A 144,179-nucleotide genomic window follows, 5' to 3' on the forward strand; every position below is an offset into this window, starting at 1 on the left:
CTGCTAGCAGTAGCCACACACACCCACAAGCTGAATGTCACACACATCTACCTGCTCGCACAAAAGCACCTGCAGACAAAAACGATAATCACCGATTGTGTTACAAGTTGATTGATCAATTTAAAAAAAACACTCTTGTTTTAACTCGGGGAGACTGGTAATTGACAAGGTTCATCAATATGTCACAATGACCTTTTCTTAGCTCACTCCCCCCCTCCACCCTTTCAGTATTGACTTGATTTTTTTCCCCCACTTATTTGCCTGACAGTTTTATTTTGCTCTTTGACCTTTAGGAGAACTGAACATGAAAGGACACTTTCTGCATGCCGATTCTACCAGATCAAAACTAGTGACGGGTTTTTGAGGTCCAACTCTGATCTGCCTCTTCCAGTTTTGACAGGTTTAGATTTTTTGTTCTCTCCAGGAGTAAAACACATTAAAGAGTGAAAATGGGACATGGGTCCTCTGGTCCAGGTATTAGTTTTAAATCCAACAGAATTACAAGACTGTCCCCATCTACGCACAAAATCATTTGCTCTTAACCTTTAGCTAATTTTTAATACAACAAAAACCCAACTGGTCATCTCTAAAACTAATATTTCGGTGTTCTACAAATCAACAACACTGAGCATCCAATATCTGCAAGCTGCACCATTAATTTTTCTATTGCGTATTTGCATGTGCAGTCAATTAAATGGGTGCCTCCCTGTGCTGTGCAAAGTATTATGGGTATAAGAAAATAAGGCCATACACCAAAGCTGACAAGGTATTCAAAAGCGTCCCATTCATGTCTTTGCCTTGCACAAACTTGTTTAATTTCCTTTTATAACAGAATCCAGAATGCAATATATAATCTCTGTTCAAAATCAAAAACACTCTAAACACTGTGATCTAACCTAAACTGAGTTATTTAAAACGTAACATAACGCAACGCTCAGCATTTTCTGAGTGAGGAAGTTTCAATGCTTGTTATTTTCAGTATCAATATGCTGGCTAAAACTGAAACTTCCCTACAACATGTTGGCACATGTCTGCATTTCATTTAGTCAAGAAAGCAAGAGAGAGCAAGACTTTCAGCAGGTAACAGGAAGGCTGAAAAGAGAACATTTCATTTCTGAGCTTTCAACCGCTGACTGTTATGAAACATGCTGGATTGGGAATGTTGGATTGGTTTTGTGATTTGTTTTGTGAACGTAGATCCACATGGAGGCCACTGTTTTTGTAATGCTAGTCATGCAAATCATACAAATTGATAATGTAGGATTATATGGACAGTTAAAAATGCAAACTAACCATTTTGCATTTCTTGTCCCCTGTGTAAATAATTGTTGGTGAGACAGCAATAAGGTCAAACTACAGAGAAGTTATCTGAGACAGAGTGCTTCTGAAACCACGGCTCTGTTTGTGAAAATGACCAAAACTAGAATCTAAGACTTGAGGGTTTCATTTAGGATAGTTCAGCTTCTCAACAAAAAGTTGCCCAACTTCTAAACACCATTTTTTGGGGATAAAAATTTTTTTAAAAACTCCCAGAGGAAACTAGACTTCCATTAAAAAACTGGACCCTGAAATGCACTGTGACTTTGTGGAAATGCTGGGACTCAATCCCAGTGGCTGCACTCCTTGACTGCCGTCCAAAAATAATGCCAGACTTATAACTTCCAGTCGTGCAGAACGTTTTTTGGAGAGAGCTGGTCGTTTGATGTTTACCGTTTCATAATGCATAACTTTCATTCAATAAAATCCCCCAAAATAACACAAGGCTACTTGTAGCACTCTTTAGGTCTGCATATCCACTTCATAAACTTTTTTTTTCACTCAGTAATATCTCAAGTCAGATTTTGGTGCATATTATAAAATCTATTTCTGTATCTTTTTTTCTACCACAAAACCATAATCATTGGTATACAAGACTGATTAAGAAAAACACGCCTTTCCATTGTGGGCTAGCTCCAGCTGAATGATACTTCCCCTGACAAAGTAGCTACTTAAATAACACATCTCATTAGGCCTGCTGACTAATGAGGTTATTAGCCCTGGCTACCGTTAACTAGTAGTACTCTAGCGTTGTGCTAGTGGCCGTCTCTGAGGGTTTAAGTAGATTCAGATGGAATGGCTAATATAGCCACTGGTTCTCGCTTGTAATTGCCCAAAAGCTATTAGAAGTAATGTGAAGATATGTGAAAAGACAAATTACTTTAATTAGCTTGTGTTAATGTGTTTGCACACAGAAATATTAGCCCATAACAACAACAGGAGGGGCGGCAGTGTAGCAAAAGAGAGGCTGGTTGACCCGCAATGGATTAGTAAAGCCAGTCTGTGTGTGTGCAGCTCTTTAAGAGGGGCAGGAGGGGCCGCGGCTGCGCTGAAGTGTGCCACAGCTATTTATAGGCCCAGTTGATTGCAGATTTATTCTCCTGGGAGGGAGTAACTCAGAATAGTGTGTATATAGGGGTGTGTGGGTGTGTGTGTGTGTGTCTGAGTCGGGCTGGGGGTGCTGTTGCAGGTTATGAAGAAGACCCGCTGTGGGAGGAACAGCTGTCTGTCAGGAGGAATCTGTCAGTTAATTTCCTTTGGGGAAAAAACAGAATTGAGAAAGAAAGATTCGAGATAAAACTCAGGATGGCAAAAGCTAATATTTTCCACAAATAAAATGTAATAAAGCAGGACATTTTAAAGTGACAAAGCAGAACATTTTAAAATGTGTGCTTTGTGGAACGTACAGTACACCATAAAAACTATTAAATACACATTAGACTTTAAAGAAATGTGAAAAAAAAAACATTTAAATATGACGAAAACCCGTGGAAACATAACAATAAATCACCTAGGATTTTTGTTTTTAAGTACATGTTGTTCCCGAAGATTTGTGTCTCTGCAGCGGTCAGAGCTGGATTTGTACGCAAATGAAAAAAAGAAATACAGAAGGGGGTTAAGCAGACAAGAGAGACAGGTTAACAGCGGGATGGAAAACACTGCGGCTGTCGATCGAGTTATACATGCCAGCATTTAGACAGATCTCTGAATGCTGGCATTTGTAGCACAGAAGTAAAGGGAAATGTAAAGCTACCTACAAATAATCAGGATCAGAAACACATGAGCATTGAGTATGTTTTTTTTTTTTTTTTTTGTCTAGAGAGTTTGTCCTATTTTCTTTTTCTACCTTATACTTCTGAGAGTCGACCTGAAGGATACAAAAGGGTTTGAAACTGTGAGACTTGAATCATTATGTGTCTTGGTCTCTACCGACACTTTTCATGGACTGTGCAAACCGAGAGGCAAAGACACGGCGGCGAAATAGGTGAACAATGCCAGGAAGATCAGTGGTTTCTTAATGAAGACACTGAGAGCCTGAAAGTGGGAGAATCAATGATCCATCACAACACACTCCGATGCACAAACAATTTGTTTCTTGTTCCAATACGCTTATGAATGTTTGAACATTAAACAAGACAATTTAAAATAATGAGATGATACATAAAACCTACAACAGAAACTCCAAATCAATCTAAGAAAGCATTTAAGACAAATTAAGGAACAAATAAATGAAAAGTAAATAAATGGAAATGATAACATGGACAATACATGAACTAATTATCATGAACTAATTTTCACCTTGTTAATTAAAAACCATTCAGTCCATTTTACATAACTCGTGTGTCTATGGTGTTTAAAGTGAATTGTTTGGGACACAAAGTCGTACCCTGCATTTGACTTTTTGAAATTTTTACAGTATGCAAACTGGAGATGCTGTTGGCTACTGCAAGTATTTACTAAAATATATATTCACAAAATTTAAAATTGATATTCTTGCATTATTTTTAAGTAGCCAGTTATGATCTGGTAAGTTAAATATATTTTTTTATTAGCAATATTATAACTTTATAGTTTTTTGGCTATTTCGACTTGATTCAGAATTTCTATGATAATGATGTCGACCTTTTCGTCAAAATGCTACACAAATACTCAATAATAAATTCCTTTCAAAACAGAATCAACACAGGAATCGATTTAAAACTTGTGAGGCTTTCCTAGAGTCAATATGTTCTGAAACACCACTTTTCAAAAAATACAGCACAAAGGCTTAATATTTTTACTCTGTCAATAAAAGCACAGAAAAACGTGACTGCATCTGAGCTGCAGCTGTAATGAGCAGGAAAAACACACATCGCGGTCTCTTGTGGGAGGACAAAAAGAGAGCTGTTTACAGTGACAATGAGAGGACTAACAAACATGGTTACAGAGTCACACACTCGCACACAAGACCCTGATGCCATCCCAGAGGGCCGAGCCTCTGCCGGGGCGCTGGGGCCTGCCTGGCATGGATGATAGTGATGGATAGCACCAGGCTGACAGAGACTCCTCGGAGCAGCAAAATGCCAGCCAGCCAACTGCCAACAAAGCCAGCGTTACGAATACCTCACATTAGAGGAATTAAGTCTTTATCTAAACAGGCACTGGGACGAAATAATAGTGTGAGGGAGATCTGTCACAATTAGCTAATCGCTGTTTTTCTACCCATCTTCTCTCTTCTTTCATCCTTTGTTCATTGCAGGCCTTGAGGCACAATAACAAGAACGGTGTAGAAAAAAAGAAAACAAGAACAAAGTACAAGCTGAAAACAAAAAGAGGCTCTGAAAAACAGCATTAATTTGTGTTACAGAATGACTTCAGGGGAGGAAAATGAGCAGATACCGTACGCAACATCCCGTGGCACTAGTAATGTCTGAAGATATTATCTTTTCAATGTCTGGAACTTGATTTTTAATAACATAACAAGCACATACATACTCCCACACACAGGATATTCCCAAACAAACAAGCGGACCGTAGGTCAAGGTTTACCACTCTTCACTTCTGTGCAAGAAAGACCTACTGCCCTTCTAAAAGGCAATTTCCTGAAACGAGACACATGGAGCAAATTGGTCCCTGTTTTTTTTCTCCCTGCTCTGCCTCCCTTTTACTGCTGGTAGAGCACGGTGAAAGCCTTTCTGCAGGCACTTTGGCGAGCACAAGCATCCAGTCTATTTTGCACGGATAAGAGGGGCGGGGTGCCGACGAGGGGGTGGCATTTTATTTCTACCCGAGCGAGAGTGAAGGAGTTGAGGACTGTAATGAAAGCAGAGATAGAGTAAAAAGAAAAGACGTATGACAGAAAAGTCAAGGTGGACTTAATAAGAGTTTATAACACTGGTTCCCAGTTCTTACCTTTAAAGGCCAGTGCCCTGCATGCTTTAAATACTTTCCTTTCCCAACACAACTGATTAAAATAAGTCAACTGCATCTTTAGTGAAGCTCACAGCTCTGCAGATACTGAAAACCTCTAAAGCATGAAGGACTCCTGCCCTTACCAGCTGACATAGAGACCTCACTAAAAGACAACTTGAGCCTTCTAGATCAGTTGCCTCAGTCTACAGTGTGTTTGGGGTTCGTGTCCTTTTAGATGTTTAACTGCTTAAGCTCAACTCAAATAATGAGGTAATTAGCAAAAGTCTGAACTTAATTTCAGGAGGAATTTCAGTCATTTCATTCAAGTACGCTGGATAAGGGTTATGTCTAAAATCTGTCCAGTGAAAGGAGATTGAGAATCCGGTTCTAAATGGTTTACATCGCCTGGAACTACAGGGCTGGATCTGCAGACGATGAGCTGCGCAGTTTCCAAAAGTCTCAGACATTTTGCACAGACAGTAGTTGCAGACCTCCACACTTCATTTGGTCTTTAGCTTAGCTTAACAGTGCCTAAAAAACTTCAACAGTTCAACATCCAACATCAGTGTTTGACCTCTCAAATATACCTCAGGAACTATGGTAAAAAGATTCCCATAATTACATTCCTAAACATTGTGGAAAAAAAATTCCTGAACATTATACATTATAAATGACGTATGTGAGTGAAACAAATAGATTTTTCCATTCACTTTACCACAAACAATCTTTAAAAAAAAAAAAGAAGAAAGAAATCCATATATTTCTCCAATGTTTTGGTGATCTGAAAGGTTTCCAGTCTACACCAGAACCAAAGACCTTTAACACGGCTGCTCTCAGAGAAACACTTCTACTTAAAGCCCGGGGGACTCTCATAGCCTGAAGAGCTTTCTATTTTTGCAAGCTAAATTAGGAAACCAAAAAATGTCACAAGAGGGCTGTATTACTGTCCTATATTTTCACTGATAAGATTTCCTGTCCTTTTCACATTTAAAAAGTAGCTTACAGGTCACATTATTCCTCTTAAATTTCATCATGCAGTCCAGTAGCTTCTGTGCAACGAGAGCCACGGCGGCTGACGTTTTTACAAGACTTTGCTTGATGGGCGAAGCAGTTGGAGGCAGAAAAAAAGGCTGACTGGAAAAAAAACTGTTTAGAGGATTGAGGATAGAGTAACTGAAACCTTCCATGGAGACACGTTCTGACGCTTTAGCAGGAAAATCACAACATTTTTATGAGGCTCTTAATTTTTGCAGTTTTTAGAGAGAGCGGAGGAATACGTGTAGCAAACGGGGACTTGAACCCAAGATAGCTGCGTTAAGAGCTTGTCTCTGTACGTGGGGAGCCTGTTCTACCCACTGCACCACATTTTCACTTATTACAATATTTTCTGAATGATGAAGAATCGTTAAAAAGAGAAAATGAAGCCAAATAGAGGGCATACCTGGGGGGAGACCCGTTAAAAGCTGCAAATGTTTGACATGCAGCCAGATGTGGGGTGGAATGGTTTAGATTATAGCATATTCAGATAAAGTATAAATAATAACTGAGAATCTAACACAAAAATTAATCCTCACAACTAATCTTATTACGGTCCGACTGATTTGGTCACTCTCTCTCTTATCCACGAGAGAGTGACTTTGTGTCGGTCTATAACATAAAACCCCATTAAAAATCATAAATGTTTTGTGGTCGTAATGTGATAAGATAATTTAATGGGTACACATGAATATTTTTTTCCGAGGCACTGCATGTATTATAGACCTACTTGAAATCTGCAGCCGGGGAAAGGACTCAATGAATAATGTGCTTCTTTCCATCAACTCAACCATGAATCTCAGTGACTTCTTTGAAAGATGGGGTCCTATTTTTCCATCATCATTAAAGAAGAGCTTGCATATGTGTGCAGCCTTTTAGGTTACTGAGAGGAGCCCTGCTCTTTGTTTCGCAGGGGACTTGAATGGCCAAAGTGTCCGATTCCATCAAGGTCGTCGATTATTCCTCTCCCAAGGCGGGAGCTGCGACTTGTTTTCACTTGTGTTTTTTCAGTCAGCAAGTTTATGCAGACCATAAAACATGGAGGAGTGGTTGAGGACAGATCGCTGGCCTTGGAGGAAGACGGGCCTCTGTCTGGTCACCATAATTTGAACATAAAGGGAACAAAGATTCATTTTAATTAATTCTACAAAAAAATAAGCTAACAATGTGTTTTTATTCTGATCAGAGAATCTCTTAACCATTAGAGAGCTACAAGGACCTGAGAGTATTATGCAGGCCATAATTAACATATTTGAAATCTCAAGGACGTAGAAACAAACATGAATGGATCGGACTTTTCTTCTTTCAGGTCAAGCTTGAAAAGCAGAGTTCATGGTTCACCCACCTCCTTATCTGCCTCTGCACCGCTCCACCCGAGCAGATTTACAACAGGTGGAGCGGCTCGTCCCGCCTTGGCGGGATGCCTGCTCGGGTCTGATGGCGCATGTGACAAAGTGAAGCGTGGCTGCTTCCCAGTCACGTTTCCTGAAACACGTTTCGCTTTGCGCGGTTAGAGAAAACAAACAATCAGCAGAGCCTCTTCTGGTCCGCTTCTCAGATGGCGTCATTAAATTTACTTCCCCGTGTAAATGTGCCATCATGTCACCCCGCAGCTTTTATAGCCTTTATCTAATTCAGAAATTTATTTGCAAAGGGCAGTTTTGTTTTCCATGTTTCCCCCTCCAGGAGGCAATTTAATGTGAATCATCTTCTTAAAGGAGGGGGGAAACAGGATGCAGTTGTCTGTTGCTGTTTAAGCAGGATCTCATCTGTCAGGCAGGGAAAGGACAAAGGGACGCTCATCACCATCTATCCCGCCGTGCTTTTTTCTCTGCTGCTGCAGCGGCATTTACATGTCAGCCACATAAAACGAGCTATTTACATGTGAGCTCTGCTGACACGATGCCATGCAGCATCTCTTTATAGGCGCTGCAGGCAGGTGAAGTGATTAAGTGGCTACATAAACAGTGTCCCAATAAAATCTTTATTTTTTTCATGATCGCTCAGTTTTTATAAAAGGGGGAAATAAAAAAAATCTGCAGCAACAAAGTTTTACCCAACAAAAATTAAATAAAGAAAATATACTGTATATTTGGAAGATTTCAAGATTCTTCTGATCTTTCAGTTCACCATCAATCTGATTCAATATAAAATCAGTTTTGATCATCAGGATTGTGGCGGCTAATATATTACCACTTTAAAATAAAATAGCTTTTGTAAGCTGTGTTCTGTTACCGTGCTAACTAAGAGGTTTTTTTAATGTCCACCTGAGACACAACGTCTCACTGCAGACAAAATCTGAGGGCAGCGAAAGTGAAAAAAGGGAAATTTATAAGCAACAAACAGCAATAAGTCTTATTTATAGCTGTAATTATTTGCATAACTGTGCAAGAATGCTTTTGGAAAATAACTTTGCTTTCACTGAAGTACTAAAGTAGACGGAAACAATTCAAGCAGCTCCAGGAGCTACAGGCTCCACCGAGGTTAGTGCAAAGTTCACTTTCAGTCAGACATGGTGAGTGCAGGAGGAACTTGTTTTCTTCATGTATTTCTTCAGTTTCTGTTTTTTAGCCACACTTAAATGTTTCAGATCATCCATCAAATTTTAATGTCAGACTAAAAAGACTTAATTATTCCAAAAATACAACTCTGAATATCATCTACAAATGTGCATTTTCTTCCACATAGCCTCCGCCATCCATTGCATTAAAAATATGTACATAAAAGGACACAACATGGCTGCAGAGGTTTCTGATGTTATTGGCCTGCAGCTTCAAAGATGACCCCCTCAGTAAACACAGTCGCAGTTTGTCTGCAAGATCGGAGTCTGTCGTGGGAGTGTTTGAATATGTCTGAGTTATGTCTACACGGGGGAGTGGTGCTAAATGTAGACATCTGAGGAGCGGGACGCGAAGCAAGCAGGAGAATATGGGAAATATTTCAGAAGAACAAGATGAGGGAGGGATGGTGGCTTTTCTTTTGTCTTGAGCTGCAGCCTGTTTCATTAGCACACCAACCAATGCTTGGCACCCCTCCTCCTCTTCATCCTCCTCCTCACTAGCTTCCAAGCCCCAGACGGAGAGCATGGTTACTGTCCTAATGGCAGCTCTGTATTCATTATCACCTCCGCATACGCCTCCACCCCCCCAACTCTTCCCAGGACGGAGGGCTGCCGTAATTGATAATTAAAGAGCAATAACACAGCGGTCAATGCAATCTCACCACAGGAGAGCTTGAAACCTCCACCTCCCTCCCTCTTCCTCTTTTACACACACACGCACACCCGCCTACACACGCATATAGTGCGTATATATTGCCATTTTACCTTTAGGTGCCATATAAGGAACAAGCATTCAGAAACATGACATTTCTGTTTCTGCAAATGCAAAGAAGCACAGAAGCACACAACACACAGACACACACGCACACACCCAGAAGTAGATATATGGTCTCTGAACCAAATGACAATCATGAAAAACCACAGAGAGCAAAACACAACAAATACAAACAAGAGGGAAAGAAGCAAAGGGAAAAGCAATCAAATTAAAAAGAGATTAGCGCCATTGATACAATCAGTTCAGATGTGTAGAAGCGACACTGATGATGCTTTAGAAAAAAAAAACTGAAAAAAAAAAAACTCCATTATTTACTCAGAACAAAAGTTTACTGTAAAAGGTTGTTAGTTTGGTGGTGAAATAATTACTCAATGATCGTAAACTGTTAGTACCTAATACATCTGGCATCAGGGGATTGTTCCGGTGAGTTTGTGTGTTTGAACAAACCACCACACAGGAGCCTCATTCTGTCACAGTCGGTGACGGAGCGACAGCAGCGTTCAGACACAGACGTAATCTGTAACAGACATTTACTGTAGATCCGTCTCAGACATTTTCCCCCCATCTCTCTCTCCCTCAATCTGAAATGCGACAATCGCCGTTCGATCAGACGCTCTGAGCTGCATGTGAGATTTAATTACATACAGCAACAAAGAGCTGCCACTTTGCAGAATACACACAGAACTACAGTAATGACTTCAGCTGCATCTTAATAAATTACAGTACTATCGAAATTAAGTGATTTATTTCACTAATTTAATTAAAAAAGTGAAACTGGCATGCTAATTTGTCTCAACACAATGATATATTCAAAGTGTTCATTTCTATTCATTCTGTTAATAAGGGAAAGACTATGACATGCTGGATGTTATTTCCATCCAGCAGGAAGTTTTCCAGGAGTCATTTGAATATTCAATTAAGAAACATTTCATTGGTAAAAAGGCTGCAGAAAGTCAAGTAGAAGGAAAAAATGTGATCGAGAAAGTGAAAACTCAACAGGGATAAACACAGGTTCGCGATTATTCAGATGCGCCTGTAAACGTATCAGATCTGCTGAATTTAAACATTTATGTTTTAGTTCAAATTTAAGTAGGCAACTGGAATTAAACCATATTTGTTAATAAATGCAACTGATTACATTTTTAGAATGTTAAGAATGAAACAATAAAAAAAAAAAGAATGGCACAATATAAAAAATAGATTTAATTAGAAAACTAGTGTTAAATCACAGTATTGATGACTATATTTTAGCGACACTTTCTTCATGTCTTCTGTCACGGGTACAACTCCATTCGAATCTTGAACAATGTTTCCTAAATTTACTAAATTGTCTAACCTAAGTCATATAAAAACAAAATCTGAAAATGTGTACTCTATTAAATACTCTGTTGCTTAATCATCCAAGCTTGATTATTTTTGGAATCCACAAAAAAAAAATATTTGATATGTTTTTGCAGAACTGCAGTCTGTGGAAGTGAAAGTGAACTCCACCATAAATTAGACTGAGTGTGAACAGCAGCTGCATGACAGACAGACAGACAGACTGTAACACCCTTTGAGGAAAAGCTATGGTTTGTAACTTTATCTTATACAAATAATGGGTTTTCCCCTTATAGTAAGCTCTGCAAAACCTGTTAAAACAAATAAAAAAATCCTTTATCTGCCAGCCTGAGGTCATCATATGAGCTTTTTATTTAACTCTTCTGTTATGCTGTTCTTTACGTTTAGGTCATTATAAGGAGACGCTACAGAAAATGCAGAAAGGTCACACAGGGGCAGTACACCGGCTGTAGCGCTGTACTGCCCCTCCAACAGTTGTGGCTTTGTGCTGCTTTTCAGCTGGATTAAAGCCGAGACACACCACTCACGTCCGACTCTTCACACTCCGATCCATTTCTTTCCTGACATCCAGGTTCCAACTTGACAGTCACTCTACGGACCATTGGATTTGCAGGAATGAGTATTCCCGCAATAGCATGTACTGAAAATCCAGCCAGCATAAACACACAAGCTGGTCCGGAAAAAAACTCATAGCTGCTCGAACAAGGTTGCCGTTTCACACTTTTTAATTTTTTTTCAGTATTTTTGACATCCTTTCAAGGTTAAATACACTACTTTTGTTTTACTACCAAAAGATTTCATTTTGTATTTTCCACCAAGGCGGATGTGTTTTACTTTGCCACTGTGTCTTACTTACTGTCTGTCTCATGGCATTCCTGTCAAATTGCTGCGAGTCCCGACCAAAATAGACCCCAGGTCGGAGATGCAGTCGCAGGGAATCGCTAGATTCCCTGTGAGACCCCTTTGATTTTAACATATTCTAATTGTTGAGTACGTCATCCAACCTGATTTTCAATCGGATCGGATACCTACATAAATCCTGTATGCCTCGGCCTTAGAAAAGACTATAAAACATTTCCCTTACTTAAAAGAAAGAAATATTCTGGAGTTTAGAAATATTTTCTGGAACAGAAACCGCAGTAAGAAACGGTCTGGTTGATAATTATTGTTTGTTTGAACTATTTAAATGTTTTTAAGGTGTTTCCGTATTAACATAAGTGTGAATGTCAGAATTTTATTCCTCATTCTATCTGAAGATGAATCTGCCTAGGTTTTTCACTTTTAGTTATTTTTAGTGAAATCGGCGACGACTGAGGACTAAAACTTGTGACTTGAGGTAAAGCACAATATTGTTTGTGTGAAAAGGCAACAAACACATCCACAAATATGTCAGTACCCTCTATATAAAACATGTTAACACACAACTCAACCCAAGAATATAACAACTAGTTTCTAGTAAGACCACCGATTAAAGCCATCCGAATAGCTTCACGCCAAATGTAAAACTTCCCTGAAACAAAAGTGGGCAAAGTGTCAGGTGTGGAGGCATTTCACTGAGACTGACAGCTGAGGACACATGATGGACATCTGGTCCGCCCAATGATGAGTGGAAACTGCAAATGACAGGAAGGACATTTTTCCAGCATTGCCTTCCTCATTGGCAGCTTAATAATTTATGAGTCGAGGGCATTTCTTAATTTTTTTGTTTCAGTTCTTGGATTTTTTTTTTTTTTACACATATCTTATTCATAAATGCACAAGGATGGAAGAGATGCCAATTAAGAGAAAAAAAGGAAAAGAGAGTGAGTGAGTGTGTGTGGGTGTGGGTGTGTGTGTGTGTGTGTGTGTAAAGCCCATATTTTAGTGCATGTACTTGTGTGGGAGAGCAATATGCTGCAGAATGGCAGCCCAGAGGGGGTGAGAACTAGAAACAGGGACAGAGAGAGGAGAAAGAGAGAGTTTCTGAGAAAAATAATACAAAAAGAAGAAGAGAGTTCTTGGAAGAGGAAAATGGGAGATTGCTGTGAGACTGGACAGAGAATAGCGGAGCTGTCAGAAACCTGAATCAGCCAGGACAGATGAAGCCTGACATAGTTGAGCTATTGCCCACTCCTCCCTCCACTGGTCCTGCTCTGAGGAAGCCAACGTCCCTTTCAGCTCTTTTCAGGAAAGCGATATTGACTGCTTTGGTTCAATGTTGGCTATTTCCAATTTCTGCTGCGGGGAACGTGGAGACAAAGCAATAGGGAGTGGATTCTACTTTCGCTGCAGCCAAGGCTCAGACCTGCAGCACATCAGTCCCAATCGCATCCCCTGTCTTCCAATTTGCGTCTGGGAGATATTACCTTTTTCTATACACACACACACACACACACGCCCACATGCAAAAATATACGAGTCGAAAGAGGCCCAAAGCTGTGCAGAGTCTGCAGCTCAGTCCCAGGAGGAGCCGGGATTAAAAGGGGGCACAAACAAAGCCAGGTACGACAAGCCATCTATACCCCAAAAAGATGCTCACACAAGAAAAAAATACCAGACATCAATGCAGAGGAGAATGTGGATGCATGCGCACATTTACATCTATATATTTATATGCAAACAACACAGTGGGGTCTGCGCAGAGAAAACACGCTCACACAGACAGCCACCTCTGAGCTCAGCTGTGTGGAATGAGGCCACTTTGAAGTGCTTAAAAATGTCCTGCCTCCATTTCCACTGCAGTCTTCACCCTGTGGGACAAATACTATGGCAACAAGCACTACCACACATATACACACGTGCACACACACTAATGATGTAAGGACATGTATTTAATGATAAATATCATTATCAGACCAGCCAAAGAAATGCACAATAAGTCTGGACTCTGGGCAAACACACAACTTTGTTTTAACCACAGCGATCGTAAAATGAGATGAAGGGAATGAAACGGAAGTTCAGGATGTTCGTCTCACACACCTGCCTTTTATCCGTTAGTGTGGGTCCGAACTCACACTTAAGAGTATATAATATATACACATAGACTTTTTCTTACAGGATTTGAAAATATATAAATAAACTGTCAAAAGCGATTTGATGGTTGCTAAAGGCTGATGATGTACACTTCGAGCCAAATGCCGTGAAATGTTTTCTGCGTTTTTGATAAAGAAGAAGGATTTTGCAGCGGCAGGATATTACAAGGAATCATAAAGAGATTAGACAATTATAGACACAAAGCAATGATGAGAAAGTTAAGATTGTTGTCAGTTGTTAAAGGGAAACATCTCACAGGTAAGATACACAAATACGGGAAGAAAACTCACCTGCTGAGCTGCCAGTAGCAGCAGCCTTCAGGAATGAGGGAACCCGACTGCTACTTGTCATCTGTTGTAATTTTTGTGGTTTCTTGCAAGATGGGACAGACAAGATGCTTAATTTAAGTTTTTAGAGTTACAATAAAATCAAAACACAGCAAAACATTTTAAAAATGATTTTTTTGTTTTTTAAAAAAGCGAAAAAGGTAAAGAACATCAACAATACTTAATGTTCCCTGCTTATTAATTGTGGTTAATCATGCATCAAACAGCATGTAACAAATATTTGGACACAATTATGGGGTCAGAGTTTTGACTGAAATTACAGATCAGCTCCGTTTTATAAAAAATTATAATTTGCAAGCTGGGCAGTAGAGGTTTTTGTTTTGTAGAGGTTTTCTGTTTCAATATATTTTGTTCTGAATTGGCTCATCAACAGCTTTTACTCCGGTAAAGTCATAAAAAAGTGCTTCAGTAAAGCTTTTTTTGTAAGTGCCATTATTATTATTTTAGTGCTGCAATAGATTTTGGATTATGTGGTTGCTGAAGGGCAAAGCTTTTTAATGGCTACTTTTGCTCATGGGTAAGTTTTGGTTTTCTGGCCTGGTGCAGTGCTGGTTTGTGAGTTTGTTACTTGTTTAAAGTATAGAAACACATTAACGAACGTGAACCTCAGACATCGGCCACAAGTAACTTTTTAACTTTGACTTGTTGTCAAGATGGAAACAATGAACTGTATTGTTTTTCCCAGTAATCGGATAAACCATTTAGTAACTGGAGTATACGTTTACCAAAAAATCCAAAACAGAGTCATAACATTATCACAAACACATGCAACATTGTTGCAATAGCATGTCTTGTTAGTATTATGCAGCCCAATATATGTTTAACAATATATGTTCATGCGACCAACATCCAACTTTTCATGGCAGTGTGAGCGACCCAATTCCAATCTTATCACACCCCCCAAAAGATTGAGCTATGTCACTTCCATTTCTATTAAGTCGGATACATATTCAATAGTTTTCAAAGCGTCTGCCGTCTGAATGGTCATGTCACATTTAACGTTCAACTTTTACATAATTGATGTGAGACATGCATCATAATTCTGCAGCAGAAGATGATAGACGCAGTAAAACTGGACGTAAACTATGTAGTTTTACTTTTATTTAACCAGAAAAGTCCCATTGAGATTAAAAATCTCTTTCAATGTAGTACTGGCCAAGAGGCAGCTAAGCTTACACAATAATTACAATTAGTTAATTAAAATGCCATATGGATAATTATGAAAAAGTCACAATTTAAGGAAGTCATCTCTAGAGCTCTCAGTCTGGATTCTAAATTGCTCAATGAAATAAATACAACTCTTTTCCAGGTTTTGTGCAACATGTTCCATGCAGAGTAAATAAAGGTCATTCTTCCCAATTCTGTTCAGGGAAATGGGACAGAGTCAAAGTTTGTATCAGTGAACCATACCTGGCTCTGACTGCACATCTAATCAGACTTCTCTACAAAAGTCACAGTAAATGCTCCACAAAACCGTCGGCTCCATTGCTCACTAACCCTTAGTATCGACCGATAGACGGCGGCGTCCATTATTACTTCAGTAAACGTCGCGCTGCTGTGTGACATCTACGTTTTCCTGCACATGTGGGTCGTAACCGTTCACATTGAAGTCTAATTGCGGTTACATCATTGAGTAGTACGAACGACCACACACATACACACACCCACACACCCCTACAAACAACTGATTTTAGTAAAAAAAAAAATCTGAATTGTGCATCAAGACCTGCTGTGTGAACATAGCATATGATGAAAATTAACAGATTTCTGAATGTACCGTTTTCAACCCGTTTGCTACAGTTGAATAAACTGTGGCTGGACTCCAACATGTGACCTGGTTCAAATTATTTGAAAGTATCTTAACAACTCAATGACTCTTTGTTGTTTTCCGTGTGATCAAACCTTTCTATGTAACGAGCAAATGGTGGTCGATCCAGCAGTCTCTAATTCTTGCCTACAGGCACAGGCAACGTCCGACCCTAAATCTAATTTTGCCCCTGGCTTTTTTGTTGGGGGGGTGCACGTGTCAGACGAAGCAGCTAGTTGCTTCTGTTTCACAGGTAATCTCTCCTGCATTGACTTAATGGGTTCAGGCACTGTAATAGAGGTCCTCTAGCACAATGGTTTGGTGCTGTGGAACATTATGGCTGAAAGTGGGGCTTACCAATCCTAATGCTACATTTTAGCTTCAATTTGGGGATATTTACGCTCTACCTTCAATCCCTGAGCTCACATAGAACCCCCCCGCTCCCCCTAAAAAAAACCCCTGGAGCAGCACTCAAATAGCCCCTCGAGACCGCAGATTTACAGGATCATCTTCCCCTGGGTGTGTATGTGTGAGCGTGGAGCGGTTTGTAAATGGCTGAGGGGTATAGATTGATTTGGTTTTGTTAGGCAGAGAGGATTTGTACCACAGCAAAGCTTCGGCTCTTTAAAAATCTCACCCCTCTCTAGATTTCCCTCCACTTTTTCCTCTTTTCAGCTGGGAGAGGGAAGTAATTAACAGCTACTTAAATTCCCTTGATGGATTTGGTGGACTGCAGAGAAAGGGGAAGGGGGCAGAGTGGTGAAAGATGTGCTCTATCTTCTGAAGCTTAATGCCACCATTTGCAGAAAAGCAGAGGCTACAGAGAATTTCTTTTGCATTGGTTGGAATGAAAAAAAAGCATCTTCCCTGTGCAGCATTATTCTGTAAAGTGGAATAACATAAGAGACTGCTAATGCAACATGAAAACCTCTTTGCATATGCTGCTCCACTGATTGCATCAGACTCAATCCGTCCTTTTTTGTCCATCAATGGTTCAGATGAGTGCTGCTTATCCATAGCATGAGCTATAAAACAACTCAAACCAAACAACCCGCTTCCAAGCCATACGGTGGATCTTGATAAATATGTACACCCTTGTTAAACTTCCAGATCTTAGGACTTTATATTCATAAAATCAATTCAGTTCAGTTCAGCTCATTTATAAGATGCAGAGTCACTACGAATGTGGTTTGTAGGAAATTCAAGCAAATAATCTGAATAATACACAGATACTATTTTGTATAAATTTAAATCAAATCAACCAACAGTGCAGCCCCTAGAACATTCAGAAGTTTAGAAATGTAGCTGCAACTATTGCTGCCAAGTTCTGCAACAGAAAACATTTTTGTAAAGGTCTGAATAGAAAAGAAAAACAAGAGGAATAGCCTTTAATGTTGGAACAGCTATAAAGATTCACACCTTTATATCTAAAAGGGTAGATAAAATCTAAAAGGGTTAAAAAATATATATATTATTAACAAGAATAATATATTGTGCAAGACCATAACAGAAAAGACTATGAGGGTATTCGAAATAGGCAAATAGGACTCATGATCCCAAGGGTGTGCAACTGAATCAGATCACTTTTTCAAAAATGTACATAATGTGCATTGAACATTGAAAAAACTATTTACAATACAACATATCAGTACAGAAAAACAGATGCACAATGAGAATAGAATATACTTTATTGATCCCGAAGGGGAAATTGCTTATTTGTTGATAAGCTACTCCATCTGAGGTATTAAATATCAATAATACAAATATAACCATATGAGAAAAAGTTTATAAAATATATGTATATATACCTAGGAGTATACTGTATATACAGTATATAATAACAGTGAAAATGTGATTTAAAACATTTGCAAAACCAGAGAAAGTGACTTTACTTTACTTTTACCAATTTTATCAATCTATGCAATATTTTGATAATGACAGATGCCGTTTGTTAATCAATATTTTTTTATTCCTTTGTAACGTCTCCACAACTTGACCAGAGGAAATATATACATGAGATGAACTTCAATTCACTGCATTAAATCTTATAAAATTGATGACAATTATGAGCCTAAAAAGGCCAAATGCCAAAATTTTATCTAATCACTGAGTTGTGCACATCCCGGTTTAAATTCTGTCTGCTTACATCAAACAAACAGGATTTTAACAGGGGTGTGTACACCAAGTTTTTACTGCATGTCTCACAGGCTGAAATGCTGACCATTCACCTCTTGTCACAAATCAAAATCAATTCGCAACACGTTCTAACGACTCACATCACGCGCATGTCCCCGCTTGTCAACAGAAAGTCAATAAAATCTTCATTACTTTCCAACACTTTTCCTACAGAAAGTCAAACCCAAGCACATCAACCAGCAGCTCCCAGATGGAAACAGGAGCCCTTCCTGTCAACATTGTTCACTTTCCTCTCCGGTCCCGCAGTGTAAACGACTACATCAACTGCGTCAAGGTTGCCAGATCAGATGTCCTGTGTGGATATCAGACCAGACAATGGACCTCCTGCTGCAGGCTGAAGGAACGCTGTCTAACCAGAAAGCGTTCATTTCCCCTCTTGAGCTAATCCTCCATCCCAGGAGAGACGAGCGGGTGGCTAATGAATACAGCAGAGGTAATCTGAGTTTTTCATGCTCAAACATCAAACCTATATAGACATATCAGTTATATAATAATACCTGTACTGCATACTGTCCTGATACGTAACAGTACACAGATACTTTTTTGTTTTGCTAAACAGCTGGAAGGTTTACATAAAAGTAAAACAAAAAAAACCCATAAATATGCTCACACAAGTTTACTTTCAGTGTACGATTGACCTTAGACTGGATAAGTGCTTGGGTAAATATCATTATGAAATCATTATGAAAGTCAAATGGCCCTTGATGGATAATCATGTGCATCAGTTGCATAACTGTCTGAGAAACAATCCCTCATCCTCCTCAGTCCAAAAAATGTCGCCACGCAGGTCTTAGTTAAACTCACACAGAATTTTATTCTGTCACTTAGAGCTTTTTATTCCTCCACCCCAACACCACTTGTCCTTACTCTGCACTGTAACAAATAAACTGCAGAAATTCAATCATCTGTGTGACATAACCAGCTGTGTTCATCATGGAAAATGAGTGTCATGGAAAACAGGCAATGCGACACTTCCAGAGTTCTGCTCTTAAAGGGATAGTTACGATTTCTTTCAAGTGAGATCCTGTGAAAGTACATATGCAGAGGCGTCCAGTGGTACCAAGGCTAAAAAAAATAAATAGTAATTTCCCATTCACAATTTCTTTTTCTCCCTGCAGCCGGTAGTGTGTTTACATCTAATGGCATCAAAGTGATTCACAACAGGAAACGGTGAAATCTAAACATGGTACAGAAACATTTCTCACTTGAGACTTCAGAAACATGATCTCACCAAGAGGCCTTTAAACAAAAAAGTATAGAAACACATAAATACTTACAGAAACATAAAGATCTCTATGTAACAAACATGTAAGTCATAGAGCTGATATCAAAGAAGAAGCGTAGGTGTTTGAGTCATTTCTGCTGGTAAAGTTATAAAAGAAAATTCATGCTTCTTCCCACTGGTGTTGATGAGGCTGATGGTGAGATTCTACTGCAGCTGGATGCATGGTGAATAGTAAGTCTGTTACCTAGGTGATCGTTGAGCTGCATCACTTAATGTGCGAACTTTGCAGGTCGTGGAAAAATTTTAATCTGGCCGTTTCAGTCCTCGTTGCTCCTCTTGATTTACCACTTATAAGCATTTTAATCTAGAGTCCTATGCAGTTTTCTCAACATACGACTGAGGAGTATTACTGTGGCCATGCACAATACAAGTAAAAACCACTGAAGACGAAATCTGAATATAAACTATTGCTGTGTTTAGAAATTCTCTGTCCTGTTAATGTCTGCTTCTGTGACATCAGAGTGATGTACTGTGGTGTGGAAAGGTGTTTGTCTCCTTCTTGATTCCTATTCTTTGCATGTTTGTCACAGATAAGTGTTTCAAAATGTCAAACCAATTTTAATATTAGCCAAAGACAACACAAGTACAACAACCTTCCCAGAAATGGCCGGCAGAAAGAAATTCAGTCACATCAGGTAATCAGGTTGCAACATCCACACAGCTTATACATTTTTTCCACTAATGTGAGATATTTAAATACACCCAAATAACAAAAAGATAAATTATGACCATACCCCTGAAACCAGATTGAATATCTGCTGCGTAAGCTGCTCTTGAATGTTGCAAATACCAGAGATTAGTATTTGTAATCTCTGGTTACAAATTCCATTTCCAAGAAATAGGTTCAGTATTTTACAGTCATGCTAAAATGTTTGATAAATATTATTTATGGAGAGGGAGGATTACTCACTTTTCAGGACATATGTAATAGGTTTGACATACCAGTTCTGCAGGGCCCTCTCACAACTCACCCTCTTCAAAAACTGTTCAATGCTGTTAAATTTATAGCTGGATTTGTTACAAGACTATCGGATTTTGTTACAGCGCATCTATAGACGTCTGGCATTAGATTTGATTTGGAAAAAAGACATCCCAGGTATGGAGCCTTCATTTGATTGGGATGAAGTGTGGAAGATTAAACTATAACATCCAAAGTTTCAACTATGATATCCAAAGAACTGAAAGCCTCACTTGCCTCAGTTAAGGTCAGAGGTCATGCATCCACCATAAGAAGGAGACCGGGGAAAAATGGCCTGCATGGCAGAGGTCCCAGACGAAAATCACTGCTGAGCAAAAACAACATTAAGGCTCCAAAGAACTTTAAGATATTCACAAGACAAAAGTTGAACTCTTCGGAAGGAACATGAAAAAAAGTAAATCAGGAAGAGAGCAATCTCTTTTTCACACCACTACATGTGGATTATGCTAATTAAAATTTTACCCAGTTATGTAATAATTTACAACTAAACAGCACCGGAACGGGGCATTACTTTTAATAGGGGGCAAATTGTGTGAAACATAAGTTTGAATTATTTTAAAGCAGTCTTGGCAGACTGTGGGTTTAACCTTCAGCAAATTTACAAAACTGATGTGAAAGGTTTCAGCCTCAACATGCTTAAATTTAACGTATATCAATTTCTGTCTGGCTCTAATGATTTCCCAAGGTTAGCCGTGTGCAAAAAAGAGCTCACAAGTTCCTGCTTTATTTTGTGTTTTTAAAAATGTCTCAACATTACATCACTTACTTGTGTGACTTTGTGTTTTTCCATGAATGCAGCACACCACATTTGTTTCTGCCTGTTCTTGAAAATGACTTCACTCTCAGGGGTGTGATGATATCATACACTAGAATTAGCCGTAATGCAAGGTGCCAGAGAAAGGACAGAACCTTGATTCTCTAAAAGTGAAGGCTGTCACCTCTATAGCTACCTGCTCTTTCCACAAGCCTGTAATCTGCCTCCATCAGGTGTCTGAACACTCTGGATATAAATACCCAGCATTACCCAGAGGTTGCTGGGGGACAAATTAAGCAGAAGCTGGAGGGGTGAGCCCCATCGCCACACACAACACAAGACAGCACAAAAACATCTCCTCTTCAACTGGCAATCATGAGCGAGCGTCCTCAATTTAGAAGAGATAAGTTCTGCTCAAAGCCAATATATAGATCTAGTAGAGTGTAAAAAGCCTTGGTAATGCTTTCAGGAACTAGCCAAAGGGGTGTGCATTGTTGCATGTGTATGTGTGTGTGAGAACACGTGACAGCACCAGGGCCATCTCACACTGAGAGACCGGGGTCTCCCAGCTGCCCTTCCCCTGGATCGATAGCCCTCGCTCCAGGTTTTAATTAGCTAATCAGTAGAACATGGGCTTTTAAGCATGGTGGTAGAACGTAGCTAAAACCTGCTGTCAATACCTATTAAAAAAGGTTGCCTTGAAATGCGACTGCAATTGACTCGGAGCCACTGATTTTTACGGAGCCTTTCCCAGCTTAGCTCTGACATGAAATTGGCTGAGGTCAAATAAAAGTAGAGGCTGGACTTGTAGCTGAGGATGTTGTTAACTGCTTATTACATTACACAAAACCGTCTTCATGAAAGCTGAATTATTCTGCAAAATTGTCTTTAGTAGTAATTTTCATCCTGCACATCATGTCACCTACCGTCAGCCTTTGTTTAAAGTCCATAATAAACATTCCCTAAGTCATCAGGTTGCAACATCCACACAGCTCATACTTTTTTTTTTCACTAATATGAGATATTTAAATACAACCAAATAACAAAAAGATAAATTATGACCATACCCCTGAAACCAGATTGAATCTCTGCTGCTTAAGCTGCTCTTGAATGTTGCAAATACCAGAGATTAGAATTTGTAACACATGGCCAAGAAATAGGTTCAGTATTTTACAGTCATGCTAAAATGTTTGATAAATATTATTTATGGAGAGGGAGGATTACTCACTTTTCAGGACATATGTAATAGGTTTGACATACCAGTTACCCCCACAAGGCCCTCTTACAACTCACCTTCTTCAAAAACTGTTCAATGCCGTTAAATTTACAGCTGGATTTGTTACAAGACTATCGGATTTTGTTACAGTGTATCTATAGTCGTCTGGCATTAGATATGATTTGGAAAAAAAACATCCCAGGTATGAAACCGTCATTTGATTGGGATGAAGTGTGGACTTATGTGAGTTTGGCATCTACAACTCCTGACCATCAGCAAATTCATTTCAACTTTACACACAGGATATATTTAACTCCCAGAAAACTTCATTTGATGAAGGTTATTAATGATCCTAGATGTACACTCTGTTCTTCCAGAGACACAGGTAGTTTTTTCATATGTTCTGGGAGTGAGCACCAATTTATCTAAGATGTTTAGGATCAGATTGCTTTGCTTACCTGCTATACTCATTCTGAACGATTTACCAAAACCGGAGCTGACACTGGACGCAAGAAGAGCACTGTTGGCAGGACTCACAGCTGCAAAAAACTAGTGGCAACACTAGTTTTTTGCAGCTGTGAGTGGCAACACTAGTTTTTTGCTGATTCGGGAGCTGATGGTGCACATTACCAGACTTACTGTGTGTACATGTATGTGGCGACTTTTGTGTTTACCTCCAGCTCCAGCAGTCTGTGTCTTGATGAACACATACTGGTGGTTGAATGGAGTCACAAGCCCAGTTCAAGAATATTCAAGGGCTACACCGGGGTAAACACTCAGACTGGCAAAAAAAATAAAAACGAGAAGAAAAGAAATAAATACACCAAACAGTGAACAAGCAGACTCTGACACTCACTTACTTTTGTCTCCTCTCTCAGCACTAACCATTCACTGTCCCTTAGACAACTCCCTCGCAGTGGCCTCTAATTGCAACTTTAGCTTGATTTACACCTACCATGATGATATGGCTCAGTGTAAGTAAAATACAACTGGTGCAACCCGAGAAACTGTTTAGTCTCTCACTGTTCAAACAGCATCAGGAAAACAAGCAAGGAATGCAGCTTGAACGTTTAATTCAATGTACTGATGGCAATGAAAGTAGGATAGTGTAACATAGTACCTTATAGAATGGTGTGGCATGGCGTCTAATAGTGTAGTACAATATTGTCACAGAACACAGTATAGCATACTGTGTTAGGTACTGCACCATTGCGTAGTATTATATTTTATAGTACATCACGGCGCAGTAAAGTATTGTTTGGCATAGAGTAACATAGTATAGTCTACTACAGCATAGCATAGTACAATGTAATGTTGCTGTGCATGGAGTAGCATATTTATACTACGGTATAGCAAAATGAGCATTTTTCGTCTCATTTTTTTTTGACTGTGGACGGATTTATTAACCCTTGTGTGCCAAGACGCATTCCAGGCCTGCTTTGTAAATCACTGAGTTGCTCTCCATATGACATTTTCCAAACTTTTTACCCAATATTTAAAAGATATTGGGGTTGAACAGGACCCTGCATCTGAATAATTAAATATGAATTAAAATAAGTCAAGAATGACAAGATAATGTATGTGACTGAAAGTGTTACTTTAATACAGTTATATTTATAATTTTATATAATTATGAAGCCAGAATTACACTTGGGAAGAGAAAGTGAAATATTTAAAAGCACTAATAAAGGCAATTAAGGTTTCATGAAGACTTTTGGGATAAGTTTGTATTCATTCAAGTCGTGTTTATAGTTCTGTAATGGCAAAAGGGATACAATACAAAATTAGAACTATAGTCACACCAGCGCATACTTTATTTATTTTTTTATTTACAAAATGTGAGCATGTTAAATATTGAAAATGCTTCAGTTGCATATACAATTGTGCAACACATTTTTGTGGTCTTTTTTTAAACAATCCAAACGTTTTTTTTATTCACACTCTCTGGACTGAAGCAAACAACCAGCTGATGACCTCGAATTCAAACCATCATCCTTTATTGAGTTCCTCATTTCTTTATCACTACCAAATAACGGTACAAGACACATTGGTGTCTAGCACTAACCACACAAACGTGTGGATTTTTACCAGTTGAGTGAAGAAGGAAGAATATGAGAGGGTTGGTGTTGGGAGTGTAGAGGAGAGCGTTCATAAGTGGTGGGGAGGGGTGTTCAGCGCTTTAATATGATGACACCAGGCCAGCCGAGGCCATTATCAGCTGGCTAGATTTCTCCATACACAAACAGGGAGACGGAAAGGAAATGCACCCCCACTTTAATAAAAGGAGACATTTGCCGCAGTCTGATTAGAAATATCATTTCCTGATGCTCTCCTATTAAATTGGTCGGAGTAGTACGGGGATTGCCTGTATATTATTAGCTGCTGGCAAGGAGGCCTGTAAAATAACCGCGGTGATAGACCTGCTAACAAACTGAGGCACATGAACAGATACATGCGCATAAATCTGCCCTCTGTTGCAATTTCATTTAGAGGTGCACTGATTTATAATCTGTTTGCTAGTGTCACCATCTCAACACACCTAGAGCTATCATATATGCCTCTCTCCAAGTCCATGTGAGATTGCTATTGTGAGAGAGGATTGTTATTTTGTAATGAGACTAACTCCTTCCAAGCACAGTAAGGGAGATGGCCCGATAAGTGGGAAGATAATAAATTGCTCAATGCAGCCGTGAACAGCATGCAAACACTCATCCACACACGCACACGCACGCCCCCACACACATCCACACACTTTCCCCTCTGCATCGCTCTGTTTGGCCCCTGTGGCCAAAAAGGCATCTGCTACTCATGCTGAAGTCATCTGGAGATAATAACCAGGCCCAGCGTGGCACCAGGCCACAGGCAGCGCCTCAGACCCCCACCACTCCACGCTGCATGGGCTCACTACGCTCTGGCAACCGGCAGTACATCTGGGGCGGAGGACCTGGCAATCCTCAACTGCTGGTTTCTGGGAGGGTGGTAGGACAGTAGGGAAGGGGGCTTATAAGGTTGGACACATGCAAAGAACATCGACTGGGATGGAGTAAACTGCAGTGAATGGGTGATGACTCACTCGGGGTGTATTTAAGGTCTGAAACGGATGTGCAGTTTCCTGTCCTGGTGCAGAGCTGCAGGCTCAGTTATTGAACAACTGTAGAGGCTGGTCTACTAAAGCTGAAGAGAGGATTTTACAAACAACTCCAAGGCACTGAAATGAGCACAGCCATGCTGGAGTGGAATCTGTGCATTTAATACTTTGCAATTTGTGTGATTTTCTTCTAATTTTGTTTGTTCGTGTTCCTATTGATAAGTCTGTCTGAACTAACATGGTGTCACTATCAATTTAATAAACAACTGGCCAAATTGAGAAAAATTAAAACAATTTTATTTTTGAAAAACCTGTCTTCGTTTTCACACTACAAGGTCATGTTTCAAATTACGGTAACAATCTTTTACCCGTTGTCTGTAAATACTATTTAAAGGTCTATTTGCTAAAATTGACTCTTCCAAAATTTTAATCAATTTAATTCTTACTCTGTAAATATATATTACTGTAAGCTTCACCCTGTCAGTTCCTAGCATATGTTTGTTTCTAGTAATTTGAGTTAATCATTATTATATCTTGATTTAGTTTTAAAGCAGTCACTGTTTTTTTTCTTTTCTTTTACACGATGCTCCATCGTGTCTGGAGCATCGTGTCTGCTCCAGACACGATGGTGTCTGGAGCAGCAGACACCATCGTGTGTTTGTTGAACACTGGTCACAGGTGTGAGCCTCCAGCAGTCTGTACCTGCACTGCTGCTCAATGTGTTATACTGTATTTTATTCATTGTATGATGAGTGAAATAGATGGAACATTAGAACAACACTTAAAATGCAGATTTAGAGTCTGTTCATTTCCTCATTTCTGTCTGTTGCTGTAAACTGTCTAACTGAAGAAACAACGCTGAGATGAAGCAACTTACACCTCTAAATCAGATTGGGGTGTACAGGGTGAATTCGATCAAATCAAACCCAAGGTTCCCTAGTCTCAGATAACCATGGTGAAATTTATCATTATTATTTTGAATAGTTAAAAATATTACAGAAAGAAAAAATCATAGACTGTAGGGACTGATCAAAAATGACAAACTAGAAACAAAAGTCTTATTGCCTCATTTTAAAAATGGTGGATCTGTTGCTTCACTTCCTTCTTCTTAAGGCACTGATGGCTATAACAATGATTCCTTCCAGGAAACGCAGCAAAGGCCTGAGTCACTGAGCCAAAAATATCTTCTATGGAAAGAACGTCAGGGAAGATAAAATTATTGGCAATAATAAGTGCATCTAATGGAGAGCAGTGGGAGAAAATAGCCTAACAGTTGCGTGCAAAGTACTCCAGCAGGACACGTCTACAGCAGCAAAACAACAGAGATAACCAGTGGTTACCTAAATCCCTTTAATATGACTTAAAGAACCCCAAGATTAGAAACCATTAGTACAACAGGTTTTCTTTTTCATAAATACACTTGCATGAATCTGGTAGTGAATTACACTAAATTTGAATTCATTAAACTTGCATATAACGAACAACGTAGCTGGAATCCCAGTTTCCCCTATATCTTTTGTATCTCAGTGTAGTTTTTATCTGTTGGAAAATTCACCTTAAAGACGTAAAATGTTGTATATGAACCTACATTTGCAGCTTAACACACAACTGGCACCATTGGCTGCTAATCAGACATTAATCCAACACACGCTAGATGTGTGAAATGTCATATTAGTAGATATGTGAAATGCAGTCCTCGGATTTCCTAAAATAGGCCTGACATGTTTAAGTAATAACAGATTTGTATAAATATATTTTTATGTGTTCATACATCTTATTTAAATTCTGGTACAACAAAAATAAGCGTATCTACAGTAATGACACACAACACAGTGAGCTTTAGATATCAAAAAACAAAACAAGAACTAGGGTGTTGTGCGTTTTACGTCCTTGATGTACATATTGATATATTTTGCTGTGCTGACCTTATGTTACCACAACATCAGCCACTCTCACCATAATTCATCCTTTATCCCCAGCTCTGTGTGGCTGGGTAAATCTGGAAGCATTATCCCATGTACTTTCCACCCTGATGTAGTGAATGCTGCTGAAACAAGAGACCAGAACTGAGGAATTGAGTTATTTGGATAGGATGACTATCCTCTTCACAGCCCACCTATATTGAGGTCCATTATTGGAGCTATTAAAGGAGCTAAGAGGCGTCAATCTACCCATTTGGATAGCAGTGAGTGGGTGGACTATTAAGTGGCTGCCTGGATGGCCTGCTATTGTCTTCCTGTGTTTCTGACTCACACAACCTTTTGACTGCTCAGTTTTTACCTTGCTTTAAAAAAAAAAAAATTCATTGTGATTTTGCTCCTATAGTTTTTACACCTTTTGTGTCAATTCTACTTGGCTGCTTTGCATTTCTTTAACACTTCAAATTGCTCTTTCGTTGTACTTGTCTTGCACCTACTTTCTGCTGGTACCTTTCTTTTTTCTGTCTCTTCCTCTGAGCAGAGTGTTTCTAGTTTATATTGCCCCTCTCTTTTTCTCTGCCTTTTCCTCTGAGCTGAGTGTTTTTTGCAAATGTCAAACCAAGCCCTTTTGCTTTCTTCTGAAGAAAAGAAAGCCTTAAAGACGGAGAAATCACATTGTCTGCTGGTGTCTAATTCACCCCGACATCCACTTCAGGCTGTCTGTCTTAACTCTCATCCTGGAGGTAGAAGAGGGGAGAAGAGGAGTGGAGGGAAAGGATGAAGAATGTTGTGGAGGAAGTAGAAACATCAAGGAGAAAGGGGTGAATGTGCGTGTTTAGAAAAAAGTGCACCAGGGTGGGGGGTAGTTGGCCACAGGCAGATTCTGGCTCTCGGTGCTTCTTGTCAGATCAACCGTGGATCAACCTGAGGCTCAAGCTTCACCTTGGTATGAATTTACAACATGTACACGAGAACAGTTCATTATAACAAGATCAGAACAGGCTTAAACACAAAAACCTCAACAATGGGAACGTTATCGTCGAAGACAATCCCAGAAGATTCAAAACATTTTGCCACGCAGCTGTTTTAGAGAAATTCATGGAGGCTTCATGGGGCTTTTATAGAGACAAAACATATGCATGCATGTATACTGAAACACACTATTGGCTTTACAATATCCCAACATCGAAGCAAGATTGAGCAATCACCTGAAAGACGCTTTATGATTAACTGCATTTATTTAATGAATGTAACAGTACAACAGAACAGCTTGGAGAGTCTCAGATCCATAATAACCTTTTTTAACAGGAGTGCTTTGAACTGGTCTCTCCAAGCAAACAAGCAGACAAAAAAATTTATTAATTTGATAAATTCACATTATTTGGTCAGTTGGTTAGACAATCAGTAAAACTCCATCACAGAATCAAGTAACTGATGTACAGGTATAGAAATCTAATGCTTTGTGGTTACCTTAGCAAAAATAATAATCATAATAACTTGATATAAATCATTTTCAACAAAAATAACAGGTGTAAAAATGAGGACATAATGTGAATAACTAACAGATGAATATGCAGTTCTTATAATTATAAGAATGGAGCTAAAGCTTCTTTCTCTTCAGACCCTTTGATATTCATTGTCTGTTGCAGAAAGATGTTGGCTCTGAATAGAAAATAATGCGCACACACAAAAATATCCGTTTTGTCTCTCAGTAAACATTCATATAGGTTAAATGGTAAAAAAAAGTTAATCTCTCCCTCAGTGTTACTATAGACAGCACATTTTAATTTAGTGTTAGTCAATCTTTTGCTTACTGTAGATTTGTTAGTCTGTAGTTAATTTATTCCTATCTAGGTAATCTTACATTTTAAAAGGAACAATACTTCATCAATAATTTTCCTAGAATGTTCTGAATGGAGTTCTAAATAATTAGTCCCACCTTTTCTACTAAAATGAGATCTGGCTGGTTTTTATCATCCTACAATATATTAGTCTTGCTTTTATTTGTTTAGGAAAAAGTCCAACATTTTAATGGTCATCGTTCCCGTCGGTACATTGACTTCTTTTTTCTAGTTTTCAGATATAAATAAAAAAAGCCATATGTTGCAACACAGGAGGCAGTACTGTCTGCAGTGTTTACTGAATCAGCCAAGCTGAGTTCAACCGTGCTGCATTTTAAAAGACAAACTCCATTAGTCTGCTATGCTCCGGCGATGCTTCTTTACACTCCAAACCCTAAAACACTCGCAATTTCCATCATTCATACACCAGCATGGAGAACTCATTCACATGTTACCAAGAGACAAAGCCATAAAATAAGGCAATAACAGGAGACCTTCAGTCTTGTCATTATCTAGCGTTTGCCGAGAGTCAATGACTTCATTATCTGAAAGTATTGATCGTACTGTGGCTGCTTGACAGCAGGTCAGTTAATACATGGTGGTTATTTCAGCTGAGGCCACATTTATAGACTGGATGGGGGTTTCATGCCAACACATTAGCACTTCAGTGAAGATGGGAGGTAAACTTTAAGACTTGGTTATCGATCAGAAAGTAACAGTGTTTCAAATACATATAAAAACGTCCTGAAGAAAGAAAAACATCACTCACTGTATTGTAGAGTGGACATATAAGGAACAAAGACAAAAAATGAATTCTTCTATATGTCTACTGATGTATTTTAGTAAAAATATGAATAAAGCATAAGGACATTGAAGAAATGTAACAATTTTTTTCATTCATGCACGTGGAAAGAAAAGTTAATGGTTCAAATACCTTTTTTTATTATTATTATTTTAGTGAGAAACAGAAGGCCATACCAGGCCGTTAGATGCGACCCAAAGGACAATTGAAGACCTGCTGCCTTCCACTCGGTTTAGATTTTGGTTTCAATAAAAATATCTGTAGCTGTTTATTTCCTGTTGTTCCTGGTTCAATTTGAAGGTTTATCACACTGTTTGTTTGTTTTTTAATGAAGTCCTTCACTTTGTATGACCACGTTTTCAAGTTTTACTTTCATAGAAACTTCTTTAGAAACACAGCAGAGACTGTGAAATGAGAAACATTGTTTTATGGGTGTGAACAAGAATGCGTGCAGTCCAGTCTGGGAAACAAAAAAGGACGCCTAACACCCAATAACTGAATGCTCTGGCTTTCGTTTTGTTTTACGCCATACTGCGTCTACCCAAGATTTAATCTGAGACAAATTAAGCATACGTGAATATTTAGAGACTCATGAAGATTGAGAATCTTGTCGCATGAGAGCAAACATTTGTAAAAATCCAGTCAAACAGGTCTACCTTCACTCCCTGTTACAGAACTAAAGTCAAAATGTTTTCTTCAACCGTCACAGAAACATCATGGAAAAGGAAAAACAAGCTTCAGCTTCAGAAAGCCACAGATTTGATTCAGAGGGTGTTGTAATAGATGCTCCAGAACGTCTTCCACTCAACTATTGATTTAGTTTTAATGCCACATTTGTCTGTTCACCTTTAAGTATTTTTACAAAAGAGTCACATTTTCAATATAAATATGACATCTAATACATATTATCAGGTGTGTTTTTATGTAAAATGTTACTGGTAAAACTATAATGACAAAAATCTTAGAATTATTTAAAAAAAAGCTGACACTGTTAGTTGTTCTTATAAAACATGCAAAAAGATTTAAAATACAACAAACGATACAAATATATGTGAGACAGTGTGGTACATTAAGTGGTGCAGTGACATCAGGTTGTTTAAACGCCCCACCACACGCAGGAATGTAGAGAAACCTAACAGACAAGATAACATCACAATTACAGTACATGTCGTCTTTTTGCCATTTTGTTCAACTTCATGAGGCCTGTTTGCTCAGGAACAGCAAACAGGCTCTTAAAATGTTTCTTTACATTTTAAGAGCCTGAGCTATGTGCTTTTGTTTTATGGGCTAATAATGAACATTGTTCACAGTTCATTTTAGTTCAAGTTAGTTTATTATATTGCTAATATATTACTTAAGTGCTGTTGTAGATACCTTGAAGAAATAAATATCACTCTATTAACATCTTTTTCAGCTTAATGAATTGAAATGTAATTTAGTTGCCCTCCAATTTAGTTCATTACAATTTGGCACAGTTCAGAGTTTCTAATTGGAATGTAAAACACAAAGATAATTAATATTTATCTATATCAATGTAAACTGCTCTTGAGGTACAATCAATTTATTATCTTTGTCAATGAACCATTTAAAGATTAATTATTCGAGGATTGATGTATTATCTCGCTGAAAGTAGCTATCAAAGACAGATCTACTGCTGTTACAAAGGGTTAGCCATTGTCAGCAACCTTTGCTACAAGGTTGGGATGAATCTGTGCCTTCATGTCGTTATTGCCAAATGCTGACCCTACCATCTCAAAGTTGCAACTAAAACTGAGACCAACGTCTTTCCAATCTCTCATTTTCCAGTTTTAGTCAGTTTTCAGAAGTGACAAAAGGTGTGGTTTTCCGCAGCTGTAACTAATCAGATATAAGGCTCCACATGTATTGTGTTCATAGACAGTATTGTGTCTATGTAGATTGGATTTACAAAGCTGTTTGAGTTACTCTTGTCTTTCTGTCATCTCAAAGTCGTCTACGTCCACACAGCTGATGCTCACTGAATATTTTCTCGTTTTTGAAACGGTCTCTTGAAAGCTGAGAAATTGGTTGTGTGCAAGATCCTCCACAGATCATGGGTTTCAAACTCAAATCCTCTGTGGTCGGCGTCCTCTAACCTTTAGATGTGTCTCTGCTTCAACATACCTAAATCAAATATAGATAAGGCCCAATAGACTGTCAGTGCATGCTGAGGCAGCAATGCAGTCATTTAATCCAGGTCTGCTGAACCAGGGAGATATGTTGCAGGAGACCTGCCCTTATGGCCCAGAGTTTAACCCCTCTGCTGTAAATCATATGTTTCTAAAACACTCAGACAAGTCTTCCTGGCACCAACTACCGTGACATGTTCACTGTTACCTAGATGATCCAATTTCCTCTAATTTCTGGTGCCCAGTTTGAACTTCAGCAAGTCATTTTCACCTCTTTTTTTAATGGCCAAGTGCTCAGAGTTGCTGCTATGTGACTGAATTGAATCTCTTTTTGCTGCGACCGGTTTAGCTGTGCTCTCTCTGAGAATAAAAATGAAAAGACGTACAGCACAGAAACGGTGCAAGTCCACAACAGAAAATAAGTCTGTAAATTAATGGATGAATGCACAGCACATTGAGGTAGGCGGCTGTTTTATGACAAACACTCAATGTAGCAAGACAAACTCATAGGAACTTCAAGGTACAATGGTAGATCTTATATATATTTCTTTAACCTTTAAGTTTGACAAAGCATATTTTCAATCTGAAGTGAACCGAAGTTAAGTGTTGGGTTTGTACTTTTTTCGAGTATTTTACTTGTAGGTGTATATTTTCCATCATAAGCAGGTCTATATTAGGCTATTTTCAATCCCCTTTAGGTGACTTTTGTCACACTGACATTTGTGACTACCCTCCAGGGGACAGAGCTACAACAAAAGCTGAGAAATTCTGGGTGGAGTCCTCAAAGTTTCTTTTAAAAAAAAGACATCCCAAATGAAAGATACTGGATTTGTTGTTAATACCGACGGTTCACAGAAAGAAATTGTTGATTTAAAAGAGTACCAGCGATGACAGGTCTTTAAGCTGAGGTCTTTGTAGCTTTGTGTAAATGTGTGTTTGTAGCAGATAGCCTGAAGATACTCACACACATACACGAGGTCACGGCCACTCTTGTGTGACATGTTTCACACCGTGCAGGGTCAGCAGAGGGTCAGTGCTCTATGCATGGAGACAGACACAGAAAGAGATGGATTTTTTTTTTTTTTTTTGGCATCAACAGTAATACAATTTGAGAGTTTAAAGCCACCAAACTGGAGATTATCAAATTTCCCTGTGACCATCAGCTGCAGATCTAATGGTCTTCCTACCAGCTTTTATGTGGTGAGAAGCAAACAGCAGATCAAATTATGCTGTGTGATGTGAAATGTGACAGTCAGTAACTGTAGCTCATTGAATTTAGTCTTCCACCATTAGAAGAAAGATGTCTTTATGAAAAACCTGATAAGCCTACTGTATCCGTAATGCACACCCAATGGCTAACAAAGCTGTACCAATGCAGCTTAAATATAGCACAAGTGATAAAATACTGAAGCACTGAAATCAGCATCATATCCTGCCCTTAACAATAAAATAATTTTTCTTAAAAAAAAAAAGTTTATGAAAGTAGTTGAATTTCTGATAGTTGTTTGTTTGTTCATATTAAGAACAGGAGCAAGTACCACAACAGACAACAACCCTATTGAAGTCCAAACTTGGTCATTGCATTGGTAAGTAATGATTTGAATCGAGATGCAAAATAAATATATTTTACATGCATACATATGAGGTTCATTCGCTGGATAAATAGCAAACTTAAAGCAGTCAAACATATTTTTACTAATTTAATATTCTAATCTTAAACGTATGCATTAGCTTTAGCTTCAGGCAGAAAATTAACATAATTAACTGAAATAAAGGCTTGAAAAACATCTGTGTGTAATTAATCTGTTTTACTTGTGAATTGGGTTGCTGAAATAAATAACCTCTTCCTTTGCTTATCTGATTATTAAATATTTGATTATTATTATGGTCACAATTTTTCAAACCTCTACCTTTTTTGTTGAAATCAAGAAGCCTTATGAATAATCTAGAAGGCGAAATTATTATCCTTGAAACATCAATTAACGCTCTATTCTAAAAAAAAAAATTAAATATGAATGACCTAAAAGTGTTTAAGTTGCTCATTCAATTTCATACTTTTGTTAGATCAACTGAATCAGATTTTTAAAAAAGCAAGTGTAATGAAGTCATATACAGTTCAGAGCAAAGTAATATAGTTGTGTCAACATATTCATGTAAATATACTTTAGAAACATGATTTATATGAAAAGATCCAACTTTTTCAATACCATTGGGTGTTTGAAGTAATCATACACTCCTTATGTTGCCGTCATGTTGTTTCAGACTCAAATTACACTTTTATTTACTCTAGACTGTTACAAGCAGAACAAACATGTAGCATTCTTATATTTCTTTGTCTTCCCTACTGAACTCATGAAGACTGAAATGAACTAAAACTTACTTTACTCATGCAAAGACAAAGAATAGCAGAGGAAAATTAATTTTAAACCTAATTAAGAAAGATCAGGTCAAGCCCAATTGAAAAATGTTTACCCATACTGAAAGATTATCGACCCAACCCAGATATATTAGCTTACAACCACATAATTGCTTTATCATAAAAGAAAGCCACATAACTGAACATTTTCCCGAAGATTCGCAATTCATATGTTCATTCATCAAGTCAACTTTAATTCATAAACTCAAACCTTCATGCTTCCAGACAGTTTTTAAAAAGATTTTTGAAGAGACAATGTTGCTTTTAATTTAAACGAAGCATAAATGTGGTAAAAAAAACCAAGAAGAGTGAAAAGCAGTCCTCAAATACACGTCTATTGTCTACATTTAAGCAAGAGACTGTTGGGGGGGGTTGCTCAAATGACCCAACAACGTATGACCTTTAATGTTCACATTTGGGCAGTACATTGAGTTCTACTCTAAATAAGTGAAATAACTATAACCATAAAAATATTTTGTCTAATAAGGTTCACATGATCACAAAACAGTGTCGTTAAGGACCCAAACACAGAGATGAGGACTGGAGGCGAGAGCTGATTTAATGGTAACTGACCTCAGAAAAACCAACAAAGCATGCTGGTGGCAACAATAGAAAGACCTGATGCAGGCTGTGAAAACCACTTAGTGTTACTGGAGTGTCAGACAGGAGAGTTACTGAGCAGATGACAGGCAGACAGAGGGTAGAGGGAGCTGAGACATGTGAGAAGGTGCTGGATAAATCAGACAATGGAGAAATATCACCAACAAAGCAAAGAAATAATCACAAACAGAAATGCAAACCAAGGATTCACAGAAACTCTAAATACTACAGACAGTAAAATTAAATTGTGATCTGAGCAACACTGTTTATGGCTTACTTATTCAGCCATCTGAATAGTCAACAATTTGTGTGACAGATAGATGAAAGTCAGGTTTTTCCAGTTTTGCCTAAAAGCAGCGTGTGACACTTTCAGTTTTGAAAAAAAACCACTTGCATGCATTTGTGTTTCATACAAATGTACAGAGTACATCTAAGCCCAATTTTTTTCCTACCCCAGGCACATTAAAATGTCACATATTTATAACCTGTTTAACATATCAGTGTTTATTCACATTTAATAAAAGAACTGCCACATTGCATATTATGAATACCACTTTATAATGATCAATAAAAAATCTTAGTTTTTATTTCAGCAATAAAATCTTTCTTAGTTCACGTTTCCATTGATATTTTGACAATCTTAGGTGATTAGTTTCAGATCTTTAAGCCTCGTTGCCGTCACCCTCATTTTTAGGTCCCTCCTCAGATTCTCAATCCGATTGAAGTTGAATTAACCCAGCCAGACTCTGACTGGATTAATCTCATATGTTTATATTATAGCCGGTCAAAAGACACATTAATGGAGACTTTTTTAAACCTAAATCTGTCAGCTGTATGAATAATTTTGGGCTTGACTGTATATATACCTATACATTGAGAAAGATAACATGGTATAAAGAGAATAAATGACATTCAGCTGGTGAGAATGATCTTTGCATTCCTTCAGAAAAGCAAAAAAAAAAAAGAAATCATAAATAGGCTTTATAAATCTAAATACAAGTAAAAAATAAAACAATCTAGAAGGATTCTAAATTCTATTGGTATTTTCACCCTTATTCCAGGTTGTTTTCATGCCAAAGGATACATAAGACATTATACTGTAGGGTAGAAAATGTTTGGTCTAAAACAGATCATTTTAAGTTTAGGTTGTCTATTATGTTGCATTAGACTTGGTCCAGAACGGTCTATATTCTTTAGTATATAGTAAAATATTCCTTCAACTGAACTCCAAATAGGAATCTGGAATCAACTTTCACATTGCCTGTCTTCTAAATTACATAAATTCACACATGGAGCTTTTACTGTGCACAACACAAATGGATGCCCAAGACCTGAAGAACTACAGTTGACTACTTTGCTTTTGCTTCATTTTTCTCAAAGGCTTGTGCTGCCCCCAACACAAAACTGACCTGGTCAATGAACAATACAAACCAAAAAATAAATAAATAAAAACACAGAGCTGCTTTAATTCAGAGCAGCAGATCTACTAAATTCATTCAATATCACCCTCTTCCATTAATGTGTACAATCACATGAGGAAACCGTGAAGAAAATTTTGTATTCAAGCTTACATTGCTCACTAAAATATCAGTGTGAAGCAAGACAGGCTTAAGAAGGGAAATCAAGGTGTGGTGATTATTGCACCTTTAGTATAAAAATACTAAAGGAAATATGATATATACCATATTTCTATCTGTTCTTCTATCTTCTCCAGCTAACTTTGCCTCTTTGGTGTTTTTAATGCACCCTGACAACACACAAATCACTGGAGTGGTTTCCCAGCAACAAGAGGGAGGGTTTGAGTCCCTGATGGAGCCAAAAATACCTTCCAGTCGGGGAAATTGATTCCCTTGAAGTCTTAAAAAGCCTTAAATCTAGTCAGTAAACAATAAACAGCTAATTAAAGACAGAAAACAGAGGTGAGAGAGTGTGCGGGTGCAGAGCAGGGGCTGCTCTGGTTCTCGGTGAAGGCTGTAAACACATTAGCTGGGAAACAGCCAGTGAAACAGCGATGCTGTGAGCATGTGGTCAGATACCAAAGAGCTGCCTCTCTTCTCTCTCCCTCCCCCTGCTCGTCATTATCGCCACTCCAGCTTCCTTCAAATCACATTTGCTTCTCTCTGCTGCCCTCTAGTGGCCACTGACAATCAAGGCACTCTTAAAAAAAAATCACAGTTTGGCCCAAAACATAAATTATTAGAACATTTTCTCACTTTTTCGCGTCAGGCATTGACATACACTCACCAAGTATGGTTTTGATGTCGTAGCCAGATTACGGGCTACTAATGATGCAATGTCAGAGCTCTAGTTTTAAGGTGGTGAGATTGTGACAGAACTTCAAAACAATCTTTAAAACAAGAACTGGGTAAATGGGTTTGAACTTATGAGGCCGTTTTATCATTCATGCCAGCTGAAAATTATACATACTTACACACCCAGTAACATTTGTTTAATCTCTTTTAGCAGCTTTGAGGAAAAACCACAAGAGTTTTCTAGCCATGAGCAACGTCCTGGCATGGTTTCTGCAAACCAGTTTCCTTTCATCAGATGTGAAAGTATGAGTCAGGTTGTTAAAACGGTGACATCGCGTTCAAAACTGGTTACAAAATGGAAAACTAAGATTAAAAATAAGTGACAAGAATAGTTCTGACCTGAACATTATTAGGAAAAGATGGACTATGCTTAACCTGGGTCCACTTCAAATGAACTCTATATTTTCAGATTTATGCCCAAATGTTGGTGATGGATCTAAATTAATAAGAATAATAAAAAGAAAAACTAGGGTTTCTTCTTATCAAATATTAAACAAAAGTATTTGACTCAAACTTGTGCATCAAACTCTTATTTTTCCAAAGTACTGCAGCTCCATCAGCGAAACTATTGTTATTCCACATGGATAAAGAAGTTTGTATACATCATGAAAATACCTAAATTAATGGGAGATTCATACAAATGTTGAATGTGGGCACATCTCAGGCAAAGAGCTGCAAAAAACAAGAGTTGGCTCTTTTACAGATTTTATTTTTTATGTTTTCTAGATGTTGCTGCTGTAGTGCATCCCATGTGGTTTGTATGTGCAATCCAAGTAAAGACTGACCTCACAAATGACTGTTTTGTTATTTTACACGAAAGAAGCAACTGCAATCCATTCTAAACTTTCCCTCCATGTACTTTGTACTGAATGTTGTAGCTGTGGCAGTCAGACTATTTTATTGTTTTTACACTACCTTTCAGTTTACATTATTAGAAGCAACAATTTCTTTATAATTACTTTTAATTTTTGAAAATTGACAATAAGCTAATTGAAAACTACCTCTGGATATCTCCACAATATATACTGCTCAAAAAAATAAAGGGAACACTTAAACAACACAATATAACTCCAAGTAAATCAAACTTCTGTGAAATCAAACTGTCCACTTAGGAAGCAACACTGATTGACAATCAATTTCACCTGCTGTTGTACAAATGGAACTTTGTACAGAACAAAGTATTCAATGAGAATATTTCTTTCATTCAGATCTAGGATCGGTTATTTGACCGCAGTGAAGTTAGTTTCAAGTTGGATATTCGATATTCGAGCTCCGCGGAGTAAGCGGCGTTTAGCTCAAGGTTGATCCGATTTATGAACGCTACTGTCGGCCAGCGGTTCTCCACCGCTCCCGGCCCGAGCTCCGCGGAGTAACCGACGTTTAGCTGAAAGTTGATCCGATTTATGAACGCTACTCTCGGCCAGCGGTTCTCCACCGCTCCCGGCCGCAGCGCCCGAAGGTTCACTTAGGGACTATCAACAAATTACTGAACCTAACATTCCTGTCAAAGAAATATAATGTTTTCTTCAATAGCTTCCAGGTCATGTGACCTATTGACTCAAAATCACTTTGGAATAATTATACTAGTCTCTTTAATTGAGGCACAGTCATTTGTTTTCCATTTTAAATCATTTACAATTTTTAATTAATTTTTTTCATCAAAATTGAGTGTTTTTCTTCAATAGCTTCCAGGTCATGTGACCTATTGACTCAAAATCACTTTGAAATAATTCTAATAGTCCCTTTAATTGAGGCACAGACATTTGTTTTCCATTTTAAATCATTTTCCATTTTTTAGGAATTTTTTTCTTCAAAATTGAGAGTTTTTCTTCAATAGCTTCCAGGTCATGTGACCTATTGACTCAAAATCACTTTGGAATAATTCTAATAGTCCCTTTAATTGAGGCACAGACATTTGTTTTCCATCTTAAATCATTTTCCATTTTTTAGGAATTTTTTTCTTCAAAATTGAGGGTTTTTCTTCAATAGCTTCCAGGTCATGTGACCTATTGACTCAAAATCACTTTGGAATAATTCTAATAGTCTCTTTAGATGAGGCACAGTCATTTGTTTTCCATTTTAAATCATTTTCAATTTTTAATTAATTTATTTCATCAAAATTGAGGGTTTTTCTTCAATAAGATGAAGATGGCCATCATACAGCAGAAGCACAGCACAGCAAAAGTGACAAAAGCTACAGCATTATTGCTAACTCACCATTTACAAAGACTTTCCAAGTTTTACGGGACCAAGCTCAGGTTGACATTCTGTCCGAGGAATCAGAGATCACAGAAAATCATTACTGCTGTCCTGGTATAGTTGATGTGCTTGTGAAGAACTACATGGGAATCATCCCACTGTGGAGCGGAATGTTACTTGGCGACTTAACACGGTACAAAACACCCACATCTGCTGCAACAAATAAAACAAGCAAATCAAGAGAAACAAACTGCCATGTGGAGTTGTGGTTTGGCTTGGTAAAAAAGAACATCTTGGCCAAAAAAAAGTACCTCAGACCAGCAGACTTCATCACAAAATTGTATACATCTTTACAAGGTCGGTATGTTGAACATGTTATGCAGCATGGTCTGCCAGACAAACTTCTGGACCAAACTGTCAGAGTTTTGAATAAACCGGCAGATGATCCCAAAGAAAAATGGAACAAGAGGGAAAGTTCTGCTGGTCAGACAAAGACCAAATCCAAGTATTTCAATCCCCCGAAGATATTACCCAATCCCAGAACTTCCAAAGGCCCAAAAAAACAAATCACCAAAGCTGAAGATGATAACAATAATAAAGAATCACAGGTAAGGTTTCACCTACCTTTGAGGCTCTGTTGCAGTTCCACATAAAGAATTAGTTTGTTAAAACAATGAATTTATCTGATAAATTTTTTTTGTAATCTTCATTTCTTAAATTTCATTAGAAGTAAACAAGTAATAATAGCTTGCATTTCACAATTTCATAATGTGGTTAACATGGGATAACATAACTGACATATATGTATTACAGTCTGGTATAGATTTTGTCTTTATTATGGCCGGCTGTTAGCATAAAGTATTATTTAAATTTTGTAAAATATACATTTTTGTTGTATTACTTTCAAATGTTTTGATTTGGTTTTTTTTTATATCTGATTTGCAGTTAACCTTGCTTTGGAAAAAGAGTGATACAGAAGTTGTAGTAGCAGTTGTTCCGTCACAAATTAAAGGTCGGAGCATTGTGATTCATCATTCTGACTTGTGCACTCTTCGACCACATCAATGGTTGACAGGGGAGGTATGTGTTTGTTTCAGTCATTTGTAAAACATCTTCAATCTCAAGATTAATACAAACCAATTTTTAGATTTGTGTGAGAAGACTTTTGGATGCATGTTTAATATGTGGAAACGCTGATATTCCTTGTGCAGATCATTGAAAGCCTTCTGCATGTGGCTGCCCATGCATTGGGAGTCATGGACACCTTCTACATCCTGAATCACTACTCAGCTGGTGTGATTTTGTTCGGGGACAGAACTGAGCTTCCTAGACAAAGTTTACCAAAGGTAATGGATATCTTTGTTGCTATATTATGTCATTATAAGATGAATGAACAGAACTTTCACAGTTACACATCAGTTACAACATGCATGTGCTAAACATGTATATTTTCTTGTATTTGTGAACAGATCCAGTGTGACAACTGTGACTGATGGTACCATGCCCTGTGCATAAATATGAAGAGCACAGAATTTCAAAAGAAAAAAACAGGCAGTTGGAAATGTGTATTGTGTAGTTAATCTGAAAACTAGAAACTGTGTTCATTATTGTTCGAAATATGTTTTGAAAATATCTGTGGAAAATGAAAATGTAATATGTTTGTGTGGCATTGATGCTATGTGTGATGTATAAAGTGTACTGGAATCATTTCAAATTGATAAGTAATTTTATGACGTTATCTGAAAGCTATTGAGCAACAATCTTAAACTTTAAGGAAAAGATTCCTAAAAATTACAAAATAAAAACATAAAACATAAATAAATGTCTGTGCCTCATCTAAAGACACTAGTATAATTATTTCAAAGTGATTTTGAGTCAATAGGTCACATGACCTGGAAGCTATTGAAGAAAAACTCTCAATTTTGAAGAAAAAAATTCCTAAAAAATGGAAAATGATTTAAAATGGAAAACAAATGTCTGTGCCTCAATTAAAGAGACTATTAGAATTATTCCAAAGTGATTTTGAGTCAATAGGTCACATGACCTGGAAGCTATTGAATAAAAACCCTCAATTTTGAAGAATAAAATTCCTAAAAAATGGAAAATGGCTAAAAATGGAAAACAAATGACTGTGCCTCATCTATACAGACTGGTAGAACAAGTTCAAAGTGATTTTGAATCAATAGGTCACATGACCTGGAAGCTATTGAAGAAAAACCCTCAATTTTGAAGAAACAAATTCCTAAAAAATGGAAAATGGCTAAAAATGGAAATCAAATGACTGTGCCTCATCTAAAGAGACTATTAGAATTATTTCAAAGTGATTTTGAGTCAATAGGTCACATGACCTGGAAGCTATTGAAGAAAAACACTCAATTTTGAAGAAAAAAATTCCTAAAAAATGGAAAATGATTTAAAATGGAAAACAAATGACTGTGCCTCATCTAAAGAGACTAGTATAATTATTTCAAAGTGATTTTGAGTCAATAGGTCAAATGACCTGGAAGCTATTGAAGAAAACATTATATTATTTAATATTAAAATTATTGAAAATATTGTATATGACTTTAAAATTTTATAGATGCTATTTTGGCTCATGTAAAAGCATGAATTAGCACTGACAATTAGTTAGTTGGTTACAATTCAAGGCATTTATTAACATTTCTTTGACAGGAATGTTTGGTTCGGTAATTTGTTGATAGTCCCTAAGTGAACCTTCGGGCGCTGCGGCCGGGAGCGGTGGAGAACCGCTGGCCGAGAGTAGCGTTCATAAATCGGATCAACCTTGAGCTAAACGCCGCTTACTCCGCGGAGCTCGAATATCGAATATCCAACTTGAAACTAACTTCACTGCGGTTGTTAACCGAGTGTTCCCTTTATTTTTTTGAGCAGTGTATTTTGGTGCACACGTTTGTATTTTGTCTGATAAAATAAAACTACTTAGCTAATAGCAAATTTCTCTCTTCACGGTAAACCTCCAGCCAGTTTACCGCGACAGAACAAAATCTCACCCACCTCTTAATTTGGTTCCGAGTTCTTTCACGCAACTCCGAGCATTCAACTGCATTCAAAGCAAAAATGAGCTAAAGACTGCAGCACTTCTTTTTGTTCCAATTTTGGCAAGTTATCAGCGATATTTTTATTGTGCGCCCTCTTGTGGCTATGCAGCGAGTGACGTTATAATTATTATGCGCATGCGCTGGATTAAACCATCATAATCTACATAGATTTCACCTGTTTAAAGAAAAAGGTTAATGAAATACCTTTACACGGAACACATTAAAATTACTGACTGGTATTTTTAGCAACAGATGCCAGAACAAGAATTTAAAAATTCCATAGCAGAGCAGCGCGTTATTCTGCATTCTTGATGTTAGGATGTGTAGCATACAAATACATTTGGTTATTGTTCAGTAAAGTAGTTGATTTTATATCGGGACAACAGTACCATGGCACTATCTCTAATTTTGTAACACCAACAACCTGTGAATGTCAGATATTTGCTATATTGGTCTATTTTTTATTTTTTGTATTCTTCATCCTTAAATTGTAAAATCAAGTCTTACTGAGCTTGTTAGACCCTCACAGGATGTACATGAACCTATTTGACCCAGGAGTTTCCAGATTTCATAGGTGATTCATGCACTTGTGTGAGAATTATGACAAAAGCAACAGCATTAAGCTACTTTCAACTATTTTTAAGTGCTGTTTTTTCATCACTTCTAACATTACAATATGAATGTGCTTCACCATTATCACTTGTTAGTTTGAATCTTCAATGATTTCCAACCCACAGTGGGCTCCTGATTCCAACTTTGTATCACCTTCAAATAAAACTCCACTTATGCTAAACAATGTGTTCAGTGTTTATTTTATAATAAACCCCTAAAGGCATACACACTGCATTTAATTGGAGCAAATTTAAGTCTTTGTTATTAAATTGAATGTGAAAATGATTGTTGTGACTATAATCCTTTAATTAGACATGGACATGTTTATTATGTTAAATGTTATTATGTCAAAGACATCATTTGGTTGTGATTAATATCAGTGCAAATAAACTGAACTGGACACAACAGAATTGAAATAACCAACATATGTACTCATCTGTTTTCGTAGAATTGTGTTCATTTCATGAGCAGTTCACTTGTTTACAAGCATATCACGCTGCCATGTCATGAAATGGTTCCAAGATAATTTATTTTAATAAAAAAAAAGAAACAATTTGGTAACAGAGACAGACAATCTTGATGTTAATTTATTGCTCTTAGCGATGTAAATTTGGATTAGAGCAGGTCGATGTGCCTCTTAAAAAGCTTTCATTTATATCTAAACTCTATGCTAAAGCTAAATGGCTGAATTTAGTATGAAAATGCACAAAAACCTGTAAAAAACTTAATCCTTCGCAAAAAGATCTGGCAATCAACATTTAAAAATCATATACAGCAAATTTTGAGGCATTTTCCCTACATTTCAGACTTCAGAGAAATTTAGAGTGATACCATTTTTGTATCAGAAATGTAAGAACACTTTCAATGTGAATGAAACTCTGGCAGGCAAAGAAAAGACAGAAGGAGAAAAAAAACAGATGAATACAACCTTTTGTCAAAGAGGCTGGCTGGAGAGAAGGGAGAAGGGCGCACACATACAAATCATGCTCAAGTTTGTTTCTGAGAGAACAAAGGAAGTAGTTGTTTGATTTTTTTTTTAAAGTGATTGCGTCAAACTGAGTGAAAAACACTGTATCATATTTCCTGACGCAAAAAGGAAAGAGAAAGGGGGAAAAGAAGCTATGAGGAAGTGGGTTCAACATATTCTCTGAGTTCAGTGTTTAGCTTTGAGTGGCACAAACAACATGACCAATTCCAGGCTTACTTCAGAGCCGGTGACAATGTAGCAACCTGTGGATGACTTACAGAAACTAAACTTCCAGAGATATCTGTGATACTTTTTAAATGTGTAACAATAACCTTTAATTTAACAAAAGAGAATAAAAAAAAAAAACAGTGAGATAAAATGCCCTCGAGACGACGTTTAAAAAACAGTGGTGGTAGATGTAGTGGTTTAAAAGAGATCTACACCGGATGCAATCCCTCATAACAAGAACTGACCTACAACAAATGTGGAGATACAATTTCTTGTTGATACAATTGTGTTTTTACAAATGCTTGTTATAAACAAATACCTAAAATGGAAGATAATATACAGTTTATACAGGGCATTCCTACAGGATTTCATACACTCTCAAGTATCACGGATACATACTGAAGTTTACAAAAATATCTCTTGTAAAGCTTATTCATCTTATATACATGTATATCATTTTATCCGCATTAAACTCCCCTTTTCTTCACCACAGGTCCGGCTCCACCCAGACGACCTTCCTCTGCTCCTCCCAGATGATGGTGCGGAGGCTGGTCAGCAGGGAGTTCCGGTCACACCAGGAGTCTGGAGCCATGCTGTGATACAGGCATGGCAGCTTGTCCAACAGCGGCTCCTCGCTCTTTGAACATGCAAGCAGCTGTTCCTCCGTCTGCCCGCTACGCTGCAGCTTTGACCTGCAAAACGGAAAATAAAAGAGGCGCATTGACTTCAGACCATGTGATATGTAAAATTATTTCACTGGAGTTTCTTACTGCGGTGTTTGAGCTAAAACATGGTAGTTCTGTTACCATTCAAGAAATCGTAGGCATTTTTTTTGTACAAATACTCGAATGCCAATCATACTGTGTGGTAGTGTAGGGGTCATTGACCTGCTGGAAGAGGAGAATGAAATCTTTTCCAGTCTCTGATATGTTTTAATCAAGGATATGCTATATGCTGCAGGTAGCTTCATACATCTTCCAATCAACATTGACTGGTTTCCTCATCCCTCAAGATAGCAACTCTATGTCTCACTGTGGACGTGGTGTTTGCAGCTGGAGTGCTTTTCTCCGCCAATAGCATTGTGAACATAGGTCAAAAAGTTTAATTGTGATCTCATTGGAATCGTGAACCTTTTTCCAAATATTCACTGCGTCTCCTATAGGCCTGTTGTCTTTCACAAACTTGCTTTAAACCTCTCTACAGCTTTAAACCTGAGCCGTCTTACGTTTCATGCTGTTTGTTCACTTATGTTCTCAAACAGACCTCTGAAGCCTTTACAGAACAGCTATTAAATGACTCACATTTTTGCACTAATGAGGCGTCTTCTAAAGAAAATTGGTTGCACTGGATTTTATTCACAAGTATTGGACTAAAGACTCACTTTTCACATTTTTATTCATAAAACATCAAAACATCAAAGAACTATGCACTAATATATGTTGGTTTATTAAGTAGGATCCATATAAGGTAGTTTCTGGAAAAGTTCAAGGGGTTTGACATTTCTAGCCCCTGTACATGTAGTGCTTAAGAACTCAGTGGCTTCTGTGAAAACAACAAAAACATAACAAACATACTTCAGTTTACGTGCGTTGCGTGCAGATACGCCAATAAAGATGATAACTGGAAAGATCTCGGAGCGGTGCAGCCGACGCACACAGTCCAGGCCTAATGGCAGCACACAGTGAAGGCCCTGAGAGAAGGAGGGGGATGGCAAAATATGCCGTTAAATCAGAAAGATTGTCACTCTGAAATGAGTTCCTTATAATTTAAAGTGGCCGTCTGCTTGTGCTGGTTTGTCTGGTAGTTTTAGTCTCAAATTAAACCACAACAATTCGCAATTTGGAGATTTGCGTACACAGACATACCTTAACTCAGTCTGAGAGGAATAAAACAAAGTGAAACATAAATGTGCGATTTAAAAAAAAGATTTTGTTAACAAATTAAACGTCATTCTACATACAGAGGGTCTAAATACACATGCTAAAAAAAGAGTGCTTTCTGACCTTTTTCATGACTTTCTCAACACTTTGAAGAGTGTAGCACCGGTTTCCACCAGGCTCCACCTCCTCCAGAATCTCAGACCTCTGGAGCCGAGCAGCATGTTCACTAGCGGTCAACATCTCTGAAGGGACAGCGACAAATCACACAAAAATACTATATCCGTTAATCCCGAGCACTAAATATTTAATTTCCCCATGTTTTCCGCTAAATGTTCTTGTTCTTTGTTATTGTAATGATCAAACTTTCCCACAAAGATAAACAAACATTTAATTTACCCCACTGCAGGGAACATTGGCACACACTTGCTATTTATAGCTGCTGCGGATTTTTTTTTTTTATAGAAATATTTACCTACTGCGTTTATTTCCTTCCTGGATTACAGCTACAGATAAACACAATGAAATGTTTACCTCTGCCCAGTAAAAGATGAGATTGTTTACACAGCTAGTCAGACACACCATCATTTCAGTGCAAAATCGGAAGTAGAGGAAGAGACGAATCAGTAATCTCACCAATAACACGTGTTATGTCTACTGAACATAAGGTGTGTTGCAAATGGATTCATGCCCTTTAAACTCCTTCACATGTTACAGCCACAAACCTCAGTGTGCTTTAATATGATTTCATATAAGACACACACAAAGAAACAACGTGTTGCATGATTGTGTAGTGGGAAGGAAATGATATGTGGTTCTAGAAATTTATCAATTTAAATCTGAAAATTGTGGTGTGCGTTTCAGCCCTCTTTACTCTGATATTCCTAAATGCATTTCAATACACCTAAATGCCTTCAGAAGTCATCTAAGTGGTTGCCACAGTCGACCAGTGTGTAATTTAATTTAGTACAAATCCAGAGGTTCTGGATTTGGGTTCACAGGAGGACAGCGCTGAACTTGAGCTGTTTTAGAAAGAGTGAGCAAAAATGTGCAGATGTGCAAAACTGACAAAATCATTCTCCCAAAGACTTGTCACTTCAAACAAGACACTGATTCAGGAGGGCTGAGTAGAAATGTACTCTCCACGTTTCAAATTTTTGTGAAACAAAAAATTGCATAGAATTTTCCTTCCACTTCACAGATGCACATTTTGTGTTGACTTATCACACAAAATCCCAATAAAATACATTGAGGTTTATGATTATAAAATGACAAGATGTAAAAAAAAAAAAAAAAGAAGGAAATTCAAGTGACAAACATTTTTATGTGTCAAAGTTTTACCATGTTATAATATGTTTTCCTGCGACTGTATTGACAGAGATGAGTATGCGGGGTGATAACGCCATAGCATTGCTTACCAGGCCCACAGAGCTGAAAGCCCTGCCAGCTGGCCAGCTTCTTGTCCAGCATGCGTCCCAGTATTGTTGGCAGCAGCAGGATAGGCCTGCAGACTGGTGGGAAATGAGGAGTAACAAGGGTGTAGGGCATGAGGGTTACACAGCTTTTGGGTGGCGACGGAGAACCTTTAGAGGTGGAAAAACAGAGGCAAATGTGCAATGTTCATTAAAAACTGTGAACACTGCAGCACCAAAATTAGCAGTAAAGACAAGCATTTCACATTTGTGATGGTGCTGCTGCAGCTCACGGTACCTGACTCGGTGCCGTTTGTGTTTTCTTCATCCACACTGACCCACAGAGGGTTCCTTCCTTGGCGCCCCGTGCTCACTATCCTCACTGCCTTTTGTTCACTCCGGGTGTTTTCTCGTCCAGCCTGGGATGATAGTTTTTCCTTAGTTAACTCAGAGCCCTGAACACTTTATTAGTTAATTGCTTAAAATTTTTAAAAATACCTTCTGGCAATTCTTTGTCTGAAAGCTCATATCTTCAATTGTTTGAATCAAAATTCTCTGGGCCCTGTAACACAGAAAGAAATCTGTTGTCATCTTGACCTATTAGGATCTACCACCGGCTCACAGCAGAGCACCAACCTGTAATAATTGGGTACTGTTCCACTTTGCAGGTCAAGCAGCTGGCACGGGTGAACTTGGCTCGCTTGCCACAGATCCTCGGTGCCGGCAGGTCTCGTGTTTGTTACATGTAGGATATTGTTGCACGACACGGCCAAGGTCCCGCTGGCACCAGCAGGAAGGGATAAATTGACCCGAATGTAAAAGGAGTCTCCTGACGACATCGTGCTGTTCTGCAGCTGTTGCAGCAGCGCCTCGTAGTCTGCGCAGGATGAGAACGACAGTAAATTTGCTGCAACACCTTCATCACCAGTTGTCTTCTGCACATGATGCTGAGAAAATGCTTGTTATTTATTTTGTGCTCTCTTAGATGTAGTTGACATACTCCAAGAGAGGAGTCCAACTAGTTTAGTTGCCCATGGCCATGAAGGTGAATGGATGTTTCAGAAGGAGGAATTAGCACCTTTGGCAAACTATCACATCTCTGGCTGTTAGAGGCGGCCATCATCAGCAGTAGACATTGCATCAACTGAGTGCACCAACTCCTTATGAGCTGAAACAAGCCTGCTAGTCAAGAATGAACCTATGATGTACAATATGGTTGATCATACATGTAATTGTAAATTAACTGAAGATTGAACACTAAAAGGCTGAAAGGACTGTGGATGAATTGAATAGCTGTCTGGAAATCCACTGCCCTTTTTTTTTTTTTTTTCTGATTAGGGTAAGTGTTGCAAATGTCTGAAAGCTTGAATTTTCAACAAACAAATTGTTGATGGGATACTATTTGCTGGACTATTTGTTTGTAACTCCATGATTTAATTACTCTGCTATGAGTCCGAATCCTTTAGTGGATGAGAAAAATATTTAAATTAACATTTTGATATTATTTCTCCATGTGACAAGATGACAAACGAGCCGTTATCTAATTTTAAAATCTCAAAAAAATCGGCTTCCAGATAACTGCACATCAGTTATCTGGAACCATTATTGCCTACTGACAGAAGAAAAACCCACAAAATGCACAGTAGCACCAACTCTGCTCTGTGTTTTAGTCTTTTTAACGCTGTAAGGTTTACCGTTTTGCCTGGGGCGGAGGGAAAGCTGACAGAAGCCTGTAACCTGGCCCAGAGCCCACATAGCTTCTTCCAGAGTGGAGTCCTCTAACACCATCCTCAGAGCCCTGCTGTTCTGCTCATACCTGACCTGCAGAACAACAGCTTGATAAGAATTGCATTATTCATTGCAGGAAAACTTCACCTTTTTTCTCAGTACACTCACCTCCACAATCTGTGCCCCGGGGCTGATGCCGACAGCATGGGCGGCGCCGCCCTCAGTCACCTGGTGCACAAACACGCCAGACTTGTTTCCTCCCACGATTGAGAGCTGGCTTAGCAGTGCCTCACACTGGAGGGAGAGGCTAAGAACACGGCCGTTAACGCGGATGGCTTTTGGACGAGAACGCACCAGGAAGGGAGGGGCTGAAGATTTTGAGACGCTGAGGAGAAGAGAGAAAATTGGGGTTGATTTCTAGTATTCACTCTAATTATTGAGAATTCCTTGTTTCAAAGTTTTGTAAACCTTGAAACAATACATTTAAAATACATTTTAAGACTACTAAGGCACCCTGATTAGCTGAGACTTGGCAGAGAAATGATGAAGTAGGAGATTTGGCATCAGACACCCTTTTATTTTAAAAATGCATCCAGTTCTCAGAATGCATTGCACTAATTCAGATAGTTGATTAAGACTGTATCTGTTTATTAGATCTGTTCATAGAGGTTTTACAGGCCTGATTTTTTTTTTTAATTGACAAGATATTGTTTATAGTTTATCCCATTTATCACTGGCATTCTTCTTCAAGTGACACTATTTACATATTTAGGCTGTACTTTATAAATCCCAAGTCCTTTTTTGTCCTCACCAGACAGAGTTGGAGCCATGAGAAGAGGAAGGTCTGGGTTTCTGCTCGTCTTCACTCGCTGCTGAACAAAAGAGAGGCTGTACGATGATCTGGCACCAGGGCTGCTTTCCCCGATAATAATATGCCAGAGTTAATGTATTACTTTTCAATGCTGACAAAAGTTCAGATTAAAACAATAAGTAATAAAGGTATTTCAACTAAACAGCGAAAGACCAGAGGACAGCTCACTGTAGGACAGCTTTTGTCTCTACGTACCATCAGAAAGTAACACAAAGTCGTCCAGCACAGAGTCAGTTTCTGCTGTTTCCAAACTACGTGAGAAGAAAGGACAAACTAGAATGAACTTTGGAAATATGGTTAGACACAGAAGTCTCGAACAGCGAGGAGACTTTCCAGAAATAGCTGAGATTAAATCATGCAACTGCACTAACTGGTTTCCTGGGGAGCAAATAATTATAGCCTTTGGGTGACAAAGCTAAAATGTCTGACAACTCTTAACACGGAACATTCCCTTATGGCTTCAGGAACGAAAGTAATAAAAAAAAGGGGTTAAAGAGTACAAACAGACAGCTCAAGGCCTCTCGCCTTCCTCCATGACTGCATGACATGAACCTCACATTCCTGTGAATTAATAATTCACCTGAAAGTCATCTTACAACAGCAGAAAATAATGCAGAGGACAGAATTCAAATTTTCCTTTTTCCTGGTATGTAAGGTGACACCCACTCCCATCATCACCAATGACCTTATGGACTAAAACAAATTCACTGTACACGTACATACACTACAGCACGCAAACACACACGCGCCCACACACCCCTGCGCACCCACACACACACAATCGAACGCCCTCACACGCCCACACACCTACACCCACACACGCACACACCTGCTGTCTTCAAAAAAAACTTCTTGTCTTCTACGGAGAGACTCCAGACTGGGTGGCTCGACACCTTTGGACCGGATGCTGGAGGGGACAGCATCTTCTGACTAAGGATAAAGAGAACATAAATACAGTAAATAAAAAGCACTGATTTCATTCAAAGTTTCTCAGGTTCTGTTGGAATTTTGCATTATTATGTGGACTAGTTATTTTAAGCTTAACAGAACATGATGTTGCATCTTGAGCATGATTTCCCAACAATGTTGGTGGTAACAGAAATGTCATGCTGCTGGATGCTTTTCCTCAGTAAAGCCTGAAAAGCTGGTCAGTTTTTGAATATATTTACTTATCTACACAGTCATTGGACCAGTCAAAGTTTAGATTATTTTTATTTCATAATTTATTAGTCAAAAAAAGAAATTGTGTATTATTTTCCTTCTATTTCACAATTACAAGCCATCACATAAGGACGCAACAAGTCTGATCAAGCTTAAGGAGTACAAAAGCAGTGTAGATGTTAGTAAGCATTACTTACCACTAAATTCTTCTTGAATAGAAACCCATCTCTCACAGCGGCATGTTACATACCTCTGAGGTGCAGGAATTCAGGGACATGGGGTTAAGTGCGTCCATGCGTCGCAGTCTCCGTCGGACTGGAAGAGGACATTCTTCAGAGCTGGAAGTTGGACTCTCCCAGCTGATCTCCTTCACCTTCAACCCCAACCCAAAGGCATCAGTAAAGTTACTTCTGCATCTGTTGTACTTTTGTGCGAATGTGGTAATTTGTGTGTTAAAAACATACATCAGATTTCCGCAGGCGGGGTCTAGGGTTGCGCTTTGCCTGAAGTGTGAAGACGGCCTCCTGCAGCTCCACCAGCTGACTCCTCAATGTGTCCTTCTCAGCCAGGATGCGGGCGATCATGGCCTGGGCATCGTCTCTGGACTGGTAGGCCTACACACACAGGGGAAGATTTCAAATGAATCAAAAGGTGCTCAGTTAAAGGTAAACAGCGTCTTTACAGCTCCTGACTAAGTTAGGCCAGATTCCTGACTCATCTAGATGATCACCATGGAAAAGTGGTTATGGACCAACTAAACCTGGAATGCATATTGGAAGTCAGGGATTCTTGAAATTAATACATAACATTGCCGACGATGGCAATGTTATGTTTCCATCAAGAAAAAAGAAATGCAGAATGGTGTTAAAGTGGTGTCACATTTCCTTTTTTAATAACTAACAATAAATGACAGAAATGTGGAATAGAAAAATAATGATTCATCTAAAGATTATATAATACGAATAAGTTTTTAATTTTTATTCTTAAGTTATTAAAGATGGGATCTGATATTAGAACAATTTTTCAGCATGTTTAAATTACGTACAGAATACGATACATTTCATAGTACAAATACAGTAGTTAGGCTCATTATTCTTAACTGAGAGATAAAGATTTCACTTAAAAATAAGGGACGTATTAAATGGGGAGGGTTTCTTAGGCGATAACAGGCTTTTTGAACCCAGGATTCAAAAGCAATTTTTAATTCAACTAGAAGACATAGTTAAGAAAGTATGTTTATTACACAGTTTATTACATTCAGGCACTGCCACGGACACCAAAAGCAGTTATATAAGACTGAAAGCTCCATGATGCGGCTTGGAGACACTTGATATTTTCTAAGGTGTGGCAGATTATACGTCAACATTTTTCTTAGCGTTATAAATAGCAGCCAGGAGACCTCATGGGAATACCATGAGCAACAAAGCATGCTTTTCATGCAAATTAACTCACCCATTTTTCTGCTTTGAGAGGTGTTCTTTTTAAATGTCAACCAACCTAGTATGCCTTATTAAATAAAAAAAGAAACCCTAACTCAAAACAGGAAGCTAAAACAAAACTGAAACAATCCAATAAAACATTACTGATTTTACTGGTATGAGGCATTTATGAGGAAATAATAAGAAAAAACATTATGGCGGCTCAGTTCCAGCTGAACATTGAAGGTAAAATATGAAACAGGAGCACACAACTTGAAAAAACGGTAGTGATATTAAGTGATTGAGGGGAAGAGTTACTGTACCCACCTGGTCCCTCTCTACCTGAAGTTCCTTCATCTGGCTCTGGACCACGGTGCTCTTCTGCTCTTGCATCTTACAATCCAAAGAAAGCTGCTGCACCTGAAGGCTCAGAGCCTCTGTCTGATTCAAGAGCTGAAAAAAATACATACGGCTAAATTAAAAACATGATCAATGTCAGAAGCAAAACTGCTGCTAGGCTTTTTAAAAAAGGTGCCTAGTCCAACATGTAAACTAATGAAAAAACCAAACTTAGCTGATATTTCCCTGTGGTCAAGGAACTGTTTTATATGTCATGGTTAACTTTGTGCATGGAAATCTTAAAAGGTCACATTCTGTTAATACTGTTAAGCTGAATTTGCATGTTTTTCCTCATTCGTAATGATGGCAGAGGACAAACATACACACACCCCCTGTTTGTCTCTGAGCAGCTTTTCATTCTCTTCTCTGTAGCTTTTCAGGTGCTCCGCCAGCTCCACCTGACTGTCGATTGCCTCTGCCAAGTCCTGCTGCAGGATGTCCTTATGAGCCTGACAGGTGAGCGACACAAGACAAGACAAGATCATGAAGAGATAAGGAGAGGCTGATCCTTTCTCTGTTGAAAGTTCATCTAAGAAACCTGACACTACTCAATGAGAGGTTTCTGACCTCCTCTTGCAGCTGTGGGGTCTGAGAAGAAGAAACGCTTCGGAGGGAACGCTGTTTGTGGAACTCATTTTCCATCTGAATGCTCTGCAGGTCCATCTGCAGCTGATATACCTGAAATTAAAGACAACAAATATGTCCCAATGAATGATAATGAACTGTTGTGTCCCAATAAAAACAAAACAGGTGTGTTTTATATGACATGGTGAAGTCTGTTTTTGTAGCTTGACATAAGTCTCAAAAAGTTTCTTTAGAAATTCCAATCTCTTAAGAAACAGCTGATATTCAGGTGTTTGATCCAACAGTACATGAATGGCAATTATTTTTGCTCTCTTTAAAAGAAACAAAAAACAAAAAAAAACATGGTCCTCTGTACAACCTTCCCCTAAGTCCTACTGTGATGTTGCAGAAAGATGTTTAACTTTCTACTCATAACCAGTCTTTTTATATGTATAGAGCAGTTTTTATATAAAACAAGGCTAACACGAAGAGAAAGAAAAATAGCAAAACCCTAAAAACTAGAGATCTAAATAAAAGGGTAAGAATGGAAAAGAAAAAAAGTCTCTGCCAAGTCCTGCTGCAGGATGTCCTTATGAGCCTGACAGGTGCGAGGAAGACAAGACAAGATCATGAAGAGATAACACACACATTTGTGTGTGTTGACTACACAAAAATGTGTGTGGTCAACACACATTTTTGTGTAGTCAACACACACATGTGTAGTCAACAGTCATAATGTTGGTTAGAAGGACTGTGGAAGTGCATTTGGGTTGATGGTGATAATTAGAAGATACTTGAATTTGACAAACATTCTGAGTATTCATTTCCTGATAAGACGGTTAAAAAGAGGTCAAAAGTAAAAGAAGATAAGAAGGAGACAAAAATAAAAACAAAAACTGAAACAAAGAAGGAGCATTGAGCTGGTAGAAAAATATTGTAAATATAACAACACAAAAAATAATCGTAATGCCTAAAAGTCAACTAAAAGCCAAAGATGAACAGCATGGACAACCGCATTGTCATTATCTTTTTGTTATGTTTGATGTGCTGCAACGACTTCAGTTGTTTACTTGTGGTCCACAAGTAAACAACAATTGTTTTTTTTTTCAAATGTATGATTTAAAAAAAGTCAAAGAAATACATAAAATTTGTTTGTAACTTATCCAAAGCTTGTAGGTTGCACCACAGAGTTCTTAAATTTAGAAATGCTTTTGAATAAGACATATTGTTCTATTGTGCAAAACAAAACCAAAAAACAGACAGGGCTAAAAAAAAAAAAAACATGCTGTGGTCCTCATTAAGAGATTACGACATCCTTTGGTCAAAATCCCCCAGAAAATGTGAAGCTGCTCCTTTTTTAACACCTCTTGTTAGAATGACGGGTTTTTGTGAGTGTGACCTGAGTCACCACAGCTTCTTCTACCCACCTGTCTTATCTGCAGGTCACTGCAGCTGTTCGATCTGTCAAACACAACTGCTTAACTAGCCCTGTCTGTTTCAATTACCTCATTGCAGACACATTGGTGGCATAATGTAGAATCCTTCAGGTTGAATAACTACCAGTTACATAAACTTTGGGTTTAGTAGTTGGATTTCTGTTGAAGCTGAGATAAAGAGCTTCAGCGTTTACCTAAAAACATTTCTTTCTGTAATAGTAGTAATAGTAGCAGCGACTGCCCATATGCCGTTAATGTCTTCAGTGACAAACTGCACTGTGTGGTTTCCTGGTACAGAAAAAATGCATCAAAGATGCTCCGTAGTCATATTTCCTGATTAGGATATGAAAAAAAGGATGTAAACTACTCATAGAGCATAATTAGCTCATTTCCTTTTAAAGTAAACCTTTTAACTGCTAAAGAGAAATTACTAAGTGTAATATAAAATAAATTAGGAAAAAAATATACTTCCCACAAATCAGCCTACTTTTGATGTAAGAAAATCCAGAAAGTTTTGATAGTGAAGATACAACAACAATAATAATAATAATAATAATAATAATAATAATAATAATAATAATAATAATAATAATAATAATAATAATAATAATAATAAAAAATTAAAATGTAAGCTTAGTAACTAAATTAGTTTAGTAATGTTTAGCAATAAACATTTTTTTAAAAAGTACCTTGAGTAATTCAACAAAGCTGTTGGGAAAATGCTGCATAAAACATGCTATATTTGTTTCCTTCTGCCAGAACATTGTTCATAAGGTAAAATATTGTCATTTCATATTGCACATCCTGAAGTGGAGTTAGGAGACAGCAGAGAATATTGTGAGGTTGGTAAAAGACTGAATGAGTCCACGCCATTGTGATGAATCTGACCTTTACCGTTTAAACCGTAGTACTTTATGTGCTTCATTAGAATGGTTATTTGTAAACCAGAGAAAACAAAATCTCGTGATGTTTTCTTTGGGAAAAGATATTAACGGTCACAGACAGCATGCCAGCGTTTTACCATGTAACGCAGGGAATTCTTGGTTAAAATTTAATCACATTCTTCAAAGAGTTTTTCAAAAGATGTTCTTGATCGTTAATGGAAAAACCTAAGAATTACAATCAGTTTTTAGACATTCCCCTTTATATCCACCTTCACTGTTTTCTAGGAAAAAACAAGTTATTGTTTAACTAGAAAGGAATTGAGGTGAAATTCAAGATGATCTGATTCATTATTTCTTCTAAGTCTCCTTTTTGAACTTTGAATCTATTTTTATTATGATATTGTTAACATTAATCATGCTTTCCCTGGATTAGCAATAAGAGACATTGGGACTCTTAGAAGGAAAACGTAATGATAACCTAAAATAAATATTGGAGACTGCTTCTATTTTTTAGGAGAAAAAAATATTAAAACACGAAGAGAAATTTTAAGGCAAAAACTCACCTGCAGGTTCAGGTCGTGCAGCCGCCCGTTTATAGCCGATTTCTCCTCAATGCTTGCAGTGTAGCGGATGTACAAGTCGCACTTCTCGTCCTTCAGTTTGGTGACTTCCCGCTGCAGAGAACTCAGGTGTCTCTGCAGGCGTTCGTTTTCAGTCTGAAGGTGGCTGCACTTCTCTTCCTGCTCCATCAGCTGGCTGACCTCCGACTCCAGGGAGGAGCAGCGGGTGCTCATCTTGCCAGCCTCGTTGCGGGCCTCCTGCAACTCCGTCTGCATCCCTGTTACCGCTCTGATGAGATACTCGGTCAGCTCTGAGTACTTAATCAGACCTGTGAGGAGGAAAATGCAGGTGAGCTGTTGGAGACAAAGACACGCTTTGAAAGTGTAGGAGATGTTTTAAAACACTTACCACTGAATCTCGAGGGCTCTGTGCTGGGCTTACGTCCTGTAACATGTGTGTAGAGAACTGGATAATGAATCATCAGCCCCTCTAACAGAGCTATAGCTCCATTTCTTCCCTGGGTCCTCAGCAGATCCAACATGTAGCCTAAAAGGTGATACAATTAAAGTCCTTTTGTCTCAGATTCAGCTTCATGCAAAAAGTGAAAAGTTTTATTTGGAGAGAACACAAAAACCCAGTTTTTTAATCCACCAGAATTCAGTTTTACATATGTTCATTGTTGTTAACCTTGTTTGATTCTTAAATAAAAAAATATTGATATGTCTGGAGAGTCATTCAAACAACTTTTGAACGTAAAAGTTTGTTAATTTGCAAAGTCAGAAACCTTTGACATTACCAGTCAATGTGTTAAATATTGCTTAATGTGTTAGACCCTGAATGTCAAATTAACTTTCTATTCACTTAAATGATTACATGTCTGCTACTCTGAATGCTAAAATAATAGCATGAAGATATAGGAATAATTGCTTTATTAGCTCTCTAACTGGATGAATGGTGGTGTGGCAAAATAGTTGCACTCCTACAGAGGGTTTTGACCCTCCTTCATCTCTAACTTCTCCTTAGGTGTGTGTGTGTGTGTGTGTGTGTGCGTGTGCGCGTGTGTGTGTGTGTGTGTGTGTGTGTGTGTGCGTGTGCGTGTGTGTGTGTGTGTGTGTGTGTGTGTGTGTGTGCGTGTGTGTGTGTGTGTGTGTGTGTGTGTGTGTGTGTGTGTGTGTGTGTGCGTGTGTGTGTGTGTGTGTATGCATGATTGTTTGTCCTGTCTGTCTCTGTGTTGCCCTGTGATGGACTGCCGTCCTGACCAGGGTGTACTCCGCCTCTCGCCCATTGACCACTGGAGAGAGGCACCAGCACCGCTCAGAACTTCACTGAGGATAAGCGGGTAAGATAATGGAAGGATGGACAATTTAGCTCTTTGTGAAAATGTAACAATAATACCCTCCTGGTGTGTGTCCCATTATATCTGTCTTACGGCTTTTCAGAAAGTCAAAAATCATATCAACAGTGAAACATGGTGGTGGTAGAGAGGTGGTCTGGGGGCTGCTATATAGTTTCAGAACCTGAACCACTTATTGTAATTAAAGGAACTATGAATCTTGTTCTCTTGCCTAAAATGTAGGAGATTTTAGGCAAATCTAAAAGAAGAGGGGTGTTCAACCAGTACACTAGAAAGTTTATCTCAGAATGTAAAACAATGGATGGGTTTGGAGGGCTTGTCAAACTACACACCTAAATTTAATTCAGACCCTGTGGTAGGACGTTACATATTTATGGTTAAAAAATCTCCAGTGTTGCTCAACATAAACAATTTTGCAACAAAGACTGGGCCAAAATTCCCCCACAGTTATCCTACATGCTTGATGGCAGCTGCTGCCATCAAGCATGCAATTGTCATCAATTGTCTAATTGTCATCCAAATTAATTGGATGACAATTACTTTTTACACAGGTCAGGTTGGTCTGAATAGCTTCTCCCTTTGATGAATTAAAAGATCATTTGAAACTGGCTCTTTGCATTTACTGAGCCTTATCTGATAAACTTTGTTTGACAATCTGAGATATTTAGAGGGGAAAAAATGTAAACAGTAGGCATACCTTTGACTGGCGTATTAAAAAGCAAAAAGAGGACAAATCAGAACCGTTACGTTACAATCAGAAGCTGCAGAAACTTCTGGAAATTCTTATCAGTTTGAGCAGATCTAATTTTCTTAAAACAGTCAAACATAAAACAGAAAGTCTAGTCAGGAAGCTTACTTGTTCTCATGCAGCGATTAGTCAGATTATGACAAGAAAGGATCTCGTCTTCATCCACCTCTGTGAGAACCTTGACCTGCCTCAGATAGGGCAACAAGATGCACGGTCGGACCCCGAGGGAGATCCGGTGACGGTTGTCATTGATCAGCTCCCAGAGTTCCTCCTCGCTCAACTCCTTCAGGCTGCGACCCTCTGGAACAGACTCCTCCGCCATCCTTAGTGCGTTGGATCACTGATGCGTACACACAGCTGAAGCCGGTGAGGCGACAGCAAACACACACACACACACTTCTACAACAGACTGAGTGAAAGAGCCGGATAAAGTATGATTTAAAAAAAAAGGCAGGGTAGTTTCCACGCCCTGCTGCTTATTTCAAGCATGCATCTGTGGGCGCGAAGGAAAACCTGTGTGACAACCTTTGTTATGCAGCTCAGCTAGAGGGTAGGCACAATCATCTGATCAGGTTTTCACACATATTCGTCATATTTTAACCACACTCTTAAAAACAATCAGCTACACAAAGCGTTATTGTAAGCACCTCACTCCTGGCTGCTGTTTATTTTTAAAAGCATACTGAGTGTCTCATCTAACAATAATAAGCTTCTTCTCTGCCACAGTGAATGAGTTTTGAGATTAGTTTATCACATAATTTTTGGGGGGGCCAAGGCAGAATAAAACAGGCACATTAGAGTTCAGCTTAATAATTCCTAATCACAGGAAGGTAAACATTCTGCGCCACAGACAGGAGCAAACACAGAGAGCAGCAGAGCAAAGTCCTCTTCCACAGAAGGAAATAATATTACCAGGACAAAGTGTTTTTCTAAGCCAAACATACGTGGGCTTAGTGTGTCATAAGGGAGGATGTATACAAACTGAAGCCGCTGTAAATTATATATACGTATGTATAAGTGCTTTGGAGGATGTATTCTATCTCATAAAATGTATGGACGTTTACTTAAAGCTTTTGGGAAAAGCCCTGTAAACTGTTCATGTAAGTCAGAACTACAACTTATGCACTGACAAAGACAACTGTTATCTCAAAGACAGAACTGGTTATAGGTTATAAAAGCAAAATGATGAGACAACACATCGCCCATGAAAAAGCTCACGGACGACTCAAAGTTCTTAAGCCAAGGCTGATTAACTCAAATGACTTTCTTTGCAGCATTCTGGGGGATAATCAGCTTCTGTCAACAGTACAAGGCCTGATGATCTGCCTCATAGTCCTTAAAACAGTAAAAGCTGAACATTATGTGGAATTTTAAGGTAGGATATAAACAATTATATAAAATGGAGCTTCATAATAATAATAAAAAAAGAGTGCAACAATAATTGAATCATCCCACATTTGGTAACAGATAGATCACAGTCAGTTTTGACCTGTAAGTGTGAATCATGTACAAATTTTGGAATTCCACACAACTATTCAGAAGACTGATATAAACTTATGACAATCCAATCTCAGAAATATTGTGAAAACTACATCAATATTTTACATTTTCATAAAACTTTCAAAAAGTTGAGATTTCTGTAGAAAAAAACTCTTAAATTAGGTATGTTCTCTAGACCCTGAAATTAAATCTTTACATTGCAACCGTTTAAAAACTCCAAGTAGTGGGGTAGTTGACAGGAAAAATCGAAAGCTTATTGGCTCTAACAAGCATTTGTCATGAGGTGGTGGTGTAGGTGGTGAGGAAAACGCAGCAGGCTCAGGATGAGATGAGATATGGCAGTTTAATAATAAACCATGAAATAAACAGCCCAAAAACGGTCCCAAAACCGGGCAGCACGGCCGAGCTGAAGCCAGGGCTCGACGCCGGTAGCAACCGGTAAACCAGGGACGAGAAAACAGACACATGGAACGAACAAACGCCAAGAGCGGCAAATACCGACAAGGACCCAACAAAGACAAAGAGACACAGGTGACATTAAATACACAAGAGGTAATCAGGGAACGAGAAACACCTGGGGACTAATCAAAGGGAGACAGGACAACACAGAGACACAGATACACAGGAAACTCAAAATAAACACACAGAAAAACACAGATCCTGACAGCATTTGCATTTCACACACTATAGAACTTTTTTCCTACCTATATATATATATATTTACGAACCGGTGTGTATATATATACATGTATTACTTTTTCTTGTAACCACTTTATCTTTTTGTATAAACCTTCACTGATCTGCCTTCTAGGTGTTGTATTTGTACAGAATTACACACTGAGGCCCATATAAGACTGGTAATATCACTTTAATCGTTCCTGTTTTCCAGAAGGTGCCTTGAAAAATTATTAACTTTATTCACAGTCTTACTAACAATTAATACGTTTAGACAATAATTACAGTTTCCGTGGTGCACAGTATTGGAGCTGCTACATTATCAGTGTTTCTCCAGTAGGAAAAGTAGCAACTTCTTCAAACACACAAAAATAATCAATGTATTTGTACATTTAAGCTTACGTTGTAGTTCTCATCACTATCAGCAGAAAACTCAACATAACAGCCTTTATAGGGGAAATGTGTGAAATAATGTGATCAGTGACAAGGCACAGTCCATTTCTGTCATTATTTGTTAGTTATTCAACGGTTTCATTAGAGGAAACCCCTTTGATTAATGATATGATTTTCCTTGCTTCATGTTAGCAGTGATAATGACAGTTTGTTCACGGCTTAGCCTGTAGACACAAACATGCATAGGGGTTTGTTTTGGGAAACTCCTGCAGAGACATTTTAAGAAGAAGTCAGTTCCACAGCATGGCTTTGATCATTGAAAGGTCTTCACACTGTATTAATATTGAACTTCCAGTCTGCATGTCCCCATCATGGACGTCATGTGGCTGTTTGGTTTTAGAGGAAATATATTCAGACTCAAAGTGTGGTTTGCAGAACTATTCCAAGAGCCACAGCAGTGCTAACTAAGAAGCATCCTGAAATGTGACGGTGTCCTGAAAAACCTTAAATTAATTTATAAACATCTGGAGAAGCCATTAAAATGTCCTAATTATTTGATTCAATCAAGGTATCTTTTCATAAAACGCAAGTCGCCTTTGCTGCAGCATATTACTGACAGATATACAGATCAAATAACTCAAGTGGAAGAAACGTGAATACACTAAACTTTACTTCCTAAAGTAAATTACATATTGATTCCAAGAAGAAACTGACAACTTCACAAACTATTTTCTTTTTTGTATTTCTCTACCCAAGTCTATAAGGAAACATGTTGTTTCAAAACAAATAATTAAATCCAAACATTACAGTGAAGAAAAAAAAACATTCAAATAAACCAGTAAATTAGGTATTTGCTCATTCACATGCCTTTGTTGTACTCACTGTTACGTTTCAGTCACCGCCTCACTCTAAGAACATTACTGGTTGGCGATTTTTACATAAGCTTTTGCTGCTTGTGTCACAGGGCGCAGCGCCCCCTGGTGCTGAGGGAAGTCCTCACAGCTTTGCTTCAAGACCTTGCTGCAATTCTCCAGGTGCTCCTTTTGGCTCTGCAGAGTGGCTCTGACTGTGTCGCTGCTGGATGACAGTTTGTAGATCCCCTTGCAAACGGCCTGCAGCTTCTTGTTTCGATCCTGCATAGCAATTAGTAAAGCCTGGTTCTGGAAAGAGGTGAAGAAAGACAAGGTGAAGTTGTTTGGTGCTTGTACATTTTGGAGCATTTGCAACACACGTCATACAGGCAGGCAGATGGAACAATAAGTCATTATCTCAATTGCTCATTGTTAATGTGTGGGGAAGGTTGTTAAAAATAGAACCTGTGACACTCATGCCAGGAATTCAACTTGTGTTGACTTGACGTAAGAAAAAAAAAAAGCCTTAAAATAAACTTTGTCTCCACGCCTTTATTGGGCTGTTGTGTAACACGATGTGATTCACTTGTTTGAATCACATCGTGTGATTCAGTTTAATTGTGGTATTCGTCACAATTAAACTGGTGATGAATACCAGTTGTTATTTTTTACATGAAGAATGAAGATAGTGCACTGCACTTGGTTCATTTTCATGACAGTGATGAGTACTGCTTAAAACACTTACACCAACTATTTTAATCCATACAAAAAACTTGGAAAACATATATTTGCTCGCAGATTTACCATGTCTTTGTCATCCTGGAGGTTTTGAAAGTTATGGCTTGTCTTTGTGCTGGTGCTTGACAGTTCAGTTACGTGTTGTGCTTGCAGCTGAATATTCTCACTCAGGAGAGTTTTCTTCTTCTGAAGCTCCTTCACCTTCTCTTCACAATTTTCAAAATCCTGAAGAGACATATGTAAGATAATTACACAGTTTGCTCCTTTTATTTTTCTGGATGTTGATAAATCCACTTCCCTTACATTTAATGTTTTTTGAATTTTTTTCTGCAGGCCAGCGCTGGAGCGTTTCAGCTCGCTCTTTGCAAGGTCTTTGCGGCGATCTCGGATCATGGCATCCTTGCGTATGTCAAGGTTTTCTCTTCTCGCCACAACTTTCTCGCTTTCTCTCATCAAATACTCTTGTCGTTGTGTCAGCTTGTTGATATGTATCTGCACAAATATTGTGGAAGGTCCAAAATAGGAATAAAAACATGCAAACATATTTTTGAAAAATCATAAAGTGTCACTGAATTTATAAAGTAGGATGTATTCTACTTTTTGCCGCCATCAACCACCACTAGCACTGCCCTCCTCATCCTGAAAGGTATCACACCTTTACAAAAAATCTACAATTTGACAGACACCAGGCAGGAAACAGGTGGTGACAGAAAAGGGAAAGACACACAACAAAGGCCTCAAGGTTCGAAATCAAACCCAGGACGGCAGCGATGACTGTACGGGATGCTCACTCTACCTTTACCTCATGCGGCGCACCAATTCAATCAGTGTTATGAAACTGAAGACGAGTGATAGTTTAAATTATTTGAGCAGACTGTGCTGCAACACAATCTGCTGCCTGTGTTAGTGGGTGATTGTGCACTCCTCTACAGTGAATAAATGTCTGGAATGCTTGATATGTTTTTGATAGGATTAGTTTTGCTTCCCAAAAAAGGTAAACTGAGCGAAGTGCTGAAAGGTGGACGCTTACAGTTTACTACGAGAGACTGAGTGGCTAAACCATCCCCTCAGAATGCCGTGTGAATATGGAGTTTAGTAAAATTATTGGACATATTTTCTATTGATATTGATGCCATGTCCACCACAATAGAGATTGTCATCAATTTATTACCCAGCACCTACCATATTGTGGGAGTGAATATAAAAAATACAATTTTAAAGAAACTAGAAAGACAACACATTGTTTTTCAAATTCTTACCTTGACAAACAGGAAAAAGATCAAATTGATTCTGGTTTTATTATATCTCCTCATCATCACATGAAGCTAAATATGTTTACCTCCATTCGACGCATTTCAGCGTTCATCTTCTGGATGTCTCCCTGGCTAATGTCGAACTCCACCACTGACCGAGTCTCCTTTAGAATATGGGTCTTCCTCTCCCACAGCATGATCTGCTGCCTGCAGATTCCAAGAACCTGAAGTCAGACTGAGAAGCTGTTCTTTTAGCTTAAAATATGACCCCAGCAACACATCAGCTTAAATTTCTTGTGTATTTTTAAAATGACATTAAGGTATGTAATTAAGATGGTGACCAGTTTGTGCTTAAATGTGACTGACTTAGCCTCCACCAGACACTTGAGGATGTTCTCTTTTTCCTCCTGAATGTTCTCAAGTTTCATGTGAAGACTGGCAGATTGCTCTTCAGCATCCTGATAAGAATACATTCAAGTTAGTTCTATTACAAACTAAAAAAAAACAAGGAACAACTATCAAACAGCCATGCCATGCCTTGAGTTTGTTTCTGAAGTCTGTCTCCATCTCTAGGTTTTCCAACTCCAGAGTCTCATTTCGCTCTTTGTTCTTCATCTTCAGCTTGCAGAGCTTCTCGAGGTCTTTCCTCAGCAGCATCGAGCCCTTGTCCAGCTCTGCCAGCTCTCGTTCCTCTTGCTTAGTCTGACCTGGGCGTGGTGAAGTTACAGTCAACATTGTTTGTAAATGTATTATCAGACTGGCAACTCATACACAACAGAATTACTGGACTACATCTGATTTAAAAGAAGAAGTGATTTTCTGTGCATAGAATGCGTACAATCTAGTCGGATATCCTTCATTTGCAGTCCAGTGCAGTCTTTCTGCAGTTTGCGCATCTTCTTGTTGTTGGCATCCAACTCTCTGGTCAGACCCACCAGGGTTCCCTGGTGCAGCAACCAGAGGCGCTGCTCATTCTTGATATGAGCAGCAAGCTCATCAATCTCAGCTAGTATATTCTGGATCTTGATTTGCAGAGGATGCATATCTTCTTGCTGGAAATAGGAAGAAACAAATCAAAAATGCATCTCTGTATTTTTAGGCAAGCCCTTATGCATCAAAATCCTATGAGTAATAAAGTTCGTCAGCCTCATATCTATTCATGATCAAACTAAAGGGTAATTCAGGAATAGATGGCTATTCCTGATGGCTCATCAGGGAGCCATCTAACTGCGGAATTTATAGAAAATTACTAAATTTGTATATTATGAAAACATTATTATTGTTACAATACTTTGTATATTTTTTTTCCAAGTGTTTTCTTTTTATTTTTATTTAATTAAGTACTTTAATTTATGTGCATACTTATTTTTTAATAGTAACCAAAAGTTTTCTGCAAATTAAGGGGAAAAAAAGTACAAAAGATGTGAAAACCTTAACATGAATCCACTACAGAAGCATGTTGGAAAAATCCAGCCTTTAATTTAAGTTAATTGTTTTTAAAGAAATCACCAGTGGCACAACTGTAGATATAACCTAATCACTTTTAGGAATAAATAAATAAATAAATAAATAAATTAATTAATTAATTAATAAAGCATTTTCTATGAGCTTCTAATTAACAACCCAATTTATTCTCTTTTCCTCCTGTATTATGATAAGCTGGCATAGAGGCCCATTTCTCTTGTTCACTGTCCATTAACCTAAATGAGGATCATGTTTTTCCTGCACCTGGCACAATAAGAAGCATCATAAGACAAAAGGTCAAATAAACCTCTAAAGTTCATTGCTAGAAAGCTGCACCAAAAAGTGGCATCTTTACAACAAACACCAGTTATCTACACAACAAATAGTTATATAGACAACTGATGTAGCCACTGCAAAAGTAGATATAGAGTTTGCTGATGCTACATAGCCTTTAACTGGGACATTGCGCTTTGGTCAGATTAGCTTTTTTGCAACAAATTCTCAGTTGAGTTTGGTGTAAAACAAGGGATAAAGTTTATATGTCTATGAATATAAATAAATATTTTACTTACTTAATTATATGGAAATATTTCTCATATCAAAACACACCAGAAAGATTTAAATAGAAAAAAAAAATCAAGTGGGCTCTCCCAGAAAACTGGAAATTATTAATCACTGTGCCTTTAAATTGAATAATGTTGCAGAACAGAGCACCAGAGGGCTGAGCTGAAGAAAGGAGAGTGTAAGTAGGGACCCGGGACTATGGCCAATCCTCGGAGTTTAGAGCTCGTTCTCGCAGTAAGCTGGTAAAATGCTAAAGAAGAAACCCAGATGTTGTCCTACTGGTAAAAGAAGCCTGTGTGAAATATTTGTGCCACTAGAGATTTTTGTAAAAACAACTATTTCTTTCTTGACTGAATTTATGAACTCATTATACAAAAGGTTATAATAGTGCAAAGATTCCAGTGTGTCAGTATGCTACTGCAATAACAGATAGGTTTGTCTGAAGATTTTTATACATCATTGCCAGGGGTACAAATAAATGTGTCTGGCACGCAGTACCAAGGCTAAAGTTTACTGTCTCCATTTAGTCTCTTACCCCAGTGATCTCCACAATTTTAGCAATCCTGATTTTTAGGGTGTTGATTGTTGTTTCTTTCTGCCTGATTTGTCGAACAAGTGAAGCATATGTATTCTCATGTGAATTCAGTAACTTGTTGTACTTATTAATCTCCTCATCAAGGCTCTCCACGGAAATGGTCAGGCTGTTGACATGCTGCTCAACCTTCTGGCACTCCAGCTTCACTGAGAAGGTGTCTGTTTCCTGCCTCTGCAGCTGATTTATCTATAGTTAATGTAGTAAGAAAGACAAAAGACATACTTTCTCATAAAAAGAAAAAATTTAATACAATAAAGAAATTGCAAAAAAAAATTGCTTAAATTGTGGATTCTCGTTTGTTATTGTCTAACATTTGAAGCCAATTTTTTACCTTATCCTTCTTTCGAGCGACCAACTTGCTTGTGAGATTTTGTGAATGTGAAGCCGCCTTGCTGTGTGTGAGCTGCTGCTGAATGTAGACCATAATTTTCTCTTCCAGCTCCACACGTGCAGCACTCAGTTTCTCTAGCTGGTTCCTCTGACTGTTTAGCTCATTTTGATGTGCATTCATTTCCTTGAAAACAGAAAAAAGTAGAAGTCAAGTTAGGAAATTGAAAGCAAGCATGAGAGCAGGGAGAGGTTTCAGAAGATTCTTGCTGTACTTTTGTGAGTGCGGCAAAGATTTGCTTTGTCTCAGACAGGGAATTTAGACAGGCAGTGTACTGAGCCTGCAGCGCCTCTCGTTCCAACTTTTTCTTATTGATCAGTTTTTCCACAGTCACACAATCCATTGAACTCCGGTTCAGCTGAACAGTCAGTGTCTCATTATTCTCCAGCTCTACATTGATGGATTTCTTATAACCTTCAATCTCTCTGTCCAGCAGGACCACCTCATCCTCAACCGAACTAAAGTAAAAAACATGAAATCAAGCAAAGATAACATTGTTATAATTTCATTTAATTAAAAAAAATATCTGAGTATATCCTAAAGATATAGAACTTTGGACAGATTTAGCAGAAACAACATATTTTTCATATCTGCTTGAGTAATCGCAAACAGCCAAGCAAATGTTTCCTTTTCATTTAAACTTCTTCCTTGTCAAGTTGTTGAAACCAACATGTAAAGAAATGGATATCTTCAACCTTCCCCTTACTCTACGTCTTACCATACAGCTTCCTGCATCGCATTAACAGTCTCATCATGTCTCTTTATGTCTGTTATGTTGCTGTTCCACTGCTGCAGCAACTTCTTATGCATCATTAGCAGCGATTCCAGTTCCATCTCAGCCTAGACAAAGACAGTCATGAATGCAAAGTTTTCCAGTCTCAGGTTCTGAATATATTACGGTAAGATACTTTTAACGAGTTAAGCTAGATGGTGAAAAACCACACTTGCACACCTTCTTAATGTTTATTTGCACTTGTACTCTTTTTTCATTTAGCTTATTTTATTATTGTATGAGTTACCATGCTTCAACATGGTAAAAATATTTGACATCATTTTTTATTGTTATGCTGATGATTCTCAGCTATATTTATCTATAGACCCTAATGAATCAAGCCAACCTTTTAGCTATAGAGCAGGCATGTCTGTATGGAGGATCGCTCTGCATTGTAGAACAGAGAATTGGAGGGGATCCTTCGTTCCTGCTGAAATAAGGCTGCACAACGCCACCTGTTGTGCAGCCTTATTTTATTTACAAGTATTATTGCTTTTTTTAATGGTAGTGGTATAGTGTGTTTGTTTTGTGATTTTTAGATGCTACCTTAACATAAGAATTTCCCCTCTGGGGATTAATGAAGTATTTGTCTATAAATGATAGTGAAAAAGTTAGCTCTGGTTGACATGCGTGTGATCTTAACCACTTATGCAGTATTCACTTCCTGTGATTATTATTTTCAAACACTGAGAAAATCCCTTAGAATGGGTGCATCATCCCACAAATATAAAGCCACTACTTGTTTAGAGACAAGTTAATTTTTCTGCAAAACAAGATTCAGTAATACATAAAACCCACAGGAACTATTCATGGTGTGAACTACTCTGCTTTTTGTGTATTCATATTTAAGGTCATTTTAAGTTGTATTTATTTATTTTTAATATACTATTACAGTCAGTAATACCAATAAAAATAGTCAAATGGTTTACCTATGTGACTACATTAACAATGTCAAAAGTAGTGTGAAAAGTCAATGTTATAGGACCTGACACACTGACATTCGCTTTAAACGAAAACACCACGGTAGAAGCACTGAATTAAAATACAAATAAATGAATTAAAATGATCAGAAAAGCACTTGTGTAACTAAAAGGGATTACCTGATATATTTTTTCACAATCACTGAAGCAGTCACAAAACTGATTAATAAAAAAATGTGATGCATGATTACATGCTCTTCTTCTAAAGTTAACATTTGAACTGATATGCTAGAAATTTCTACTTTTTAACACTGACGTAACAGTTACCTCAGAGAGTGCTTTGGTGACATCTCCTGTCTCCTGGGCTTGAGCACTTCTCTGGACCTCATACTCCACCGCCTGCTGTGCCTTGCTGTCCAAGTCCTTTGTCAGATGATCTACATACAAGTCCTGATGACAAAACGGCGTTTTCAAAAAATTACCACTCAGTTCAGGATTTTTTCCTATCACCTAGAAAATTAGTTAAGATGTGTCAATGCAAAACAGCATAGGCACCTGCTTTATTTTCTCTTCTTCTGCCTTTGTCTTCTGTGTGCCCACTTTGTATTTGGTATAATCCATGACTTTGACTTGGGACTGTAGTTCCTCACTGGCTGCTTGAGCGAAAATTACCTGCTGTTGCTTTTTGTCTAAGTCCATCTGCCTCGCAGACACTGGTATCAAACAGAGAAGTAAAAGATATTGTGATGTTTAAAATCTGAGGTTAGATATTTGATCTGAAAAATGACTTTCTACCGTTACAGCAATACTGTTTATAACCACTGTATAATATGATGGGCTGCATTCCATGTATACCTTTTCAACATCCTGTGAATTTACGATTCTGTCCAGTTAAAATTATTGTTTTGCACCGTGATCATCATCTATTTATTTACTCTGTTTTTCCTTGATTGGTTCTTTGTGAGCTCGTAGATTAGTTGTAGAATATTCCTGTTAGCTGGGCACTCATGGAAATGCTCACAGCTGTTCAGTGTTTTCTCCATTGGCAAATAAATAACTCTTCTAGTTCATCAAAGTCTGAAAGCCTTATTTTTAGATTAGATGAGATTAAGGCATCATGAATTGATTTTAAACTTCCTTTAAACTACTTCAAGAATGTCTTGATTCTGTGTGTTACAATTTATCCAGCTAATAACTGATTAAGTAATAATTAAACAAAAGGGGGCAACTACTATTTTTTTTAAACACAAGACAGGTTTGGTTTGGAAATCTTTTTTCCCTGAATAAATTAAGTCATATGGTATTTTTTGATTTACACAGATTATCTGTGTCTAATATTAAACACTGTTTGAAAATCAGAAACATTTAAGAGGGATGCCAAGCAAAAATATAAGATATTTGTTATGGGCATTGTATTTAAAAGCAAACCAATAAAATAAGTTAAGTAAAGACAACAACAACAAAAAGTTAATTCACAAAGCTTCTGTGAAAGCAATATATGACCTCAGCCTTGAGTCTTTTGGAAGAGCTTAGTTACCATAACAAGCACACAGTGGATCTTCCATCTGACTTAACCTAAACTGAAGAGTAAAGCTCTTCTGACAAGCTCGTATGTTGACGCCATGGGCTGTGCTTGATTATGGATGCACAAACTGAGAGATTGTTGGATATGGACTTTAAGGAATTTACATTTACTTCCAAATTTAAGTAATCAGTTTAAACATTAAAACATTTAACAGTTTAATGATCAGATATTTGCTAATTTGAGTAAAAAGAAAAGAGACAAGAACATCAGTCTTGGTACATGATGCAAGCACAGCATCAACTGAAAAGCAAATCCTACCCAGAGCTTTGGCTTGACGGCTCTGATTTTTCATGTTATAATAGCTGCTCTTTGCCTTTTCCAGATCATCTTGTTCACTCTTCAGTTCGGCTTCAGTCTTTGTCTTGAATTCTTGAATGTCGTGTAGCTTGCTCTCAGCTACTTTCTGCTTATCCTGTGTTCTATTAAATTCTACACCTGTGTCAGTTAACGTTTTATTTTCCACCCTTTTGACTGGCCGCTGGACTCAGAAGAAAGAGAGCATAATGAGAGAATCAGAAATCAAACTTTCAAAGCTGTCATTACGTTGGGGCCACAATGGTGTAATACATGTGCTGTTTGTACAACAGGCCAAACAAGAACTGTTCACGTTTCATTTAAATCCTAATTTTGTTGATGTTGATTGAAAAACAGCCAACCTTTCCCCTCAGATCCAGCTGGAGTGCTTCCAGACGTTTTTTGAAGTAAATGTTGATAGTTTCTTGAAATCTTTTGATCAGTGGCTGTAAAGCAGAGGACACAAACAATTATCAGGATGCAAGATCGCCAGTATATCTTGAAACGACTCATAAATTCATAAAATGTTTGTGAAACTTAGGTATTAACATACTTTAAAGCATAAATATATACAGTAAAACACAACAGACATGATCAGGGTCTAGGATGACGAAGTTTTCATTTTCGTCTTCTTCTTGTGGTGAGTCCTCGTCATGTTCTGGTTCCCTGTCATCTTCTGATGTGCCAATGCTCAACTGATCAGCTAGAGTCCCAAAAAAAATGAAGTACAATGTGAAGCAAACTTACAAAAAAGGGAAGGTATTTTTTAATGTCTGACATAGAGTTTGGAAAAGTTTTATTATCTTTGTCCTTCAAACCAGCTTGAAAACTCCCCCTTTTTGTTATGCTTCCCTTTATAGTTGATAGACTTGTCAACTATAGTGACATTTTCTACTTCTCATATTCTCTGCAGGTCATTATTTTTAAAGACAGGCACTCCGCAGATGGCCTTAAGAACCTTTCAGAATGAGCTGTTTAAGGGCCTCTTGTCCCTTTGAACCCAAATAACCTGTTGCTGGCCGAGGTTCCCCAACTCAATGTTTACATTCACATTTTATAGAAAGGGAAAATGGATGCAAACAGATGTGAAATTGCATGGTATGTATGGTACATCTTTGACCATGAGTCAGACCCAGGAGCAGAAAAAGTGAAGCCTCCCGCACACCCATCATCAAGGATGCAACAGTGGTTTCTGAGTGGTGAGTCAACAACAAGACACTTGTCTTTCCTGGCAGTTATTGTACATGTTAAATGTAAATAATTGATTTATCAATCTTTGGCACTAATAAACAATAACTAATTATTAACATAAGGCATCCTATTTGGGGATTATAATCTCAAACTACATCCAGTCATAATTTTAGAAAAAAAATTCTGTGCAAACAAAACAATTAACATAATACAAATTAAGATTTTTGTGTAAAAAGACAAAAAACAAAACATGAAATATTTGTTGAAGGATATGAATGAAATGATGAACTCTTAAAATGGGATTAAACTACATTAAAGTAACAGTGCTACATTGAACCAATTTTTGTTGCTATTTTTTTTTACCAAAGTGTTTATTCTAACTGGAGATAAGTGGTCTGGCCATAGCAAAAAATACAATAAAAAATGGTACGTATATATAAATATGTATTTTTTTTTATTTTTATTTTTTTAAATCATCTTTCCGTTTTACCCATTTTGTTATCTTTTGGGCTCTTCTTACCGGAAACCAACTTCTTGGTTAAATGAAAATAATTTTACTTTTAAATCTGTACAAGATATGAATGATTTTGGGTTAACTGTAAATGCAGTACAAGCAAATGGAAAAAGCAGCAGGTGTGGGTGTTTCTTGACCTAAATGATGTAGTCTGCACAAGCCAGGTCGGGTCAAACTATTATATTATAATATTCTTAACAAACTTTAACAGAATTCTAGAATCCCCAGAGGTACTTGTACTACCATTTGAGAACCAGTGCATTAAACAGAGTGTACTGTGCAGCTGTGTAATGGCAGGCTTAACAAGATAGTAAGAACCATTCAAGTATTCACCTGCCATATTTGGATCAAGATCAGAATCATCAGGTACATCATCTGACTGCTGTGCTGATGGATTCTGTATAAGAGAAAAAATAAATCTGTTATGAGTTATGACAATTGAGGATTGTTATAACTTCAAGCTTCAACTTGAAAGTTTTACAAACTAGTCATAATACCCTGCTGATATTCTATGGGACATTAAAATAGAAAGCAAACCAAATGGATAATAAACTGACAGCGTAGGAATTAAGACCGAAAACAAGTCTCCTTTATGGAAATTAAACCTAAAAAGAAAGAGGGATAGTCACCACACTAGCGCCATCTTGTGCATTCAGGTGGTCTTCGTCATGTTGGTCTTCATCGCTTACGTTCTGCATTTCACCTGTAGCCTTAACGACAAAATGTTAACATGTCACGCCAAGCTGTCTTGACGGTTTTTGCGTGACAAATTATCACCAATATAATTATTATCCGTCTATAGGTTATTTCCCCCTTGTAATTGTTGTAAGGTAATCAACATCTTTCAAGTAAAATTAAGCATCGCAACTCATTCCGTTTGATTAAAGTTGATTGTTTACCACTAAAAAGAACACTTTCAGGAAGTATTAGCCTGCTCATATTTTCGTTTCATTCGTTAAATAAAGAACATTGGAAACAAACGCCTACCACCGCTTTCCTGCAGCCAACAAAACCGCAGAGTAGATTATTGTGACCGTGCAAGCGTAACCAGGCAACGGTAAGTTTCCGTTTCATGAGAATGGGTAGGCTCGTCAACAACAGTAACTTCCGGTACATGAATTTTCAATGGCAGTTAAATGTAAAGTTACCCAGTAAAAAATAAAAAATAAAAAGCGTGTGTAAAAGCGCTTAAGCTTAGCGTCAAATAGGCAAAAGCACTTAATTTAGTTTTAGTGACATTAACTAAACTGAATTTATAACCGCTTTTTTGTTTTGCAAAAGATGAATTGCCTTATTAAACACTATAGCGAAGTACATGCTTTAAGAGGTTACATTTTTTTATTTTGAACATTAAGTACAAAATTACACACATGAGCAAGGAATGCAAAATACATATTTTTGTACCACAATAATATTAACATGCTAGAAAAGGAGTAGGAAGAAGTAAGAAACTTGTGAACTTCTACCCCATAAACTCCTACACTATTTTCAGATGAACCTTTTATTAAATAATAAAAAAGGGAGGTTAATTTTAAATTTTATCTGGGTTTGCATATGTCTAGATATATGCATCCATACCTCCATACCCACTCATGCATTAGCCTCAATTTATATACACATTTGTGCTCTCACCCACATTTCTGTATCTTGAGGAAATTACCTATTTCCTTTTAAATTGTATTAAATTTTAACTTCGTTTTAACTCCTCATTTAACCTGTCCCATAATTTTACAATTCTGAATTGAAATACAAAATGTATGCAAAAGTATTTTAATTACTAATGGCCTTATTCAAGTAATTTGTAGTATGAATAGTTTTCCAAGTAAAGTACTAGACTGATGACGGCATTAAGGTCTTAATGTAAAAAGTCATCCATCAATGCAGAAGCTAAATGTTGCAACTTAAATCATACAATTTTCTTCATAGTTGTAGTTGCTCGTCTGTGTCTGCTGTAGCATTCTATATTACAGCAATTCTGAAGAAGCCTCTGACTGAGGACCCTCATGTTTACGCAACAATTTAGGAATAAAGATGTATATAAAAAAGGCATGAGAACAAATTCAGAAGGATAAATTGTAAGCCAAACAACAACAAAGGCTATCATTAACAGATTTATTTTTGCTATATAAATAAGGCAGATACATGTGGAATCATTTTCGGCCTTTATAATATTTGAATATTGGCCTTAAATTACATTGTCAGACATAATTAATAATTCACAGATACAAATTACACATCTTTATTAATATTTCCTCAAAAATCTTGTTTCATTCTCATAATACCAAAAAGTCAAAAAAACTGAAGCCAGAACCCACTTTAAGCATCTTCAAAAGGCCATGTAAACTGGAAACCAGACAAAAAGTAAAGGAAAATTACCAAGATAACTATTGTCACAGTGATTCAAAGAACTAAAATGAAACCAAACTGTAAGAACTTCTGTAAACAAAGTTGATGCAAGTCTGCACACACTCTTCAGTAAGAACCTACAAAGCTTTATTGATTTAAGCACACAAAAGAATCTGACTCTAAAGGACTTTGGCTTAGAAACATTTCTTCAGAAAATGGAACCTGTAGCTACATTCTTGGCAAGAAATATGCTTTCTGTGTTGAGTGTACCGTCTGTTTACATACAGTATGGCAGGTAGTTTTAAAAAGCACCTTCCAAGTTGGTCAACAACATTCTCTCCCAATATCAACATCAACATGTGCTGTATGGCAAAAATGCATCAGGTGCTACTTCATTAGCTTTGCTGACCATCTGGAAAAAATGTGCAAAGTAAGATCGTGTTTGTCATGAGGGCAGGGAAACGAAGTTTGTGCAATTGTTTGCATAACCCAGCCTAACTTGATCTGGGTAAAAACTGTTTTCAGGTACCAAAGCAATGGACCCAAAAGCCTCCTGATATACATTCAACCAAATTCTAGAGGCATTGTACTCTTCAGGTACACATTTTTATATAGTCTCTTAGTCTATGAAGCACTTGTTGGCTTTATTCTGCTTGTGCAATAAACATATATAGAATTTCCAAGGCAGATCATATCCTTACTACTTCAGCTGTGCGGTATTAACATACAGTTTGATAAGAGCATCAGTGGTATTAAAATAAAATTAAAAAACAAAGTTTTGGCAGTTGTACGGGGTGCTCAGGTCTGGTCACAACAAATAAAAGTAAAAATACTGTATATTAATAACTGATCATAAAAAAAGGTTTCAGATCTCCTGCAAAATAAACAGAACATACAGTGCTCCTCTTCATGTTCGGTCAGCTAACTAACTAAGGTATCTGGTGAATGCATCTCCATCTTTCTGATTATAGGACATATTTACAATAATCAGAGTATTTTCCTACTCATTACCTTGAGCACTGGAATCAGCTAAGAGCCAACCCATGGTTCACTTTCAAATAACCGTTACTCATCAATGAGTTCCTTACATTAGAGAGTACTAGTTAACATAGCAGCAAGCAACATGTTGCCATTAGTTTCTACTTGGTCACCTTAACCTGGTTCCTAGAAAACTGTAGCATTTCTTTTCTGGTAGGCCAGACAGTGGCTGATTGTGGGGGAATGTCTTTCTCTCACAACAGTGCCTGAAGAATTTGGCTTGAACTTTCATTATGAAACTCCAGAAGCTTTAGACAATACTGTAAACAAACTCCAAGGCTGATGGCTGCTGTCAGGACAGCTTCTCGATTCCTGGGAAGCTGACTAAGGGTCCGCCAGCTGTTCGATGGTCCATGGCAGAGTGCATTAAAGTCAGCCACACGTCATCCATGTTTGGCATTACAAGGATTTTCTGAAAAAGGACAGAGAATAATACAGTTTTTGTGAACATTTTGTGTGTCTTGCCAGGAGTATGACTGATGCAGTTATAATTTGAGTGACCTAAAGGTTTTAAAAAGCACACAAGTAATACTTTATGGATTATCTCAGGAATGAATTTGCAGTACATCAACAGTTGTAATGTGAAACATTTATGTATTTTTCCTTTTTTACAATTCTAGAGGGCCAATTTGTACTATGTGTACTTTTGAAAGTCACTTTATACAATACTACCTGGAATTCCTGGTACAGTTTTTTCTCAATCCAGTCTGTAACATGAAACAGAGTCACTTCTCTTTCCCCAAGTTTTGGTCGAGCCTTCAGTTCCAAGTGAGGTGGTATCCTAAAGCCATACCTTCAGAAGAAAACATTCAAAATCATTCACTTTCAAAAATTTTGAATTTCTACTGTACAATACCTTTTAAACAAAAAAAGCCTTTACCACCAGGGGGCAGACATACAACCCTTAAACTCTAAACAGGTGTTTGTATAGTAGAATGCAATTACTTGTTCTCACAACAAACACATCTTGTTAATTTCTCTTCATTTATAAACACAGATTTGTAATTTCAGCAAATCCTTGCAGAAATGGAGGGACGATAACACCATTAGGAGTCATCTTAAATCCATTTATTCACTTGATTTCTTTGATCTGTAGGAAACAAACTGATGATGAAGATGTAACAATTTACCCCCTTTGAACAAAATATGGATGTTTGCTTTGGAGACCATCCTACTGAATATTGTAACAGTAAGACGATTCTTCCTTTACATACCAAATCCTGTCAGTGGGAGGAGGAGGAATGTTGACAGCTAGAGTTCCTCTGAGTTGCTGAACCTCCACAGTGAGGAGGAGGGGTGTGTTGGACACTTCCTCCAACTTTTTTTTGATGAACTCTGTCTCAGTGGCCTTCTGAAAGTATTTGGATTTGGCAATCTTGTCCACAAAGCGCATAATCTTGCTCGATCTACGTCCACCCACTAGACTGCATTCAACAAAAAGAAGGAAATAAGTATTATTCACTTGTGTTTTTTCTTTAATGAATTGATTTTTCATTCCATAATTAAAAATCAACTGTCTGGCTTATTATTCATTTATTTATTGCGAAGGCTTTGGTCATTGCCATTCTAGTTGTGTTTACTGCCTAGTCAAGTTTGTGTGGATTATTATGTTATGTCATGTACGCATTTTTACAAAGACATCGAACAAGGTATTACATTACATAACAAAACTGTAATTAGGAAAACTACATGCGTAAACAGAAAGTATTACACAAGCTTAGTGGTACCTTTCTGATCCAACTGAATCATTTGAGATGTCCGCGTTGTCTTCTTCATCTGATGAACCTGCACTTGATGACTCTTCATCACTAGCAGAAAGGCAGTAGGTCCGAGGCCTGTGCCTGGGAGCAATCAAAAGCCAAAACGGATCAGGGCTACTACATACATACATATTTGGATATATGAGAAATAAACACAAGGCAGCCAGAAGTTGCACCAGACCGAATGTTATATCTTGAACAACAAGCTTAAAAGCATAACTTGATGATCACCAAATCAAGGATATAAGTTGAACTCTGGTTTAGTAGTCTGAACACAGCAGGTTGGGGACTTATCAAATCAGCACCGAATGGAGGGATTTTAGATAATTACTGACCCTCTCACTTTTCAAACCAATCTTGTCACCACAAAACCTTATATAAAAGAGCCATGAAGTGATTGTGAAGACTTTTTATGGTTTAATTTTGATTAAAAAGATGTGATTAGGTATCATTCTCTAGCCATACAGAAAAACATGCTTCAAACTATCACCATTACAGAAGCGACGTCAATCTCCGATATTCCGGCTTTTAATTACTTAGAAGTAATTTATCAGATACATTTTGAAAATATGAAGAACAAAGAAATAAATTACTGAACACATGAAGGCATTGGTTAATTGTACATTTAGGTTGAATGTTAAGCCGAACTCACCAAAGGAAGAAACATCCAATTAACAGCCGTAGAAAAGTAGAAGTCAAAAAGAAGGAGAAGCAGGAACAAGAACAAGTTTTAAAGGAGGGAAGGAAAAAATTTGTAAAAAATTAGAGAAACAACAATTTCCTAGATTGAGACAAAAATGCAGCCAAAACTGTTCTGAAATGTTTAAGTAAAGACAGTTGTCCTCCATTTTACCCATCTTTGCCAAATTCCCCCAAGCGGAGACTCTCTTCCTCCTTTCCCAGTCGATTAAGAATCATCTTGGTTTCCAGAGTCATCAGGAAGGAGCCGTTGTAGGAGATCTCCAAATCAAACCAGAGACCTAATAAATATAAATAATTCATTAGAAATGTGTATGGTGGTCCAGAAGATATGAGATAAATATAAAGCAACACTCCTCCCACTCTACTGATTTGGATGAATTTGTTCAGTCACCCCGACTGACAATATGCCCTGTAAGCACAGGCGACTGATGCACATGAACACTGTTTTACAGATTTTTTACAGTCAGTATTATTGGATATTTTTAAAGTAAAACGCAATGTTTAAGTTGTCATTGATTAAACCTGGATAAATACAGCAAGAATACTCTTTTTGCCAAGTGTAAAAAAATACGAGGACAATGGACCTGCCAAAAATTTGCGAACTTATTTGCCTGTCTTTTAATGTGGCAATTGTGCAACACTGTTTATGACATTTAGCAGCATGTTAATGCTGTTAAATGTCCCATTGGGAGATAAATAACTCAATATTACAGAACTGTTTATCCACCGTTACCCTGAGCAGTCACGACAGGCTTTTCGGATGGGGAGTAGCTGAGAAGAAACTACTCTGTAGCTTCTTCGCAGCGGACAGCAAGAGGAGGAGAGAGCAGCATGCACAAAGGCATGATTGACAGCACTAAGATCCTTTTCACTGATTATCGCATACTATACTTTCAACAAATATGTACAAACATTTTTTTAATAAAATCTACATATTTAAGATATTTTTTTGATTCATTACATATATTTTCTGTAGCCCTCAAGTTCTTTTGATCAAACTTTTGGTTTTTGGCCCTAATGACAAAAAAAAATGGATGTCACCAACATCCAGTCACAATGACTGATTTAATAGCGTTACAGATATATTTCCGTTGAATTTTTCGATTAGGCAGAATTATGTCCTCATTTTTTTTGTAAAAAAAAAGCAGGTATGAGGTGGGCTGTGCAAAGTTATAGTTTATGTTTCTACCACTTGATGGCAGCAAATTTTGACAAATAATAAATCAATAAAGAGTGAGAAGGTAAACTTGTATGTACAGCCATTTAGATAACCTAATATTAAAACAGGCATTTAGACCTATATATTTGGTTTGCCACTTTCTCTGCCATTAAGAAAACATAACTTCATTGGATGTCACTGCTAGCAATAGCTTAAAGACAATGCTATTCAACTGGGTTAGCTAGTACATAATTAGCATTTCCGCCTCTAGCACTCTATAGAGGTTTGACAAAATCCAAATAAATAAAATGAAGAATTAATAATAGTATTGAAAACAAATTAAACAATTTAAAAACCGTTTAAAGCTGATGAGGTTGGATCAGCAGCAGATAAGAATGGACCTTGTTTTCATACAGAATTATGAAGCAAGGTGAGCCAGATAAAAGAAGTCAGAAAAGAGGAATGGAAAAACAAAGAGGAACAGAAAGTAGAGAGAAAAAAAATCAAAGTCTGAAGAAAACAAAAGACAGAACTGAAGGTCTGGCAAAGCAGTATGTAAAAATAGATGAAAAAACTCTTTAAAGCAGTCAGGCAGGATGAACAAGTTTGCTCTGCTCAGACTGGTGGGTTTTGACTGACTGTGAAACTGGTAGAGGAGATTTGCATTGCACATAGTTCAGCTTGCTAAATTTGGAGAGTTCTACCTGGCTTGGATCGAAAATTAATGAGAACTGGTGTAAAGAAAACAACAATACATTGCAAAAAAACCCCAAACGTCTCAAATAAATTTTATCCACAAGTATAGGGGTTTATGTTAGACTAACATCTCTTGAGTGTGTCTATATCTATGTTCTGACTAAGAGGAGAACAATGGTCTATGTTTCATGAATGAATTTTATATGGCATTTCAGGTCACACTGTTTGAAACCATAAACAAAAGCAGTTGCCATTTTGGTTAGTGAAGAAATCAACTCTTACTCTCATTAAAGGGTTATACGAGAGCTGTGGCAATAAAAATGAGGCAGTGACTCATGGTGTAGAGAAGAACAGTGAAAACTGAGACATAGAGAGAGTATACCCACAAAGAGGAAGATAAAATGGAAAATGAATACAGAATGCAGAAAAAACAACAGAGCAGAAAATATACATGTGGTGATGAAAAGACAGACTGTATGGAATAATGACAAAACAGCAGCAAAGCTTAATCCTGCTCTGAGTCTGAATGTTTTGAAAAAAATGTAAAACTATTTCTGAAATTATAATATGCTATAACAATAGTAAATATAATATTACACTATTATTGGTGTTTTTGTTCATCTTTTCTACATATATATTTTTTTAGCATTATGTGATCTTTTTTGTGTGAACTCCTACACCTGATACTGCTGTTGCACCTGAATTTTTCCTCTGCAGGACAATAAAGGCTGTTTCTATTAAATGTGTTACCATGTTTTTTTGTTTGTTTGTTTTTTTTTTAAAAAAAGGTTCACCAAGACTTTAGTAACTCCAAATTATCAACACTTTTTTGTGTTTAGTCAAAATTCAAGTCTCATATTCTCAGTACAGGCTTAAGCTTTACATATTAATTACACAGGCACACATCCTGGTTATGCGTTTATGGCCAGTCTGTACTGCACCCAAAAAACTCTGACCTGCTCACACTGCAGCATATTTCTGTCAATTGTACGGTAATTTGAGAATCTATATGAAATTATTTACACTGCATTGTAAAATCTTTTACATTCTGCAACACACCCAACCATGCAAAGCTTCTAAAGCGATAGCAAAGGACAACATAAAACAAAGCCCTGAGGTACTCTTGGTCGGACAGTGACGATGTAACAGCAACCTTAGATAAGACAAACGGTTGTACTTTAAACACACACAAGAGCAATGTTTCTCTGACCTGACTGCCTGATAAGCTCCAAAGCATACATTACTGAACTTGTACTTAAAAAAAACCCAAATGTTTTTAATGGGTGAAACTGTTCTGAATGTCTGGTGAATTCAGAAGTCACAAAATGTTTTTGTCAGTATATTTATACACTTTCTGTTCTAATAAAGGATAACTATTTTATGACCAGTAAAACAAGCAAGAGTATTATATATTCTTACTTTGAATTAATGCAGCTTAGGTATGATGGGCATTTCAAACAAATTTTCAATGGGAGCCTGTTAGAGTGTTGCACACACTGGGGTAGCTTTGTCAAAGCAACTGTTCAAAAATATTTGCATATGGAAAGATAAGCCTGTGACAATGTTAAATGAGGAACACTGCGGGACTCAAAACCTGATAATGATATAACACATTAAATTCAAAATCTGCAACTTGGTTACAAACCAAAAAGAAATAAGGTTATCTCTCCTTGACGTGCGTTATCACAGAGCGGATATAGATTGAAATGTTTGTGGAAATGTGTGATTAACTCCTGGTCAGAGACATACTATGAGTGTATGTCTGTGTGTGTAGTGTGGTCCATCTCTTGCCTCGGGAGTCAACGGAAGGTGCAGATGCTCCAAGAATTCTGGGAGTGCTTGTCCCCATGTCCAGTTCTGTCAGGGTGAGCTCATTCATGAAGTAAGGCAGCTGAAAGAGACCCAAGCATACAGTCTGAACCTCCATCAACAACTACACTTCATCAGGTAAATGCTTGTAAACACAATGCCACGTGAATCAGCCATTCACATCAGAGCAGCTTAATGCCTTTAGCCATCTGTATGCAATAAAGATGACTTACTGAAGTTCAAACAGGACATTAAAATGGGAAAGAAAGGGAATTTTTTGCACTCTAAGAACAAAAGCTTTCCCAGATCTTGTTACACTCACTCGTATCTTGCTGAGCTTCATCTGAATCTTCTTGGAGACTTGTTCACACCAGTAGGGCTCAGTCAGGAAGTCCCAGAAGAGTCTGCCAAGGGCTGCGTTCACCCAGGCAACAGAGTCCTCTTCCTGTCCCTTGGGCTGCTCCGGAGCTGATGTATTGCTCTGAACCTAAACACAAAGTTCCCGTTAACAGGAGTATGAAACATTCAACTTGATGCATTTTATTATGCTCCTCCACCATTCATGTTATGAACACACAAACTGCAAATGAGGTGACAGGTTTATCGCCTTAAAAAGAGAACTAAATATTTTAAGCTTATAAAAAGATAATAAACTCGCTATACCTTTTTATCAACTCCAGGGCTGCTCTGCGGGCTCTGAGCAAAGCCGGCAGATGTGAGATTGTCTGCCTGGTGGTTTTGCAGCAAGGAGGCCATGTACACACTGTATTCTAAAAACAGCTTGCTCCTGGAACTCCCTGATAATGTCAGGGAGCTTGTGGTGTCTCTTGACTTGAACAGTGGTGCCATGGCTTCGTCGCTAGAGGTGCGGCTACTTCTGGGGCTGTGACAGTCTGAGATTGTGGCTGTAACAAATTACAGATTACCATCTTAAATTATCCTAACTGGGATTTTGACTTAAGGATTAAGAAAATGATCAACAGACAAGTCCTAGTAAATAAATAAATAAAGTCTCTGACCTTTTGTACTGATCCCAACAGAAGGTCTTTTCTTCATATTCACTCTGACGTTAGAGGCTGAGAGGAAGCGCTGAAACCAATCCTCTTTCTCCCTCCCCGTCCGCCCAAACAGGAAGATGGTCAACTCTCTTTTGAACAGGGAGGACCGCCGGTCCTGTGCTTCACTGGTTCCCTCTTGATTAATCCCAGCACTCAAAGTCTCGCCATCCTCCAACCTGCCCTCATCTGGCTCATCTATCTTTGACATGAAGTCATCTTGTCTCCCAAGTTCAATGCAGATGGGATATTTTTTGTTCCATACTCTCTTTTTGGCTAGATTTAAAGGTGTTAAATAGACCTGAGGGAAGATTTGTGGGGGGTGAGGGGAAATAGACTTCTCAGGTCATCATATATTTATTATTTTTCCAAAAAGCTAATATCATTGCTATAATTTCAATGGAAGTTATCACATAGTCAGCTATTATTTGCAGATTTGCTTTTTATAGAGTTTATGAAAAGCTTTAAAGATAATCTTCAAAGGTGTAGGGATGTTTAAGATTATATATTGAAAATATGGTAAGACAGTAGTGTGAAAGCATACCTTGCTGTTGCGAAGGTCATATATCTTCTGACTGACAAAGCTCACATCAGGCTTTGGTTCGCTGTGTCCAGCACGGCGGGAAATGTTGTGGTTGGGTTTGGAAAGACGAATGATAGAGCCCTCAAGGCGAACAAACACAGACTGAGTAAGTGTGGCATGGTATGTCTCTGGGTCGTAGTTCAATATCTCATTCATCCAGCCCTGAAAAAATAACATATCAGTTTAATATAGATGATGCTTTAGTGCGCTATATTGGAGCTGAAATCAGAAAATTGCAAACTATTAACCCAAAAACCCTGTTAAATATCAACAGAGTCTTTGCCCAAGGACCAAGACCACATCTAAAAGTTGCAGGACATCAACCCTTAAGGACTGGTGTTGAGGACTCTTACATAGAGGATCGTAAAGAGTCTTTGCTTTCCCTCTACGCATACAAGTGCAGGCCATTTACCACTACAGCTATTTTACTAACACAGATCACAGCACTGTAGATTGCAGCTGAAATGAGGAGTTAAAAACAGAGAGCTTTTTTTTTTATTTGTGGAGAGGCTGCTGGTCTGTTAGGACAAATGCTGCAATGCAGCAGGCAGTGGCTTGGAGACCTAACTTCCAACTCATGTTTATCTTCACCATATCAGCTCCAATTCCAGTTGGAGAATGACATCACTATTTTACTTACTGAGAAATCAGTGAGCATGAATGGGGAGTTTGGTATGCAATTAGTAACAGCCCTCTTTTCACAACTTTTGACTGTTCTTTTTTTACACATTTATCAAATTTAAATGTAAATGAACACAGTAGTAAATTATTATACAACTCTAAATAAATATACAAAGCTGCAAGAAAAATGTTAATACATGCCTATTAAATTTTATCTAGCTAAATTCAGTCACAGTTGCCATGTTTTATTAAAAAAAGAAAGCATTTCATTATTGCAATTATTTTCTAAATATTTTAATCCTATTATCTGACCAGTTTAAAATATTTTTAATAACATAATTAACCAAACTGCTCAATAATGTGGCAACTCAATCTAGTTTTGTGATACCACATTCAATATAAAAAATGCATTTTTTTAGCGTACAGGACACTGAATGATCTCTGCATGTTCTTAAAATTATATATATTAAAAAACTATTGTGGAGCTGAAAAATGGCAAAAGCATAGAAGAATAAAATAATAAAGTGGAAATAACCGACCTTGTATGTTTCTGGCTCTTTGACGTCCAACCTGATGATTTTCGACAGTTTTCTTGAATGTCTCTTTTCAAGTCCACGTGATTTTGGCCCTGTGAGCCAAACAACACCGATGGCCAAAAAGAATCCTACCCCAATCCCAAATAGCATTCCTCTAATATAGCCTGGAATTGGCAATACAAAGCATCCATAGACCAGAAGAGTAAGGAAAGCGAGAGTATAGTATGGCACATTAGGTGCTTGCTCACACACTTCACATTCATCATCATTGCTTGGGTCCAAACTACCACTTTGTGGGAGTTGACTGCCAGCTTGAGTAGTAGCAGTTCCTTCATTACCCTCACCCTCTGTGTCAGTGCAAGTCTCAAAGTCTTCACTGTTCAAAATGCAAAAGTCCTCCTCCTCCTGTTTTGCCAGTGCAGACAAGGAAAGTAAAGATAGTTTGTTGGGGCTTTTAGTGTCAGCAGAGGGCTCATCAAGTGATTCGGCTCCAACAGAGGTCCAGCTGTTGGGGCTTTCTGCCTGAACGTCAACTCCATCTTCCTCTTTGATGCAGTAGTTGTTGTTGCTCTCCTGGTTCCTACAGACAGAACTGATGGTGGAGAGTTCTGTGGCACTGGCAGAGAGCCCCTTAGGCCGGTAAATGCCACCACCACTCTTTTCATCCATGATCTTGCTGAGAAGCTGGAGTGGTTCGGAAATGGCTTCCGTGAGACGCCGCTTAGTGTCTTCAAATCGTGCTTCGACTTCCGAGACTTTAAAGAAGCTTCGGTTGTCTGGCGACACCAATGGCGAGGGGGGGGCAGTTTTAGAGTCGTTAACTGATGCCAAGGCAGCAGACGGCATCCTTGACTGTGCAAATTGCTTTAAGAGATTCAGGTTAAGACGAGAATCTGGAAGACGGTACGATGTGGAAGAAGAGGACGAGTCTTGGGATGTATCTGACGATAAAGATTTGACAAGATTTTTCATGAGTTGTCTGTGTCTAACTGAGGATGTCGGAGCAGAGGTGGGCCCTTCACGGGACTCAGTGTCTGAGGAAGATGACTTTGCCCAGGTCAAGGTGGAGGGAAAGCTCAGAGATTTTATGGGAGAAGAATTGGCAGATGAGGCCTTTTGCTCAAGGACATGTGAAGACAGAGTTTGTGTAGGAGAACGGTTAGAGTGATTACTTGAACTGGGAGAAAACCTAGAGGAATCAGGCATGACAGCAACACCAGCTGCAGAATCCAGAGATGCCCCGTCAAACATTTCCTCACTTGCTTCCAGGGCCGTCACGATATTAGAGTCGTCCAGAGGAGCTGAAGCTGTAGGACAGGCTGTGATGAACAGACCATCTTCCTCCTCTTCTTCCTCCTTTCCAAGAGCTGAGAAGTGGATGGTAATGGCCTCCTTTGATGGTGATCGCTGGACATGGAGTTTAGGGGCCGCGACGGATGGCTTTTTATCTGTGGATTTCGCTCCATGGCTAGGATACTGGCTGGTCATTTCAGTACGGCCACTGAGTCAGTCTGCAAAAAATAAATAGAGTTTAAGTGAATATTCAAATATTTGGATCCATTGAAATGCAGTAATGCCAGACGAGTGTGACTCATCTCTACAGTTGTACCAACAAACATCACAGAAAACTTTAACTGAAAGACAAAGAAATTATAGAATTGCCTTTCATAACCAACATGTTAATGTTTTTGTTAAGTTTAAACTTGTAGAGGACATATAGGCTGAAAAGAAAGCTCTAAATAAAGCCAAATAAAGAAACGTAATAGTCAAGCAAAAATAGACAGAATATGACCATGGGTATCTACTGTCTGAAGGGTATGTGTGATGAGTCCAAGTAAAAAATACTGTAATAAAATGCCACTTATAAAATATTTAATAACTAAGCCAAAAATAACAGCCAAATTCTTAACAGGTTTTCACCCATCTGACAAGGCAAAAATTAAATCAAATCTGTAATAAAAAATGCTAAGTTATCAAAACAGAGTATTATTGCAAAGCCCTTTCCTTGAGATTAGTATTTGCTTTAAGGTTTTAATAGCTTCCCATCGACGTTTAGTGAGGCTGAGAAAAAAGGCCAAAACTCTCAAACAGATTAAAAATACAAATTCATATTCAAATTTTTAGCTCTATTTGCATCTTTGTGACGTCCTCTGGAGAAAATAAGAGTTCTGCTAATAGCATGTTGACATCTGGCATTCATGTCCTTGTGTTTTGTCTAGGCTGTGGAGGCGGCAGGTCACACTGGCTCACTCATTTACAGACTCCACTCACCCACTCATTGTCACATGGGTCATGAGTGAGCTCGTTACGAGGTCAGGCAATCTGCCAGCCACCTCTATCCCTGGTTAGCCAGCTTTTGGTGCACTGCAACACAATGAGCCATTGTAGTAGGCATTTGGAATTGGATAGCATGTCAACACAATTCTGAAAATCTCCAACAGCATCCTAAAAAAAAGAAAAAAAAGCAGGATAAAGTTGGACTTGATGTTTATCTTCTGATAAAACCAGAACCTGACAACACTGAATAGCAAGTAAATTAAAACTTAAAACTTTTAAATGTAGCTTATCAGAAGCCACATTAGAAGTGAGTTGGCCAAACTGTTATATTGTCCCATTCTTTACTTTCAAAACACATTCACAGTTTAAATAAATATGAACTAAAATTTGGGTTTTGGATGTGGGTTACCACTTCCTGCTTTAAGCTTTTTTGGGAACTGAACACACTTAATGAATGGATGCCATTTCTACATACTTGAACAGTTACACTGTTCATTCTGATAATCATAACATTGGATTTCAGTGTTATCTGTGACAATTTACAAACTTAAGCACAACATAAAAGGAAACCCACTTTGTGTTTCTACAATTGATGTTCATTGATGTTTTCAACATACTGATCACAATGTGTACAAGTACATGGAGACAGAACAAATTACTGGACCTGGGAAGTATCAAAATACTCAACTAAAGTTTCAACTGTGCTTAGCAAAAATGGAGGGAATTATTCAAATATAAATAAGAGTAATATGAAATGTCTTGGGTTTTTATAGAAATAATAAAAAATACAAAAATCTCTTCCAAACAGCCATACAGTTAAATGCCAGTCATATTGAAACACATAACCTGCTTATGTTGGGAGATTCTTGATGGGCTGTTGTGCCTCATCTGTTCTCACAGTACAACTTCACAGCCACTCATTAGTAATATCACATTGCTGTCAACTGACATCTAGGAAGTCAATATGTGAATCAAAAACAAACAACCCCCACACTCACCCAACATCATACAGTTTTCCTTATGATGTGATGTTCAGGAACAGCTGACTTACTACAGAGCAGGCTACTGACCATAACATGACTTGTTGTGTCAGTGTGAGATCACTTTAAAAGTCACATTTTTATCAGACTTTTGGGATCTGGGACAAAAGGGAAGTAGAGGAAATGGGCCATCATGTCATGCCATGTACCATTGCTCCACCTTCATCACTCTCTTGCAAAATAGAAGAAATTACAGTGATCTTAACACATAGTTACTACAAGAATTCAGGCAAATATTTTGCTTTTCTACACACAAGCTTTTAAAAAGGTAATACTAACCCCTTAATAAATAACCCAAAAAAGAACATTTACACAGACGCTCATCCATGCAAAGGCTTACCTAAACAGTCATGGCTGAGAAACAAAATGGTGAAGTGCTGCTAGACGTTTAAACCATATTTAACATAGCAAGAACAACTGGAGACAAGCTTTGGAAACCTTTGCTTACAAGGAAAACTCTAATTTTTCCAAGGGATTCTGCCTATGAGACAACAAACAAATAGAGCCTTAAACCCAGCTGTGCTACATAACCCACACTCTGATATTTAAGAGCAATAAGAAAAGATCTATAAAGCTCCAGAAGCTGCAAAAGGGAAGCAGTAAACCTCCCTAAGAGCATAAGGTAATGTTAACAGTTGACAGCCAACCTGCCATAAGAGGAAGAAACCTGCAAAAAACATTTTAGACCGCAGAAGTACAATATATCAAATAGTAGCGGTGCACCGATTGCAGTTTTCACTTTTTAAGAAACTGCTACGTCAGGAAAAAGTGCCATCTGTGGAACAAAAGGGCATCTCTCAGATACATACCAATATATATTTATCTGAAAATGACCAGTAGTTCAAATAGTATTAATCAAATAAGAAAAAAGATAAACGTAAGAAGCAATTCTTACCCATTACAGCTACAAATCCTGACAGTTCTGTAAATGCACCTGAGCTTTAAACAGGAGAACAGGCGGTCAGTTTTCATTTTACAAATCTCAATTATCTTTCTGTGAGGTTATTTCTGGGAGTCACTCTGCTCGTTTCTTGCTGCAAATGCAACATATTAGCTCCTGTAGAGAATCTCAAATGTCATGCTCTGCTGTTTCAGAGGACACCACTGACATTAAGAGGACGCTTGCTGAGAGACGGAAGGCAAACTGCACGAGAAAAACACCAAGCAGAGAAAAGCATGGAAACACTTCAGAGGTTGCCAAGAGAGAGATTAGAGGAAGTCCTTACTTGAATCCTGCCGTTTACTTAGGTTGGTAATGGTTTGTCCTGAGCGTTGGCTGAAAGGGCAACAAATGACGGTCTCGCATCCCAGTGTTCCCTTTAATGCTATGCCAGTATTACAGATGCTCTAGCCATATTAAATGTTAAAGGGTAAAAAATGACAAGACACATTTGAGAATGCTCTCGGAATGTGGTTGAACACTCCCTCATTTTTTTAAACAGGTAGGGTCCAACAGGTTGTAACTCTGGAAAAACCTGAACCTTGATCCCGCTGTCTCTGTTGTACTATGAGAGGCATTTTTATGCATAGTATGTAGGTAGATATCCAACCTTAAAGTATGGGTCAACACAATTAAAAGCAGAGTGGTGAGTCCTAAAACTAAATATCTCTATTCTCAAAACTGTTGTCTTTTCTAGTTCAACAATGGTTGTACTTGAAGGTCACTAGGTATTACTAAATTGTGTAATTGTGATTCAAATGACATAATTTCAGCAGTTTTCCCCCACCACTATACTCCCCGTTGTGCATGTGGCATTTTAATCAACAATTAAATAAGTTGACCAATATTTTGCTGACTTCATGTTGTGGAGACAAACAGAAAGCAGCCAGCTGCCCGACAGTACCGAACCTGTTCTTAAGAATGCTGACAAACTAGTGACACGACAAACTAAAATGTTTTGTGTTGAGATCATCCCAAGTATCAGCTGACTGCAAAACCTTAAGCAACTCCTCCAGCAACATCAGCAGTGCAGTGTCCAGAGAACACACTTCAACTAAATTGTGGTGTATAACCCTACAACGTTTAAGGAAACCATTCAGATCATCAGCACTTTATTTTTAATAATTAGTTTTGGACAAATGAATTGGATTGGCAATACTGTTATTTATCAATGGCTATACAAACCTGGAAAATACTTATAATCCAACTTTTTCAGATGTTTTCTATAGTAAACCTGTCCTTCTATTGTAAAGTGAGATATGTAAATGCCTCATTGTAATTACCATGAAACGGAAGAACTTGCATACTAATGCATCTGTAATAATGGATGACATTTCTTTAACATGATGGCAGCATTCAATCAGCCAACACCAGACAAGATAAGCAGCAAGCTTATCTAACAAAAATGTTATTAAACTAAGGTCAAGGACTGACTAAAAAGTGAGAGATTGAATTAAGTCAAACCACTTCACATCCTAACAGACACATTTTTCTAAATATGGTTTTTATTTACAACATCAGCATTAACTCATCTGAAAATGTGCTTCACTAACTGTACTTAATTTTATCTTTAAAACACATAATTATCACTGTATTAAATACTTAAATATTTTGCAACTGTGAAAGTTAGGGATTCCGTAATTTGTAGTCTCAATACAGCATCAATAAACTGTACATGGAATTAACACTCTTAAGTATTATTATAAGAAATAGCATACAAGTGCTATTTGAAAAGAATATAATGAAATCTAATCGTTATTGCTGTTCTGTGCAGGTTTTTTATTGTTGATGAGAAAATCATAGTGATTTTTATTGAACAAATCAAAACCAAGAAATGCAATGCACTTCTTTTGTGTTACAGTAAAAATCAGATCAAGGTTAGGGACATGATACACAAATGAGAATAACCTGGTATAATAACTAGTGTTATTTGTTCCATTCAAAATGACCACCTCAATTAAAAAAAAAAATCCATATCTCAGTTTTCCTGTTTAATAGGTCATTTGCCAAAAACACAAAGAGCAAAATAAAATCTGAATCAAATCAAAAATCAGCCAGGAGCAGCATGCTGGCTGCATCGTTACATGAAATATTTTTCCACTGAAAGATTTGACAAAAAAACAAAGCTAGACACACTTTCACCTAGAAAGAAAACAACTGCCATTATTATTTCCAACAGGATTACGGAATAATATTTGCCATCTGTTGTGACAGATTTGGACAGTTATCACTTGCCTACAAATGACCAGCATGATAACTAAGTTTCTCAACTATTGCCTGGAATTCCTCAGCTGTTGTGGATTACAACAACATTTTGTGTGGAGCATGTGACAGAGTGTTGACTGAGTGGGAAGTAGAAATCTTCTGATTTAAGAAACTGATGACAGACAGATGGAAAGAATGAAATATGTAACAAATAATCTTTCCATTACCAAGACACTACATGCAGATTAAATATTAGTACTGCTATTGTAAACAAGCAAACAAAACAAAAACAAAAAAATATACACCAAGCTTATTGGTGTATATACCTCAATGCATTTCAGACCATGTCAGATCAGGAGCCTAGATTTGTTGGTGTCAAATAATGAGCTCTTTGCTGAACTGCTTAGACACATCAACAAGCCCTCATTATTTTTGCATGAATGCCTTTAGCTGCAGAGCAAACAAAATGACGTCGGTCAAAGATCTGCCGCCACAGAAACAGCTTTCCCAGAAGCTACTTAAACTGACATGTTTGATAGTTTTAGGTCATCTGGAAAGTAGGAACTTTTGATAAGTGTCGACACCTAAAATCATCTGTTAGGAAGCGAAACTAATCCATTATCAGCTGAATAATCCTGTAGGTCACTTAAGAACATGGCAGCGTCCAGACGAACCTCTTCAGGAGCTTTAGCAACTAAAGTTGACAGAATGAAACTTAAAAAATTAAAACAGGTCTTTTAACTTTTGTTACTTTAAGGTTTGTTTCATTTTTATTTCTACATACTCACATAAAGTCTTCACAAAAAGTATTCTCATTCCTTGAAATATTACTCCCATTCTGTGACTTTAAAACCACAAACCTCAATGTAGTTTATGTGGATCCTCATGTGATACACCATGACTTACATCCACATTTGAAAAACTGTGTAGAGGATCTGTTAACATTGCACATTACCATTATCCCTACATCCCCATTCTCAAAAAAGGTAGTGGCAACATTATACAGGGGGGCACTTTCCCTCAACAGTGACATGGTTGATGAGAAGATGGAGAGAAACACAGAGCTGTTCAACCCGTTAGCTGATGCAAAAAGTTTAGGATGGCATTGGACGTCATCTTCCAGCAGGACATTAAACCCAAACATACAGAGAGAAACAGCAACGTGGTTTAGATCAAAGTATGTTCATGAGTGAGAATGCTGCAATCAATCTCCCCTCTTAAAACCAATGAAGGATCTGTGGCAAGACTTCAAACTTGCTGTTCACAGAAACTCTTAGTTAATTCTGATTGATCTGAATCTATTTGGCAAACAACTACATTTTGTTGGTCTATCAAAATTAAAAATCCAAATATGTTGAAAGTTGTGGTTGTGATGCAACAAAAAGTGCAAGTGTTCAAGGGGAACTAACTAAAAACTTCCAGCTACCTTCCAAATGTAAAAAGAAATACACTGGTGAAGTATTTCAGGCTGGTTCTTGGTTGCAGGAATCCAACAAAATACTCAAAATGGGAATGGTGCTCCTTAAAGAAATTGTCTGCCCATTAACTCCCCTCTGGTCAAAACCACAAGAGCGCAGATCCAACATGCTGCTTTCCTTCCACAAAGACTCCTTTGTTTCTCTAAATAGTTCCCAAGCCTTGCTTAATGTCAACATGCTACATTCATCAAACTCACTAAAATCAGACAATTAAAAGAAAACTACAGACGTTTATGAGATCGTGCAACGGGACAATAAAGCCAAGATTGTTTCCCTTCCTGGTTTAGAGCTGTGGATTTTTCCAGTTTCTAGTTACATTCATCACACCTGCAAAAGCACCGCAATAATCTGTCTCAAGTAATTACAATTTGTGCCACTCAGCTCAGTTCCACAGCAGCAAGCATGTAAGGGCCCCAAGGGACTTCATTCAGTAATAAAAAGCAGTTTCAAAAATGAAATGCAGACTGGATAGCTGCTTTTTCAAATGATGCATATAAATGATGCAGCAAAAACCAAAATGGGATAGCGAATAAAATTCTTCAAATTTGCACTTTATCCAAAACAAACTGAAGTGTGAGAGCACCTCACTGGGGTCTTTGAAAGATCCAATAAAAAGAGCTCAGTTTTAGCTTCATGAGAGACAGAAAACATTCCTCAGGGCTCACATTAAAAGTGCAAATAATAATAATGATCATATCTTAGTTTTCATCTCTATCAGAATTTCTGCTCTCTTGCCATCACTGTGTGCACTCTACTTTAAGTCCCAGAATCCATTAAAGTTTATTTATAGAAACACTATATTTACACATGTCCTCACCTCCTACCTTACGTCTGTCTCTTTCTGTTGGTAACAAGTGATCATTACGCTGATGGGAATGCAAGGGCTGCTGCTGGCAGAGACAGCAGCTAAAACAAGCTGCAAGCTGACAGTGCCACAGTTTCACAAATCCTAAGGAATAGTCCACATATCAGTGATTGGACAAGTGCCTTTACATTTGTATTTAAAGATAAGTAGGCTGATGTTATCCTAGCTCATATTAGAGTGCAAATAAGGCCATGTCAACAAAGATTCATATGCATTTATACAGGTTAGCAAAATTAAATTAATGCTAGACACTGCTAGGCACAAACCTTAAATTTTTATACATTTTGTCACAATTTTAAACCAAAGAGTTCGCCTTCTAACTTATTGCAATTTAGGTGATAATTCAACATAAATGAGCATATAATCATGAAGTGGAAGGAAACAAGAACTTTATTTTAAGAATGTTTCATAACTGAAAATTTGAAAAGTGTGGCATGCATTTGTATTCAGCTTTCTTTGATCTTATACCCCCTAAATAAAATTTTGTGTATCCAACTGGCTTCAGAAGTCACCTGTTTAGAAAACAGACATGCGTACAATAAAATACCCAATAAAACAAATTATGTTAGCTTATATTATAAAGGGATTATATTATAGGATTAATCCCTGGTAATAAGGTGCTGAACCAGGTGTTCTCTCAAGGCCTCCAAGGTTTATTAAGGACAAACAGAGAACAGAGTTAACCATGAAGGCCAAAAAAAACAGCAGGTAAGTGTGGAGAAGCATAAAGTTGAATTATGCCATAAAACAAATACAACATCTCACAGAGAGTTGTTTAATCCATCAATTAAAAACAACGCAGTACAGCTTACATCCAAATTTACCAAAATATGTCTAACCACACAGACAGACTGAGCAAGGTCAACACTTTTTAGAGAAGTTGCCTAAAGAGTCATGTTAACACAAGAGGAGCTGCAAAGATTCACATGTGTAGGGAATGCAAGCACTCTGCAAATGTGGGAATCTGAGAGACATACCCCAAAAGGCTTGTAGCTACAAAACACAGAATCAGATGTCATCTCACAAATAAAAGAAGTTTTTTTAAAATACATTTTCTAATTAATAATTTAATTCATACCACAATAATGCACCACTTTGTCTTGGTCAATAACATAAAGTCCTAAAGATTTTACGTCTTTAGGACATAAACTCCTGTGACGGAGCTTAAAGGTTTATCAATACTTTTGCAAGGAGCTTTAGCTGCACAGGCCTATTTAACAGTACTTTGCAGACAAATGTCGCCATTATTGATTGTAAAGACCTTTACAGAAATATGGACACACCTCTGTGTGCATTTGAGCAAAGTGTTGGACATTGCTCTGATAAAAATAAGTTGACTGCATTCATGTGACAAGGAGTTAGGCCTTATGGCTTTGCATTTTTGTGAAGACTGTCAATTATTTCAACGTGATTCTAAGTTGATATACCATTTAGGTTTTCCAGCATCATCAAGAATAGCTATAAACAGGTTGTCATGTAATTGCAAGATTGGCTTTAAAAAAGGAAAGAGGGATAGAAAATCCCATGCTCTTAGAAAAACAAATCTCCACTTCTATTTCATTCAGTCCAAATGGGGCAAGAGTCAGGAGGCTGAAGAGTATGAAAAGCATGAGAGCCTGAAGCCAAACAGAGTTAGCATATGACAAGAGGATAATATCCCTGTTTTGTAAATCTGGATCAGAGGTGAAAAATAGACCAGAGACAAAAAAAAATTTCACCAAGTGGAAAATACGCAATCTCTTGTGTTGTACACTCAAACGAACAATTTCGTTTACAAATTACTAACTTTTTTTTGTATTGTTGTAACCATTAAAAAAATCTCCTCTTCAGCTCAATCTTATATATATATATATATATATATATATAGTTTTACCCTTCTGTGGTCTGTGCTTAAAGGAAAAAGGCAAGCACACAATTTCCAAAAAAAGAAAAACTGTTCTTTAACTTTTACAAATCTTTTTGGAAAAACAAACATTACTCAACCCCTTTGTATGACTCAAAACTTTATTTTCTCCTTGACAGTAATACCAGGCACAGAGTTTCAACATCATTAGTCTACCTTTTCATTATTCAGAGTCGTGCTTCTCCTTCCTATCATCTCTTATCTACCCTCTCTCTCTACATAGACTTTGCCCCTCTCTGGTCATTTGCAGCACAGGAAGCAGATCAATAACGAGTTCAAATGTACTGGCTAAGTGCTTACCTTGGATACTCGGGGCCATTCAATCCAGCCTGGGACTCGCATCTGCCTATAGTAGAGTCGAGTTTCTCATGCCTGTGGAGCTCAGGGGCCTTCTGAGAAACACATTTGAAAGTAGAAAAAACAGTAATTCATGATATTAATCATTATGCATTCCTGTAAATGTAATGTTTTTGAAAAACTTTAATTGGGTTGGTGCAAATGTCAAATATTCTAGCCGGGTTGTATTCACCACCATTCAAAATGGAGCTTTTGCGATATCGGAACTTATTTTAAGGGGATTTCAATTCTAGGGAATCTAAAAAGTAGAACGTTGCAAGTTACAGTCTGACTTGTACATAAACTTTTTTCCCCCTACACACAAGCCCTGTAAAGTCGGCATTTAAAAATGTTGGTCCAATTTTTTCCTAAAAGAAGCCCTTTAAAGTCAGCAAAATCTGACATTGTAGTGATTCTTGCTTTTGCATTGACAGCGCTGTGGACCACCAACTAGCCGTAGCCATGTGTGACAGGCCAAATAGCTCTCTTTATCGTGTTTATACCCAAATTAATTAATTGATTACATGCGGTAATTATGTGGGCTTTTTTATTCATATACTTGTTTAACCTTTAAATAATCCGTACAACTTTTTGTCAAATCAGTTTGTGGTCTTGAAGCAGCTAGCTCAAGCCAAAAAACGATATAAAGTCCCACTTTTAACCGTCACCATCTAAAACTCGACTTCCAAACAACCGTTAAAGATTTACTAACGCGCAATCAAAATGCGCCAGTCTTGACTTAACTCACAAACGAGTCTTTAAAGTGCTCCTCCGACCGAAACCACTTCACCATTCTCACAAGCTGCTTTAAAAAAAAACAGACGAAACTCACCATGCAGAGGGATCTCCGTTACGGTCTGGATTCACCGAACAGAGCCACGAACGAACGTAAAGATTTGGATACTAAACCGTTTAATATCGTTTACCAGCTCCACGTACGAAGCAGACTTCACGCCTCGTTTGGTCTCTCTCCCCCTGTTGACGAGCCTCTGTCAGTTCCTTAAAGAAAAAAAAAAAACAAAAAACTGTAGAGTTTTACTTTCTCAGACCAGAGCAATCAAACCCGCAGCTGGAATGGTCACATTTTTAATCGTTGGGGGATTAACGATCGACATTTCGATAGAGCGATTGGACATGCCTGCAACAGATGATGCAGATGTAAAATGCAAAGTTACTTTACTGTTACTCCACACTGTCGAAATGAACAGTACAGCATTGTTGAATGCTGCACGTTTATCAGTCAATTCAATATTTTTAATCTAAAAAGTGAAACTCATATGAGAGTGATTTACTTTAAGCATTTAGTGTATTTATATTTGGGCGGTTATAAGCCTCAAAAATTAGGACCCAAATTTCAGCTTTAAAAATAAATAACTACATTTTTAGTTGGTGTCACATTCTGTGTATTAAGTTGCACTACTGGACCAGAAACAATATCTGTATCCTACCTGGGCCAAGAAGAAAATGAACTGGATTGTTACTTGGTATTCCAACCACTACACTGATAAAAGTACATTTGCATTTTATTTAAAAATCAAGGTCCAATTACTTTTCGTATTGGTCTTATGCAATGTTTTACTTTCTGAGAAACTGAATACTTGGAGTAGAGTGGAAAGGCAGAGTTTGCAAGATGCTGGAGGTTCAGTGTGAGACTTTTACAGGCGGTGATAATTTGGGAAGCCTTGTAGGGTTATACATCTGTTGGTCCAAAGTCACAGCAGCCATGACCACATCAGACTTCCTCCTCCAACAAACTATATAGAAATTCTTCCCTCTCTGCCAAAAGTTCCAGCTTAATGACCAAGGAAAAATTGCCCTCATCATCATCATTGGACTACAAACTAGCCTAATTTCACAATCATGAAGAATCTATGAGGTTTTGCAAAGAAGAAGATGAGACAGGATGCCCAGCCCAACAATACATGCCAGTTTACCTATTAAAGCTACCGGGCCTTCCTTAACATCACAGCAGTGTCACATGCTGCCCACCTTCATACCACGCTGTACTGATTCAGTATATGCAACTGGGACCCCAACCGAGTATTGAAAGTATATAAAGTATATGAACATATTTTCAGAAGGAAGGAAAAAATCTCATGTTAGTAAATATATTTTGTTCTTTTGCATGTTTTCCTTCCACTCAACTTGCTATTTCTATGGATGCATAGAAAACACTGTGAACAACAAGATTCTTTATTGATCTATTGTGGCTTACCCTTTCTGTGGAGTATCAGTCAATTTTCATATTGGTCTTATGCAATGTCTTATTTTCTGAGAAATTGAATTTTAGGGTTTTTTTTGTAGGTGAAAGCAATAGTTATAGTTAAGAAAAAAAATCCTCAGTTTAAATAAAACCTATTGCATTCATAGTACAGAGTCTAATTATGGTAAAGGCATGAATTATCTGAATGTATGAGCAATTAACTTTATAGACACAGATTATTTTAAAGTTTGACAATTTATTGATCAAAAGTCTTATATGATAAACAATGATTTTTATGTGAACGGCATTCAACATGTTCAAATGAAGCTTAAAAAGATATGTGATCATGCTGTTTTCTTGCCATCTAGTGGTTTTTGATGGCAACTACACTTAAGTAAGACATTTCCACAATCAGTTTCAGTTTAAGGCAGCATGACACATATTTATTTTAGGACAATAAAACCAATCCCTTTTGTAGCGCTTAGTGAAACTCTACAAGTTAGTCCAGAGGTTTAGTTCTCAAGCCTTTCATTTTACCTTAGAAAACACCAATCTTGGACATCTTTGAGAGCTCAATCAAACCAAAATTGATAATGTACAATTATAATACGACACTAATTACTACTTGGTAAACCAGACTAGGCTTACTTGACTTTGGAGAAGTGTTCAGTGTGATGAAATGGTTGAGAATCTGCACCTAAGTTAGAATTAATCAGACATCTGTCAAAAGATAGCAAAAACTTTGGCACAACAGCACAACTCTGAATCCAGTGTTTGCCCTTTTTAATTATTTTCAGTTCTTTCATCATAAAATACACATCTTCTGTAGATCATTAGCACATGTTTGGTGGGAGGACTCAGCTGAGGAAAAGACAGTTTTATGCAGAGACTATGCCTTTATTGCAAATTTTACTTTGCAGTAGAATTTACATTACATTTGAATTTCTTTTGACAGATTAAGTTTTACTTAAGGAAGTTTTTTTTTTTCCTAGGAAGACGAAATTTACTGAAATTTTGTTGACTAAAATATGAAGAAAATGATTTTTTCCCCCCAGGTACATTTCCAGTATTTTTCCAACTTTTGGCAGTGTCAGAAGTTAGATTTTAATCTTATTCCTAATAATTGCCTAAAAATCATATTTTTTATAGTTAGTCATGATTTGTGAGTTTTTGATTAGCTATGTCCTGATTTTTTTAAGGACATAAAGATGGTTCAGGGTTTCAGTAACAATTAAATCACTTAATCAGCCCATAGTTTTTAACTTGTAAATTGTTGATACTAAAGTGTCTCATGAGAACCAGGGGAGGAACCCAAAATACCACCAGTGGTGGCACACCAACCACAATCATGACCTGATTGTGGTTGGTCACAATCAGGTCATGATTGTGACCTGATTGTGATATCACATGACATGTCATGTCAAACATGTCAGACAGTTTGACATGACAGCAATGATTAAGAGCAAAACCTGAATCACTCTGATTGCTTTTCTATTAAGTTTTTGTAGCAAAAATCAGTCATAAACATCACAACCAGCTTCATATGTGACTCCTGTCACATAACAGCTTGATGGAAAAGGCAAGGTCCACTGTGTAAGCTAACAGTGTGGCACTGGAAACCACTGTTTCCATGATGAGCACATTGAGATTATTTGGGTTGGATTCCGTCTCACTCAGCTGCAGTATCTTGGTCAAACAAATAACAGTGGCCAACATGTAGAGCAGCACCCCAATCAAACTGAAGGCAGCCAAAAATCTGTCAAAAGGCAGGAGGCATCGCCCAGCAAAGTCTCCCAGTATCACCACCAGGATGACGAGTGATATGAAGATGCAAATGCCATATGAGACGCAAGATATCCAAAACTGCCAAAGTACTCCAGTCGTGAAATTGGAAATTATCACCATCAGAGGGACCATCTTCAATCCCCCCCAAAGTTGGATAATCTTAAGGAAACCAGGCAAGGTGCCTATGTAGCCTCTTTGTTCGTGCGCTTGGGAGCGAAGAACACAAGACTCGGAGACATAGGCCATGAAGGTGAAACCAGAAGCCACTGTAGCAGCCAAAGCACGTGGAGACACAGTTCCATGATCCATGACTATCCAGGGAAAAACCACAGTGGAGGTGAGATTCATCAACACTCCCAACAGTGCCACCGTCATGGTCAGGTTCTTCCAGGATATTGGGATGAGGCTGTGGAACTGGATGATGCTGATAATGTGTATGAGGAGAGTGATCACAAAGAAGAAACACCACGTAAACATACAGAAGATCCTGAATGTGTCCGATGAAGGATAAGATGAACTGTTTGAGTTTTTATGGTCCAAAGAGGCCACAAGACTGAAGGCTGTGCAGCTAGAGAAGACTTCCAATGTTCTCACCAAAAACAGTGGACTGGTGAAGTCTCGGGCTTCCAAAACAATCACAGGCATTGTCAGCTTGAGGAATGTGTCCAATCCAATATCCACAAGACAGAGCTTTGACTTTGCAAACAATCCCTCTGTTTGACTTCCTGGAGATTCAGTTTTTTGAAAAACGGTGAGGGTCCACAGCTCAGTCCTTTTAGCTTTTAGTGGTATAATCACCCAAAAATACAGCAAAAAAGAGCTTTAGAATCTTCTCCAGCAGTGTCCATGAAAACAAGTCATTGAAATATGAAAAAGTCAAGAATAATTTAAAGAATCAAATTCTCTTTTATTTCTCTCCACCATGTGTCCTCTTCTTACTGAAACAATTCAGAACTGCAACTCTTCGAATATGTTTTGAAGCAGTGGTGCAGTAAAACATGAACCTCGCCTACATGCTTACTTCCTTTTTGAGGTTGCAGCAGTGCACTTTCAGAAGGTGCAAATAACCACAATACAAGGCAAATGCAAACATAGCTGTCATCCTCTTACCTTCAGTTCTCGTGAAAAGCAGTTCCTTTGTTCTCAAGCAAGAGTAATAAACTTGACACCACACCAATTTATTAGGTAAAATACGATATTACACATGGGATATTTGTTTTAGGACAAGATTTGTTGGGCGCTGCCACTCACTTTGGCGTTGCTTCACAAGATCAGTTTGTGGGTGTGTGCTTGCTCAATCCCCCAGAGAGATGAAGATGATTAGGTGCAGAACATCTGTTTTCCCTTTGCAAATTTAGGCATGGAAAAATGTTTGAGCTGTCTAAATGGAAAAAACGGGTTTCAGGACCAAGCTGAAATGTGTTATTTTCTAACTGCGTGCAAGCATGCAGTTAGAAAACTATAGCCTTAGTTTTCTATATTGTGTTGTGACTTACGTACATTCACTGTGGAAATGAATGAGAGATAGATTAATAAGTAGGTGAAAGGAGGCATATCATTTTTGACAAGCTGCCTAATATTGTGTTGTTCCCCCCTTTTGCAACCAAAACTGCCCAGACGAGCCAAGGCCGGGGCCCGACTAGGGCTCTTAAGATATGCTTTGCTATCTGGCTCTAAGATATTATCAGAAGACCAGTTAAGTCATGGAGGTTCTGTGGATCAGACTTGTTTGTCCAGCACAAACAGATAGATTGGCGTCTGGCTAATCGTGACAACTCAATCCTGTTGTTGTGCTCTCTAAGCCATTCCAGCAATATTTGTGCTTTGAACTTCCTGGTGACAAAAGCAATATGATACAAAAGAAAACATGGTTCATCATCAGACAAGCTTATGTTATTCCATTGGTCCATGGTCTAGTTCTCATGCCTTTGTGTCAACAAATTGCACTGTGTGTATTGACAACTCTCAATCAGAACTAGCATAAATGTCTTCAATCCAGTTTGTTTCTATAGCACATTTCAGTATAAAAAACATCATAAACACATATAGCTAACAGTTGTGAAAACAATAAAAGACATTACATTTTGTCAAGTACAATTGATAAAATCATCAATGTACAACACACAGTAGCTCATCCGTTCGAAAAGCTATGCTGTAAATGTAATGTAAATGCATCAATCAAACATAGTTATTCATAGTCCTGTCAGCTCACTACTGTTCCTCTTTCTCAGAACCATTTTCAGTAGCTCCTGTCCTTTGCAGATTAAGAACACTTCACAGTAGTAGCAGCTGCAGAAGTTCTCCAACATGGTCTACTCTTGGAAAGAAGAACCACATTTGGCTCATTCAAATCCTTAAGCTTGTGCATCCCAGCTCCTAACACAGATTTTGAGGACAAAATTTCCTCTTATTTCTTAATGTTGAATTTCCACCCTCTAAAAGGTAAAGTAGTAGAGACATGAATGCCAGTTGTAAAATTGTTATGCCTGATCAGTGTGTAAGATCACAAATGCTCTTCATGGAAGCAATCACAACAATGTTTAGAGATTTCATATTTATTTTTAGAATTTGTATTAATTTGCATGTTTTTAAAAAACTCTTTCTTCATTGTGGCTTATCATGTCATCTAAGTAATGTGTTGCCTTTCCCAGAATAGCACTGAACAGAGAAGGTCTCTGAGTTATAACTGTCATAAATACCAGCATCTAAGCTGTCATCAACAATTTATCTGACTAGGTCAACTCTGCTGTGGCTACAGCATGATTTGCAATCTTTCAATGGGGACAAGTTGCTGTATGTGTGGACACTGAAGCATTGAACACATAATATAAAGGAGAAATACAGTGATTTATTGCACCCTTTGACAAAGAATCCATTGCATGTATGCAATAAACTCTAGATAAAAGGCCTTATCTTTATGTAGTTGAATCAGACTATATTTTCAAATTAATAAAGTGTTGTTTTTGGATGGCCTCACATCATTTTTCAAATTAAGCATCAGTATCATAGAGACTGGAAAACAATAAAAACAAAGCATTTTACAAATAATTTTAAAAATGTTTTCATGTAAAAACAAAAAAAGCTTTGCATATTTGCTCTTTAAACAGCAAAATAAAAATATTTGAAATAGTTATGATTGGAGGCATTCAATCTTGCTTCTTCACCTTTTCACTTGGGATGAGATCTCTTTGTTTTGTTATTTTAAGTCACAGGAGGATGTACCAGAATAGTCATGTAATTGCCCACATGGTGCTTGGTAGTTTAAAATTTGAGGTTGATTTTTGAATATCAGCAATACTCACTGGGAAGTTGCTAATGCGAACAATTCTTTCTGACAATAACTTTAATTCAGATTAGAGTAGTTTTCAATCAAATAACCTGGCCAAGATTCTATCACTAGGAACGGATGAAAAATGTGCTTTTGTGTAGGATGCATTTGCAAGCTTGCATCAGTGACGGAAAGCGCAGTTCCCCTGTATGGGACAGGAAATGTCAGACGCTTCATTTCATGCGAATGTTTTTGTTCACTCACCTCCTTCTGACGCTGCTAAACTTTCATTCAAAATTTGATTTTGATTCTCAAAACTCAAATTTTAAAGGAATTAAGTGACTAATTTCTTTTTTGACTTTTTGGTTAACTCAGAGATCTCTAGTAGTTGAGATAGATACCTCAAATATAGAGTTTCAGTGTTCATCCAAGCATGTATGGGTTTATCCAGTATGCTAATACTTACTGATGCAGCAAAACAGTGTGCATGTCAGGCTAACTGGGAATTTTGTGTGCTTGGTTGTTTGCTAAGTGAGGTAAACAGGGTATTAATGGCAATTTTACCTCTACTGGGCTTGTGTAGTGCATTTGTCTGTTCATTGGATATGACATTTTAATATTATACTTTTGTATAAGTTGTGGAGACTGTCATTTTGAGTGCTAGAGTAAAAGTCAATGCTATGTTAGCATTCAGTGACTTAGAACTTGGACGTTTGGCCGTTCCAAGCTAAAAGTCAGTACAAAAAGACAGACTCAATTTTTTTTGTTAAAAAATGTTGATAATCTGAATAACTGCATGGATATTTTGTGGCTTAAATATTCATAATGGCTATTTCACACAATTTTATTTAGAATGCAATTTTCTGCAATGATTACAGATTATGTTTTCAGCAGTGTTGATATAGTTAAAGTGATGGTTTTTATTAAGGTAGGCAAGGCAAGGCAAGGCAAGTTTATTTATATAGCACTTTAAAACAGTACCACTGACCAAAGTGCTGTACAATCACAAGATTAAACAAATAAAAATCAAAATTAAAACACATAAAAACCAACAATGCAGTGACGTAAAACACTCTATATAATACATAAACATACCCAGATAAATACAGAAAAGCAGCATCTCAAACTGAATCAAAGGCCAACCGAAAAAGGTAAGTCTTAAGAGCAGATTTAAAAATTGCTAAAGAGGGGGCCTGTTTTACCAACATAGGTAAAGAATTCCAAAGTTTGGGAGCTGCAACAGCAAACGCCCTGTCTCCTCTCTGCCTCCTGGAAGTCCTCGGCACCTCCAGGTTCATTTGGCTCGCTGATCTAAGAGCTCGAGGAGGACAGTGTATATGTAGCAGCTCAGAGAGATAGGAGGGAGCAAGACCATTTAAAGATTTAAATACAAATAAAAGAATCTTAAAATGCACTCTGAAATGTACCGGCAGCCAGTGCAGAGAATATAAAATCGGGGTAACATGTTCTCTCTTCCGCGATCCAGTTAAGAGCCGAGCAGCCGCATTCTGGACCAGCTGAAGACGGGACAAAGAAGACTGGCTGACACCCACATATAAGGAGTTACAGTAATCCAGTCGTGTTGTGATAAAAGCATGGATTAATATTTCAAAATGATCCACTGGTACAATATTCCTAATCTTAGCAAGCCGCCTCAAATGGAAAAAGCTCGTTTTCACAACAGCACTGATTTGTTTATCCAACTTAAAATTCGAGTCCATTACAAAGCCCAAATTTGTAACAAATGGCTTTACGTAATGTGATAGCGGACCCAAATCCACAGGAGTGGACTTGCAGGTAGTACCAGGGTCAAAAATAGTAACTTCCGTCTTTCTTTCATTAAAATTCAAAAAATTCAGAGCCATCCAAGTTTTTATGTCATCAAGGCACTCCAATAAAATTGGTACTGTATTGACTCCCTTACGATTGAGAGGCACATAAATTTGTGTATCATCCGCATAGCAATGAAAAGCAATATTATGTTTCCTAAATATTGACCCAAGAGGAAGCAAATATAAAGAAAACAAAAGAGGTCCAAGTAAGGTAGGTATGAAAGTGTTATTTTAATGGGACAATAATCTTGAGGATTTGATGAGGCTAAGTAGAAGAACATCTCAGTTAGTTGAAGGTTTACCCATTTCCAATATTAATCATGTTTTTAGGTTTAAGGACCGACCAAAATACAGGACATAAACTTAGAATGAGCATGCTGAAAACTTTAATTGGGGAAACAGATAAATTACATGGTTTGAACCAGTGGTGTTCCAAGAAAATGTACTTTTCAGAGTACATTTTCTAGGCCAGTAAAAGGTTTGAGATAGAACACCTTAAAAAAATGGTGGAGGACCAGCAATGAAACCTCATAAACTGAGCAGAAAGTGGAAAATGACATCGTGTGAAGGTGAATTAATCAGGGAATTAGGAACAGCTATAAGGGAGATAAAACAGGGAGACTGAGCGAAGGTAAACAATTAACACTAATAAATCTAAGACACAAAGAAACTACAAATCATGGGGAGAAAGACTGACACTGATCTATAATAATAAATTCATATGAACAAAGAAAATAGTACGAGAATACACAAAGTGAATTAATATGGCAACACATCTTAAGCAATAATGAATATACAAGGATCAATTAAACCAAGACTTGAGAAACTGTGTTTGCTTGGGAAACCCAAATCAGACACTTTTTTCTCTCTGTGTGGGATTAAGTGGACATGTAAACAAGCAACGTAATATTCTGCTGATTTTTAGCACTAATGGTTTTATGGCCCATATGGAAACCCGCTGTAATATATTAATAATTCTGTTTCCATGAACCTCAAATGTTAAAAACATTATCCACATTAAGTATTACCCATCTGAAACAATCTGTATTCTGTCATTTCTAAAAAAAAAAAATAAATAAATAAAAAAAAATCTTATGGACAAGAAATGCTCTCTAGAAATGCCTTTAACAATGCAAAAATAAATAAAATTCGATCGTACCTATCACAAGCTTTTATGTGGCAATGTAGCACAGGTTCTGATATACATCAGAAACAAAGAAAGATCATAATCTACATGCTATTGAACAATAATACCTCACTTCATATGAGCTGATTAGTTTGTTGGAAAAAAACAACAACAATTATTTAAACAAGTAAACAAGTTTGGGCTCCGTTACAGTCTTATCAACTCTAAACCCAAACAAATGTTTAGCATAGCTAGATAAAATATTACTAAGAATACACCAAAGACATTATCATATGAAAAATATTTAGTTCAGAATGCCTGCAGAAACACATTTGATCAGGTGACAATTTTCTTAGTTTTGAACATTTCAATGCAAAATTATCAGTGTAGTAATTTAATAATTTCTTTATTTATTAGAATAGTCTGGGAAGGCAGTGCATAGTAACAATGATGTATTTAACAATTCATAGAAAAATGTAGTAAAGAGAAGGCTGAATCTGAGAACAGTAAAAACATAATTCTTGTACAACACCACCATCTAGTGGGCATTCTGGTCATGAGTTATTATATTCTAATATATTTTATGTTCTGTCTTTGTGTGAATCTACTAGTTATTCTATTCTATTCTACTCTAAGTCTTAAATATTTAGGAAATTGCCCCATTATCCTGCCAGATGAATAAATGGTAACAACTAAGACTATTAACGCATGTTTTCCTCCCTGACCCTGTGTTCATCTGCATCTGAATGCTCCAAACCAGACAAACAACCGAAACATCTCATTTTACAGTACATCTTATTCTTGCTGATGGTCAAGTTAATAAATTAATTCAATTAACAGCTATTCTCTTAAATTCGTCAGAAGCAACTGTGAACTTTATACAAATAATGGATTCACTTAACCGTGAATCAAATTACCCTTTCACCCTTGTGATGCACTCCATTTATGGATTTATTTTGGTGTGATCCCCCAATTGACACAGTTGACTCACATAAAAACCGACTGCTGTTTAAACCAAAAAAAAAAAACCTCTAACCAACCTCTGTTTTCATAATAACTGTAGCTATTGTGTGAATTTGAGGTTTTAGCACCTCTAGCTTTCAAAACTTGTCATTGACACATTGCTGTTACAGGAAGTACATGTGTTCTTGAACTTAGGGTGATTTTTATGTTGCCATAGGGTTTTGGCTTGATTTTCTGCATTTTAAGCCTCACCATTATGCATTTGTCACATTTTTATACAGGCTTTTCATGGGTTAACAATGCATATACACTCCTTTCAAGTTTAAATTTAAAGTAATATTTTAACTTTGATTCTTTAATTCTATTCTATTCTAACTTGACCAACATATTTCTTTTGAATTGAATGTAAAAGAGCATGTTGTATTCATACCAATTACATATTGTGAGTCAACAGGAAAATTCAGGTTTATTTAATTTCTCATTGTCTATGCTATAAATCATTCTTGATCCTTGCTGTTTTAACAAACTTAAAAGGTGAAAAACAGCAGCTCTCTCCAGTTGGTGTGTGGCAAGTCCTAACTAAAAAAAATAGCTCAGTCACGACTTGAGGCTGCGCATTGTGGCTGCCTGTGGGCTTAACTATTACAAGTTTAAGTCTGATAGCAAGAACACAGACAATCATTCTGGAGAGGTTTTCCTGTGAGTATCTCCAGGCCAAATGTCTCAAATTGGTCCCCAAACGACCACTATAGAAAACACCTCGGTATATGAACTTTAAAAGACTGTATACCCTAAATGGTTGACCATACAGTCGTGCATCAAATTTAAAGTCAAAATGTGATAAGCTGGCAAAACAAGGACTGGTACCATGCTGTTGTGCCTGGAGGATATCCTCAAGTCTCTGTCATTTTCTAGCAGGTATCACAAGTCTGGTGGATTTGATAGTGTCAAAAAATGTTAAAAAAGCAATTTTAACTCCAAGCACACTAATAATAAAATACAGAAATTGCTTTCTTCAGTGTTTTAGTGATTTAGAAACCAGAAACACTTCACACTGCAAAAAAAAATAAAATCTCTAATTTACAGGAAAATACTGGTAGCTGTGGTTGCCAGAATGTTAACGCATAAATATGGTCAAATCCATATTTATACGGTAAAGCTGCAGGTATTTTACCGTAAATTAGAGACTTCTTTGTGTGTAGAGTTGCAGGGGCAAGAAAGTGTTGCAGTGATCTATTCAGGGTCAAGACCTGAAAGTTTGAGGGAGAATGTCTGAGCAGACTAGCTACTAAATGAAGTTTCACACCAGAAATGTTGCCATTTCAGGGTTTACCTAAAACAACACGTAGATAAAAGCCCTTTCCATTGCACGAGTTTTAGAAAGACAAGTACTTCAGCCAAAAGTTCTATAAGTAGTAATGTATAAAATGGGTAGTTATTTGCTTGTAAATAAACATAAAGAGGACACAATTTTAATCAATTAAATCAACTTAGAACTGGCTAAACAAAGGCTGTCATGAACAGCAACAAGTGGGAATGACACCAGCAATCATAACTCAACCTCTACGTCCATACCTTAAGTAAAATCTGAGACTGATTTTGCACACCTGCACACACACCCCCACACGCACACCCCCCGACGCACGCACATGCCCCCCCACACGTATATAACCAGTCAGCTGACTTCCAAGAAAGTTTAAATACTCGCGATTTTTCTGAAAGGGGAAGTCTAAAGATGAACAGCACACATGTCTAAGTGTGAAATTCCTCCACAACTTCAGGTTTCATGAGCTCTTCAGAAGCTGTGGCATGAAATACAAGTCAAAAGTCATTTACAGTTCTCATTAAAAAGAAGAAAATAGAAACTGAGAAAGTAGTTTTCTGTCTTGTAGAGCTTTATGATAGTGTTATTTTTTTATATTTTCAGGCAGCCACCTAAACAGTGAAGGATAAGATAAAGTGTAGTGATTAGGCTTAGAACAGAAAAACCTCAAAGCAGAGATGGTGACTCAAGTCTGAAGGCACCTTCTAGACTTTAATACTTTTACGGCGCAACATCAAGGGCACTTTAATTTCAGAAGCACTCCAGGTATGTAAAAACTATTTTGATGCATTTTTGTTCATGTTAGCTCTGTCTAAACATACAGTATTGCTCAAGATGTCATCTTTAAGGTGAGACTCTTTGCAAATTTGCAAGAAGATGAAAAACTCTTTTACATTAACATTAGAGATAAAAAAAAAAAAAAAAAACAACAACAACCCTGAAACATAAAAAGGGCAAGGCTAGAGACATTGTCATTAGAGTCATGCAATGATCAAGTGAGTATTAAAAAACAATTGACTCAAATGACTTGTTTGTCATGAATTGGAGTTTTGTGGTGATAAGAATGGATATGACTGGACCCAGCTTGTAATGAAAAATGACTTTAATGGTGATCCACAAAGAGCACAGAAGGCAGCACAGCTGAGCAAAGAGAGGAACTCAGACACCGGTAGTGTCTGAGTTCCTGTCGTGTCGGCCTCCAGACACAACATTCGACAAGGATCCAACGGGGAGCAGAGAACACAGGTGGGATTAAATACACTGGGGGTAATCAGGGGAAACGTCAGACAACTGGAACCAATCAAGAGGTAGAAACGACACAGGGACTGATAAACACACACAGAAAACCAATTTCTCACATTGTCACCACCAAAAAAAATCTTGAGAGATTCAAGAGAAGTTGTTGCATTTCACTGTGAATGCAAGACAGCTGCTAAATTAAACTATTAATAACACAAGTGAGAATAACATTTGTACACATTTGTACACTGTAGCTCCACCTCTGCATTAGTGCTGTAAATGAGTTGGAAACTGGAAACCACTGACCAAAACTTGCCATCTACAGTGAAGGTAAGGTACAGAGGTACTTCCTCTTTGCCTGCTCCAATTATTTTCTGTTTATCTATTTAAACAAAATTCTACTTTTTAAAATTTATTTTCTGTTGCCATTCTGAGCAGTGAGGAAATGTATTTAAAATTGACACAATGGAGTTTGTGTTTTTGTGTGATATTCCTTGCTTTTTTTCCCCATAGATGGCAAACCTTTGGCAGCTCATGCTCCTGGTTTGGATGTGGATTCCTCCTGGTCTCTCATCGACCAGTTTTATTGGCTCTCCACAACAATGTGAAACGGCTCACTTTGTCCCCGGCTACAACCTGGGTGGAGAAGGCTTTGACATTGTGACAATGGAGAGGAAGGGCGCCTATGTCATCGACACTGAGACGTGGAACCTTGGAAACGGCACTTGCAAAATGTACAGAAACAGCTACCAGAATGGAGAGAACCAGAAGGTCCCAGTCTCTGTGGCGGACTGGAGAAACCTTCCAAAGTGCAGCATGAAAGTTTCCGGCATGCTCTATGATTCTGTCGAATCTCTCGTCAACGACTCCACATCATCTGTCACCAACGACTGGAAGATTGATTTGAATATCCCTGTGGACCCTACAGTCACTGTTGGTGTTGGCCTTGGAGGGTCACACTCCAGGGCTTCTGAATTTGGAATGAAAAAATCCAAAAGTGATCGTTACGAATTTGTCCGCCAATCAGTCAGTTGTAACTTTTATAGGTGAGTATGCACATGGATGCTGTTAATGAGGTGGATGGTTATCTTTTGTGTTCATTGAGAAATGTTTTAAATGAGATTCCATCAGGACAGAAAAGAAATGGAGAATTTTGCACACTGAAGGCATAATGTACTTACCCTTCTGTTTATTATCTGATTTACAGAAATCCAGGTTTGTAACAGTTAATACATTTTGTTAGAATTTTTTATTTTTCTAAAACCTTTTTTGGATGATAAATATTAACCAAAATTAACTGATAATGTCACAAGAATGTAATTGATTTAGTCAGAAGATCAGATTTCTCTAAATCAAATTAGAATAAAAACCTGACCTGATTGAGAAAAATGGATGTCATTTTTGGATTCAGCGGTGCAAAAATAGTCCTAATTCAGTTGAAAAAACAGACAACTTTCACAAAATATTTTTTGTAATCCAGTGTTATAAATTATGTTCCATTACATATAAACTTAATGAGCTTGATTTTGAAATTATATTAACATAATAATACAGAACAATTAGCAAAAGGAGAACGAATGACTGAATGAACATACTTTATTAATCCCAGAGGGAAATTCACATAACAGCACAAACACAATAAATAACAGATAAAACACAGATTTTTTTATTTATTTTTATTTTTTATCAAGAGCATAGACATAATTTACAAAACTGCAAACCAAAAAGTCCGGAAATGCAAATGTTGAATCTTTGTGTTACAAATTAGAGTATACATAAAGGACATATCCGGACATACTATACACAGAGATAGGCAGGTGGTGAGCAAAAAGGTGTAACACTTGAAAAGCTTGAGGTTAGTTTTCAAAGCAAACCAGCCACGACAGAGAGCAGGTCAGTTACAAGCAATTTCAAGGAAGAAGGATGACGATAACTGAGACCCTAGTGGGGTCTGTATCTGGGTTGATGTCAGAGATGAAAATTTAAATCAATATTTTTCAGGTTTTTGGACACATTGCAAAGTTTACAGGAGAAAGAGGACTGCTATTAAGCAGATAACTACGTGTTGAAATTTATTTACGTCTTTAGAGTATCTTAATTACATTGTGCTGTGTGTGAAAGATCTTACTCTCTGAATCCTAATTTCTCTAACATTTTCTTTAAGATTGTACTTTACTTCATACTGTAAACAAGCTGTGACTGTTGTCTTGAAGTTTCCATCTGATTTATCGACTGATTCATCATTCGCTATTTCAGTTCATGAACTGCCAAGTTCTAAACTTTGAATCAGGTATTAACATCAAGCACTGTTTTTTTTTCCCATTGAATAGCCTGTTAACTAATTTGGGATATGATGCTGATCCCTTATGAATCACATTTTCAGGTTAACTTGGCTTAAATAAGAGAATTTAAGGACTGCCATAATCTGGATGACTGAAAATCTACATGTGCAATTGTGGGTCTATTTAGTGTAAGGAATCACTAATTCCTGTCTTTTGAGTCGGATCGAATACGAACTATGAACTAGAAGTATCTGGTATAGATGAAGTTGTGTGTTTAATGCCCTACAAACTGCTACATTCAATAATCAATACATTACATTAAATCAGTTATTCTACTTATAAGATAGATATAGGAAAATTAGAATATTATAGTAGGCCATCAGTTTTTAAGATGATCCTCACCAACTCCCCCATTTGTTCTAATAAAATTTGCAATGTGCTTTTTGGAAAGATTGTAAAAATGATTAAATCATACATCAACATGTACATGTATTTTCAAACGGACTCTGTGATAATCCTTAACTTCTTTCCATTCTTTCTCTGCTCCACAGGTACAGACTGACCACTAGTCCTCCTTTGAGTCGTGACTTTCTTGCAGCTGTGAACTCTCTACCGCCATATCGTCCTGGAAAAGCATCACCATATCTCGACCTGATCGACACGTATGGCACTCATTATATCACACAAGTGTATCTCGGAGGGGAAATAAAGGCAACAACCTCTTTTCAGACCTGCAAGGCAACCATGAATGGGTTCACATCAACAGATGTTAGTGACTGTTTGACGGTTGAAGCATCAGCTAACTTTGCTAGCAGCGCTAGTGTTAAAGCCATGATTAAACACTGTGAAGCGAAGAAGAAAACATTGAGGTCGGGACAAAGTTTCAGCTCAGAATTTAATGAGCGTTTCACAGAGGTCACTGGTGGGGATGAAGTGGGAGTTGTGCTTTTTGGGGGTGGTTTGGACCCTGATGTGTATAAAAACTGGTTAAACTCTCTTAAAACCATACCTGATATCGTGCAGTATAACTTGAAACCTCTTCACACCATACTTCCAGAAAATCACCGTGCAAAAAATGGGCTGAAAAAAGAAGTGGAGCAGTACATTTTTAAAAATGCAGTGCTGAAAAAATGTTCTGAAACCTGTCAAATTGGACATAGGTCCAACCAAAGGGATCCTTGTGCTTGTGTGTGTAACAGCAACAAGAATGTCAAGGCAAACTGTTGTCCTGCTGGAAAAGGTCTTGCAATATTGAAGGTCTACAAACTTTATGCAAGGGGACTGTATGGTGATAATTGGGGCAAGACAGATGGTTCAGTGGAGGTTAAGTATGGTGACCAGCTAAAGCGCACCAAAATAATCAGTAATGATGACAATCCCAAATGGCCAGAAAAATTTGATTTTGGACAAATTGTCATCAATATGCAAAACAAATTGACATTTTCTGTTTATGATGAGGATACACACTGGAATAGTGATCTGCTTGGCTGGTGCTCTTTTGAGCTCCGTAAAGGGCTTGTGACAGATAGCTGCATGTTTAATCATGGAACGTTCTTCTTCACGTACTCCGTGGAATGTGCACCAAGTCTGGGAGGAAGCCGGTGTGATGAGTACATTTCCTCCCCCATGAATCCCTCATTGGCCAAAGAGTTTTACACCAGGAATGGGGTTCTGCTTGGCGATACGATGAAGAAGTTTTCTAAGCCAGCTAGACGGGCAAGTTTGGACCAGTTTTGAAATGACTTGCTGAAAAGGAAAACAAATGCATTTGCTTGTAGTGTGTCTTCTTTAACTTTTATGTGGAAAAAGTTTGACAGTTATATCATGTCATTATTAGGTATATATTAGTGAAAATACCCACTGATAATCCTGCTTTCACTTTTCTTTCCAGTCTGCAAAATATTGCAATAAAGCATCCACAAAGACAATAAAGTGTCTCTTTCATTATTATGAGTGTTAAGAGAATGTTTTATCATATTAAAATCCATATTTGCGCTTCTCTAAACAGAAAGCTATATTTTTTCACCTCTCTAATATTAAATACAGGTAGAAGCATCATTTGACAGTATATTTTAGGCATTTCTTCATCATTCTTTCCTTAAAATGTCTCCCAGACTGAACAATTTCTCTCAGATGATGAAATTTTTACATAAGTGTACAGCTTTATCCATTGGTTGTTTTTAACGTCTGCTGTAAATAATATTGTTCTTAGCTTTTGAACAGTGCTGTGAACACACTAGCATCACAATTGCAAAGAGTCTATTTGCAGCAAAAGTGTGAAGAATCAATGTGTGGTACTCATTTACCTCACTTACTGTCGCTGCAGTTTTGAAATGGCTGTGCAAATAGTGAATAGTGTTGTCTTGAGTACTTTCACATGGAGTCACCAAGATGTGGTTTTCTTGTATTAGAAAGTACATGCAGAGTGAACAGTCACAATGAAAACCTGGCAAACCCTTTTGACTCGTTTGTACATAAACCTGGACTTTTTATTCTGATGCCATTGTCACGTCCATTAATGTGAACATTTAGTTTTGATGAACTATACATTCTTAGCACATGACTTGGTTTTGTAAGTTAACTAGGTTTTGTAGTTTGTATTATTGTAAGAAGTGCACTAGCTGTTCTGCAAATGTTAATAGTGTTGTGAGAAATGCCACAAAAGGGAAAAACTTGCTAAACCAAAAATTCTCAGTCTGCAGAACTTCTTCGCATTAAGTTTCATATCATTTTAGACCAACAGACTTTAACTCTGTTGTCAAAGTAAATATTTTTGGAGCATGACTGAGGCTGAACCTGGGCTAATTTCCCATGTCTTTACTGATTTTGTATTTATCATACGCTGGAGACTGGAGACATGGCTGCAGGAAATTCATCCTTTGCTTGAGTAAGCTATTATTTTTGCACTGAATCTATTAACATACTTTACATATATGTACTCTTAATATGTTTTATGATTATTATAATCATAATGATTTTTTACAAGCAAGATTTTTTTGTGCCACTACCAATTTTTCCAACAAAACAAAAAACAATACAACATAAAAAGAAATACATCAATAATAATACTAATATGCTAGTAAAATAAAGATAAGAGTGATTTATAGAATTATGAGGACGTCATTTTTTAAAACTACAATAGCACCATCCAGTGGACATCTAGCACTGTGCATAGAAATTAACTTACTTAATTCATGCTATATGATCAAATGGGATATTACAAGGATAAGCAACAGAAATATAGCAAGAACAAGAAGTATTAACTCTTTATGTGACAGTAACCACTGTAACATAGATTATGTAGATTATGGCTCAGTTTTTCATGTTTTTGTGGTAACAATATGAGCTGCAACTTTTCAGAGGAGCCAGGTTAGAGAGTGGAGAAACTGTAGAGTTTTAATAAACAGCAGAGGGTGAACTTTTCCTTAACATATATTTTAAAAAATGCAGACAGAAACTGCAACATCATTAAAAATATGGAATAAACTCATAAAAGCCTTTTTGCTCTGAAATGTGAATTATGCTCTTTATTAATAATATTATTAGGTTTTGGAATTATGGAGCAACAATACCGTCGTTTATTGCCACCACGGTAAAGATGTCTATCATTAAAATACACACATTCTTGATGCAACTGCACATGTTACAATGCAGCAATATAAGGTAATACAACATATCATTTGAGTATATTATTAGGTTGAGAAAAAATACAACATTAAAAAATAATAGTATCAATAGACATAGTTAAAGTTCTGTGGAATACAATCTCTTTGGAGGTCAGCGTTTGAAGTTTCATAACTGTGACTAGGACCATACATACAGTACATTGAGAGGCTGCACCAAATTTCCAGCAGATTTCAGCTGTAAAGATCAACCAAATGTACTTTAAAATACTTTAAACAAATAAAGACCTTTTAGCTATTGATGTCTAAAACTTATTTTGCATGGGCCTTTTCTTATATCATTATGACAGACAATGTTTTAAAGTATACTGGATTAGCAAGCAGATATACTTTAGGGTGGATCGTACAGACATGTTGTAATGCAAGAGAAACAGCAGCAGAGGGTGGGCCTTTTCATACTTTAAAAAATATGCGGAAGGAAATTACAACTGTTTCAACTGCATGCCCAATGAATAGCAACAACAGATAAATGTAATAATCAAATTTATAATTTCTGTCATATGCAATGACATATACAATGTACATCTTTTTATGAAAACCTCCATGAGGTCATTATTTGAATGACATAAATATTGTTAAAATCAAGGAGAAAAAATTTAAAGGTTGAACTTTGTTAAAATTATGTTTAAGATCAGCTAAGATCATGTAGTCTCTGAATACTTTAGATACCCTTCAATTTTTTTTTTAACATTTTGTCACTGTATATTCACATACATTTTTTTCAATTTATTTTATTAAATGTTACTTGACAGAGGCCAACAAACCACCAGAAGTGGGTAATTATGAAGTGGAAAGAAAGGGCAACATTGTTTGTAAAATTTACATGTAAATACCTGAAAATATGGATTAGTTTTATATCCACCCCTGAAAAATAACACTGTTATCCACAGTGTAACAGTGGTGCACTGCTGACTTTGCAGGAGCTCAATTTACTAATGTAAATTATTTTTGCAGAATTTTCGACCAGCTTTGCACAACCAAACACTACATTTTTTTGCTTAGTTTTAAAAAAATACCTTAGACTCAGTCAGATTGGATGGAAGGCCTCTGTAAAAACCCAGTTTTAAGTCGCTCATCTCTTAGCAACAGATTACCAACAAATATTGTTATTGTTCAAAAAACATAAGATTTCTTCTGCTCTTCTGAAATACTATGTATCTTACTACTTAACAAGAATTGTGCAGTTGGTGAATCTTGCAGAAAAGTGAAAATATTTTTTTTGTCATTGGCGGTAAATATATTATAAAACAGATATTCAACACGAAAGTAAAAATCTGATTTATAATTAGTGGCACTTGGATACTAGAAAAAAACGCTCATCTCTTAACAGAAAATTAATAAGTAATATTATTGTTCAAAAAAACATAAGATCTCATCTGCTCTTTTGAAACACTACTCATTTGATGCAATTTAGGAATTGTGCAGTTGGTAAATTTTGCAGAAAAGTTTTTTTTTTGTCTTTGGTAGTAAGTATATTATAAAACAAACATTCAACACAAAAGTAAATATCTGATTTATACTTCATGGCAGTTCGTTACCAGAAAAAAACACTCATCTCTTAACACCAAATTAATAACAACTAATATTATTGTTTATAAAACATAAGCTCTTTTGAAATACTGCTTATCTGCTTAGACATAAAAAATGTACAGTTAGTAAATTTAGCAAAAGTAAAAATCAGATGTTTACTTCATGGCACTTCGTTACCAGAAAACATACTTATCTTTTAGCAACAGATTAAGAAATATTATTGTTCAAAAAACATAAGATCTCTCCTTCTCTTTTGAAATATCACTCATTTAATGCTGCTTAAGAATTGTGCAGTTGGTGAATTTAGCAAAGTGAAAATGTTTGGGGTTTTTTTTGTCACTGGTGCTAAATAAATGATAAAACAGACATTCAACACAAAATATTAGATTTATACTTCGTGGCAGTTCGTTACCAGAAAAAAAAAACCCGCTCATCTCTTAGCAACAAATTAACAACAAATATTGTTATAGTTCAAAAGTCATAAGAATTTTAGCCTTATTTCAGCCTTGCTTTGCAAGTGACCTGAGAGGTCACCTGAGGCTTTTATTTTGAAATTTTCAGAAAGCTTAACTTTAAAAGGCCTCACTAATCCCTCACACACCACACACTGCAGGATGATCGGTTATGATTATTGCAAAGCGACAATCTTAGAATGCAGAATGTTCTAAGATTGTCGGAAAGGGGAAATCGGGGCAAAAAATTGTGTAGTGTGAACCAGGCTTAACAGTGGCTGGGCTTAACCAGTCATGTAATGCCCAAAACAGCTGTGAAAAATGTGAAGGCTCTTAGTTTGTTTTGACAGTCCAAAGTGGTTGTCAGTTTAGGAGCATATGGAACTTACTATCTTTGCTCTTCTGCCATCTTGTCTGTAGTAAGTGTTCCTGTAGTAAGGTGGCGTCTCTGTAGTTCTAACTGGAAGCTCTGCCCTTCTCTGTAGGAACTGAGTGTACCGCCATCTCCGTAGTTCTCTACATCGCAAACAACAGAAAACACTGCTCAGTGTTCTGTTGCTATGGTAATGAATCCTCTCTGAAAACTCTCATGTGTGCTTCTATGCACCACAAATCTGGAACAAATTTCCAGAAAACTGCAAAACAGCTAAAACACTGAGCTTCTTTAAATCAACATCAAACCCCCACCTGTTTAGAGTTGCTTTTGAACCATGATAAACTAACATATTTGATGTGTATTGATGATTTTGATGATGGCATGTAATGTTTGCTTCTGGTTTTCTCAGTTGTTGACTGTATGGTGTCTTTTATGACTTTGTATTTTTGTGTTTTTATGGTGTAAAACTTTGAACTACCTTGTTGCTGAAATGTGTGATACAAATAAACTTGACTGATAGAATGATTAAAGTCATTATGGCCTCTTGGAATTCTCTGATTAATGTCTTGTCATATTAATCGGCCATAAATTGGTAATTTTGCAATTATTCCATATGCTTTCTCCTTTCAAATGATAGATTGAATGGAGCTCTGTCTGATATTAAGAACTTGGAATACTATTTTATAACCCATCCCTTCTTTAAATCTTTCTACAACATTCTCCCTGACCAGTCTGCTGCATGTCTTCCTTTTTACAAGGAAGAAGTTTGATCGTAAGAGATGATACGATCTCCTGAAAACAGAGAAGCAAAGCTGACCACAGGCAGAATGTGTGAATTTGTTGCTCGTGTACAGAGACTAGTTTGTCTTTATCTAGTGCAATCTTTAAAGAAACAACCACACATAAAGAAACATCCCCATTCTGATGTTGCAGTTTTCTAAGCAAAATCTTCATTTTCAAATCTTCAAATTTTCATCACGACATAACAATTTGTAAAGAATAGAGAATAGAAAAAGAGGACAGTTTCACCATAATACTACAAGTAATATTGAAAGAAGAAAATCAGGACATTGGCCTCCAGTCAAAGCTGAGTTTGATACGTGAAGTTATTGATAGGCACAGAAATTGTGTTGCTATTGATTTACTCACACAAACCAGCACTGATACAACTTTGAATAATGTTTTGTAACCTATATTTGCTTAAAACATGGCCAGAAGTTACTTCCTGACTTGTTTTCTGTGTTCCTTGGTCTTCATGTTGTTTTTAATGTTCTCTAAATAAAACCTTCAGGCCTTCACAGAACATCTGCCTTCATACTGAGATTAAATGACGCAAAGGACAATTGTTTTTACTGACCAGGTGACTTTTGAAGACAATATGGTGAATTAAATGCTGTTTGAGTTTTACATCAAAGAAGGCTACATGCCACCATTTTCAGATTTTAATTTGCAAAGAGTTTAAAAAGCATGTATTCTTTATATACAAATTCATTCATTAGTTACCTTATGGGGGGCTGGTTTGCACTACAGGCACAGTTCAGTTGTTAAGCACCAGTTGTGGTCATCACACTAACTGCTTAGTTAGTGTGATGACTATTTGCTGGCCGAACGATGGATTTGGGTTCTTTGTTAAAAAGAATAATGACTTATACTAAAACAATGAAAAGCTTATACATTATCAAACAAAGCTAAAAGATGAAAATCTGACACACTTACAAAACTATTTTGCACCACCATAGGAAACCAGGACATTTTAAAGAAGGCCATAACTAGATAAGTAAAAAAAAACTGCACAGGAAAACAGACCTATTTAAATTAGGTTTAAATTGGTGTGACATTTAAAGTCACACCATGCTCATTTTAATAAATTTCCTAAAAAGGTTAAATAAATAAATAAAATAAAATAGTATTATGAGTGGATCAAGCACAATGGCTTTTCACTATTGACTGAGTAAGCTGTCTGGGTAAAAGAGAAGGGGACAAGAGGAAGAACAAAAAGGAGATTTATTGATGTGGTGGAAAAGGACATAAAGTTAGTTAGTGTTAGTGTGGAGGACGCAGTGGACAGGACTACATTGAGACAGATAATTTTCTGTGACAACCCCTGAAGAGAAAAGTTGTGTTTTGTGACATTATTTTTGTGTTTGACTGACTGTCCAGATCACATTGAAACTGAATGTTGGTTTGGATTTTGCTAGTATCATTTGCTATATTATCTTAAGTATGAAAATCATAAGCAGCAGGGTTGCAGGCCCCACTGTGTATTGAGCCATTGTAGCATTTTGTACCATGTGATATTAAAAAAAGACACATTAAATACTAGAAAGAAGTATTAGTCTTTTTTCAGTTAAGTAATAACCACTTTTCAGATTACATCCATGATTAAATTTAATATAATGGTTTAAAAATGATATAATCAAGATGTTCAAGAAAAGCAGCATTCATTAAAGCTTAGATAAAAGCAGATGGAGTTTTAGAAAATATTTAAAGAAAGATCAGATTTAGACAATAGTTCATGATAAATACAGGCAAAAGTTCATCAACAGTGCTCCACTTTACTATGTGACTTATAGAAGATGTTTGGTCTTATTTTGAAGAGAAATATTTTTATTTACTAAGTAGTCTCACTACACCAGAAATGGCAACTTTCTTCATTCTAAAAAGTAAGGTCAAATTGTGAAAAATGGATAGTGCTGAAAGTTGACCAAAAACAAGATGTGTGATTTTTTGTGGTTTTCTTAAGTTAAAGCTGTTAAAGATAATTTGCATGTGGTACCATTTTGTAGAAACGCTTCCTCTAAGGAGCATTGACTGTCAAACTTATAAACTTTTCAAAAACAAGATGTTGTCATGTTCCATGTTTTTCTGTGTGTCTATTTCGAGTTTTCTGTGTCTCCGTGTCTCCGTGTCGTCCTGTTCTCCCCTCGATTACTCCCAGGTGTTTCTCATTCCCTAATTACCCCGTGTGTATTTAGTGTCACCTGTGTTTCTGTGTCTCTGTTGGGTCCTCGTCTAATGTACGCTCAGTCCCTCGTGTGTCCAACCGCAAACCAGTTGCTACCGGCGTTGAGCCCTGGCTTCCGCTCAGTCGTGCTGCCTGTGTCATTGGACTTGTTTTGGACTGTTTTTCACATTTCCTTATCATGAAAGCAACCATTATTCATCTCACCTGGGTTATCTGCGTCTGTCTCACCACCTACACCGCACCGTTTCATGACAGATGTCTGATTATATTATACAATTTAATTCAGCAATTTGCTTTTAGCAGGATGCAACTCTGAGATCAGTGACTAAAAATGTGATATGCATCTCATGAGCTTCTTGTCATTTATTGCTTTTTTTCCTTCTATATTTTACTACAATTATGCTAAAAATAGTTTTTTGTCTGCAGGAAAATAGCTTCAATTTGTCTTGTTCTGCATCATAGTTGCTAAAATAATCTGCTAAACAGACATCATTGTGATCTAAATAATCACAAGGGCATTTAAATGAGCATATATTCAGATTACTATGCTGCTTGCATGTTATTGGTAGGGATGTAACAGTACACCCTGTTCACAAGATAATACACAATAAGAGGCTCTTAATAAGACCAGGCTTCATTCTTGTTATCATAGGATACAGAACAAAAGCAGATAAGCAATATACCAGCTGGAGCGTGCATATTGCAGTAAGAGGAAGAGGAAATTTTGACAAATACCCAAAGGGAACCGGGGGCTGGTTTGCACAACAGATAGTTCAATCGTTAAGCACCAGCTTTCCTGGCCAGTTACACTGTCAGATCCAACAGTAACTCCCAAAGATAAACACAGTCATCTAGATCTGACACCTGAACAGTCATGTCTTGCAGAAGAACTAAGTCAGGCCCTTGTTCCATTTGAGGGGGCAACTGCTTTACTGAGTGGATAAGAATGCAACCTTGTCTGCACTCCCACAACTTGTTCTTAACCTTAAGAAAGCCACATAGGATTCAGACTTTCAAGCGGCACCAGTGAAGGTCCTCTAGACCTGATATTACATAAAGCGGGATAAAGACTTTGTGTACAAACCAGAATGCCCAACATCATCTTAATTCCTGCTGTGTTTGATCCCAGATTCAGGAGACTTAAATTTTACTTCCTGATATTCAAAGTACAAAGCATGGTACAAACCATGACCGTTCAAGTGAAGAAATCAATGCAAACAAGTAATGATCTAAACTCCAGAGAACAAGCAGACAACAAGAAGAAAACTTGTTGTTCCTGGACAATGTACGGCAATCATCATCTGACTCAAGTGTAAGTTATGATGAAAATCCAAAATAAAACCCACTCCTATGGTGGAAAACAGATGAAGGATGCTGTCCAACTCTGGCAAAACAGGCAAAGTCCTTTCTGTGCATTCCTGTCACCTTCACCATCAGAACGACTGTTTTCAGCTGCTGGGAATACAGGTACTAATGGCAGAGCAAGTCTGAGTTCTGAGCATGTAGAGATGCTGACTATAGTGACATTTTCTTCTACTCTTAAGTTGATCTATAAAGCTAGGTTGTCATAAATATTGTTCACTATTCTTACAAATGTAACAAAAATGTATTGGCACTTTTAAAATCAATATTTTGAAAATGCTATTTTCTGGGCAATAAATTCAAGCTTTTATGTTTTTTTTGCTATGCCATGTTGTACTGTGAATTTGTATTTTAAAATTCTAAATATTTGATTATTGGGGCATGTTTTACTAAAATTATCTACTGTTCGATTAACCAAAAAATAATCACTAGGTTAATTGATTACTAAAATAATCGATAGATACCATCCAAGTTGTTTTATTAACCAGCACAGAAAGGTTAATAAAATCCTGGAAGTTGCAAAACAGTTAGAGGAAATTCAAGTGAGATGTGAACACTGATTAACCACTTCCCCATGTTTTTATTTAAAGTTTGAAAGAAGTACGGGGAATAAATTGCATAAGTATCCAATAAATTGCAGTCAGTATGAAACTAAGCTGATAAGAAAAGCTCCACCTTCACATCAATAGTATAAGATCAGCCAGACCCTAGACAGACGATCAGAGCTTGCAGTCTTCTGTCAGAGTAAGACTTTAAAAACTTTCTCCTAAACTGGAATTTTTGCTGTTCCAAATTCCATATCATAGGGCTATTTACTAAAAATCCTGAAGCAGAATTTTTCTGTGCGTATGTGTATGTTTGTGAATCTTTTGCTATGCAATTTAAACATTTCAATTATTTTTTTCACAGATGACTAGACTTCTGCAGCTCCTGCTCCTGACCTGGACATTCAGTCCTCTGTGTCTCTCAACCACTGTGAGTTTCACTGGTTCACCAGAGCAATGTAAAACTGCTCACTTTGTTCCAGGCTACAACCTGGGTGGAGAAGGCTTCGACATTGTCAAAATGCAAAGAAAAGCTGCCTATGTCATCGATACTGAAACATGGGACCTTGGAAATGGTACTTGCAGAATGTATGGAAACAGCTACCAAAATGGAGAGAAACAAAAGGTCCCAGTCTCTGTGGTGGACTGGAGAAACGTCCCGAAATGCAATTTGAAGGTCTCCAGTATGGTCTATGATTCTGTTGAATCTCTCATCAATAGTTCCACATCAGCTGTATCCAACAACTGGAAAATTGGTCTTGATATTTCTTTAGTCTCAGCTGCTTTTGCTGTTGGAGGTTCCCATTCCAGGATGGCTGAATTTGGCATTGCAAAGTCAAAAAAAGACCGCTACACCTTTACCTGCCATTCTGTTAGCTGTACCTACTACAAGTGAGTATCAAGACAGACCTTACTGTGCAAGTTTTCATTAAGCTGATTTGCATAAAGTATTACTGTGACAAAAAGTAACTTGTTTTATCTGTTTTCATTCCTTCATAGCTACAGACTGACAACAAGCCCACCTTTGCATCAAGAATTTGAAACGGCTGTGAAGTCTCTTCCTCCAAATTCTTCTGGGTTATCTTATCGCAATTTGATCGATACTTATGGCACACATTACATCACACAGGTTGTTCTAGGAGGGGAGATAAAAGCAACAACATCGTTTAAGACCTGCCAGGCATCCATGAAGGGGCTGTCGGCAACAGAAGTTAGTGACTGTCTGTCGGTTGAAGCTTCAGTTAACTTTGATAGTATGGCAAGCATTGACGCTATGAATGAACACTGTAAGGCAAAAAAACAGAAACTGACCCATGGTCAAAGTTTCAACACTGAGTTTAGTGAACGTATCACTGAAGTTGTTGGTGGGGACAAAAATGATGTTGTGTTCTTCCAAGGGTTTGATGATCCCAGTGTCCATATCAATTGGAAAGAGTCTCTTAAAACTACACCTGACATCGTGAGTTACAATCTAAAGCCTCTGCACACAATTCTGCCAGATGGTCATCCTGCTAAAGGTGGGCTTAAAGAAGAGGTGGAAAAGTATATTAAGGACAATGCACTGGTAAGAAAATGTTCAGAATCATGTCAAATTGGACACAGATCCAACAGCAGAGATCCCTGTGATTGTGTGTGTAGCAGCAACCAGAATATTAAGTCAAACTGCTGTCCTGCTGGGAAAGGTCTTGCAACATTGAAGGTGTACAATCTTTATGCTAGGGAACTGTATGGTGATTGTTGCTCTGAGACAGACGGTTCAGTGATTGTTAGATATACTAACCAGGAAAAGCGTACTCAAAGGATAGATAATAGTGACAGCCCCAACTGGCCAGAGTCATTTGATTTTGGACCCATTGTTATAAACAGCCATGACAAACTGACATTCACGGTTTATGATGACGATACATATTGGAAAAGGGACCTGGTTGGTAGCTGCTCCGTTGATCTCCGTAGAGGAAAAGTTTCAGACAGTTGCATGTTTGATCATGGTACCTTTTATTTTAGCTACTCAGTTGAATGTGCACCAAGCCTTGGTGGCAACCAGTGTGAGGAGTACATTCCTTCTCCCATGGATCCGTCTTTGGCTAAAGTTTTCTACTCCAGAAATGGGGTTCTGCTTGGAGATTTAAATAAGGGGTTTGCTAAATCTGCTCCTCAGTCAGGTTTGGGCCAGCTGTGAGACGACTGGACAATGACAAGGATTTTGATTTGAATCATTTTTGCTTGTAGCATTTCTGTCTTTGACTGTTATATTAATAAAAATAACATAGTTTGCAAATTCAGCCTAAATGGGATAATCTGTACTGATAACTTCTCTCTCTGTTTCTTCCTTTGTACTTGCAAATTACTGCAATAAAGCATTCATAAAGACAACAGTTGCTTCCATGTTGTAATTTGAGTATGACAAATAAATATTTTTACTTAAGAAGCTCCAATGCATATGATCAACAGAAAGTTACACAAATATTTGTTGCTCATATTTTTTTAGAAACATATTCAAATTCTTTTGCACAGTATATCAAAAATATGTGACTTACATTAAAATGATAAAAGTGTACTGAGTCTGAATTCTGCTGTGCAAGAAAAGGAAAATTAATTAATTGTCTTTCACCTGCACAATACCTCAAATGTCTGGCCCATTGTGTTCGTCATATTTAAAATGATATCCAAGTCTGGTACCTGCATTTATAACTTGTGTGCTCAATTATTGCAATGCAAACTTAACTAAATGTCCAAATAGTTATTTTTGAAGTCTACCATCTCATCCCTCAGCCTGCAGTAGGAGATCTGACTGGAAATATGAAAAAGACCCACATTTATTCTATTTTAGTGTTAATGCAACGGCTTCCTTTAAAATTCAGAGATCAATGTAATCCTTCTCATCCTGTACACAGTTCTAGTTTTAGAAATTTGGAAAGAAATAACAATTTTAACAGCCTAATTTTGATTTGTCGTATTAATAATAAGACTTTCTATATACTACAAGTGGTTATTTGATTTAAAGAAGTGTAAAAATCAATGTAATAAACAAAACTATTTGTGCCACAACAGTTGTTACACAATAGCACCATCATGTGGATACTGAACATTTCAACCCTTTTAATTAATCCCGACTTTGTTTTCAAAACTTTTGAGGCTGCATAGTATGTAACTTTTACAAAAAATGCTTTTTTTTTTTTTTTTACATATTTTTTTAAAACTATTACCAGGTCATGACAGTATAATATGAGACATCTAATCTGAAAAGATCAAGCTCCTCCATGTCCACTCAGTGCTACTTTTGCTGTCTAAAGAAATGCACCTCTCCCAGTTAAACTAGCTTGTGAGCATTAATGATAGTCTCCGCTATCGGGAAGAACCTGCAGTGATTGAACATGCTAAGACCCTCGTCCTGGTTCTGATTGGTTGTTTCTGAGGGGCTTTTTCCTGCCGACAGCTCTGGGAGCACTGGGAGAAGGCAGGAGAGCTTGAAGTTTCCACAGATTATCATACTATGATATCAAGACATACTTTTCTATGCAACATATACGTAAAAACTATATAAAACTTACACACTGCAACTATCAATCAAACAATTAGGATAGAAAAAAACAATATCCTTTTTTTAGAGTATGTTTTTGTAATGATCTTGGTTTGCTTGAGTTTGTTTGGGTTTTGTTATTTGTGTTTCTTTGGTTCTTATCTATTAATTCTGCCTTATTTCCATTTTCCCTTCATTAAGGTTTATTTCTTGTATCTAATCCTTTCTCAGCTATTCTGGTTTGAGTATTCTGTGTTCCTTGCTCTTTATTAGATCAGCCTCATTTCTGTTTTATTTCTGTTCAGTTCTTCTTAGTGTTTCTACTCATGTTTATTTTAATATTTCTAGTTACTCTATGTTATCATGTTTCTATAGTCTAGTTATTCTTTAATGTTAGATTTACTTTCTGATTCCCTGTGTACTCTCTTTCGCCTCTTCTCTGTCTGCCTCCTGCTCTATTTTCACCTGCAATCAGTTAGCTCATCAGCCCAGGTCTTTTGCTTAACATTCGACATCCTCAGTATTTATGCTTCTCATTTTCGGTCATTACTCACCGGATCCTTCCTTCTACTCCCGTCACTTTCTAGTTCAGCCCCCTGTTTGAAACTTTGCTGGTTTCCTTCTTTCGTATTTTATTTTTTTGTTCTTACTCCGCCATGGAACTTTTGCAAGTTTTGTTTGCATATTTTTATTAATGCATGTGGGCAATCATTTTCTCTAATGTACGCCTGAAATGTCAGACAGGGCACACTGAAGAAATAAAAATTAACTAATGATAATAGTAAGCTTTCATGAAAAACATTATAGTTGCATTTTTATACTTTCCTTATGTTGTTGTACAACCTTTAAGAAAACATCTGCAAGAAAATTTAATTTTGAGTAGAATATTGGATGTGCATACTCAACTGTAATACAGGGAGAAGTGCAGCTTTAAGAAATTAATGTTCCAGTCATGATCTCTAGGATTTAGGGGTTCTGTATATTCCTAAGTTTGCATCTCTGTTTATGTTAGTGTTTAATGTATCTAGAAATGGAGTATTTTCTGTTCAGTTTTTCCTGGTTCACTCTGCGCCTTTTATCAGTATCTCATCCAACTGTTCTCCATTAGCTGTTCCTCATCTGCTGACTAACTCGCCTTTGTAATATTCCAGTAATCAACCTCCACAACATTAATAGTTCTTCTTCTAAAATCCTCTGTTGTTGTTGCCAGCCTGTCCTTGTTGTTTTCTGTGAATCTTTGCCAGCCTCTGGTTCTGTTCATCATCAGAATCCAGATTCATCATGCACCTCCCATATTCTTCTCTTCTTTTGGGTCTACAACAATGATAGGATCATGATAGTACCACTGTCAATGTTTAACACAGATTTCTAAGAACATGTCTAAAAATTCCACAACATGAGTGTCACACTTTTGACATGTCAAAAAGCACACATTTGCAGTAAATTTTGCTACAGAGTTGCAGCAATTACCTATATTTACATTACTAAACTTAGGCGACACCGTGCAGAGGTTCTGTCTGTGCTAATAAAGATTCAGTCACTACAGGATGCTGAGTGGCTGTAGCAGCTCTGTCGGACACATTCACACTTGCTTTCTGATAAATTCATGTAAGTTATTTGACCACAGCGTATAAAGGGTTTATGTTCAAAACATTAGGTACAGAAAAAAATAGAACGGGACCATCGCATTATGGCAAGACTATACAGTCAGTTTTATAACCTTCATCCTGATACACAACATGTGCAATATCAGGATGCAATAAAAGCAACACTCATACTTCACAAAGTTAGCACGACTTGATGTTTCACAAAATGTGCTTCCTTTGTTTATGCTTAGATCCATGCAAAACTTGTTTTTAGATACACCGTTTCCTATTTGGTGACACAGAAAACACCAATAGTTTCCCACTATTGCCGAAATATCAATGTGATTTATCTGTCAAGACAAAAGCTACAAATCAAAATATATGTACAAGGAAATCTGAAAACTTTTTAAAAACTGGTTTCACTTTTACAGGACTAATAAATTATAGGTACAAATACACCAAAAATACTGTGAGAAAAATACAAGACACCGTTCCCCTCTACCGATTGTAATGCGCTATTAATATGGTACTTCAAAGAGCCTTTTAAGTTTTTACTTGAATAAACAAAGAGCCTTTTCTGAGGATTCTTTCATTTTAGGGCCTTCATTTCTAACAATGCATTATTTTTAATATGGTTTACAGAGAAAAACCAGAAAACATGATTTTCAATTTGGTAAATATAGAAGCTCTCTTAAAGAACTTTAAAAAAAATTTTATTTATTTTTTTCACAAAACTAGAGAGCCACAGAAGACTCTTACACTGCATAATCTTTTCTTTTTACACAATTGGTGATAGTTAAATAACAAACCTTGAAGAAAACAAAAGGAGAAGATGAAGAGCATTATCTATTTCAGAACCTAAAGAACAGAATCCAACCGCAAACTAAGCAGATTATAGAGGCTTCTTCTCAAGGAGATCTATGATGACAACAATGGGCAGGTCACTGTGTACCTGGAACTGAGTCTGGTACACAGTGATTCTGTCAACTGATGCAAAGGTGTTGATACAGTACACTACAACAACTCTCTGATGTATAATGAAAAACAGCAGATGGAGCCACATCAAAGTATCAAGATCCAAGCCTTTATCCTCGCTTTCCTTGAGCTTCCAATCAAACAATGACCCCTTCATGAGCAGCCATTATTCAGACTCAGCCCGTCTTCCAAAACAGGTCATCCAGGCCTTCAACTTGACAGTCTCCTGCTGGTCTGGCTTATCCACACCCCATTCCTTTCTCCTTCCCCTGCTCTTGGAAGAAAAGACACAGAGACAAGGGATTTGCCTCACAGTAGGTAGCTGTTTTATGTGTAGCGTATGAAAAAAGAGGGTTTCTCTTTTTGTGTGTGTGTTACATGGTGGGACTTTGCAAAGAGAGCCAGGAGTCCACTTGAGGAGCATTGGGTTTTAGAACTGGATGATTTGTTTGGAGAAGCCCTCTAGACCCAAAAGGAGGATTAGCTGCACGCAGGTTCCCATGAAACCAAGATGAAGTGAAGAGGCCTTCACAGACTGCCACACCTCTGCATGACTATATGCACAAAGACATACCTGAAATACAGTACAAGCATGAGCAGCATGAAACTTTTTCAATCTTTATTTAAATATGTGATTCTCTTGACACACCAATAGGTTACCTTTATTAGATAGGACATTCACAGCTTTTCCATGATCTCCATTTCTGTATCGCATTTCCACAACTTACAGCAAATTTCTGCAATAGCAGAATAGGCCAAAAAGTTACTTTTTTTTTCTCTTTTTCCCTTTTTCTATTTTTATATCTACCATGGACCAGGGTTCTGTATCTTTAATAAAGTTTGAATTGAATTTCTACTATCACCTGAGTCTCATATATATATGAATGAAGAAATGTATTAAATAAAAAAAATACAGGTCACTTAGATGAAGAAAGCACAGTCTCTCTGAATGGGTCATCATGAACTCATTGCTGTATTGCACAAATGTTTTTCAGGTGCAAATGCTGCCATCTGCTGGTCAAGATAAAAGAATATCTGTAATCCTGAGTGAAATTAGTACCACCATCTTGATGAAAAATAAATCTATCTGCCTATTGAAGCTGCAAACTTTATAATATCTGCTGGATTTTCTGGTCAATGTGCAAAACGTATTTTACAACAAACATTAATTAGGCTTTGGTCTGAGTAAAGACAGAGGTACAACAATTTATTAACTCCTTGTACATTTAAAAAAGTATTTTACATTTGTAACTTGAATATTGTCAAACATGTTAAGGTCACTTCCTTGTGCATGCCACAGACAGCTTCTCTCAGCCTGGTGGCAAACATGGTGGAGATTAGCATGCCAGCAGTTCTTTTGCCTAAAATCTTTGTAAGCATTTGCACATGCTCAGTTGAAGGCATATACAAGAGTCAGCTGTCAAGTGAAGGGAGTTCCTGGTGCTTTGTTCAAGGTTGCTCTCAACATTTAAAGCAATGGAGCTCTGTCATGACTCCCAGGGTAGGTGTTAATTCAGTAACGCTAACACTTTCTCATGGATGTCGACGTGTTTGAAAAACTGCTTTTCAAAGTTTCACCACAAGACATGGAAGGTAATCACTGCAACTATATAGAGAACAAAATGGGACTGTCATAGATTTCTCTAATCTTATCCCCTATACCATAACACCACTAGCCTGGACTGCAGATACAAAGCAGGGTGGTTTTATATCTTCTTTTTTTTTTATCCTGAATTCTGACTATCATCTGAAATGTTAGTGAACCTGTCCTTAGGTGACAAGAGTGTGGTTTTCTGCCACTGAAGATGATCTACTTTAAGGTTTGATGTGCATTTTGGAACGTGATTTTTCACACCTTTGTTGTGACAAGTGATTATTTCAGCTACTGTTGCTGTTTTATCATCTCAAACAAGCCTGCCAGTTCTCCTCTGACCTCTGAAATTAACAAGGCATTTTTATCCACACAGCCATGGCTCACTGAATAGTTTCTCAGAACATTCTCTTTAAACCCAAGAGATGGTTGTGGGTGAAAATTCCAGTAGAGTTTGGCAGCAGTTTCTGAAATACACAACCCAGCCCATCTGGCACTAACAACCGTAACATTTCTAAAGTGTTTTTATCCCCATTTCTCTCTATATGTTAGATTAATTTACTTGTCAGCATTAACCTTTAGAGCTCCAACATCTTGGTAAGGTAAATATGCGTTTTTAATTTTTAAAGTTCATATTCCATCATATTTAATGAATCTGGTAAATCATTATGCGTCAACAAGAACACTAAGTTCATAGATGCTCCTAGGTTTCATTTACTTTGAACTAAGTAAATTAAATGAAAAGTCCTTCCCCATGTTGTGAAGACATTTTACAAAAGTAGATATTGAAACACATCTAACCAATTTTACACTTGGTCACAAATTTATCTCAGCTTGTTATGTTCTATTCCACACATCATGCATGGATTTGGACCAGTGATGTGCGGTCAGGGGAGGCAGGTGAGGCATTTCTGGTGTCAATGAATCCTGCACTACATCAAGAGGCGAAAAGCCCAACTTGTGACATTTATTTTGAATTGTAATATTTTTTCCCACCTTGTGACAATTATTTTTTTTACCTCATATTAAACAATAAATACCGTGTAGGTGAAAGAAATAACTTACAATGAAATGCATTTCCTTTTATGAACAGTTTTTGGTTTGCTGAAAAACAAGATATGTTGAAAAAATTACAATTTACACTTTGCAATAATCCAGTGCTGCTAATTGAGTGCTTACCATGAGCCCCTGTGGAAATTTACTCATCAATGATGTACATTTGATTGCTTGTGTCAGGTCAAAGATAGTGTTCTTTACTTATTTTGATAAGGTTATTTCACCAAACAGAAAGTTTCTGCAATGTGTGGGCAGGAACAGATATGATTGGCTTGAGGCAACTCTAACAATTCACGCTGATTTTAATTACAGCCAACAGGGCGGTGCACACCACATTAAACACACCAGACACGCAGGGCTACGTCTCAGGCAAAGTCGTCCTCTGTGTTTTATCCTTCCTTGTCACTCTTGCTAGTCATCCCACCTTTGGATGCCCCCTCCTTCACTTTAATCCAGTGGCGGAATTTCACTCGACAAGTGATCAAAGACCAGTAGCACGATGCCAGGTGCAGCTGTAGCTTCAACTGTTGACAACCACCTAGCAATTTTTCCTTCTTTCCCCTTTCTGAAAAAAGAGCAGAAAACCTAAACAAGGCTTGGTGAACCGCTGTGAGTTTGAGTCTCTGAAAAACAGTTTCTTCTTTTTTTTTTTTTTTACTTTCTTCTCCTTTTTTTGCAGAAAGGGAAGTTGGTATAGTTGTTTCCTTCTTTTGACGGTGATCTGTGCTACCTTCTCTTCCTCCCCCTCTGCGCACTGTGTGGTGGACGGTTTGAGGAGTTCTGTGACAGTAAATTACGGTACACTTGAGACAGACGAGCAGCAGGAGTTGTAGAACAGAGAGAGGAAGCGCGGCAGGGTTTAGGCTTTATTAAGACTCAACCACCAGTCACTGGCACAACAACCCAACATGTAGGTGAAAGATGCAGCACAAAGTATCTTTCTCAACCGATAGGTGGTCCACCAGTGAAGTAAGATTCACATCAGCTATAATGGGTATCTCATGTCAAAAAGTGTCGGAAAGTGTTGTTGGAGAATTTTCTATGGTACAGATGGACAATACTGTACTATTAACCAGAATCAGTTATGGTTAATAGTTACAGTTGTGGTGCTTTGACCTGCAGTTCATTAAAAGTTGCTTGCGGAATGGAAGTGATGTTGAGGTTTGTTTTTCCATTTTCTTAAATCTACAATCTGTTAATCTATGGAGAACAAGCTGTGATTGAAAAAAAATCGTTCTACGCAGACACAGCTTGCATTCTGTCTCATAAAATTAGGCAGGTAGGATTAGAGTAATCAAATGTAAGTTTTTCTATATAACAAATGTGATTATTAGAAGGTCTCAGACTGAAAGACTTTGTTTTTAGAAAAGCAGAAGAAATATCCAACCGCGCTTGCACAATTACTTTGTTTGATCTGAGCTCTTTGTTTGACTTTATAAGTTTAAGCCAAGTAGAGATCAGGCCAAGAAGACCAATCACGGGCCAACAAAAATAAGATCTTGATTCAGATCCAGGAGAGCTACGGATAAAATTATCTTATAAGAGAGAGGACATTAATTGTTAATAATAAGTCAAATACTTTTTAGGAAAGTTATGTTGGGGAATTCAAATAACCTGCCTATTTTATTATTTACTGAATTAGAACAGCAAGTGGAAGTTAATTTAGTTTTAACTTTATAAATTTCAAAATTGCACAATAAACTAAGTGGCATTTGTCATGTTCTGTAGGTGGCATTCCTTGTCTCCTTCAAAATGTTAGAAGATCAAACAGCACTCAGTAGGAAGCAGTACCTGACATGCTCGACAGTCAAGCAGGATGAAATCAGTGCGAGTCCTTGGTCAATCTCTGTCTGAAGTCGCCATGGGAATCAATGTTTGTACTTAGAGCTAGAATTTGGATATGAGTCACTTGACTACCAATTCTAGGTTCTTTTACACATGTACGCTACAATAGTGGTTAAAGAAGGAAAACATGTAAGAGGCTCCCATTGAAAAAGTCCTGCATGATTGATGATGTTATATTAAGTTATCTAAATGTGACTAATGCAGTGTCTGAACTCACTGCATCAGTTTAGTTCAGTTGTCTGAACTGAAACAGTGAATAATTTCTAATTTCTTTAACAAGCACCGTTAAAGACATCCTGTAATCATGAAAGAAAAATGTCTGTTTCAGAAGAATCAAATTATTGGCAAGCATCAAACAAAGAAATCATCTAAGGAGATTGATGAAACTGAAAAAAAAGAAATGGTAGAAGAAGTGTTCAAGGATTTGCTAAAAACTGAAAAGAAATCAGGGAACCAGAAGCAATGTTTTTGCAAAACATTTAAAAAATGTTGAATGACTGGTGATCAGTTAAAGGTTCGGTGTAATCGAATAATAAAAAAAACAGCAGGATGGTTCTGGTTTGGGTTCCGTTCCCAAAGAATGAGGTCAATTGTATTTTTAATGTATAGAACAGAAATAAGCCAAGCCCACATAGAAACAAATAGGAACATTTCATCTTACTTAGGTCAGACATGCACCACAAAAAAGAGATATAGCAGACTCTAGATGGTAGTTGGCAATACCTAAAATCAAGCTATATTCAGAGTCTTTGGTACAGATGCGTTCAAAAACAAAAATGCAGCAGTTTCTTGCTTGCTAATGTATTTGATACAATACAATAATTTACCTCTTTTTAAAAAGATCTAAGAATTGCTTGGTCAATAATTCTGCTTCACCTTAGTCTCCAAGCATCTACAATACCACATCTATATCAATGTTTGTCCAAACTTATGCTCACAAAAGCAGGAGACTGCTTTTTGTGCCCTATACATGATCTTTGACAAAATAGTCTGACTTCCCATGTGTCATTAATGGATTCAGATGAAGTTAAACGACAGAGATTATAGTGATAAGTGCATCAAAAAGAAGGCAACTTTGTTTCACCGCTCAGCCCGAAGGATTGTTCAGTTCTGAACATGGGTTGGAAGCTTGGTTGTAGTCAGAACAAAGACACAAATAGGCATCCGTGGTTTAAAGAAAGACACATTTTCAGTGCCATTTCAGTCTCTGCCACACAAAATAAAAAAACTGTAGATTCTATGATGATAAAGAATATGCAGTCGTTCAGAAAAATCTCATCTGCTCTCTTTGAAGTAATGGCTATCGCAATAAATAAGGCAGAAGATTATCAGAGCGAAACAAAATAATGGAAGGAGAAATTATTACGTTTGAGAAAACACATCTAACATATTCAGCCAGTTCCTTTTAAGTACAAATTAAGACGGATCATTGCGGGTGGCAAAAAACGGGTGGCAGGAGAAGCTTTTAAATTGAATGTTCATATAAAGTATTTCAAATGCTGTCTAAATAAAAAAAAGAAATGAAAAAGGAGAGAAGAAAGGGTTGGGAAAAAAATAGATTTACATTATAAATGCACAAGTTTCCTTTCAATAGGCCTCTTCAAAACTCTGTCAGGTTTTTAATGGTGGGCAAGTTCAAAGTGGCACTAGAGTCCCACTGCTTCCAGAGATACAACAGGAACAGTGTGAGTGTGACCGTATCCACATGCGGTCTTTCTGTCCTACACATACACTCACACTGTGTCCTGGTTCTTCACACCAAATCCTCTCATACTACCTGCTGTATTGTGTGAAGTGTGTATATGTGACTGACAAGTGTGTAAGAGAAATCGATTGCTGTCACTTCTTTGTCGTTCCCATGGTTCCTTCCCTCCCATCCACCTCTGCTTCACCACTCCACACTATTTTTTTTCTCACTTTCTTCCAGCTTCTTTCACTCTGTAATTTAACTTCTTCTGCTTTGCTTCTTCTTTTCTCCCAGTTTGTCCTGGATTGTTGGCAGGGGATTGCTGGAAATGGTATCCCGGGGAACGTTACAAACACTCTGCAAGGCGCTCCGGATCCCGGCACCATCCAGCCCCATCTAACCAGCCGTGCCCCACGGTGATATCGCTGCATCAAAGCCACAAATCTTTTTCCCCCCTTTTTTTTCTTCTTTGCCTCCCTCCGCGTTTCTCTGTCTCTTTTTCTGTGGTGGCACTTCCAGCAGCTTCGAATGTTTAAACTTCATATATCAGCCTCATTACGGAGGCTCAAAGCTTTCCATCTACTACTAAAGGCGCTCATTTGAATTTTTAATCACACGTACGTACGAGTGCTGCGCTCAGCAACTATCTGACGCGGGCGTGTACATACACACCCTTTCAGTCACATCTCTGCTCCTTCAGCTCTTTCGCAGTGTTCTTCCTGTGAAGTTTTCAAGTTCAAACTCTGGGAAAAAAAAAAAAAAAGTCTCCGTTAAATGTTCACCCGACATGTTTGGAGTCGGAGCCATAATTGTCGGCACTCGCTTCAGATGGCATTGTAAGCATAGTCGCTTTGCTGGTGGGCGGCAGAATGTTTGCTTGGGGTAACTGTAGCCTTGGACAGGCAAGCCGAGGTGCTACTTTAGCGCTGCCGCTCTCTTTGATGTCAAATGTGTAGTCTGAGCGTAGAGAATGTTATATATAAAAAATACAGTGACACATCACTCGGTTCCCTTACTGGATGTACTGTAGCTATGGAAGGCCTTCTCACGCTCGGTTACCATGTGCATACAGTCTTGGCTAAGCTACAGAGGGACTTTGTATCTTGAGCAATAACAGGGAGAGAGAGAAAGAATCCTTTAGATCTTCCTGCAAGAAGTACACCTTTGAATCTGAATTTCCTTACAGAAAAAAAAAGCTCTTTGAAAATCTAATGCATAAACATTATCTCACCCCCCCCACCACCACCACCATATCCTTCTTCTTACTGCTTCCATTCCCTCCCTCTCACCTAAAGCGCAAAAGCTTCTGAACGACTTTGGAAGAACTTTCTCTTTTTTTTAAGAGTCTTCAGTAACTTAAATACAAGGCGGTCTGGGATTTGGATATTGTTATGTCTCATCAAAGGAAGAGATCTTCTGCTGTCCTCCCTTGCTGGTTTTCTTGTTGTCTGTCAAGAAAGATGCCCCTCCTCAAGACTCACTGTAGTCTGAAATACCATGCTTCGCCCTATTCCATTTCTTCTACTTTTGGTTTTTATTTTCTGAAAAGTAATCTTTGTTAGGTTGTAAGCTACCTCATAGAATTGGTGGCTCTTTTGGCTCCCAAACATCTCTTTTGTAATCAACAGTAGCCTCATGTATGTCAATAAATCGTTTTGCATTCAGTGTTTTTATAAGAAGCCTACTTTTATGAATTTACTACCAAAGCTGTTATTCTTACTTTTGTGAAATATCTTAAGCTTAATTTTCATTTAACTCAAAGACAAAAACAGTAAATGGTCTGAACAGATATGAGTATTCAGTCCCCCTCTCTGTTTTCACATAATGGTATGATCCCTTATTGTCATATGTGATTGGCCACAAGCTGGTCCTTGTTATTGACTACAAGGCCTCGACTCTTGGAGCGCATGACCCATCACTCTGAGTCACCAAATAAAAGAAATCAGCTGGAGAATGTCAGCAATGGTTGATTTTTGCTCCAAACACTTAAAAAAAGAACAGATCTAATTACTTCAATATGGCAGTATAATGTAGAGCTTCCATCAAAGACCAAAAGAATTGCCAAAAATATTCTCTACGATGGACTATCCAGAATGTACACCCTTGGAAAAGGCAACGGCTCCCTTTTGACCAAAGACAAGTGGGCATAGACGATGGATGGATGGATTTTAGAAAGTATCTGTCTGTGTGCACAAAACTGTACCCTGGGCCAAATGCCCTTCATAAAAGTGTTGCCTTTTATTAAGGGCAGCACTCGTAGAATAATCGCTACTGGACTCACTCGTGCTGCATTTATTGATTTCTTTTTGCAATTGACAACCTCTGCTGACAACCTCGCTTCTTTCTGCAAATCCTCACAGCGAGTGGCAGGCAGTCAAGATTGTGTCTTCCTGATGTTATCGTCAGGCTTTTGCAGCTTGGAGTCTAGAACGTCATCATAAGTCTGATGGCTTGGTAATAAAAAGCCTTGCAATGACTCAAAAATGAAACCAAAATTACATTACTTTGAGATTCATTTAATGCCACCCATGTGTCACCCCTCTCCCACTCATTCTTTTCTCTCTTTTCTATTAAAAAACCCTCTTATACACCACGAATGCTGCCCATTGCTGACACCCCCGTTTCTCCTCCCCTCTTGCACCTGCCGCTGTGAACAGCAGGATCCCAGTGTGTGATTCTGTTCATCCCTCGCTTTTTTCTCTGCACTTACTGCTCGTCCCTCCATCCCTTTCTTTCATGTGTGCACTGCTGTCAAGCCCAGCTGGATCAGGCCTGGCAGTCTATTCGCATGCTGTCTTTGTTGGTGTTGAAACAAGCAGCGCTAAGCCACTGATGGTAAAGCCCCCAAACTCATCTTTTTATGTCCATCTAAGAGACTAAGTTGAAAAGAGGCAAAAAATGTGCTTATATAGACTCATTCACAGTTGTCATGCTTGTTCTTGTCTTCTTGGAAAAACACAACTAAGGTCAGTAATTTTGTTTTTTATAGTTTTTTTCAGTAAACACTTTATATTGAAGACTTTCTCAAAGTTTTACTGTAGAACAAGGGAAGGCACTCTGAAGTATGGCAGAGTGACTGAACTTAGTCTTAATGCGAGTCTTGAAACCACATTTTCATCAGTGAGACGAGAGCTATGAAGGTGCTATTTATTTATAGATTTATTAACAAATAAATCCAAAGGTGGTTCAAATGTGCTTGTGTTCTTTTAGAAAAAAATCACTGAACTGAAGATCTTCAATTACAAGCATACTTACAGCTGATCTTGGTGGATTCAACCAAAACTGTGTCCAGATGTAACAAACATGTCACTTAAAATTCGCTTAGTGCAGCGTTTCTCAATTCCGGTCCTCACGCCCCCCTGCCCTGCATGTTTTAGGTGTTTCCCTTCTGCCACACACCTGGATTGAATATTTTGGTGATCAACAGGCTTCTGCAGTACTTAATGGTCATACAATCATTTGAATCAGATGTTCTAGAACAGGGGTCTCAAACTCCAGTCCTCGAGGGCTGCAGTCCTGCAACTTTTAGATGTGCCTCTGCTGCACCACACCTGAATAGAATAATTAGGTCATTAGCAAGGCTGGGAGAACTAATCTACACAAGGAGGAAGTAATTAAGCCATTTCATTCCAGCATTTTTGTACCTGTGGCACATCTAAAAACGGCAGGACTGCGGCCTTCGCGGACTGGAGTTTGAGACCCCTGTTCTAGAAGAGAGGCACATCTAAAACATGCAGAGCCGGGGGGCCTGAGGACCAGAATTGAGAAGCACTGGCTTAGTGTCAGATACAGTTAAAAAATGAGCCATGCTTTTATAAAATTTTCTAAACACAGAATTTGTTTTCACATGAAGAAATAGACACATTGGAAAATGTTTTAAATTGACAACAGAACTACTCTCAGAAAATGTAGCTACAAAGAATATCACAGTATATCAGTCATTTGTGAAAACAAAAATGGGGATTTGTTTTCCTGAAGTTTTGATGAAATCTCCTTTTGTCCTGTCCTCATGAACCCTGCATTGTATGACAGGGTTCAGCTCATCACCTGAACTATACAGTATATAGTTTAAGGCTCATACAGGCCCCAAGAAATGCTGACCCTTATGTCTCCTTTAAACAACTGACACAGTATATCAGCATTGTGTTGCAAAATTGTTGGCACTAATAACTTAAGTTTGACTCAGTAAGACCTTTAATGATGGTGAGTTCAGTTATGCCCAAACAGACATATAATCTGTACACACTAACACACACAAACAGATACATCACTGCAAGCCATCCCTTTCAAATTCTAACTTCATCCTAATTCTTCTCAAAACATCCGCCGTTTTTTGATGTTTCATTTACATGGACAGAAAAAAGAGAGAAAAAAAACATCAAAGATGAACATTTCAGCAATCAGCTATCACTCAATTAGCGCTCAGCCACTTTTCCTCTTGTGCACTTCCGAAGTAGAGCGTGGAGGGTTTTTGAAAAGTCTTTGAAAAAAAAAAAAAATCATACTTTTCCCTTTATCACTTCATCTCATTGCAAAACAATTTCTTCCTATTATCCTCACAGCAGGGAGCCCCGATGTCCTGTAAAGGTGTGCTGCCATGCTTTATAGGCAGAGACGAGAAGCCTCTTTTATGCTTTGCACCTTGTACCCCGGATACATTAAACAGAATCAAAGACGACATTTACATACCATTTGTGTTTCATGTTTGAGGAGCTGAGACAGACTCTGCGTTCATCCTATGTGAACGTTGGAACATTTTGACTTTCTGAACTTTTGTGGAGAAAGATATAAAGGGAATGAATGATTGAAGGATAGAAGGAGAAAGATGAAGAGTATCACTCTCAAAGTTTTGATACAATTCTGTTTTGATATCTTGTCACAAATCTCCTCGTTTATGTTCAACTTTAGTGGCGTAAATTAGAATTTGCATGAAACTTCCTCTTACTCTCAAAGCTCAAACCTCAGCTGAGACGAGTTATCCTTATGATCTTGTCCTTCATATGTTTGACATGCTAAAAGACAAATTAACTATGATCTTTACTATATTCCCAACAAAATGACATTAACATGCAGAATTAAACCGGTTTTATTTCATGATATGCCTCACTCTTATCCCTGCTCATCTAGAGTGTTTGTTAATGTCTGCCTCAGTGTCGCTTTTATATCAGTTGGCAAACATGAAACAATGTCTCCGACTCATTCAGATCAAGTATATATTAAATTTTACAATGTGCATTTTCCCAAAAGTTAGAATCATCTTCTCATTTGGTTTGATTGCAAAACCTGTTAAGCTAACTTCCTACCACAAACAAAAATGGTTCAGCAATGGCTTGAGAAGCAAAAAGGTTGAGGTGTTGATGTGATCTCCATATTCCCCAGAGCTTGATCCTATCAGGAAATGCAACTTGCTGGACAAGAAGTCAGACATATGGAGGAGTCGTCTTGCAACTTATAAGATGCAACAAAAGTCTGCTGCCGAAATCTCAGTGGCACATAAAACAGAACGCCTTCAGGAGTCTGGTTGATAACATGCCTCAATGGGTCAGGTTTTTATAATGCAATGCTTAATGAATGAATGTATATTTAAACAAATATTTAAACAAGGCACAACCAGGAATAGAAAATTAGGGGGGAAAAAACAAACAATCAATTTCTGAGAAAATTGTGATTTTTGTTTTTTAGCTTAAAATACTAATTAAAGTCATGAAGAAATCAACCCATGCTTTAAATGGCAGTTTTGGATGTTTTAGAAATGGTAACATTTGTATTTGAGTTCAGTTTGCTTGCACAATAAATGTGATGCACATGTTTAACATACCAGGCTTTGTTTTTTCTATTCACAGACTTTTGTTATGGTTTCGGCCTGCATGCTTAACGTTGGACCATTCACTCCTCCAGAACGAGCATGTAGTGACAGTAGACAGTCACTTGTGTTTTTCATTGTCTTTAGAGCAATCCCTCATACTGTTGAAAATAACTGGGGTCAAAGTGCTTGCCACACAAACTTGCACCTGCTGTGCAAACACTCTAACCAGGGCTCCTCTGTCCAAATACTCTTACATTACTTGTCTTTCAACATTCAGCTCACTTCAAGCTCCTTTTCCGCTTCCCAAACTCTGCCTCTCCCTCTCTTTTACTATTCCTCTCTTTGCGTTCCTGTACACTTTTATCTCTCCCCCGCCGCCCCACCCCACCTGCAGGTTTAATGAAGTCTGCTCTTGTGTAATCTTACAGCGATCAGGCCCTCTCACCTCCCTTCTCTGACTCAGGTGTGTTCTCCAACAAAGAGCCATTGTTCCCGAGAACCACTGCTGAAGCTTGCCTGGCACAAGCACACACCTGCAGCCAACAAAGATACCTTTATTCACTTTACACATGCGTGCACACGCACCCACACGTGCATAACATGCCAACATGCAGAGGATCAACCTGTAATGCTACATGTTAATGTGGACAGTTTGGAATAACTGTTATCTCTTGTGAAGGAATGAAGAAACCATATTTAAAAAAGTGGGGCACAAGAAAAAGAGAGAGGGCAGAAAAATGCAGCCAATTACATTGTTGTTTTTGTTTGCACAAACTGGTAGCGACAAACCCACATTTTCCTTTTAATTCAAGATTATGTGCTACTTTGTGCTGGTGTATCTCGTGAAATCCAATAAAATAAACTGAAGTTCTTGGCTGTGACAGGATAAAATGCAAAAAGCTGAACTATGAGCAATACTTTTGCAAAGAACCGAAGAATCTTAAATACCAAATAACAAAGATGATCTCTGCTGTGCAAAAGAAGCAACACCAGGGGATTTCCCAAGCACCTGCTGCAGTTTATTTTGAAGGAAATAGACAAGTAATCTTTGTTTTCCCTCTTCTCTCTTCCATCACCTGAAACCTGAAGTCAGTGTGCACCTAAGGGCAGAAAGTTGGTGAAGGGATGATGACAGCAAGGACTGAGGAGAAAGAACAGAATAGAAGCAGTCAGGGGATAAGCAACAGAAAACAATGCAGTGGGGCGGATAAGACAAAAACGGGAAGAAGGGGTAAGGAAAAAAAGAGAAGGGAATGAGTTCTTGCAGTTGAGATGTCACCATCACCAGCTAAAGGGTGCAGACCTGCAGGCAGGCTTTCTCCAGTTCTCAGATATCGCCGTGTATTAGTCTATGCACGTCTCTGTGAGAAAGGCAAAGTCTGCTCTCATTGTGATTGGATTTCACCTCGCTGTGTATGGCGAACACACGTTTCGCCGGAGGATGATGTGCCGACACTAGGTAGACTCCGTCCGCCCCCCCGCAACCCCACCTCAAGGTTAGGGAGGTGGAAACATCATGACATGGCGGCACATACAATAGCTGACTCGGAGGCAAGAACAACAACGCTGGAAGCAAGTGTGCACGGCATGTGACACAGTGTAACTACACAACACGGGAGTGTTACTGTTTTCTGGATGAGGAAATGGCTGGGGTTAAATTAGAAGATCTGTTTCACGCTTCAAACTGAAAGAAGTTCACAACCTCAGCTTTGCACCTCCACTTGTTTGCCTGAACTCCAATTTGCAGCAAGAGAACTGTAAAGTTGTGAAGTATTTTGAGAATAATCTAAGTGGGTTATGAGCTTCTCTGACGTTGGAACATGGGGGAAAAGGGGGGTGGAATATGACTGAAGGGGAGGGGTATGGGTGTGGGGGTAAAGGATGCTTTTGTGATTTTACATGTGACAGGAGTGAAGCGAGGGATGGAAATAGAACAATGGAAGAAATGCTGAGCTTCTGAGGAGGCCCTCAAAGACTTCCAACTCAGAGCCTGATAAAAGCTCCTCTATTTCATATCCCCGCACCCCCTTTTCTGTCTTACAAACACACACACACACACACACACACACTCATATCTCACTAAAGAAAATAGTATCAAGCCTTGTGTGTGTGTAGCTGAGCGACAGATCGCCAGGGTGTGACAACCATGATGGTTTCAAGCTGAGGATTGTTTCTTGAAACAGAGTCAAGGCGGTGTCATATTCTGATCGCCGCAGGATGAAAGTAGAATAAACATGGTAAACATGCCAGGAAATTTTGGTAAAAAATATCTAAAAGTGAGCCATACAATGGGAGGATGGCAACTGTCTGAGAAGTGGCAGTCTCCTTCTGTGGTTGGCTGTCAGTGACACTGCCTGTAAAGAGCACTTTGTGGATTAATGGGAGTGTCCTAAACATAGAGGAAAATAGTACTGGTTTTAAATATTAGACATTTGAAATGGGGAGCAATAAAAACACCTTCGAATCAACAAATTGAGATCATTCAATCCATGCCATGGCCACAGATGCATAAAATCCAGCCTCTACAAACATTAGAGAAAGAATGGGTTGCAGTCAGGAGCTCAGCGAATTCTTGTATGGTACTGTGGCTCCTGTTCATTAGGTCCAATTAGAAAATTTCGTTGCTACTAAATATTCCACAGTTAATTTTATTATTATAACGTGGAAGTGAGTGGAAACGACAGTATCTAAGGCAGTATTCTCTAATTGCAGTCGTCACGGTTCAGAGTCCTGCAACTTCAAGATGTCCTTCAAGTTGCAACTTCAAGATGTGTCCCTTGTCTTGCATACTTTAACTAAATAGCTAAACTGCCTCAATAGCAAGCAGTCATGCTCTACAGGAGCCAGGTGTGCTGAAACAGAGAGACATCTAAGAGCGGCAGGACACCGGCCCTTGAGGACTGGAGTTTGAGACCACTGATCTAAGCCATGAAGTGGTAGGCCACATAAAATCACACAGCAGGATCAGTGGTCACCAACCTTATGCAGTCAACAATTACAGACTTCCAAACTTC

At 37.6% G+C, this 144,179-nt stretch overlaps 5 protein-coding genes and 1 long non-coding RNA gene across 10 annotated transcripts; 3 read left to right on the top strand and 3 right to left on the bottom strand.

The window, feature by feature from the left end:
- Positions 1-39,325: 39,325 nt before the first annotated feature.
- LOC111608564 lies at positions 39,326-41,208 on the top strand. The gene is made up of 3 exons (XR_002752737.1): positions 39,326-40,447; positions 40,785-40,919; positions 41,051-41,208. It is a non-coding gene; the product is annotated as an uncharacterized LOC111608564 (long non-coding RNA).
- Positions 41,209-43,798: 2,590 nt separating this feature from the next.
- LOC102230463 (caspase recruitment domain-containing protein 14) lies at positions 43,799-61,214 on the bottom strand. 2 transcript variants are annotated; one of them, XM_023334052.1, is made up of 20 exons: positions 59,227-61,214; positions 57,425-57,562; positions 57,019-57,344; positions 54,139-54,249; positions 53,901-54,020; positions 53,500-53,625; positions 52,219-52,368; positions 52,005-52,127; positions 51,423-51,523; positions 50,789-50,844; positions 50,534-50,591; positions 49,891-50,107; positions 49,689-49,815; positions 48,631-48,871; positions 48,493-48,556; positions 48,293-48,413; positions 48,001-48,165; positions 46,709-46,827; positions 46,280-46,395; positions 43,799-45,397 (listed from the first exon to the last, which is right to left on the bottom strand). In XM_023334052.1, exons 1-20 carry the CDS (start codon positions 59,438-59,440, stop codon positions 45,190-45,192), a joined length of 2,901 nt encoding a protein of 966 aa, XP_023189820.1. In that variant the 5' UTR covers positions 59,441-61,214; the 3' UTR covers positions 43,799-45,189. The 2 variants fall into 2 exon arrangements, with proteins under 2 accessions (XP_023189820.1, XP_014325734.1); XM_014470248.2 differs by having other exon boundaries at positions 50,534-50,594.
- Positions 61,215-61,467: 253 nt separating this feature from the next.
- Positions 61,468-73,884, bottom strand: ccdc40 (coiled-coil domain containing 40). The gene is made up of 19 exons (XM_023334053.1): positions 73,803-73,884; positions 73,445-73,525; positions 73,149-73,212; positions 71,701-71,813; positions 71,473-71,556; positions 71,075-71,294; positions 69,787-69,944; positions 69,559-69,681; positions 68,258-68,379; positions 67,754-67,997; positions 67,483-67,665; positions 67,092-67,337; positions 65,367-65,580; positions 65,066-65,235; positions 64,895-64,986; positions 64,615-64,735; positions 63,579-63,767; positions 63,342-63,500; positions 61,468-62,846 (listed from the first exon to the last, which is right to left on the bottom strand). Exons 2-19 carry the CDS (start codon positions 73,511-73,513, stop codon positions 62,604-62,606), a joined length of 2,814 nt encoding a protein of 937 aa, XP_023189821.1. The 5' UTR covers positions 73,514-73,525; positions 73,803-73,884; the 3' UTR covers positions 61,468-62,603.
- A 1,029-nt stretch (positions 73,885-74,913) lies between these two features.
- LOC102229937 (testis-expressed protein 2-like) lies at positions 74,914-97,172 on the bottom strand. 4 transcript variants are annotated; one of them, XM_023334050.1, is made up of 13 exons: positions 96,997-97,172; positions 96,129-96,217; positions 85,124-86,631; positions 83,925-84,125; positions 83,345-83,681; positions 82,989-83,230; positions 82,648-82,812; positions 82,308-82,407; positions 78,813-78,939; positions 77,927-78,040; positions 77,414-77,623; positions 76,872-76,992; positions 74,914-76,611 (listed from the first exon to the last, which is right to left on the bottom strand). In XM_023334050.1, exons 3-13 carry the CDS (start codon positions 86,606-86,608, stop codon positions 76,492-76,494), a joined length of 3,222 nt encoding a protein of 1,073 aa, XP_023189818.1. In that variant the 5' UTR covers positions 86,609-86,631; positions 96,129-96,217; positions 96,997-97,172; the 3' UTR covers positions 74,914-76,491. The 4 variants fall into 4 exon arrangements, with proteins under 4 accessions (XP_023189818.1, XP_023189819.1, XP_023189817.1 ...); XM_023334051.1 differs by having other exon boundaries at positions 77,927-78,034; positions 96,129-96,220; XM_023334049.1 differs by having other exon boundaries at positions 96,129-96,220.
- A 13,057-nt stretch (positions 97,173-110,229) lies between these two features.
- LOC102229416 (perforin-1-like) lies at positions 110,230-114,104 on the top strand. Its single transcript, XM_005803072.2, has 3 exons — positions 110,230-110,234; positions 110,418-110,950; positions 112,738-114,104. The coding sequence occupies exons 2-3, from the start codon at positions 110,418-110,420 to the stop codon at positions 113,921-113,923; spliced, it is 1,719 nt and encodes a 572-aa protein (XP_005803129.1). The 5' UTR covers positions 110,230-110,234; the 3' UTR covers positions 113,924-114,104.
- Positions 114,105-123,211: 9,107 nt separating this feature from the next.
- On the top strand, positions 123,212-125,472 carry LOC102229156 (perforin-1-like). Its single transcript, XM_005803071.2, has 3 exons — positions 123,212-123,298; positions 123,464-123,990; positions 124,099-125,472. The coding sequence occupies exons 2-3, from the start codon at positions 123,464-123,466 to the stop codon at positions 125,276-125,278; spliced, it is 1,707 nt and encodes a 568-aa protein (XP_005803128.2). The 5' UTR covers positions 123,212-123,298; the 3' UTR covers positions 125,279-125,472.
- The last annotated feature ends 18,707 nt before the right edge of the window (positions 125,473-144,179 follow it).

This window comes from Xiphophorus maculatus, chromosome 5 (assembly GCF_002775205.1).
Source record: "Xiphophorus maculatus strain JP 163 A chromosome 5, X_maculatus-5.0-male, whole genome shotgun sequence".
Lineage (NCBI taxonomy): Eukaryota > Metazoa > Chordata > Actinopteri > Cyprinodontiformes > Poeciliidae > Xiphophorus > Xiphophorus maculatus.

Bases quoted from the DNA above. Each gene is read 5' to 3' on its own strand.
- ccdc40 (XM_023334053.1), bottom strand. From the start codon at position 73,513: ATGCAGAACGTAAGCGATGAAGACCAACATGACGAAGACCACCTGAAT. The intron at 73,213-73,444 runs GTGACTATCCCT...TCTCTTATACAG, and splicing joins CACAAGATGGCGCTAGTGTG to AATCCATCAGCACAGCAGTC. The intron at 64,987-65,065 runs GCATGGCATGGC...TATTCTTATCAG, and splicing joins ACTTCAGAAACAAACTCAAG to GATGCTGAAGAGCAATCTGC.
- LOC102229416 (XM_005803072.2), top strand. From the start codon at position 110,418: ATGGCAAACCTTTGGCAGCTCATGCTCCTGGTTTGGATGTGGATTCCT. The intron at 110,951-112,737 runs GTGAGTATGCAC...TCTGCTCCACAG, and splicing joins GTCAGTTGTAACTTTTATAG to GTACAGACTGACCACTAGTC.
- LOC102230463 (XM_014470248.2), bottom strand. From the start codon at position 59,440: ATGGCGGAGGAGTCTGTTCCAGAGGGTCGCAGCCTGAAGGAGTTGAGC. The intron at 53,626-53,900 runs GTGTGTGTATGT...TATTTTTTTCAG, and splicing joins TGCTCAGAGACAAACAGGGG to CTCTTGAATCAGACAGAGGC. The intron at 46,828-48,000 runs GTAAGCAATGCT...CTGTCCCTTCAG, and splicing joins CTTTCAGCTCTGTGGGCCTG to AGATGTTGACCGCTAGTGAA.
- LOC102229937 (XM_023334050.1), bottom strand. From the start codon at position 86,608: ATGACCAGCCAGTATCCTAGCCATGGAGCGAAATCCACAGATAAAAAG. The intron at 83,231-83,344 runs GTCAGAGACTTT...AATTTGTTACAG, and splicing joins TGTTGGGATCAGTACAAAAG to CCACAATCTCAGACTGTCAC. The intron at 82,408-82,647 runs GTGAGTGTAACA...GGTCTCTTTCAG, and splicing joins TGAAGCTCAGCAAGATACGA to CTGCCTTACTTCATGAATGA.
- LOC102229156 (XM_005803071.2), top strand. From the start codon at position 123,464: ATGACTAGACTTCTGCAGCTCCTGCTCCTGACCTGGACATTCAGTCCT. The intron at 123,991-124,098 runs GTGAGTATCAAG...ATTCCTTCATAG, and splicing joins GTTAGCTGTACCTACTACAA to CTACAGACTGACAACAAGCC.